The 127838-nt window shown below is 44.1% G+C and overlaps 2 protein-coding genes across 2 annotated transcripts; one reads left to right on the top strand and one right to left on the bottom strand.

Moving 5' to 3' along the window:
* The first annotated feature begins 7957 nt into the window (after window positions 1-7957).
* LOC112256540 (C-C chemokine receptor type 6-like) lies at window positions 7958-11095 on the top strand. The gene is made up of 3 exons (XM_024429859.2): window positions 7958-8635; window positions 10349-10453; window positions 10565-11095. Exons 1-3 carry the CDS (start codon window positions 8267-8269, stop codon window positions 10811-10813), a joined length of 723 nt encoding a protein of 240 aa, XP_024285627.2. The 5' UTR covers window positions 7958-8266; the 3' UTR covers window positions 10814-11095.
* Window positions 11096-32045: 20950 nt separating this feature from the next.
* Window positions 32046-127433, bottom strand: LOC112256541 (peroxidasin). The gene is made up of 23 exons (XM_024429861.2): window positions 127174-127433; window positions 93058-93129; window positions 91611-91682; window positions 75203-75274; window positions 71780-71851; window positions 66290-66361; window positions 64781-64950; window positions 61316-61433; window positions 61006-61175; window positions 59339-59611; window positions 57853-58128; window positions 56285-56397; window positions 55698-55854; window positions 54901-55009; window positions 53182-53339; window positions 51145-52151; window positions 50474-50970; window positions 50235-50369; window positions 49875-50083; window positions 36786-36900; window positions 36473-36605; window positions 35370-35483; window positions 32046-34786 (listed from the first exon to the last, which is right to left on the bottom strand). The coding sequence occupies exons 1-23, from the start codon at window positions 127356-127358 to the stop codon at window positions 34616-34618; spliced, it is 4470 nt and encodes a 1489-aa protein (XP_024285629.1). The 5' UTR covers window positions 127359-127433; the 3' UTR covers window positions 32046-34615.
* Between the last annotated feature and the right edge of the window lie 405 nt (window positions 127434-127838).

Below are 127838 nucleotides of genomic sequence, written 5' to 3'. Positions count from 1 at the left end.
ACTTATATTTCTACTGTATTATTGGCTGTATGTTTGTTTTACTCCATGTTGTTGTATGTGTCGAACTGCTTTGCTTTATCTTGGCCAGGTCGCAATTGTAAATGAGAACTTGTTCTCAACTTGCCTACCTGGTTAAATAAAGGTTACATTTTTTTTAAATTGTTTATATGCACTATAAACTATAGCTATAAATATAGCAGAAGAATAAAAAATGTGCTATATAGCACTACAACAGACTTCAAGAGTATAGAAAATGCTTTGAGCTTTTCAGTCACACAGTTCACCTCTTATCTTCCTAAGAGAACAATATCTGTAGACATGAAACTGTCTTCGAGCTGAGCTGTGAGCAGCATTGTTTAAGTGGCTATGTAGCTGTTGGATAATTACTGCAGTAGGCGAAATCAGGGTCACACAGAGTGATTTTTGGTAGTCTTAAATAAATCTACTTTGAAACAAACTTATACACCTCACACACCTGGTTATGGGCTTAAAAAAAGAAGACACCTGTTCCATGTCAGAAATTGTCAGTTAAAGTTGGAATTCTATATACACCTTAGCCAAATACAATTAAACTCAGTTTTTCACAAATCCTGACATTTAATCATCGTAAAAATTCCCTGTTTTAGGTCAGATAGGATCACCACTTTATTTAAAAAATCTGAAATGTCAGAATAATAGTAGAGAGAATGATTTATTTCAGCTTTTGTCCGGGAACTTTCATTACACATACCTATCCCCTATTCCCACTGATTAGTACTTGTATAAGTGTGCCCTTTGGTTCCATTGGGCTGTAGATTATTGTTACAATGTCCTTTGGTGTGTGTGAGTACCTGTGCAGTGTTGTTTTGGATTTGTGCCACTTGTATTGTGCAGATGATTACGGTTTTCATCCCCTGTGATAATCATTGTGCGATTGTGAATTTATTTGAGGTATTCCTCGCTCTTTTGTTTGGGTTTCAACCCTGTGTTTTGTATAGTGTTTGTTTGGTCTTCGTCCCCATGCCTTTACATGGCACACCGTAATTTGGGTGAAATAAAAAATCCTATTACGCATTCCTGTGCCTGTCTCCCAAATCATTCATACTGACGTGACAGAATAATCGACCAATAAGGGCGACAACGGGAATGGCCCGTCCGACGATGCTGAGACTGGTCTGTCCGGCGCCGCCGCATCTTCGGCAGCTGCAACTGGGTCGTCCGACACCGCTACAACCGGTCCGTCCGACGCCACTGCTACTGGTCCGTCTGACGCCGCCGCAACTTCGGCAGTGGCAACTGGCCCGTCCAATGACGATGCAACTTCAGCAGCTATATCAGGTCCTGTTCAACCCGCACTGCGTTCCTGTGATCATCCTCGAGGCCGGTGTCGTTGCGCTGCACAGGTGGGGGTACTGTGACGGATCCCTGGTCTTCATTCCCGTGCCTTTACATGGCACGCTGTAATTTGGGGTAATAAAAAACCCTATTATGCATTCCTGCACCTGTCCCTCGACTTTTCATACCAACGTGGCAGATATAGAGTTGTAATGTATTCAATTTTGAGTTTGCATCCCAATATTACACGTTATATACAGTACATCACAGAAGACTGAAACACAAGATTTTCATGAGTTTTTTATTTTTTATTTGATTAATTATGAAAATTATTAATAATCCCCCTTTGGGGCCAAAAAGGGTGGTTTTGGTCAGTGACTGCAGGAAAGAGACACTTTTACAGTAGCCCCCCTTTTCTGACCTACATAAGCCTGGATTTGAGTTCACAAAGATCAAAATCACAACACCACATGCAAGAATCTTGATCGAGTGTAAAAGACACTGCTGAAACCATTGTATGCAACACGTGTTGTTAGGGCCTCCTTGAACACAAAGGTACATTTTCCACATAACTCTCTAATGATGATTTACAAGAATAAATGACATTTTACTGCAATGTAAACTTGCGAACTAGTCACAACTCAAACGCTACATCCGGAGGAAGCAGAGGAGAATAACCTGACAGTTGCCCCCCTCTAAGCAGGGCAGTGAAAACAGTTGGCTCGTTGAGCCAGCAGTCTTACATGTAAACATGTAATAGCTGAGCCATGTTCTTGAAACAGCTGAAATGTACAAACATTTTCCTTCTTTTTGAGACTTGCTTTATTGAGTTTTAACCTGATGAAATTGAAGTAAAAGCCTGTTACATTCTGAAATTGTCATCATATCTTTAAATCTCAACGGTGTAGTTTCTGCTTGACTGCACTGGGCCACCGATGTCCAGGAAAGAAGCAACTCACATGCTTCGTAAAGAACAGGTGTAGACTAACAGTGAAATGATTACTTATGCAGAGAGACATTTTTTAAATAATAGAAAAACAATACCACAAGGAATAAATACACAATGAGTAACGATAGCCTGCCTATATACATAAGGTACTAGTGCCAATTCTATGTGCAGGGGTACAATGTAATTGAGGTATGTACAGTTGAAGTCGGAAGTTTACATACACTTAGTCGTTAAAACTTGTTTTTCAACCACTACACAAATTTCTTGTAAACAAACTATAGTTTTGGCAAGTTGGTTAGGACATCTACTTTGTGCATGACACAAGTAATTTTTCCAACAATTGTTTACAGACAGATTATTTCACTTATAAATCACTGTATCACAGTTCCAGTGGGTCAGAAGTTAACAAACATTAAGTTGACTGTGCCTTTAAACAGCTTGGAAAATTCCAGAAAATGATTTCATGGATTTATGAGTTTCTGCTAATTAACATCATTTGAGTCAATTGGAGGTGTACCTGTGGATGTATTTCAAGGCCTACCTTCAAACTCAGTGCCTCAATGCTTGACATCATGGGAAAATGTAAAGAAATCAGCCAAAAAATTGTAGACCTCCACAAATCTGGTTCATCCTTGGGAGCAATTTCCAAACACCTGAAGGTACCATGTTCATCTGTACAAACAATAGTATGCACATATAAACACCATGGGACCACGCAGCCGTCATACCACTCAGGAAGGAGACGCGTTCTGTCTCCTGGAGATGAACGTACTTTTGTGCGAAAAGTGCAAATCATTCCCAGAACAACAGCAAATGACCTTGTGAAGATGCTGGAGGAAACAGGTACAAAAGTATCTATATTCACAGTAAAACGAGTCCTATATCGACACAAAATTAAAGATCGCTTAGCAAGGAAGAAGCCACTGCTCCAAAATTGCCATAAAAAAGCCAGACTGCGGTTTGCAACTGCACATGGGGACAAAGATCGTACCTTTTGGAGAAATGTCCTCTGGTCTGATTAAACAAAAATAGAACTGTTTGGCCATAATGACCATCGTTATGTTTGGAGGATAAAGGGGATGCTTGCGAGCCGAAGAACACCATCCCAACTGTGAAGCACGGGGGTGGCAGCATCATGTTGTGGGGTGCTTTTCTGCAGGAGGGATTGGTGCACTTCACAAAATAGATGGACAATGACCCCAAGCATACTTCCAAAGTTGTTGCAAAATGGCTTAAGGACAACAAAGTCAAGGTATTGGAGTGGCCATCACAAAGCCCTGACCTCAAACCCATAGAAAATTTGTCGGCAGAACTGAAAAAACGTGTGCGAGCAAGGAGGCCTGCAAACCTGACTCAGTTACACCAGCTCTGTCAGGAGGAATGGGCCAAAATTCACCCAACTTATTGTGGGAAGCTTGTGGAAGGCTACCCAAAATGTTTGACCCAAGTTAAACACTTAAAAGGCAATGCTACCAAAGACTAATTGAGGATATGTAAACTTCTGAACCACTGGGAATGTGATGAAAGAAACAAAAGCTGAAATAAATCATTCTCTCTACTATTATTCTGACATTTCAGATTTTTTAAATAAAGTGGTGATCCTATCTGACCTAAAACAGGGAATTTTACGATGATTAAATGTCAGGATTTGTGAAAAACTGAGTTTAATTGTATTTGGCTAAGGTGTATATAGAATTCCAACTTTAACTGTAACTTGTTGCTTAATATCTTGGTCCATGTACACCAAACAGTCAAGAAACAACAGAAGATTACAAACAGATGTTTGCCACTCTCCCTAAATGCTGACTCTACCGTGCTACTCACCCTGTACGATTTTTACTAGGATTAAATGTAAGGAATTGTGAAAAACGTATTGGCTAAGGTTGGATAACAGTAGCAGCAGCGAGTCAACATAGTTAGTGCTAAAAGGGTCAATGCAGATAGTTAAATACTTAATAGCTACCCAGACTAACTATTTAGCAGTCGTGTAGCCTGGGGGTAGAAGCTTTTCAGGGTCCTGTTGGTTCCAGACTTGGTGCAATGGTACCACTTGCCGTGTGGTAGCAGAGAGAAAAGTCTATGATTTGGGTGACTGGAGTCGTTGAATATTTTTAGGGCCATCCTTTGACACAGCCTGGTATCAAGGTCCTGGATGGCATGTTGCTCGGCCCCAGTGATGTAATGGGTCTTACGCACTACCCTCTGTAGCACCTTGCGGTCTGATGCTAAGCAGTTACCATACCAAGCAGTGATGCACCCAGTCAAGATGCTCTCAATGGTGCAGCTGTAGATCTTTTTGGGGATCTGAGGGCCCATGCCAAATATTTTCAGCCCTCTTCACGACTGCGTTGATGTGTGTGGACCATGATAATTCTTTAGTGGCGTAGACACGAGGAACTTGGCGCTCTCGACCTGCTCCACTACAGCCCTGTCGATGGGGGCATGTTCGGGGATCCGTTTCCTGTAGTCCCCGATCAGCTCCACACTACCAGGTCACTATAGGCTGTCTCATTATCGTCGGTGATCAGGCCAACCACCGTTGTGTCGTCAGCAAACTCAATGATGGTGTTGGAGTAGTGCCCGGCCATGCAGTTGTGGGTGAACAGGGAGTACAGGAGGGGAATAAGCATGCACCCCTGAGGAATTAACGTTTTCATTAGCAATTTTCTTTTACTTCATATGCTTTTTTTCCTCATATAATGACTTCCATGATATTTATAAAATTAAGCCTGGTTTGTTCTACGATAAATGTAATACTCTAACTAGTGTAAGCGGTCCTATCTAGCTATGGTTCAGCTAAACATCAGCATTCAGCTAACAGCCAGCACAGTGATGTGAGGAGGATGCAGAAATAATTTTGCTTAGCTAGCTAACGTTACCTAGCTGTAGAGCCTATATTATAATAGGAATAACACTGTATGATAATGTTTCTGTACTTTTATATTCATAGCTATGGGAGGGGTAAACGTTAATTATTGCCACACTAGCATTACTTGATCATGAAGCATGTTGTTAGTTAGCTATCTATCTCTCTAGCTTGCAGGAGTTAGCTGTGTATTGTCAACTAATTTAATGTGCTAGGACATGCTTGTGAATGGTTGCATTATTCAAGAGTGTAAAATGGTTTAGTTGAATAAATCAATAGTGTAATACGTTTTAGAAGAAAAGTTGCTTGGATTGTTAAATAGTTTGTGCTTACTGTCTATTGGCTATTTTGATATTTACGGTCAATTTGAGCTGAGGACCAGGAATGTTGTCTTGACAGCCACAATGAAAGGTAAGACAAGGCAAGGATGTAAAGTAAAAATCTCTTTCGCCAATCCACTCCTTAGACTCTCCTTTATCTATCGTAGGGGGAATAGGGCCATAGTATAGAGAGACAAAGTGATACTGTAGAGACTTGAGGGTCTTCCCCTAGACTGAAGTTTCCTGCACCATGAGGAAGGTACACATCCACCAATAGTGGGGGAACTGTTACTATGCATATCGATAGTAAAGCCTATGGATTCAGTACTGATAATGTACTCAGAATTGAGGTTGTATTCTTGACAAGTTCATTGCATAAAGCACTGTGTAGTGTTCAAAGTATTATAGCAATAAAAAACGTTGCGAAAAACACTAAATAATGTTTAAAGTGTAAAGCATAATACATAAAGCTGCTATATACAACATTGCATACAGCTTCTTGCATAAACCAACCACATAGGTTCTGTATTCTGATTGGGCTAAGGAGTGAAGCAAGCAGCAGCAAGACACAGTAACATGACATAGAATCCACTAGATTTACCTCCCAAACTGCTACTATTACCTATTGCTGGTGGGGAGGATACCTCCCAAACCTCTACTATTGCTGGTGGGGAGGATACCTCCCAAACCTCTGCTATTACCTATTGCTGGTGGGGAGGATACCTCCCAAACCTCTACTATTACCTATTGCTGGTGGGGAGGATACCTCCCAAACCTCTACTATTGCTGGTGGGGAGGATACCTCCCAAACCTCTACTATTGCTGGTGAGGAGGATACCTCCCAAACCTCTACTATTGCTGGTGGAGAGGATACCTCCCAAACCTCTACTATTACCTATTGCTGGTGGCGAGGATACCTCCCAAACCTCTACTATTACCTATTGCTGGTGGGGAGGATACCTCACAAACCTCTACTATTACCTATTTCTGGGGGGAAGGATACCTCCCAAACCTCTACTATTGCTGGTGGGGAGGATATCTCCCAAACCTCCACTATTGCTGGTGGGGAGGATATCTCCCAAACCTCTACTATTACCTATTGCTGGTGGGGAGGATACCTCCCAAACCTCTACTATTGCAGGTGGGGAGGATACCTCCCAAACCTCTACTATTAATGGTGGGGTGGAGTGCATGTACACTTTTTCAACAAAATATTGCACATTATACAAAGCCAATAGGATGATTTGCATAAACCAGTCTTTTCGGGTAATAGTTACATTTTGACATTTCCATTTTAGTCCTTTAGCAGACACTCTTATCCCATGCGACTTACAGTTAGTTAATTCATCTTAAGATAGCAAGGTGAGACAACCACATATCACAGTAGTAAGTACAAGTTTCCTCAATAAAGAAGTTATGAGAAAGGTCAGTACTAGTAGGAAAAGACAAGTGCAAGGTTGTTTGTGTGGGGGGGGAATAAGACTAGGATGTATTATTTAAGATACTCTTTGAAGACCTAGGGTTTCAGACGTTAGAAATGTTATGATGCCAAAGCTTTCGAACAGAAAGGCCTGACAGGTGCTTACTATGAAGCATGGTCAAATCAAATCAAACTTTGTCACATGCGCCAAATACAACAAGTGTAGACCGTGAAATGCTTACTTACTACAAGCCCTTAACCAACAGTGCAGTTCAAGAAGAGTTAAGAAAATATTAACTAAATAAACTAAAGTAAAGAATAAAAAAACGTTACACAATAAAATAACAATAACATTTTTTATGTATTTTTTATTTCACCTTTATTTAACCAGGTAGGCTAGTTGAGAACACCTTTATTTAACCAGGTAGGCTAGTTGAGAACAAGTTCTCATTTACAACTGAGACCTGGCCAAGATAAAGCATAGCAGTGTGAACAGACAACACAGAGTTACACATGGAGTAAACAATTAACAAGTCAATAACACAGTAGAAAAAAAGGGAGTCTATATACATTGTGTGCAAAAGGCATGAGGAGGTAGGCGAATAATTACAATTTTGCAGATTAACACTGGAGTGATAAATGATCAGATGGTCATGTACAGGTAGAGATATTGGTGTGCAAAAGAGCAGAAAAGTAAATAAATAAAAACAGTATGGGGATGGGGTAGGTAAAAATGGGTGGGCTATTTACCGATAGACTATGTACAGCTGCAGCGATCGGTTAGCTGCTCAGATAACATGGTGATAGGAGGGAATATTACTGAATCCCCTGAGCTACAAGTCAGTACAGCTGTGGCTAACAGTACACTATATTTACTAAAGCAAACATAGTACTCCATTCACTACCCCATGTCCATTATCATCACCACAAGACACATTAAGACATTCCTCTGTATTATCAGTGTTGATGTGGGAACAGATGTGAGATGCTGTGTACAATGTGTCTTAGTATCTCTAGCCTTGGGTCTGATAAGGATTTGATCAGTGCTTTAGATCAGACAAATGCAATTGTTGAACACCTACACGTGCCTTGATGTATTCTCGGTTACAACAGAAAATGGGGTCATTCACAACCAACGGATGTTCTCAAGCTCTCAGACATGTTGGTTTCTCAGTAAATAGGGTTTGCACTCCGCAGTTGAACACTTTCACTGCTGTATGTGTAAAATAGGACATGTCACATTGAAGCTACAGACAATAGTTCACAGTTACTGTGATGTTTATATCTTTTCTTTTTGTCATGGACTTGATTGTACATCATGACATTCGATAACTAAATCATGATAGAAGGTCTACTATTTTCTGCAGAAATATATTTTTTCTCCACAGGTGATAAACATGGAGGTGCATAATGCGACGCAAACAGATGAATATGATTATTATGACCCAAAAGACTACACTGAAGGTTATCCTGATGAAAGTGGAACAGAATATATCTGTAACCTGAATCTCAACCGTGATATGGAGTTAGTCATACAGACCTACGTCCATTCCTTCATCTGTGCATTCGGTCTCTGTGGCAATGCGTTGGTGATTGTTACATATGCCTTCTACAAGAAAGCCAAGACCATGACAGACGTGTACCTTCTGAACGTGGCTGTGGCAGATCTGCTGTTCATCGTGACCCTGCCACTCATCATCTACAATGAGAAGCATGACTGGAGCATGGGCTCAGTGGTCTGCAAGGTACGGGCTTGGTGCAGTTCCTAATAAAGCTCCTGATGTTTCAGTGTCGTTCATGTTACAGTGAAGTCAGAGGCAGATTTGTCATGACGAGACTATCATTAATGTGGTCACGATTATTTGATCAAATCAGTTAAATATGTTTAATTATTTTATGATTAAATTAATCATGTAACAATTAACTCATTAGCAATCTTGGGGAACCACGGAAAAAGTTGGTTTAATGAGTTACCATTTCCCGAATTAAGTCAAGAATATATCAGAATATATCGTTATCATATTAGTCATCCATTAATTATTATTACCTCATATCAGTCTCATTCTGAACGTCATTGACTTCAAATCTGCATGAACTGTAGTCTATTTGATGATTCAGCGATACACAATTTGGCTTAAACATTTATTTACTGATGAACTAAATAATCACACAGAATTTCAGAAACACACAGGATAGATTATACGTTGATTACTAACCTAATGTAATGAAAAGTCCCTAGTGGACTAACCCGATATGACGGCTTGTTACACAATGAAAGGGGTGGGAAAAGAAAGAGTGGGAGAGACAGAGAGGGGACCCATTGTACATACATGTGGAAAATACGCTTAGCGTAAATATGGAAATTTAGCACCCTAACCACCGCTCATTCAGATTTAGAAATGCAACACATATTTACACATGTATGTCTTTGTCGTCTCTCTGTTGAAATCGCCAGGTCCATCTATGGGGAGTCAGTTAGACAGAAGTCTCTGGTTGTGTAAGTCTCTGGTTGTCCACCAGAAGTCACAATGTCCTCAGTTGTAGTAGTAGGCTCTTTTGATCATGAGTGTTCGTTAGACTGGATACATCAGATGTACCGCACGGTGTTGAGTGGGAAATGTTATTCTTTTCTCTTCTTCGGTCGAGTTTCCTAGACTACATTACATGCAGAGCTGCAGGCGGTCCATGTCTTAGTCTTCTTCTCTGTTGAGTTTCCGAGGGTCTTACCATTTCGTAATGCTCAGCTCACGCTGTAGGTCATGCTGGTCTGTATTTAAATTGCAACCATTTCAACGTGTAGCCACCGCTCCATGCTTTCTGGTCTTGTATTTTTAAACCATTTGTCAGCCGTGTAGCCACCGCTCCATGCTGTCTGGCCTCAATGGTTGATTAATCAGGTTACAGCTACAACCACTTTACACACCGGCAGCAACCCGGCATGTTTTGGTCTAATATGTTAATTCTTTAGGAGTCCTTTATAAGCACTCTGGCAAAAGGGGCATTCCATCCTTTTGACATAATGTCTGTGCTCACGTGGGAGTGGTTACTGGCTGGGTAAAACTTTATATGAAAAACAATTATCTAATTTAGAAGGCTAAAATCACATTTAATCTTCTAACAAATTGTTTCATATTTAATCATATACGTTTTACAACATTTATATATATATATATATATATATATATATATATATATACATTGTGAATGCTCTTAAAGTTACAATGTTTCTGTTATAACATCTTTAATGATGTCACGAAACAATAAATTATTTGACATGATTGTTTTTTAAGGCCCTCCCGACCATTTCCCACATTCTTTATGTTAGAAATTTTGTTTTATCTTCCATTTTTGGATGTTGGAGTTTTAGCAGGAAGTATCTCTTTGTAACAAAGGGTTCTTTCCCCTCAATGCTGCATGGCAAGGGAGAGAAAATTCCTGTAAGCTATTTTATGACCGTCATAAAACTGGCCAACCTGCAGATGCCCATGGGGTTCTTCCTGCCCCTCCTGGTCATGGTCTACTGTTATGCCAACATCATCTGGACCCTGCCCAGGGCCCACAGCACACATAGGCACAAAGTTCCAGTATCCACCAAAGTTCCAGCCATAGAATTAGAATGTTTAATTATAAGAACACAGTCAATGTTTCTTATAGGCTCAATTAAGTGTATCTTGTTGTATCTTCTCTCACTTAAGGCAGTGCGTGTGGTCCTAGCTGTGATGGTGGTCTTAATCGTGTGTCACCTGCCCTACAATGTGGCCATGCTCTACCACACAGTGGCATTGTTCCAACAGAGGGAGTGTGAGGTGGGGAAGGTCATCCTCACCACCCTCACCACCACCAGGAGCGTGGCCTACTTCCACTGTTGCCTCAACCCCATCCTGTACCTCTTCATTGGGGTCAAGATCAGGAACCACTTCAGGAAGATCCTGGAGGACCTGTGATGCCTGGGCAGGAAGTACATCTACCCTTTGGTCACTCCAATGATGGATCCAACAATGAGAATGGCTCCTTGTTCACCATGTGAAGATGGGAGTAGGTAGAGATTGCCTCAAACTACTATGGGTGATGATAACATGGTTAGTCAGGGAGTCCTGACTTTCCTGAGTTTTCGAGATTGCTCTGAATTCCAATGTGTTTTTACAAGTCTATGGAAATATTATTTTCATATTATGCTCCTCTGTGCATATCATTGACAATTTGTTTTTACCTCCCTTTTCTCCCCAATTTCATGATATCCAATTGCCATCTTGTCTCATCGCTGCAACTCCCCAATGGGTTCAGGAAAGGTGAAGGTCGAGTCATGCGTCCTCCAAAACATGACCTGCCAAACTGCGCTTCTGAACACCCGCCCGCACCAATGTGTTGGAGGAAACACTGTTCAAATGGCGACTGAAGTCAGCTTGCAGGCGCCCAGCCTGCCACTAGGAGTCGCTAGAGCGCAATGAGCCAAGTAATGCCCCCTCGGCCAAACCCTCCCCTAACCCGGACAATGCTGGGTCAATTGTGCGCTATCTGTCTTTAAATTGAATGTATTTCTTTAGGACAGATCTCATCTCTCTTAAAAATCTCTAAAATACAAATAAGCATTCACTTGTTCCATTAGATGATTTGCACTAACCAGTCTTTTCAGTAAAGATTATTTGGTGCTAAAGGGGAGCTATCCAACAGAAAGACCAAACAGGTGCTTACTACGAAGCAGGGTGTGATCATATTGGGTGATATGGTGAATATTGCTGAATCTCAAATTGACCCCTGACCCACAAGTCAGTACAGCCTTGGAATACAGTGCACTGTACCCACTGGGCACACCAGGTAATTTCCAAGTGGAAATGTGGATAATATTTGGTTGAGACATTGATTAATGAGATTTCAAACTTTATTCACCTGCTTAAAAAGACAGCCAGATGTTTGTTGAATTCCCAATGTGTTATCACTATGCTTTCAACCATCTATACTCAACAAAAATATAAACAACATGTGAAGTATTGGTCCCATGTTTCATGAGCTGAAATTAAAGATCCCAGAAATGTTCCATAGGCACAAAAAGCTTATTTCCAACAAATGTTGTGCACAAATTTGTTTACAACCCTGTTAGTGAACATTTCTCCTTTGCCAAGATAATCTATCCACCTGACAGATGTGGCATATCAAGAAGCTGATTAAACAGCATGATCATTACACAGGTGCACCTTGTGTTTTTGTTCAGTATATTTTTGTTCAGTTTTAAAGCACAACCAAATTCCAATGGAAAAACAGTGTCTGATTTCTGGTTGTTATCATCTAAATCGAATGTATTTATATAGCCCTTCTTACATCAGCTGATATCTCAAAGTGCTGTACAGAAACCCAGCCTGAAACCCCAAACAGCAAACAATGCGGGTGTAGAAGCACGGTGGCTAGGGAAAAACTCCCTAGAAAGGCCAGAACCTAGGAAGAAACCTAGAGAGGAACCAGGCTATGAGGGGTGGCCAGTCCTCTTCTGGCTGTGTCTGGTCGAGATTATAACAGAACATGGCCAAGATGTTCAAATGTTCATAAATGACCAGCAGGGTCAGATAATAATAATCACAGTGGTTGTCGAGGGTGCAACAGGTCAGCACCTCAGGAGTAAATGTCAGTTGGCTTTTCATAGCCGATCTCTACCGCACCTGCTGTCTCTAGAGAGTTGAAAACAGCAGGTCTGAGACAGGTAGCATGTCCGGTGAACAGGTCAGGGTTCCAGAGCCGCAGGCAGAACAGTTGAAACTGGAGCAGCAGCACGGCCAGGTGGACTGGGGACAGCAAGGAGTCATCAGGCCAGGTAGTCCTGAGGCATGGTCCTAGGGCTCAGATCCTCCGAGAGAAAGAAAGAAAGAATGAAAGAAAGAGAAAGAGAGAAAGAAAGAGAGAGAAAGAATTAGAGAGAGCATACTTAAATTCACACAGGATACCGGATAAGACAGGAGAAATACTCCAGATATAACAGACTGACCCTAGCCCCCCGACACATAAACTACTGCAGCATAAATACTGGAGGTTGAGACAGGAGGGGTTGGGAGACACTGTGGCCCTGTCCGACAATACACCTGGACAGGGCCAAACAGACAGAATATAACCCCACCCACTTCGCAAAAGCCCAGCCCCCACACCACTAGCAATAAAGACTTAAAGGTTGAGTCTACGTCTCTCACATGGGTAGGCTGACCATTCCATAAAAATGGAGCTCTATAGGAGAAAGCCCTGCCTCCAGCTGTTTGCTCTGAAACTCTAGGGACAGTTAGGAGGCCTGCGTCTTGTGACCGTAGCGAACGTGTAGGTATGTACGACAGGACCATGTGTTATCACTGTGTTATCACTGTGCTTCCATTTAAAAACACAACACAGTTCAAATGGGAGTTTACTGTATTGCAAAAGTGATATTGAATTGTGTTTAGTTGTCAAATTCCAGTTTGTCTACAAATGAATGTATAGTTTTTATATAGTTGTCTAATATTGGTGGGGCATATTAATCTGTTTTAATGATACTCCTGAATCCCTATGATCAATAAAACGGTTTTACTTCCACTTGCTTTCACACTATTGCTTACACCTATCAAAGTTGTTTCAAATCTACACAAGTGCGTAGGGGGAGGGTTTAGGGTTTCTTCTGGACGGGGCCTAACTACACAATGTCGGTTGCATCCCTGGCCCAATAAGCACATCCCTTAGAAATAGACCTCATTGGGACATTGATGCTGGTGGCCTGTGTTCAAAACCTGCAAGGGGAGTCTCCCTACTCCCTCACATTCTTGCCATTTTGAATTGCATTTATCAGAAATGTTGATTGTCTGAATGTACATTTCATTAGAACACTCTAAATATTATCTATGCGTCTTTGTAAATTTCCATAATGTGCATAGATTTCTCTTTCATGCATTTCTGGATCTTTCGCTACCAGCTTTGTGCATTTGTGGACGACCACCAGATGCTTTTTTAAGGTTTGATGTGGTGTTTCTGGACTAAGAGATCAATGCTGCCTTAGCAGATATTGCATTTGACTAAAATGTTTTTCTCTACTTCTTGATTAACAAAAAATAATGGGAGCATTTCCACTAGGAAAAGGTTAAGCAGATTAAGAACACAGTTGCCATCTTTTTTAGATTTTCAGCTTTAAGTTAGCCTACAGCAGGAATAAAACTAGCATGAGACAAGGCTTTAAAAATATATATAACAAGTCGGTAGAGATGTGCGCCTGAAAGTAATATATTGGTTACTTGAAAAAGTAACTGTAATAATATTACAACATTTGAGACAGTAAATCATTAATTATTCCATTACTCATAAGGTAATATATACATACAGTCAGTGGTGTAAAGTACCTGTTAAACTCTGAGTGGTTGTTTGGGCCCAGTACAGGGCCTGAGTTTGGGGGTTGAAAATCTGTTCAGCCATTGTGGCACAGTGACTCACTACCCAAACCAGATGCATCTGATTTCAAGTGGCCAAGAGAAGTCATGTGATCTCCATCTAGTGGACGAACTGGGAATCAGACAGACGATAGGTAGAGACTTCAACTTTCTCCTCATGTGTATATAATTCCTGTAAGACAAAACACAAAACTCAGTGTTGGTTGCATCCCTGAGGAACCCCACATCCTCGATGGGCACCACTTCCATAAGGAGGTTGTTCTTACAGCAAGAGGCCAGGTATCACTCTGCCACCCCACTGCACAAGATGCAGCCATTAGACCCTACCGTCTCCAAGGGTCTGAAGGCCTTTTCCAACAGGGGAGCAGATCAGTGGATGACGACCCATCCTGGGAAATAGATAGGTATATACCAAATGGTTGGCCTCTTCGCAAAGGCCTTTAACAAGGTGGCCAGTGTGAAGAGAGGAGTGGAGGCCTTCCGGGCCAGTGGGCGGACTTTGTGGCCGTTATAGGGGTGCCTGAGCCCATAAGAAAAAGTCATTTCAATTAACGAAAAGTAGCAGAAGCAGCATGTACTTGGTAGAAAGTGTTTATTGTACTAACACCAATGTATTGTTTTTGTTGTTTATTTTCAGTGCAAAGAATCCATTCAACCACAGTGCTCTACCGCCGCCCCTGCCAACTCTGCCGATACGGCCACCAGCTCTACCGCCGCCATCACTAGCTCTACCTCTACCTCCACCACATCTACCTCCGCCACAACCTCCACCCTGCAGCCTACACTTGCTCCAAATGTTGGTACGATTTTTATTTATTTGTAAAAAAAAATGGGGGGGTATATATTTGCATATAGTGATTAGAAGTGTCTATTGTACCAATACACATGTTCTTGTTGTTTGTTTGTTTTTGCTTAAACCAACAACAACCACCAGCTGCAGCAGTTCTATTGGAGTTGTCCCGAGGCCGAGGAAGAGGAAGGCAGAGTCTGCGGCGGTACTGACTTAAACAAGAAGTAGAACATCAACATCAGTAGAACATGCCACAACAGCCACTAAAGAAGGGGATGCGGAGTGTCTTCTCTGTGAGGAGCTGCTTTCAGTCACAGGTGGGGACTGGATTTGGTGGACTCATGAGTTGTGCTCCAATTTTACTGGGGATAGCTTGATTTGTAACCTATGTACAAATTAGAATTGCGCAAAAGTAGAGCATAATAGTTGCAACATCAATGTTACACTGAATTAGTTAAGTTATGATTTATTGTTATTAAATGTTATATTCCATTGTTATTTAATTGTATTAGTTTTATTCCATTCCACTATTATATTCCATTTTTTTTTTACATATATGAATTAAAAACAATTGAAAACCTTTTGCTCCTGAATGTCATTTTAAAGACTGCTTTAAACTCTTGCATTATTCCAATAATATTTAGTGTAAATGTACATAATGGACTGTACGGAAAGGAACAACAAAGAAGAACAAAGAAAATGTATGTACAGGTGCGATAAAAAAGAGGGACTTTACATCAAGTCTCCTCATAGTGCGGATACTAATAGTGACATGTGCAACACCATTACCCCCATATAATTAAACTAGACTTAGCAACTAGACATAGCTTTTAAGTATTACATACTAATTCATTTCTAAATAAAACTGATTAAATAGATTTTAACACACTTCTGGGAAACCGTATGCCATAATCTTCTACCAGGAAAATGGCCCCCTCGTACTTACCCCGGGACTTTAAAACAACATTTAAAGCAGTCTTTAAAAAGTGTCAACTGCAGCCATTTATTTCCCTTTATAGTGTATTCGCCTAAGCGTGACCTTCCTCCACATACCATTTCCCCCAAACATTGCTTTTTGTGTCAGCAATTAGACATTGTTCTTAGGGGGGCTAGTTACCCCTAGTAAATCAAATCAATAACATTGCTGAATACAACAGGTGTAGTAGACCTTACGGTGAAATGCTTACTTACAAGCCCTTAACCAACAATGAAGTTTTAAGAAAATAGTGTTAGGAAAATATTTACAAAATAAACTGAAGTAAAAAGTCTGTGTGGTCATTTTATGAATTTTCTTTGGCATTTATCTGGGGGACTGCACACTGAAAGAGGTTACAGAAAATGGAAATGCAAAAAGTGTCCCACTTCTTCCGAATTAACGGGCAAAAAAAAAAAAAAGCGAACGGGCAAATAAATGAGGACATGGGCTCTGTTTTGAAATACATCCTTTTTGTTAGGCCTTGGCCTATATGAGAGCAGTTCCACACTTTTGAAACTGAAATTGTGTGGGGTTGTGTATTTTATTTTGTTATGTTCCATTATATTAATTCTTAAATAGGCCCGACGTGTGTTGACTGTGATCAGGGCAGGGTAATGTAGTCTAACATGCTGACCAGACTGTTGTTAAATAAACATACACATACATGTTATTCAGTCATTCCCCCAACTGCTGCTAGCATCTGCGTGGCCAGGCGCTAAAATAGAACTTGGTTCTATTTGTGACGCTCAACCGGCTGCAAGTCCTGCCTCTCAAATCTCCTCATTGGTTTTTAGGAACATATACCCTTGTGGGTGATTGAAAGATGAGCTGACGTCCACACTCCAGTCGGTTGTAGTAATGCACCTTAAAGTTAGTTGCCAATTGCCATATAAAGTCAAAAGAAGAAAAAGAAGCCTGAAGGAAGGAGGAGAGATGATGAGAAACAAATTTGGTTTACTGTTTTATCTGTGGATTAATTGTGGGAGTAGAGGACCTTGTGCATTTCAGGTAAAATAACAAACCAATGTTTATATCCCAGTAACAACAAGCTAGCTAGCTAAATTGCCAAAAATGTTTAATGCTTTTCGACCTGTCCCCAAATGAATATAATTGGTTCGGACTTTGTTTTGATATTTCAACCTGTGTTTCCTGATCTTGTCTGGTGTGGGGGTACAAAATCAACATGAGCGCAAAGGCGGCAAGCGGTTTGGTTAGCGAGTAAGTGTGTAACCTGCCAGACCCAGTAAGTCTCATTTACGTATTTGTGATTATTTGTGACAAATATGTAATTAGTTTTTATCCTGTTATGTCTGTCACTGATAGTCACTCAATTAGCCATGTCAGCTAACAACTGTTAGATTTGTAGTTAGTCTAGCCAGCTATCTAAACTTGTCATAATCATGACTGAATACCAACCGGGCACACAGGGCATGTGACCAAGGGCCCTGACCTCCAGGGGCCCACATTGATTTTGTTGGTCATTCTCACTCAGATCATATCAACATGGCATAAATCAGTAGAATTGCAGGAAATTAGCAATACAACTGCAAAAGGTTTCTCTCCACTGTCAAGAGGGAGCCCACTAAAATGTTTTGCCAGGGTGTGGTAAAAACTTTTAAGTGCACTACTTTTGACCAGAGCCCTATAGGCGGCAGGTAGCCTAGTGGTTAAGAGCACTAGGTGAATAATCTATCGATGTGCCCTTGATCAAGGCACTTAACTTTAATTGCTCCCAAAAGCATTGTGAATATCTGATGAATTCCTGGTGGTACTGATTTACCTCAAGAATGGGAAAAAGGAAGGATGCACTTTTAAAGAATTCAAACATTGCTCTAGGCTGGAGTTGGGTCTGGAAGGGGCCAGTGTAATGGCACTGAAGAGCAGTTCCTAAACCCGCCACCGGTAGTCACCAGACATCAAAATACGACAGCGTATTTATTTAACCAGCAATGGAAATAGATATTTTTACATACTACCGGTGAGACTGACCCTTTGTCGGCTGAGAGAGGGAAAGACCACCACTCAATATGCCCAGTAACAATTAGCCGCAACCAAAGAAGCGGTTCAACGCTTCAACTTGCTTAAACTACATACAGTGCCTTGCGAAAGTATTCGGCCCCCTTGAACTTTGCGACCTTTTGCCACATTTCAGGCTTCAAACATAAAGATATAAAACTGTATTTTTTTGTGAAGAATCAACAACAAGTGGGACACAATCATGAAGTGGAACGACATTTATTGGATATTTCAAACTTTTTTAACAAATCAAAAACTGAAAAGTTGGGCGTGCAAAATTATTCAGCCCCTTTACTTTCAGTGCAGCAAACTCTCTCCAGAAGTTCAGTGAGGATCTCTGAATGATCCAATGTTGACCTAAATGACTAATGATGATAAATACAATCCACCTGTGTGTAATCAAGTCTCCGTATAAATGCACCTGCACTGTGATAGTCTCAGAGGTCCGTTAAAAGCGCAGAGAGCATCATGAAGAAAAAGGAACACACCAGGCAGGTCCGAGATACTGTTGTGAAGAAGTTTAAAGCCGGATTTGGATACAAAAAGATTTCCCAAGCTTTAAACATCCCAAGGAGCACTGTGCAAGCGATAATATTGAAATGGAAGGAGTATCAGACCACTGCAAATCTACCAAGACCTGGCCGTCCCTCTAAACTTTCAGCTCATACAAGGAGAAGACTGATCAGAGATGCAGCCAAGAGGCCCATGATCACTCTGGATGAACTGCAGAGATCTACAGCTGAGGTGGGAGACTCTGTCCATGAGGACAACAATCAGTCGTATATTGCACAAATCTGGCCTTTATGGAAGAGTGGCAAGAAGAAAGCCATTTCTTAAAGATATCCATAAAAGGTGTTGTTTAAAGTTTGCCACAAGCCACCTGGGAGACACACCAAACATGTGGAAGAAGGTGCTCTGGTCAGATGAAACCAAAATTGAACTTTTTGGCAACAAATGCAAAATGTTATGTTTGGCGTAAAAGCAACACCCTGAACACACCATCCCCACTGTCAAACATGGTGGTGGCAGCATCATGGTTTGGGCCTGCTTTTCTTCAGCAGGGACAGGGAAGATGGTTAAAATTGATGGGAAGATGGATGGAGCCAAATACAGGACCATTCTGGAAGAAAACCTGATGGAGTCTGCAAAAGACCTGAGACTGGGACGGAGATTTGTCTTCCAACAAGACAATGATCCAAAACATAAAGCAAAATCTACAATGGAATGGTTCAAAAATAAACATATCCAGGTGTTAGAATGGCCAAGTCAAAGTCCAGACCTGAATCCAATCGAGAATCTGTGGAAAGAACTGAAAACTGCTGTTCACAAATGCTCTCCATCCAACCTCACTGAGCTCGAGCTGTTTTGCAAGGAGGAATGGGAAAAAATTTCAGTCTCTCGATGTGCAAAACTGATAGAGACATACCCCAAGCGACTTACAGCTGTAATCGCAGCAAACGGTGGTGCTACAAAGTATTTACTTAAGGGGGCTGAATAATTTTGCACGCCCAATTTTTCAGTTTTTGATTTGTTAAAAAGTTTGAAATATCCAATAAATGTCGTTCCACTTCATGATTGTGTCCCACTTGTTGTTGATTCTTCACAAAAAAATACAGTTTTATATCTTTATGTTTGAAGCCTGAAATGTGGCAAAAGGTCGCAAAGTTCAAGGGGGCCGAATACTTTCGCAAGGCACTGTACTTCCGTCTGCATGTCTGATGTCAGGATATGCCATCCATTCACTGATACCTCAGAATGCTATCTGGAAAAGGAGACCCTGCTCTTTCTCTTTCGCGGTACCCCTTGGCACGGCTAGGTCAAATCCACACAAATCCACACCCCCTTATCAGCTGTGGTATTCCATGATCCTAATAGCCCCTAACTAGTCAACGGGCTGTAACTCAGTCGTCTGTCATACATATTTGAGCCTTTGTGCAAAGGACAGCATATACTGTGTGTGTGTGTGTGTGTGTGTGTGTGTGTGTGTGTGTGTGTGTGTGTGTGTGTGTGTGTGTGTGTGTGTGTGTGTGTGTGTGTGTGTGTGTGTGTGTGTGTGTGTGTGTGTTCCTGCTGTCACTTTCCACCTGGCTTCCTGGCTTTAGGTCTGAAGTGTGATATATGACCCGCCACTTATATTCACCTAAATGACACACTGTAAGAGGCTATTCTCCTGTATGATTCAGGGACCCTCTCCCCTCCAGCTAGATTCTTCACAGCACTCTCACTCTTATGGTATGGGCTGGCTAAAATGGTGTAGTATTAGGTGCCACTGTGGCTACAGCCTCTTCTGTAGCAAAGTACTCAACACTGATCCTGTCACAAGACCAGGCTTGTTTTATAAAACTGTCAAGCCAATAGCTGCTCAAAGGATGACCGAAGGTGACCAGCGATCTAGATAAACAGAAAAGCAGACATATGACTTTCCTCACATTTCTAGGATGTGCCATAACAACACGTGGGCTGGAAAGTGGAGAAAACAGACATGTTTGGGGATGTTTACTAACAGTAAAACACTGTATACAGTTAGTCACTGCCTTATCAGGGGGCTACTCCTCTCTTTACCACTCTCTACTTTAAGACACACATCTGGCATTTCATGACATAATCATTCCTCTGACTCCACAACTCCTGCGCCCCAGATTCAGGCCTGTACAGTCACTCATCTATATTCCCCAGGATGCCTCAGTGACAGACTGCACTGGTGGGCATGTGGGTTTTTACTGCTACAGCAACCCCCAGTGTTCACCGCTGCTCTCAAACCCCCTTTGTGTGACTGCTAAGGCATACGTATGAGGAGGGGCCCACCAGTGTGTGTGAGAAAGAGAGAGAGGGTGTGTATCATGTATGTGCATGTGTTTATCTACTGTATGTGCTATACGGATGTGATCGAGTATGTGTGCGTTTGTGAGTTTGTGAAGCATGTGTCTGACCGACGGAGGAAGGGCAAGGGGGTCTTCCTCAGACACACAACCAGCCCACCAGACCAGATGGTCAGGAACTGCATGGCCTAATTGTTAGACTTGGCTCGGGTCCCAGACCAATCCTGCAGAGGAGAACGTGTTCTCATTCCAAGCCAACATAACATTTGCACACCCTGCCCGCTTGTTATTATAGTAATAATTTGGGAGGTGCTTGTACTTGTCCTGTTACACACAATTGTGTAATGAAAATGCATATTTTATTTGCATATCCCAACTATCTCCTGAGACAACTGCAGGGAGTGGGGTCACAGGCAGGGTCACCATGGTGCAATTAGAGTTAAGAACCTTGCTCAAGGGCACAGCAACAGATATATATATATATATATATAAATAAAAATCTTATCAGCAGCAGTATGTGAACCAGTAACCTTTTGGTTACTGGCCTAATGCTCCAACCTCTAGGCTACCTGCCATCTCTGTGGAAAGGGGACAGTGCAGAGCCGAGGCAATGCACACGTCCCAGGTTCCCATCCTGTCCAGGTGTTTGTCTGGCAGTAGTGTGTGTTTGTTTGGATGTGGTGTATGGGGGAGATGTGCCAAACATGACACGGTGCTCCTTCGTTTCTCCATGAGCTATGGGACACCTGAGGGCTTGTCTTTTCCTGTGTTTCCGTGTAGATGGAAGATAGGGGTGTGTGTGTCTGTCTGGCTAGCAGACTGGCAGGCAGGCAGATGTTTCCACAGAAAGATGGGCTGTACAAACAGACGCCACCAGGCTTGCAAAAATAGTCCTTCTGAACCTTCTCACTCTCCGGCATGAAACAGATCTCTGCTCTCTGCTCTGATCTCTGCTCCCCTGGACTGTCAGCTTCAGTAAACACACTGATGTTCCAGGACCACGGTAAGGACCACCTGATGTGTTGGGGGGGGGTCTTTCTGTCATAATACACAAATGCAAATGTGGAAAAGCAGCCATGCCTCACTGACTCTTTAATTGGGAATGAGGGTGAAGACCAATGACCTGAGAAACCTGGATCAGTGTTTAAATGGACGACAGTGTGTGTGTGTTTGTGCTATCTTTTCCAGGCACCATCAGCCAACCATAAATCAGCCTGCCTGACCCTCGGAGTGATGTCATCTCCTGAAGGAGTGTTTTTCCAGTCTGCAGAATCCATCCCTTGGAGCCATCTTAAAACGAGGCACACACACACACACACACACACACACACACACACACACACACACACACACACACACACACACACACACACACACACACACACACACTCACACACACACACACACACACACACACACACACACAGACACACACACACACTCACACACACACACACACACACACGCACGCACTCCACGCACACACACACACACACACACAGAGTCTCACACACATCTCTCACACACACACATCTCTCCCTCACACATTCACACACACACCTCTCCCTGACACATACACGTGCTAATCTCCTGAACTGATCTTCACCTGCTGTTATCAGTATCAGAGCAAACTGGAAAAGCCAACAGGAGAGCTGCAATAGAAAAACACGTGGGAGAAGATTGGATCCAATGTTTCTGACTCTAGTGATATTGCAGAGTTTGGCAGCCAGGGGTTGGTGATACAGGATCCAGTTTCAGTATTAGTTTACTGGCACGCTCTAACCCAAATAATACACTCTGTGTCTGATAACTGATCATCTGACAACACAAGCCTCCTGGCAGGGGAGCACGCTTGGACAGGGGACGTGTGTTTGCACATCAACTGAATTCCTTTTATAAAAGCTTCACACTAGCTTGAATAACTGAGACACTTCCAAACCATTTTGGTAATCTCATCCTTTCTTCAATTCTCACACCTCAAAACACAAGATTTCCCACAAAGAGCAACATCTCCTTTATACATCCAGTATCTCACATTCCTTCAGATTGGAGATGAGAGGTTATGTACTGTACTGTAGACGGACGTGTCGCCTTTGTGGCTGCAGAAGGGAGAGGTTCTCTGTCTGTGTTTTATGGAGCCTCCCCTTCCTCCCCTGGCTCAGCCTATTAGGCCATTTCAGGCATAGGAAAGGAGAGCTTTATTAGGAGCTCTACCTGGAAGGCAGGAGATTATTACTGGTGCAGACCGAGCCCTGTTGGAGTCTGCAGAGGAATGCAGGGCAAGTCAGTCACAGTCACGCCTCAGACAAGATTAGGTTTGTTTTCAATGGCGACAATTACTTCAGGGGATTAGGTGCCCTCCCCCTTTCCTACCTCCCACCACCGCTACATCTTTCCCTCCTCTTCATCACCTCTATCGCTCAGTGAATGATCTTATCTAATGTCGGAACTCTCCCCCTCGTTGAAAACGGACCCATTTTTGCAGTTCGGTTTACAGGATACATTCTGTTTAGGCAATTAGGGCTAATAGACAAGGGAAAGATAGTTGGCATTTTCATATGGCTGAAAATCCTGAGGGAGGCAGGGGGAAGGAATCAGATGTAGCACTCTCTCTGGGTTCCAGTTTCAGACGTAAATCTAATTACTATAACTTTAACATTAGGAGTGACAAAGCTGGAAATGTAATCAAGGCCTGAAGTGGAAAAAAAGTCATGTACATTGCCATATAATGCTAACAAGTGCACCTCTCCCCCGAGTCTCATCTCATCCACTTACTGTGCAAAAGCAGACCCACTGACATAAACCGACATAGTTACTGTATACCTATACTCAGTGGTGTAAAAATAGTTTTTGGGGTTATTTGTACTTTACTTTAAAAAAAATGGAAGACTTTTACTTCACTACATTCCTAAAGAAAATAATGTACTTTTTCCTCCATACATTTTCCCTGACACCCAAAAGTACTTGGTAAATTTTGAATGCTTAGCAGGAAAGGAAAATGGTTAATACAGTATTCATACCCCTTGACCTACTCCGCATTTTGTTGTGTTACAGCCTGAATTAAAAAATAATTAAATATGTTATTTTTTCTCACCTATCTACACACAATACACAATAATGACAAAGTGAAAACATGTTATTAGAAATTTGGGGAAATTTTGTGAAACTGAAATATCGAAATATCTCATTTACATAAGTATTCACACCCCTAAATCAATACTTTGTAGAAACACCCTGGCCAGCGAATACAGCTATGAGTGTTTTTGGGAAAGTATCTAAGAGCTTTCAACACCTGGATTGTGCAACATTCGCCCAAAAATGTTTTTCCAATTCTTCAAGCTCTGTCAAATTGGTTGTTAGTCATTACTAGACAACCATTTTCAGGTTCTTGCCATAGATTTTCAAGCAGATTTAAGTCAAAACTGTAAATCGGCAACCCAGCAACATTCACTGTCTTCTTGGTATGCAACTCCAGTGTAGATTTGGCCTTGTGTTTTAGGTTATTGTCCTGCTGAACGGTGAATTAATCTCCCGGTGTCTAGTGGAAAGCAAACTGAACTAGGTTTTCCTCTAGGATTTTGCCTGTGATTAGCTCCATTCCGTTTATTTTTTTTAATCCTGAAAAACTCCCCAATCTTTAACGATTACAAGCATAACCATAACACGATGCAGCCACCACTACAGTAATGTGTTGTATTAGATTTGTCCCAAACATAACACGTTGTATTCAGGACAAAAAGTTAATTGCTTTGCCATATTCTTGCAGTATTACTTTAGGGCCTTGTTGCAAACAGGATGTATATGTTTTCAAGTATTTTTAATTAGGTTAGTATTGTGGAGTAACTACAATGTAGTTGATCCATCCTCAGTGTTCTCCTGTCACAGCCATTAAACTCCCTTAGTGGTTTCCTTCCTCTATGTCAACTGAGTAAGGAAAGGACAGCTTATCCTTTGCTGTGACCGAGTGTATTGATACACCATCAAAAGTGTAATTAATAACTTCACCATACCCAAAGGAATATTCAATGTCTGCTTTGGACATTAGACCAGTGGAAATCTGTTCTTTGGTCTGATGAGTCCAAATTTGAGATTTTTGGTTCCAACCGCCTTGTCTTTGTTAGGAGCAGAGTAGGTGAAGAGTAGGTGAACAGAGGATCTCAGCATGTGTGGTTCTCACCGTGAAGCATGGAGGAGCTGTGATGGTGTGGGAGTGCTTTGCCCTTGACACTGTCAGTGATTTATTCAGAATTCAACACACAATTCACCAGCATGGCTACCACAGCATTCTGCAGTTATATGCCATCCCATCTGGTTTGGGCTTAGTGGGATATTCATTTGTTTTTCAACAGGACAATGACCCAACACACCTCCAGGCTGTGTAAGGGCTATTTGACCAAGAAGGAGAGTGATGGAGTGCTGCACCAGATGACCTGGCCTCCACAATCACCTGACCTTAACCCAATTGAGATGATTTGGGATGAGTTGGACCACAGAGTGAAGGAAAAGCTGCCAACAAATGCTCAGCATATGTGGGAACTCCTTCAACACTGTTGGAAAAGCATTCCTCGTGAAGCTGGTTGAGAGAATGCCAAGAGTGTGCAAAGCTGTCATCAAGGCATAGGTTGGCTATGTTGAAGAATCTCAAATATAAAATATATTTTGATTTAACTTTTTTGCTTACTACATGATTCCATATGTGTGATTTCATAGTTTTGATTTCTTCAGTATTATTCTATAATGTAGAAGACAGTAAAAATAAAGAACAACTCTTGAATGAGTAGGTGTGTCCAAACTTTTGACTGGTACTGTATGTATTTTTTGTTGCCAGTTTTGCATGTTTGTTTGGCATTGATATGCATCCCATATCAGTTTGCAAACAATTAAAAAATATATATAATTGAGTTAATAAAGCTGCATACAAACATGGTCTCTTTTTTTGCTTTTTTTGAGTAAGGCAGTTCCAAAATGCAGGTGTTTCAGCCCAGCTCAGTACTTTCTGTGGTGGTGGGGCAGACAGCAGAAAATATGGAGCGTAGGGGTTGGTAATGTTCTCTAGTTGCGCTGTGATTGGCTCAGTGTTCTGTCACTTATGGGGAAACTAAGTCGCCACAAAATCTACAGGTAGAGCTCAAAGATTCAAGCCCTTTGGGTGCTGCCATAGACTTACATTAGAAGTGCCCATACAAAAATGCTCAAGGTCATTGGCTACAGATAAAATTATGTCAAATCACATTATATCTACCGTAGCTTTGATTGGATTGATCATGTCAACACCATACCTTCAGAATCTTAGCTAGCATTATAAATCCAGAGAATGCCAGAATTTGATGACAAAGTTTGATGACAAAATTTGACCACAAGAAGGGCAGCCACACCACTGTCCTGTTCAAGTGAGCACAGCACAACAGTCTAAAAATGATGTAATAGGCCAAGGAGATATGTATACTGTAGCTAAGAAAGTAATACAACGTGTATGTGGTGTAGTAAGCTATTAGTAGCTTGTGCCTCACCCTAATAAATTGGTCCCTTTCCCCTCATAACTTAGCCTACTGTTCTGACTTAGTGGTGCACATGTAGCCTATAGCCTGTTTTAGAGAAATGTCATCATCGAATATTGTGAGAGGTTTTATTGTCTGCTTATACACCCACTTTATTTATCCTACGGTTCTGACTTGGTGTACAGGGAGAACACTGTAAGAATGGCCCATATTATGAATTCTGTCACTGGACTTTTCGAAAGTGCTGAACAAATAGTGATATTGACTACATCCGTCTTAGCTAGCTCAATAAATGTCTTAATCAAAATTACGGATCGCCTCTTATCCGCTCATCGTTCCCTTATGCCATAGTTTGAACACCCCAATTATCAGTAGAAACCACATTTGTTTAAGCAAGTCAGCCATATCAGCTATGTTTTTTTAAAAGGGAGTAAATGAGGCTGAATGAACTGTTTCGCTGCCAGAAAAGGCTCCGCTGATAGCCAGGTGAAGCGGTGGTAAGGATTCACTGTAATGGTTCTCCTCCTCTTCTGATGAGGAGTATGAAATATCGGACCAATGCGCAGCGTGGTAAGTGTCCATAATACATTTATGAAACTGAACACCACAATACAAAGTAAACAAAAAGAACAACCGAAACAGTTCCGCCTGGTAACTAATACAAAGACAGAAAACAACTACCCACAAATCATAGTGGGAAAACAGGCTGCCTAAGTATGGTTCTCAATCAGAGACAACGATAAACAGCTGCCTCTGATTGTGAACCATACCAGGCCAAACACAGAAATACAAACATAGGATGCCCACTCCAACTCACGCCCTGACCAAACTAAAACAGAGACATAATAAAGGAACTAAGGTCAGGGCGTGACATTCACTCCATGGTGCTGAAAGCTCTGCTGTTTGGGACAGCTTTATGTAGGCCCTAACAGTTTGTGGGCACCATTTTTCACCGTTATAGTGCAATTAATATATTGTTTAGTGGTGTGTAGTGGCTTTGTGACATGCATCTAAAAACAAATTGGGGTTTTGCCCCACCAAGATTTACATGCTAAAATTGGCAATGGACTCAAAACATTTCAGCGTTTCATTTTTAATACATTTCTACATATTTAAAAAAAAAATCCACTTTGATATTATGGGTTATTGTGTGTCAGCCAGAATAAAATATCAAAATTTCATGCATTTTTAATTCAGGCTGTAACAAAACATAATTTGGAAAAAGTAAAGGGGTATGAATACTTTATGAAAGCATGATATCAAGAGAACATGCCTGGTTATCTGGTTGACTCACTAAACACAAATGCTCCGTGATGTCTGAGTGTTGGGAGTGTGCCTCTGGCTATCCGTAAATAAAATGGTGCCGTCTGTTAGGTTAATATAAGGAATTTGATATGATTCATACTTTAGCTTTTTTAAAGTATATTTGAGCAATTACATGTACTTTTGATATTTAAGTACAGTGCATTTGAAAAGTATAATAGCTGTGCAGCGACACTCTCCATCCAACCTGACTGAGCTTGAGAGGATCTGCAGAGAATGGGAGAAACTCCCCAAATACAGATGTGCCAAGCTTGTGATGTCATACCCACGAAAACTCCAGGGTGTAATTGCTGCCAAAGGTGCTTCAACAAAGTACTGAGTAAAGGGTGTGAATACTTATTTAAATTTGATCTTAAAGTTTTTTTTTTTTACTACATTTGCAAAAATAAAAAAAAGTTTTTGCTTTGTCATTATGGGGTATTGTGTGTAGATTGATGAGGGGAAAAAATAATTTCATCCATTTTAGAATAAGGCTGTATAGTAACAAAATGCGGAAAAAGTCAAGGGGTCTGAATACTTTTCGAATGTACTATATATTTAAAACCAAATACTTTTAGACTTTTACTGAAGTAGTATTTACTGGGTGACTTTCACTTTTACTGTTGTCATTTTCTATTCAGGTATCTTTACTTTCACTCAAGTATGACAATTGGGTACTTTTTGCACCACTGCCTATACTGTACCTACATGTACATACTTCAGAAGGGTTGCGTGCAATTTTGAAAAAGGCTTCCACTGGATGACAACCAATCATATACCCCACTTCTTTGAAGCTTACAGTAGGACCCAGAGTTCTCCCTTTCATCTTGTCAGAACAATTCATTGACGTTCCAGGGGAGAGGGAGGGAGGGGGGAAACTCCCCACCTTGGCCAGAGAGAATGCAACACAGAAACAGAGTCTTCCAAATGAAATTCCAGGTCTTGACTAAGAAAGTAGAGTAGAGACGGTGGAGACCAGGGTCTGTGCAGCTGCATGCTGGGGAGGGTCTGTAGGTCTGTCTGTCTGCTTCACACCGTCTGCCTATGTCTGGACTGGAGCAGGACCTGGAACACCTACAGCACTTCTCTTACATAATCACACCCCGTCCACCCTCTTGCTTCCCTCCAAAATCAACACTGGGCTTTCGCTCAACGCTGAGTAGCCAGGAGAGAGGCTTCAGTGCAAGCAAGGAGTAGGGGAGATACCTGAAAGACTAGACTATGGAGTGAAATGGGAGAGAAAGACTACACCCCCCATCCTCCCTCCAACATGCCCTCTAGGGTTCTCCCTATCTGATGACTACCTCTGAGGACGTCGCCCCAGGTCTGCCGTGGAGTGGTGATTCCATGTTGTTATGGTGATAATAGCTTTTCCTGACTGGGAAGAGGGGGCCTTTTATCCGGCCTGCCACTGGAAACCTCATTTCCACCTCCAATTTCCTTCCTTACATTCCTCCCTCCAGTCTCCATGGCTGCGTGAGGAGCTTCCACCAGAGGTAGGACAAGGATGAGACCCTCTGACAAGCAGCCAGGAATAGAGAGAAAGAAGGAGGAATGGAAAGAGAGAAAAAAAAGAGATGGACAATTGGAGAAGGAGAGAGAGAAAGACGGGGAGTGAGAGGAGAGAAAGAGGGGTCACCCGGTTCAGACAAGCCTCAGCGAATAGGCCAGAAGTGGACACCAAGCAGACTGCTGCATGTCAAGACAGGAGCTTGTTTGATTAATACTCAGTCATGGTTCAGCATCATGGAGAACTTTTCATTCATTCACTACTTTCTCATTATGAATAAATTGTAATCCCAATGTACACTACTGTTCAAAAGTTTGGGGTCACTTAGAAATGTCCTTTAAAATAACATAACATTGATCAGAATTAATGTACGGTGTAGACATTGTTAATGTTGTATATGACTATTGTAGCTGGAAATGGAAGGTTTTTAATGGAATATCTACATACAGAGACCCATTATCAGCAACCATCACTCCTGTGTTGCAATGGCACGTTGTGTTAGCTAATCCAAGTTTATCATTTTAAAAGGCTAATTAATCATTAGAAAATAATTTTGCAATTATGTTAGCACAGCTGAAAACTGCCGTGCCGATTAAAGAAGCAATAAATCTGACCTTCTTTAGACTAGTTGAGTATCTGGAGCATCAGCATTTTTGGGTTCGATTACAGGCTCAAAATGGCCAGAAACAAATAACTTTCTTCTGAAACTCATCAGTGTATTGTTGTTCTGAAAAATGAAGGCTATTCCATGTGAGAAATTGCCAAGAAACTGAAGATCTCGTACAAAGCTGTGTAGTACTCCCTTCACAGAACAGCGCAAACTGGCTCTAACCAGAATAGAAAGAGGAGTGGGTGGTGCCTGTGCACAACTGAGCAAGAGGATAAGTACATTAGAGTGTCTAGTTTGAGAAACAGATGCCTCACAAGTCCTCAACTGACAACTTCATTAAATAGTACCCTCTAAACACCAGTCTCAACGTCAACAGTGAAGAGGCGACTCCGGGATAATGGCCTTCTAGGCAGAGTTGCAAAGAAAAAGCCATATCTCAGACTGGCCAATAAAAAGAAAAGATTAAGATGGGCAAAAGAACAGACACTGGACAGAGGAAGATTGGAAAAAAAGTGTTGTGGACAGACAAATCTAAGTTTAAGGTGTTCGGATCACAAAGAAGAACATTCGTGAGACGCAGAAAAAATGAAAAGATGCTGGAGGAGTGCTTGGCGCCATCTGTGAAGCATGGTGGAGGCAATGTGATGGTCTGGGGGTGCTTTGGTGCTGGTAAAGTGGGAGATTTGTACAGGGTAAAATGGATCTTGAAGAAGGAAGACTATCACTCCATTTTGCAACGCTATGCCATACCCTGTGGATGGTGCTTAATTGGAGCAATGACCCAAAGCACAGCTCCAAACTACGCAATAACTATTTAGGGAAGAAGCAGTCAGCTGGTATTCTGTCTATAATGGAGTGGCCAGCACAGTCACCGGATCTCAACTCTATTGAGCTTGACCGTATGGTATGTAAGAAGTGCCTATCAAGCCAATCCAACTTGTGGGAGATACTTCAGGAAACATGGGGTGAAATCTCTTCAGATGACCTCAACATATTGACAACTAGAATGCCAAAAGTCTGCAAGGCTGTAACTGCTGCAAATGGAGGATTATTTGACGAAAGCAAAGTTTGAAGGACACAATTATTATTTAAATTAAAAATCATTATTTATAACCTTGTCAATGTCTTGACTAAATTTCCTATTCATGTTGCAACTCATTTCATGTATGTTTTCATGGAAAACAAGGACATTTCGAAGTGACCCCAAACCTTTGAAAGGTTGTGTAGGACTATTTGTTCCAGGGTTTCAGAACCAAATTAGGTTAAATGTTGAAGGTAATCCAGGGACAGACTGCTGAAGACATAATCCTGAGACAATGTTTGGGATATCTTCGTAAGAGCTACAATAAACCATTGCATCAGACATCCTACTTGAAAATAAAAGTCCTTTCAAGTGAACACTTTGGTTGAAAAGATCACATTCTTTTTTTTTTTTTTACCCGAGGTTCATCTGAGACAGACTTTTCCTCACAAAAACATTCAAAAAGCACCCATGGCATGATGATGATGCATAACATTACTAATGTTTGATGATCAATGGAAGGAGACATTCAGTAAACACCAGCTGTCTCCTGTTTGGTTAACAAAGCTTTCTGATGCTTGTTGGTCTGTTTACAACACTCATTTCACATCCTGAAAACAACACATCTGTGCACCACACAAAAGGGGTTTACAATGAGGATGTGACTAAATCTATAATTACATCAGGTATCAAAAGACATTGTTCGTTCCCACACAAGAGTAAAGCTGGTCAGGGAAAACAACTGTCCCTATAGATGAGGTAACCAAAGACATTGGTAGGTCCCAAAACAGAACAATTCTATCATTCTACAGACCAATCTAGAGAGAAATGAAATGAAGCACAGCCATTCTCCAACTAGTAAACCCACAGAACATCTGGGTCTGTTTAACTCCACAATGCCACAACACAGTTCCCACAGACAGATTTCCCTTAGTCACACAGGGGATATGGTTTCCATGACAACAAGTATTCATTAAACATGACTTACTTTTGTTCTCCATTCAAGTCTAAAATCCATATCACAACAGACCATGAGGAATGGCTGTACACAGTAGAACAGTACAGGATTGCTAGCATTGGGGAAAAACTGGGTTAGGTCACATCTGTTTTGAGACATACAACTCGATTATCAATCTTCTTTACATGAGGCAGTATTGTACATGTTTACCCATACGGAGATGGTTTGGAAACATATCTAAAGGGAGAAGCAGCATCCACTCGGGAAATAACAGGCCAGAAACAAACATTGTGGTTGTGTATTTCAAATGTGGCCTATTTTTTTATTATTATTGTAGAGAGGCATACATTACAGTGCAAACAATTCTTTGGCAAACTTACAATACAATTGTCAGATAGGTATCCACTTTGACCACTGACGTTGGGACAGTGTAGGCAAAGCATGTTCAGTCTTGCAGAGCAGTGCATTCTGGGGACAGTGGTGGGTTTGGGGAACAAAAGAGAGACCACTAAGATGAGGGGTTAGAATGAAAATAAAAAAGGGGGAGTCAAACCCTGGGAGTCCATGCATACACACACACACACACACACACACACACACACACACACACACACACACACACACACACACACACACACACACACACACACACACACACACACACACACACACACACACACACACATACACATTCACACGGTATAGACACACACACACACTCTGGAGCAGGAGTAAAAACAAAGGTACCCAGAGGAAATGACAGGGAGGAGAAAAGAAAAGGTTAAAACACTGAAGGAGATGAAACTGTATAGGTCTACAACACAAAAGCAGGAAATATCCATGTGGTTTGATACCAATGTGCCAACATTGCTATGAGGCTCCACCACCATCACATGATTGCTTTGACATTCTTAGAGAAACCCCAAACACCTCCAGCATACTGTACATACATATCTGGTATCTGATTTCTGGGACATTCTGAGCACATCACCATGACAACACAAAGATAATGCAGAAGATAACTATGAATCACTGTTTGAGCAGAGTGGACCAGCACAAGGGGCTGAGTGACTGGTATTTGGGCCTGTATGTGTGTGTGTCTGTCAACGGGACACACTCTGTTGGCTGATTACTAACAATAGACAGCCTCCAGAAATAAAGCAGCGCCAGATATTTGATTGGCATCCTCTCCTGTTCCCCCTCCCCTCCCATCTGGCTTCCATTAGATCGGAGTGTGGGTCAAAGAGGTCAAAGTCTGCTCCTCGCACACCCGGCCAAATGACGTCATCTCCATCTCCATCGTCTCCCAGGAACCTAAGAGATGAGAGCCAGGCGAGGTTTATCACCCGCGTTAGCACTAAAGAGACGCTCCGAGGAGCCGCCAGAAAAAACGGATGATTGGTCACACACACACTCTCCAGCACACAGAGGAGAATGGTTACAACATCATATTGACTGAGTGCTTGGGAATGGGACAGGAATGCATGTAAGTGAGTGTCCTTCTGTAAACTGGAGCTGAAAAGCTGTGGATTGGGTTATGAGAGCACCAGATAGTTAAAGTAAAGTGGTATGGCTGCAGTCCTACAATGTCTACGTTTGAGTATGGGTTAATGCTGGACAGAGGGGTAGAGTGGTCAACTACGGGTAAGACTGAGAAAACTGCTGTGGTAGGTTTGCAGTAGGCACTGAGGGAGTAGGCAAACTGAAAAAGTCGGGACAAAAACTACTACATCTCTATAGTGATAAACAAATGGCTTTTCACTACTTTTACAACATGGGAGTGTGAAAAAAGCATTACATCTTGAGAGATAAAAATGCATTATGCCTTCCAGTAAGAAGTGGTTAGGCCAAAAGAGAACATCCCGCCTCAAACCCAACCCCAAGCCCCAGTTCCAACCAACCTCCCTCAATTTGATAAAAGTGTTGACATGGCCTTGGGGAGATAACATATCTAAATACCAGATGTTATTCAGTTCACCAACAGTTGCCATTGGAGACAGATGTGATAACAAGGTAATAATCAGTAGACATCTTTGCATTACAAAAGTTTTTGTAGGGCTTCACATTATCTTCATATGTAAGCAGGTGATACAAAAGGGAGAAATACATACCGGTATTTAGAATATGTTATAGAGCACCATAAACATTTTGTAAAAGCAGAAGTCATTTTGTACATAAAATGTATTTCGAGCAAATAAAAAAATGTTATCTCAAATGCAATTTTTTTTTTAAAGATGAGAAGGCACATAATGAGTGTATATGTTGCTTTGCATATTGTTAAAAAACAAACAAAACAAAAACAATACTTTGAAGTTTTTAGTGACTAAATCGTTAAGATAAAGGGGACAAATAGCACCAGTTTTTTTTCGGCATCTCTAACCTGAGAAAGCTTTGTGAGACAACATGGCCGACCTACTTCCCCTTCCTGCGCGGCTGCAGTGACATTCCCTCCTCTTCACACCACACATTTGTTTCAGGCGTTTTGTGGGGCTTTCAAATGCAGTGGTGGGGTAACACTTCAGATCAGAGACTCTCTGAGGCCCTGTTTGGGAGGCCCTGGGCCAGGAAGAGGGGTTGTCCATCTGTCCATCCATCCATTTATTCATTCGTTCCAGAAGGAAGCAGATTAAGAGTGACTGCTCTCCCGTTGCCAGTGGATTTGAAACCAAGCATCCAGCAGTTAGTTGGCCATGGAGACATGACAATCAAAATCAATCAAAAAAATAATAATGATTTTTGTAAAAAAAAAAAAAAAAAAAAACGAATAGAAAACGAGGCAATTGGGTGCAGGTGGCTGTAAAGTAAGCACACCGTCAGGGTCTCTCCCTCTGTGTGTATACACGGTGGCCCCTGAGACGTTATACATGCTGGTGGCTACCCGGTGCCTGTTTCCCTGTCTGGGTATGGCTGTTGCTGGCCGCTCCCTCTCCCTGGTTGTGACACACGGGGCAGCATGCTCCTTTTAGCTTCACAGGCCTCTGGCACTCCACCGGCGGACACGACTCCACCAAACACGTCACCTGGGCACCCTGGAGTGAGGGAAGAAAAAAAGAGATAGAGGGAGAGAGAGTGAGGGAAAGAGGGAGAGAAATAGAGAGGGGGACCATCAGGTTTGGCATGAGAGACCTTCCCCTCTGCCAACAGTCAGAACAGTGAGAGACGAGAGAGTCATGGAGATAAAGAGATCAAATGAGTTGGTCAAGCAGAAAGGTGACATACTGTACATGGGTCTGCCGTGCCAGAAGGTTGGTACTGCCAAAAGGTAGAGAGAGGATGTAATGCTGGCCAATGGCGCCAGACAAGGACAGAACAGGACAGGACAGGTGGATTCTGGCACAGGCATGGTGCTGAGCGGAGTGGTGCTGGCACTGTCAATGTAATCAGCTAGCCCAACTCCGGGCAGTGTAAAAAGGTGTGGGAAGAGGCCCCTAATGGCAGACAGGCCTGATAAAATGGGTGTGAATGTGAAAAGTGAATATACTGTACACATCGCACTGTGTGCCTGTTGAGGAGTGGGTGGTGAATAGACTGTGGTTGTGCAAGTCTGTGTGTAGTGTGCACTTGTGTGTGTGTGTGGTCTGTATGGACACGTGTGTCTGTGTGTGTACATACTTTGCACTCGCATGTAGAACATGGATCATTCTTCCACCTCTCTCCGTCCGATCGCTCACGACCCGCCGCATCAGTGCAGTCTGTCTTACTCAGACGAGCTTCTAGTCGTTTAATCTGCACAGACAGACAGGGACAGGAGGGGTAAATGGAGCCAGGTTAGACTATTTTATAAACTAGGTGGTTACAGTCCTGAATTCTGATTGGCTGAAAGCCATGGTATATCAGCCCGTATACCCCGGCTATAACAAAACATTTAGTTTTACTGATCCAATTACGTTGGTAACGAGTTTATAATAGCAATAAGGCTCCTCAGGGGTTTCTGATATATGGACACTATACCACGGCTAAAGGCTGTGTCCAGGCACTCCGCATTGTGCAATCCCTAAGAACAGCCCTTAGCCGTGCTATATTGGCCATATACCACACCTCCTCTGGCCTTACTGCCTTAGTAATGCACCCCATGAGGCCCATGATGCCATCTTTCTCAGCTAACTGAAGATCAGAGCGCCACACAAAGCACGTACACACATATGTACACACACACCGCCCATGTCTTTCCTGTAATACGAGTCACGCGAACAACCTAGATTTATTTAACCATCGACTTGCAATCAATAACCCTCCCTTAGCATTGAAAGACCTAGGCAGCACACAGAGGGGCCAAAGCTGGGACTCGGGGCCTGGTCTGTTTAAATCCTCTACACCGCTGAGGACTTAATCAAAGCCATGTTAGCCTACAGCACCGTTAGTTCCCCTTCATCCCACCCCAGTGTGCTACATGCTACATGATCATCTACCCTCAGGCAGCATATCACGTTCAATCTGGGGATATTGAAAATAGACTAATAATAATAATATTGGAACAGTGTCTGGATTCTACATGGTTCTGTATGGGTTCTACCTGTAAGAGCCTGAGCTGAACATGTCTGGACTTGCAGCGTAAAGGAAGGAGGGAAATAAGCACTCAAATCACTACCCCAAAAATAACCGTTGTTGCTGTTTGAATGTGTGCTGAGCAGCCAGAATGAAATTGGGGTAACACTCAAGTCGTGACGAACAAACCCAGCTGATGTAGCATGTGTGCAGGATACAACTGCTCTCACCTGCTTCCGTAAACTTGTGATTGTCTTCTGCATGTCTACGACAAAGTCTTGGAAGTCATTCAGCGAAGGTTCAGTGCTTTGTTGTGAGGTGAGGGTGACATTCACAAGATTTTCAGTAGCGTCTTCAGCTGGGCTGGAATGTAAGAAAACACACCCCAAAATTCAGCACAACCTTATTATAGCATAACTTTGTAAGTTATAATGGTTTTAGTCACCACAGTTGTTAGCTATGATGCAGAATGGTTATCACATCCAAGGAACTTAATGTAGTCAGAGAATGACAAGGTACCAAACAAGTAGCATTAGTAGTTACCTGATGTTCTGCTGTATGCTGTTGGCAGGCTTCTTCTCGGCAGAGCTCTGATCCACTGACCTGCGCCCTCTGAAATGGTAGGACAGGGCGTTGAACTGACCCTTGGTCCTGCAGTCTGGGGGGGGGTACAACAACTCACAATTTAGTCAACGGGGCATATCAGGAAACTCAGATTGCATAAAGACCAATGAGTTAAAACCCAGGGCCCATGCACTATGCAGTCTTGGCTGTGATGTGATCACTGACACTGATAAGGGTGGTAGCTTAAGTGTCTCTGCTTATAGTCTCTCACTCACAGCTTAGTACAGTGTGGTGGGTGGTAGGTGGGGGATCTTCCCTGGATACACACCAATTCATCTGCCAGTCCCATTTCATCACACTTCAAAGAGCTGATCTGAGAGCAGAGCTAATGAGAGGCCACCTTCCCACACAAGGCCATTCAGACTGGTCCTAGAACAGATAACACACTCGTCTCACCAGCCCTCAAACACATGCACACACCTTATAGACAGGTCGCCTGACAAAGTCACAAAATTGTTAAGCTCGCATCGCAGGGGTAGAAGGCCGCAGAGGTGGGACAAGGTCCGAGTCTCAAGTCGAGTCCCAAGTAGAACAGGTCAAGACTGGAGTCAAGTCCAAGTCACCCATTCTAACAGCAAGTCAAGTCCAGTCAGAAGTTTTCGAGTCCAGTAAAAAAAATCTATACATGCTATGACTTCAAATACACATCTTTGTCTACTTATTGAGGCTACCAGTCAGCCATTTTTATTAGTTGAATTAGCCTATGTAATTGTAAAATATAGACCTTGTAGCAGTGGTAGGGGCCTGTAATCAGCAGAAGGCAGGGCAGGTTGAAGTGCTCAGAGTGTAGATTTATTTACAGGTCTTGGTGATCCATTGGTGAAAGTGTCATATTATACAAAACATACAAGTAGATTTAGCAAATATTCACAGATATACACTGGCAATAGCCCAAAATAAATAACCTCTGTGTCAGGCTTAACCTGTCCTATCTGAACCAACACAGGTAAAGGGGGAGAGTATACAGCCGAACTTTGGCCCCCAGGACCATACAATTACCAAATTGGCAATTACAACGAATAAACTGATTCAATCATTTAAAAGGCAATTTCCACATCCATTGTTACATTGGTAAATGTGTCTTCAATCAGACTTAACGAGTGCTAATGATATTTCAACACCATGCATACGTGGAACAATCATTTTCTCTTATTCAACGTTCTGACTCCATAGCGTGGAACGCAGGCCACGTAGCCTATTTCTATACGCACTGAGGCGCGGGGGTTACTATAGCAAAATCGTCTGGAACGTAGGACACAGACACATGGAACTCCGACGTAATCAGGGAAATATGAATCAAGGAAATGTTACATTTAATTAAATAAACAGAACTTCTACCTGATGAGACTTGCGAACGTTCATGTGCACTATAAACATCGCGCCCACTCAGAGCAGGGGAACAAATAGTTGGCTAACTGGAAATGTATTGTAGACTTATCAAACGTGACACAGAAATGTCGACATGTTGCAATAAACGGTACGGGGATGGAATGACGACACGATAGCAATTGCTGTAGTATTATAAATAATATAGATTTACCACATAGGGCCTATGCATTTAAACGTGTGAAAGCAATATCAAACATTTCAACAGAATCAAAAAATAACTCCACTGGCGTGAGTTTGGAGAGCCGTGCCAATGGTGCATCTCCACCAAAGTAATAATTCATTTTGATAACAAATTCTAAATGCAAGCTTCATAAGTAAACAATCAATTTCAAGCAATTGTCACATACCAAAAGACCAGTAGGTAAAAGCTAGCAATTGTTGCCCCATTGGTAGTGGGCTTAAAGTTAATGTTCTTGATCACCCAATTTTTTTTGGAGCTGTATATTTATTTATTATGGCAATCCTCTCTCCCTACAATTTGACGTTTTCCTTGCACCAGATCCTGTGCTGATTGACAGTTTGCTGGTCCAATCAGAGTGCCAAGTGTGTATTTCACTAGCCAATCTGTTCAGATATAGATGTTGGGCGATGCTGCGGCTACTGACTCTGGCTGCGTGTAGAGTAATCCACGAAGACTCTGGGCAACAAAATGAGTGACAAAACATTGGTATGATTCTGATCAGATAGCTAGCAACAGTGACAGGAAGCTGCCATGTGGGGAATCATAGGTGGCTTGTTTCAGTTAGTTGTATCTTGTTCTCGATACCATATGTTGTTTAGAGGTCTTTTGAATTATACCATGTCTATGATAATAGGGGGAAAAAATCACTAGTTAGCAAACTAACAACTGTAGCAATGTATTTGAAAGACAAGTGCTTATTGTGAAAATGCATTTACTCTGTCCTCTTCTCCTCTGACCCTCTCCACTGACAGGATATTCACTGTTTATTAGCTTGTCTTTTCCCATGTTCATTTGTGAAGGCTAAATGAATCCAGGGTCAGATCCAAGAGAAGAAAGGAAAACAATCATCTAAGGATAAGAGACACAGAGCACCCTTTATTAAAGCAGAGTCATATATTTAATCCCAAAATCATTAGGTCTGGCTCTTAAATTCTCAAGGGGAATTATCTGAGCTCATAGCAAAGACTGATTAAACTAGTTGGCTGTTGTCCAATGCTGATTTTGATACTCATTTTATATTCATAAAATGGCATTCTTGACTTGATTTCTGACATTTGTTCATTTCACTATTAATTGATGAATTACCATATTACAGTCTACATGTTTCAAGCAAACCACCACACTGTGCACAAGAACGCCAAGGTAACCTGTCTAAATGACTACCGCCCCGTAGCACTCACATCTGTAGCCATGAAATGCTTTTTGGCTAGTCATGGCTCACATTAGTACCATCATCCCAGAAATCCTGGACCCACTCCAATTCGCATACCGCCTCAACAGATCCACAAATGACGCAATCTCTATTGCAGTGGTTCCAAAACTTTTTCACTCAGGCCCCCCTTCCAGCATTGGGGAACATCCCCTTATTTCTTCCAATTCTAAACATTTTTCCATGGGGTGCAGAGAAAATGTTGCAGTTTTAAAGCTCATTTTCTTGCAATTCTATACATTTTGCCATGTTTAATTTGTATTCATATGATATTTGAGTGACTCAAACATTACAACAAAATCTATGGGCTAAAAAACGATAGTTAAAAAAATATATATATTTGCAAATTTATTAAAATAAAAAAACAGAAATACTTTATTTCTGGGGAAGGCGACTAAAACATTTCTGCAACATTGAAGGTCCCCAAGAACACAGTGGCCTGCATCATTCTTAAATGGAAGAAGTTGGAACCACCAAGAATATTCCTAGAGCTGGTCGCCCAGCAAAACTGAGCAATCGGGGGAGAAGGGCCTTGGTCAGAGAGGTGACCAAGAACTGAATGGTCACTCTGACAGAGCTCCAGAGTTCTCTGTGGAAATGGGAGAATCTTCCAGATGGACAACCATCTCTGCAGCACTCCACCAATCAGGCCCTTATTGTAGCGTGGCCAGACGGAAGCCAATCCTCTGTAAAAGGCACATGACAGCCCGCTTGGAGTTTGCCAAAAGGCACCTAAAGACTCTCAGACCATGAGAAACAAGATTCTCTGGTCTGATGGAACCAAGATTGAACCGTTTGTCCTGAATGCCAAGCGTCACATCTGGAGGAAAGAAAGTTCACCTTCCAACAGGACAACGACCCTAAACACACATCCAAGACAACGCAGGGCTGGCTTTGGGATAAGTCTTTGAATGTCCTTGAGTGGCCCAGCCAGAGCCCAGACTTGAACCTGATCGAACATCTCTGGAGAGACCTGAAAATAGCTGTTAAGTGACACTGGGAATGGGAGAAACTCCCCAAATACAGGTGTGCCAAGCTTGTTGAGTCAAACTCAAGAAGACTGGAGGCTGTAATCGCTGTCAAAGGTGCTTCAACAAAGTAAAGGGTCAGAATACTTATGTAAATGTGATATTTCAGTTTTTATTTTTTACACATTTGCAAATTCTAAAAAACATTTTTTGCTTTGTCATCATGGGGTATTGTGTGTAGATTCATAAGGGAAAAATAAATGTAATCCCTTTTGGAATAAGGCTGTAAGATAAACAAAATGTGGTTAAAGTCAAGGTGTCTGAATACTTTCTGAATGCACTGTACATGAGAATGCTGTTCATTGACTACAGCTCAGCGTTCAACACCATGCTGACCTCCAATCTCATCACTAAGCTAAGTACTCTGGGACTAAACACCTCCCTCTGAAACTGGATCCTGCCCCCAGATGGGGAGGGTAGGCAACAACACTTCCACCACACTTCAGGGGTACTTCAGGGGTACTTGCTTAGTCCCTCCTGTACTCCCTGTTCACACACGACTACGTGGCCGCGCACGATTCCAACACCATCATTAAGTTTGCCCGATGACAACACGGTGGTAGGCCTGATCACTGAGGATGATGAGACAGCCTAAAGGGAGGAGGTCAGAGACCTGGCAGTGTGGTGCCAGGACAACAACCTCTCCCATTCACATCGATGGTGCTGTAGTGGAGCGGGTAGGGAGCTTCAAGTTCCTCGGTGTCCACATCACTAAGGACCTATCATGGTCCAAACACATCAACACATTCGTGAAGAGGGCACAACTCCCCTCAGGAGGCTGAAAAGCTTTTTCATGGGTCCCCAGATCTTCAAAAGGTTCTACAGCTGCACCATTGAAAGCGTCTTGACTGTCTTTATCACCACTTGGTAAGGCAACTGCTCGGCATCTGGCCGCAAGGCACTATAGAGGGTAGTGCATACAGCCCAGTACACAACATGCCCAAAAGTATATGGACACCTGCTTGTCAAACATCTCATTCCAAAATCATGGGCATTAACATGAAGTTGGTCCCCCTTTTGCTGCTATAACAGCCTCCACTCTTCTTGGAAGGCTTTCCACTAGATGTTGGAACATTGCTGCGGGGTACTTTCTTCTATTCAGCCACAAGAGCCTTAGTGAGGTCTGGCACTGATGTTGGGTGATTAGGCCTCGCTCGTTCCAATTCATCCCAAAGGTGTTCAATGGGGTTGAGGTCAGGGCTCTGTGCAGGCCAGTCAAGTTCTTCCACATCGATCTTGACAAACCATTTCTGTATGGACCTCCCTTTGTGCACGGGGGCATTGTCATGCTGAAACAGGAAAGGGTCTTTCCCAAACTGTTGCCACAAAGTTGGAAGCACAGAATCGTCTAGAATGTCATTGTATGCTGTAGCGTTAAAATTTCCTTTCACTGGAACTAAGTTGCCTAGCCCGAACCACGAAGAACAGCCCCAGACCATTATTCCTCCTCCACCAAATTGTACAGTTGGCACTATATATTCGGGCAGGTAGCGTTCTCCTGGCATCTGCCAAACTCAGATTCATCCGTCGGACTGCCAGATGGTGAAGCGGGATTTTCACTGCTCCAGAGTCCAATGGCGGCAAGCTTTCCACCACTCCTGCTGACGCTTGAAATTGTGCATGGTGATCTTAAGCTTGTGTGCGACTGCTTGGCCATGGAAACCCATTTCATTAAGCTCCAGACAAACAGTTGTTGTGCTGACGTTACTTCCAGAGGCAGTTTGGAACTCGGTAGTGAGTGTTGCAACCGAGGAGACGATTTTTAGCACTTGGCAGTCCCGTTCTGTGAGCTTGTGTCTCTTACCACTTCACGGCAGAGCCGTTGTTGCTCCTTGACGTTTCCACTTCACAATAACAACACTTACAGTTGACCTGGGCAGCTCTAGCAGGGCAGAAATTTGATGAACTGATTTGTTGGAAAGGTGGCAACCTATGACGGTGCCACGTTGAAAGTCACTGAGCTCTTCAGTAAGGCCATTCTACTGTCAATGTTTGTCTATGGAGATTTCATGGCTGTGTGCTCGATTTTATACACGTGAGCAACGGGTGTGCCTGAAATAGCGAAATGTACACATTATTTTGTATATATAGTGTAGATCACTGGGGCCGAACTCCCTGCCATCCAGGACCTCTACACGGTGTCAGGCGGTGTCAGAGGAAGGCCCTAAAAATTGTCAAAGACTCCAGCCATCCAAGTCATAGACTGATCTCTCTGCTACTACACGGCAAGCGGTACCGTGCTGAGCAGTTAATCAAAAGGCTACCTGGACTATTTACATTGACCCCATTTTGTAATGTTTTTTTAGTTGTTCTATTTTTGCACTGACTCAATGCACACTCACTAGACTCACACTCACAGATAACACACATAAAACACACACACGCTCACACACACACATACTGACATACACACAAAACACACACGCCACACACACACACACTGCACACACACACACACACACACACACACACACACACACACACACACACACACACACACACACACACACACACAGACACACACACACACACACACACACACACACACACACACACACACACACTTCATACTCTGTTTATTATCTATCCTGATTGCCTAGTCCCTTTTACCCTTACCTACATGTAAAGCTCTATTACTGTCACACCCTGACCATAGTTTGCTTTGTATGTTTCTATGTTTTGTTTGGTCAGGGTGTGATCTGAGTGGGCATTCTATGTTGTGTGTCTAGGTTGTCTGTTTCTGTGTTTGGCCTGATATGGTTCTCAATCAGAGGCAGGTGTTAGTCATTGTCTCTGATTGGGAACCATATTTAGGTAGCCTGTTTGGTGTTGGGTTTTGTGGGTGATTGTTCCTGTCTCTGTGTTAGTTTGCACCAGAAAAGGCTGTTTAGGTTTTCACGGTACGTTTTGTAGTGTTCGTGTTTATCTTTTTATTAAACATGAATCAAAATAACCACGCTGCGCTTTGGTCCGCCTCTCCTTCAACTCAAGAAAACCGTTACAATTACCTAATTTACCTCAACTACCTGGTACCCCCGCACATTGACTCGGTATTGGTTCTGCTTGTATCTAGCCTCGCTATCGTTCTTTTATTGCGTTACTATTTCCTTATTTTTGCAAATATTTTTCTTACTTTTTAACTCTACATTAATGGGAACGGGCTCGTAAATAAACATTTACAGTATTCGGCGCCTGTGACCAATTAAATGTGATTGACCAAAGGGTAGAGGACAAGTGGGGTGAAACATCCCCCACATTTAACATTTTTGTCATTTAGCAGAGACTCTTTTCCAGAGCAAATTACAGTAGTGAGTGGATACATTTTGTGTATGTGTTCCCTGTGGGAATTGAACCAACAACCCTGGCGTTGCAAGCACCATGCTCTACCAACTGAGCCACATGGGACCAGCACAACACAGTATCCACCTGAATACAAACGTTTTTTTTTTAACTCAGTGCACCTCGTGCCTTCAGCCAACATATTCAAATGATACAATGGAAAATGCACGGCGACTGGAGTGTGTCTCACAGTAGGGAGTAAATAGCTTATTATGTGTAATAGCCTACTGCTCGCAGAAGTCCTGTATTCTCACCCAGCCACCCAGAATAAGAGGCTCAGAGTCATCCACTCAGGGGTTCGTTGGAGGGAACATTCAGCTGCTCTCCAAATATGAAAACCTCTTGTGCACCCCAGACATTACTACCGCATGCTTTGGCAAATTCAGTAAATTGGTGAATTGGCTGCACTGCTCGTACATCTGACGACACGTTAACCAAATAATGTGGATGAAGCGAGACAAACTCCCACTGAAAGCTCTCAAATGTGTACCTACTGTCACCCCATTGTATCCTGCTGGGTTAGTAAATAGAATCCTGGGATAGAATGAACAACATCAGGGCTTTAACTCTCAATATAATCTCTAGCCCCTACAATCACACGGTAATGTCTCTTAAAAATCCTGGCTATGTAACAGCAGTTCTGTGGTCAGATGGTAACAGGGTACAACAGAAGAGGTAGCTGATTCTCTTCATCTCTCAAGACAAACACACTACCAAAATCAGCTAAATAACCCATTGCATTTGCTCTGATGTTGATCAAAGGTACATTTGAGCCACTAATCAATTCAAAAGATACCCAAGCCCTGCCCTAGTCAAAGCCCATTTTCACTGTGAGAAGATGAAGCCTGGAGATATGTTAATTATTTCATCTCTTCACTATCTTATCTTCCTTGATGTTTTCACATGACAGCAGTCATACAGATACCACTATCAATCAGACAAACGCACAATGTCAAACTTTTGTAAATGCTGTTTAAAACACTGTGGGGTACTGACCAATGATTACACACAAAGCCCAGTCAGGTGCCTCCTAATCCAATGTTAGCACAACACGACAGAGAACTGGACCCTTGTCCTGCTGCTTCTGACTACACGTTCCACAGAACTAAACGTCGGCACATTGACACTGTTTATCCCGAGTACCAGTTTTGGTAGCGGTCTTTATTTGTATGCAAGATGGAAGAAGCATGTTCTAAAAATCATTCCATTCTGATGATGTCAAGGAGAAGAGGAAGTTGACTGAAGAGGTTTGTACCATAGCCACAGTCCACAAGTGTGTAACACAGCATCAACCCAACCAAGCCCAGAGACTCCCAATTCCCACAGATCGCTACATTGGAACAAAGCCACATAGAAAGACAATACACTAGAGCTGTATTCGAATACCCATTCTAACATACAGTATACTACATACTTAATGAGTATATACTACATATATCATATACTATTAGTTAATTTAAGTATACTGTAAACTAACAGTATCCTTTCAGTTGAGCCTACTAGCTCGTCGCCTGTCTACCGGAAATTGATGCTGTTGCTATCGTTAGGATCTACTTTTCAGAGAACAAACTCAACGGATAATATGAAAGATTTAACCTTTTTGGGAAAGGGGGCAACATTTTCACTTTTGGATGAATAGCGTGCACAGAGTGAACTGCCTCCTACTCAATCCCAGATGCTAATATATGCTTATTATTATTTGTATTGGATACAAAACACTCTGAAGTTTCTAAAACTGTTTGAATGATGTCTGTGAGTATAACATAACTGATATGGCAGGCGAAAACCTGAGAAAAATCCAACCAGGAAGTGAGGTTTGTAGTTTTTCAAAGTTTGGCCTACCGAATACACAGTGTCTATGGGGTCAAGTTGCACTTCCTAGGGATTCCACTAGATGTCAACCGTCTTTAGAAACTGGTTTGAGGATTCTACTATAAAGGAGGGGCTCATGAGACCTGTTTGAGTCAGTGATCTGGCAGAGTGTCACAGCCTCGTGGCACGCGCTCCCGACAGAGTTAGCTCTTGTTCCAGTGCTTTTCTTCAGACATAGGAATTCTTCGATTGGAAGATAATTTATGTTTTATGTTAAAAACATCCTAAAGATCGATTCCATACATCGTTTGACTTGTTTCTACGACCTGTAACGGAACTTTTCGAGTTTTTGTCTGGACGAAGTGCTTGCGCCTCATGAAGATGGATTACTGGGCTGAACACACTAACAACAAGTGGCTATTTGGACATAAATGATGGACTTTATGGAACAAATCAGTCATTTATTGTCGAACTGGGATTCCTGGGAGTGCCTTCTGATTAAGATCATCAAAGGTAAGTGAATATTTAGTGTTATTTCTAACTTCTGTTGACTCCAAAATGACGGCTATTTCTCTGACTGGATTGGGCGCTGAGCGCCGTTCTCAGATGATGCTTTTTCAGAAAAGTTTTTAAAAAATCTGACACGGCAGTTGCATTAAGTCTATCTTTAATTCTGTGAATAACAGTTGTATCTTTATCAATGTTTAATATGAGTATTTCTGCAAAATCACCGAATGTTTTGGAATCAAAACATTACTGCACATAACGAGCCAATGTAAACTGAGATTTTTGGATATAAATATGCACATTATCGAACAATACATACATGTATTGTGTAACATGATGTCCTATGAGTGTCATCTGATGAAGATCATCAAAGGTTAGTGATTAATTTGATCTATATTTCTGCTTTTTGTGACTCCTATCTTTGGCTGGAAAAATGGCTGTGTGTTTTTTTGACTTGGCTATGACCTAACATAATCATATGTGGTGCTTTCGCTGTAAAGCATTTTTTAAATCGGACATGGTCTGTAGATTAACAAGATGTTTATCTTTCATTTGCTGTATTGGACTTGTTAATGTGTGAAAGTTACATATTTCAAAAAAATATTTTTGAATTTCGCATGCTGCCTTTTCAGCTGAATGTTGTCGAGGGGTTCCGCTAGCTGAACGCCTGCTCTAGAAAGGTTAAACCAAGTTTATTCTGTTCAGAGGGTCAATACAGCTGCATTAGACAAAAACATGGTTTCACCCGTGGTAGTATAAATAACTCACTTTGGGTGGAGTCTCCTCGGTATCACTAAACATTGCATCATTATTTCTACGCAGAGAGATGAGTGATATGGGCCTTAAACGGTTCTTCCCCTTATCAGTACTGCTACATGTGATCATTTTCCCTGCACTCAGCCTCTCCCAAGCGTCATTATGGCACCCCTCATGTCTCTATTATACCTAATGATTAATAATATAAAAGGCTCAGAAACCAAACCTATCACTATGCAACCTCTTGCTAGCTAGTTACTACTAGTTAATACTTAGATATTTTACGACTTCGGGTGTGTTCTTAAATTCAATCTGGAGTGCCAGAGTGCGCTCGTAAATTCAGAGCATTGTCAGATTGTCAGCATGTAAATTCTGAGCGTTTCGCTGTCGGAGCGCACACTGGACACTCACATCGAGGAGTAGTGTTGATTTGAGCGTTCTGACTTTCAATCTAACGTTGGTTAGCTTGCTAGCTACTTCCAGATACAAATGAACCACTCTGACCATTTTATTCGCCCTAGCAGAGCTGGTTAGGCAGTTTTCATGTTATCCAGAGCATTGGTGACTGTAACTGCGCTCGTAAATTCATTATTCTGCACTCTGGTACACTCAGATGAAAGTGCTCTGAAATCGAATGAATTTGCACCTGAATGTCCATTGAGAACACACAACGAGTATACCATTTAGCTAAGCTAAGAATGACGGGAATAATCAAATAAACATTGGGTAGTTAGTTAGCCTATAGTTAATATACTGGCAAGTTTGATGCATAAGTAGCCAACTGACGTTAGCTATCAACATAACGGTATATACTACTGTAATGATATGCTATGTGGTTCGTAAGGACAGCCTACCTAACAAATTGTCAGCCAACATAACGTGTAAGGTAACTTATTTGAAAAGGCAATACTTGACTACATTGCTCAACATCTTCTTAACATTTGTTAAAATTAGTTAAAGCAATTCATTTGTATCTCTTGTACTTCAGCTACATATTTTCCACCATTTTCTTCAAATCTGAAAACGATGTGAAGCCACGCCCATTTCCTGAAGAATAGTATTATGGGCCCTAAAGTACAGGAAAAGTGTCCTCTGCGCGTAAAATACATATTTTGGGGAATTTAGTTTGACACCTGGGAACTTTTGGCATACTAACTACAATTGAAGTCGGAAGTTTACATACACTAAGTTGACTGTGCCTTTAAACAGCTTGGAAAAACACCAGAAAATTATGTCATGGCTTTAGAAGCTTCTGATATGCTAATTGACATAATTGGAGTTAATTGGAGGTGTACCTGTGGATGTATTTCAAAGCCTACCTTCAAACTCAGTGCCTCTTTTCTTGATATCATGGGAAAATCAAAAGAAATCAGCCAAGATCTCAAAATTGTAGACCTCCACAAGTCTGGTTCGTCCTTGGGAGCAATTTCCAAATGCCTGAAGTTACCACGTTCATCTGTACAAACAATAGTACGCATGTATAAACACTATGGGACCACGCAGCCGTCATACCACTCAGGAAGGAGAGGCATTCTGTCTCCTGAAGATGAACATACTTTGGTGCGAAAACTGAAAATCAATCCCGGAACAACAGCAAAGGACCTTGTGAAGATGCTGGAGGAAACAGGTACAAAAGTATCTATATCCACAGTAAAACGAGTCCTATATCGACATAACCTGAAAGGCCGCTCAGCAAGGAAGAAGCCACTGCTTCTTCCTTGCTGAGCGCCATAAAAAAGCAAGACTACGGTTTGCAACTGCACATGGGTACAAAGATCGTACTTTTTGGAGAAATGTCCTCTGGTCTGATGAAACAAAAATAGAACTATTTTGGCCATAATGACCATCGTTTTGTTTGGAGGAAAAAGGGGGAGGCTTGCCAGCCAAAGAACACCATACCAACCGTGAAGCACGGGGGTGGCAGCAACATGTTGTGGAGGTGATTTGCTGCAGGAGGGACTGGTGCGCGTCACAAAATAGATGGCATCAAAAAGAAGGAAAATTATGTGGATATATTGAAGCAACATCTCAATACATCAGTCAGGAAGTTAAAAATGGGTCTTCCAAATGGACAATGACCCCAAGCATACTTCAAAGTTGTGGCAAAATGGCTTAAGGACAACAAAGTCAAGGTATTGGAGTGGCCATCACAAAGCCCTGACTGCAATCCTATAGAAAATTTGTGGGCAGAACTGAAAAAGTGTGTGCGAGCAAGGAGGCCCACAAACCTGACTCAGTTACACCAGCTCTGTCAGGAGGAATGGGCCAAAATTCACCCAACTTATTGTGAGAAGCTTGATGAAAGCTACCCGAAACATTTGACCCAAGTTAAACAATTTAAAGGCAATGCTACCAAATACTAATTGAGTGTATGTAAACTTCTGACCCACTGGGAATGTGATGAAAGAAATAAAAGCTGAAATAAATCATCATCTCTACTATTATTCTGACATTTCACATTCTTAAAATAAAGTGGTGATCCTAACTAACCCAAAACAGGGAATATTTACTAGGATTAAATGTCAGGAATTGTGAAAAGCTGAGCTTAAATGTATTTGGCTTAAGGTGTATGTAAACTTCCGACTTCAACTGTATATCCATACTATGACCAATAAGCATACTATATAGTCAATTCACGTCACAAATAGTATGGTAGTGTGGTTAGTATGAGTATTCCAACACAGCTTATGTCTATGGCAAAATGTAGTGGACTATCTAGGGAAGATGGAGTCCTTCAAGACACAGCATCAATGTGAATAACATGTTTTATATTCCATGTGACCCACCTTCGCAGCAGTCCTGCCACATGCGCAGGTCAATGTTGGGGATGTCATCACAGCTGCCGTATCCGTGGGGCAGCTCTGCCACGTTGAACACGTCCTGCTGGATACGGGTGATGTTGTCACCGTTGTCACACAGCACCCTTGTCAGAGACGCCTGCTTCAGCTGGGTCAGCTGGGCCGGGGTGAACACACCTGGGTTTTCATACCAAAACCTGGTAGCACCAGGAGGAGGGAAGGTTACACTAGTTATCTGTAAACACACCATAATCACAAAGGCTACCCTTCTGTAACTATCTCATCCTTCTGAAAGGGAGGGAAAAAGTAATCTGACTAGAATTGGTAGCTGAGGGGATGTGAGCTCACCGGTCCCCGTCTCTGAGTCGTTTGAACTGGGCAGCCAGCAGACACATAAGGGTGGGCCCCAGCCGGCTCCCAGGGACTAGGTCCTCAGCCATCAGAGCAGGGAACAGGTCGATGTTCAGGGGAGTGCCGTATAGCCTGGAGAGAGAGAAAAGTACAGATTGTTTTTGATAAGGTAATACAGTAATTTAACCTTGATTTATCCAGAGGTGAGTTTCCTGAAAGCCTCATAGCTAACATACCTCTGTAGCTTCTCCCTGACTTGGGGGTTCTTGATCTCGTTCCTCAGGTCATCAAAGCTCTGTGCTGAGGTCAGGTTACAGAAGGTCCGGTAGTCGTTGTAGGGCGGTATACCGTGATCCCTTCCTCTCTGGATGTTCATGGCGGCCAGGTCCAGCGCCACGGAGTGGGCCATGGAGAACAGCCTCTCCGTCAGCTCCGTGTTCAACAGCTGGGTCGACACGCGCATCTTCCCCGCCACTCCGAACAGGCCCCGCAGCAGGGGGTCAATGCCCCCTTCGTTGACGATGCGGAAGGGAGAGAAGAAGGCGCGGTGTAGGGAGATGTGGCCTTGGGGGATGGGCTGGAAGTTCTCATCCAACCGGTACAGGATGGGGTTGATGAGGGTGTGTCCGAAGCGGAAGGCGGCCGTGGCGAAGGCGTTGAGGATGCCGGCGTTGACGTTGGGGTTGTAGCCGCGGTAGTCACCAATCAGCTTCATCCCCGCATCACCCAGGACCTGAGGGAGGGGGTGAAATCATCATCATCATCAATATTATAGTCAACATCATACTTTTAATTACTTACAGACACAGTACCTTTCATCAATCTGAAGACCTTTCACAAAACCCTATGTTAGAGTATGAGAAAGAAGTTGATTTATATTATGAGGGAGAGAAGTGCAGGATCTCACCTTGGGCAGCCAGTGATTGTAGGTGATGTGCTGCATCTGTGCGCCAACTATCTTCCTTGCTTCGTGGTAGATGGTGTCTCCGTCCCAGTGTGGGTTGAGTCGGAGCAGCTCTGTAGCCACGCGGTTGTGTTCCCTGAACCACACTGTGTGCATGGATGTCAGACCCAGCTGCTCGTTGGCCCTGTGGTCTCCGGCCAGAAAGCAGGGGATGGGGCTCTCGTTCTCATCCCTCATACACTCTGTCGGGGGCCCCGTGGCGAACGGTAGCAGGGGCTTCCCAGAGCGTTGGACGATGCCCTGCCTCAGCAGACCCCTCTGACTGGCCAGGTCGCGGACCTCCTCCGACTCGTGTCGTGAGCTGCCGTACACGTTGGACGCGTCGATGTATGACGTCAGCTGGTTGATCTGTTCCCGTGGAAACACGCTGTTCATGAGGAGGGACGTCATACCGCTGCCGCAGACGGGGCTAGAGCGCACAAAGAACATGCAGCGCGCTCCGCTGCGCGCCTGCCGAGGGTCCCCCGGGGGGAACTGGATGGGGAAGCAGGGTGCGTCGTTGGTGCACACGTTAGTGCACAGCTGGCCGTCGGAGAAACGTGACTGGCTGAGGGCGGCAACGGTGGAATCCAGATCGTGGTCCAGGAACTGCCCCCATTGCATCAGCATGTGGGTGTAGCGGTCATCCGGGGTGACGGTCTCCGTGCCGATCATGGTGGTGGAGACGAGGCGGGGCAGGGGCAGGGCATGGCCGTGCTGCTGCCGGCCGCTGGCGCCGCGCGGCAGGTTGAAGCCGTTGTCGTAGACCGACTTGAGGAGGCGCTGGAAGGCGGTGAGGGAGGCGCCCCACATGGGGTGCTGCAGGTTGTTGCAGGTGCCGTCGTGGCTGCGGTACTTCTGGTGGAAGCAGATGTCAGAACAGTTGTTGAAGCGGCGGTGGGCAGTGCAGCCTGATAGGTTAGCGATCACATCCAGGAAGTGAGGGGACACCAGGTCATTGTAGCGGAACGCTGGGGATGGAGGCAGGGAAAAGAGGTTTTAGTCAGGATATAAGGCTGTGTACTACACTGCTACATTAACGTTATATTTCCAACTAACAGAGGAGACTGCTGATTGCAGCATGTAGGCTATTAATGTTTGCCCTGGCAATCTAAACCTGCATCCTGAGGGCACAGACTGGAGTTTTCCTCTGACATGTCCTGACTCGCTGGGACATGTCAGAGCTACAGCTCCAGTGTGTGTGTGTGTGTGTGCCTTGTGTAGCTCAAATCAATGGGGAAAAGTGAGACTTCCTGTCAGCAGTCAGCTAGCGGAGCAAACAGTAACACCCACCACGACCCCTCCCATCGCCCACATAATCCCACCTCTCTGGTCACTCACAGAATCGATCCAGCCATACACAACCTGCAGGGTAGCAGTGCTGGGGGTGTGCCAGGTCACATAGACATAAACCAAACAGGCTACATTGTTTTTGCTGACGGGCAAAAGTTAGGGGCCAGTGTAACAATGAACACTTGACTGTTATCATAACCAGTGAAAACACTGTGCCTGCCTCACTCTCTGTCTCTCTCTCTCTCTCATCTGATGCCTGTAGCACCACAGGGTCCACTGGGCCTTACATCAGACAGTGTTCTCCACTAACTCACACAACTGGTCCATTGAGCCGGCATGGCTGTTAAACCTTAGCCACATTAACATGAGCATTTTATGTACCATAAATCCTTAATATGGAGGACCAGTCTCCTTGTTTGGGTCATTGGACACCTCATCTGGACCTGCCAAACCTGGGATGGCTTTCACCCGTGGCAACTGACCACATTCGGCTGCCATTATGCAGGATGACGCATGAGTAGTAAAATACTTTATGACCATCCAGTCAACTGCTCAGTGGTTATCTCACTGGCCCCGGGTCAGAAAGAGAAGAAAATGTAATGCAGATGTCTAACACATTGATCTACATCCAGGGATGTTTTCAGAATCAACCTAAAGTAGCACGGAGACGGTCATCTTTACTCCATAAGGCTGTGTCTGTTGTCTCACCTGTGCCATTGGTGTCGACCATGAGGCCTTGGTTGACGTGGTTCTGGATGAGGAGCAGGGTCTGCTCGAAGATCTCCCCCGCCCGAGCCTGCTCCACCGTGTAGGGGTCCCTGGGGTAACGGAATAGGGCGAGCAACTCGCCAGGGGTACGAGGATTTCTACATTGAGATGGGGAGAAAGAGACAGAGACACAGAGAGAGAGAGAGAGAGAGAGAGACAGAGAGACAGAGAGACAGAGAGAGAGAGACAGAGAGACAGAGAGACAGAGAGAGAGAGACAGAGAGAGAGAGAGAGAGAGAGAGAGAGAGAGAGAGAGAGAGAGAGAGACAGAGAGACAGAGAGAGAGAGACAGAGAGAGACAGGGAGAGAGCGAGAGAGAGCGAGAGAGAGAGATTATTACAGTATCACTCACCATGGAGAACAAATAAACGTCTGTTTACAGTAATGCTTCAATTATAGTTTTACAGAGTTATTATTTCTGACTTGTTTGCCATATGCTGATTTCTGTGTATCCTGCGCCTGCAAGTCTTTAGGATAGAGACAAAGAGATGGAAATGTTTACATCCCTTATTTTTTCTTGCCAGGGAAAACAACTCTAATCTGTCTAACAGGAGTGAATGGTGAAAACATCCTTCCTGATCCAAATGACATGAGCAGATGAAAGACTTCAGACAAGCACAGTCAATAAAACTCCTCTCAACACGCACATTCTCCGCACCGATAACAAACGGGTGGGAGTGAAAAAACTAAACACTAGCTAGTTGATCTCATAATCCATCTCAAGTATAGGTGTGTGAATAAACCTGCTTTCACTTCCTTATATGGGCATCACATTTCTATCATACCATCCCAATGACTGCATCGTTATTTATGAGGTGCTTTGAACGAAGCCTTCATAAACCATGGCACGGACACACAAACACACACACACACACACACACACACACACACACACACACACACACACACACACACACACACACACACACACACACACAGATGCACGCAACCAAGCGCATACACACATTGGGTCAGTCCAAGCCAGGCAGGGCAATATCATGTGCTTCCTCTACAGGTGTCACATCTAACCCCAAATCAAAACCAATGGCTATCGTTGAGAGGCATACATGGCCAATGAAGCAAAGCACATTCCCGTTTCCTCCTTAATAACAACTCTTAAAATAAATAAGTAGTATTTAAAGCATCCAAATCAAAAATGTTTGATATGCTAGTCATACTTTTGGTAAAAAGCCTTCAAAGGATCCCTGGACGTGCCAGCCAGTCGCAGAGCACAATGACACGTGACATAGAACTCACTGAGCTCTGTGGGCCCAGAGGCAACTTCTCTTCCTGGGCTTGTCATTAGAACAGAGCTGGAAATCCCCAGCTAACTGGCTGTGTGTGTGTGTGTGTGTGTGTGTGTGTGTGTGTGTGTGTGTGTGTGTGTGTGTGTGCGTGCGTGCGTGTGTGTGTGTGTGTGTGTGTGCGTGCGTGCGTGTGTGTGTGTGTGTGTGTGTGTGCGTGCGTTTGTGTGTGCGTGCGTGTGTGTGTGTGTGTGTGTGTGTGTGTGTGTGTGTGTGTGTGTGTGTGTGTGTGTGCCTGCGTGTATGGAAACATGCTCCTGTTAAACACATCATCAGTTCTGAATTGATAACGCAACGAAGCTCAGTATCATAAGTTTGATTCCAACCTTCGGCCTAAAAAAGGCAATTAACTTACCCATCAAACAGATGCCTCCTGGTGGATTCGATGGCACTGTCCACGTTGCGGATGGCCTCTTCAATAGACGAGGTCACAAAGGTGTCCCCTTGCCTACTCATTGGAGGCACTGCAAACAGAGAGGCACTGCTGTCACAACCAGTTTAAAAATCAACAAATACCGATAATAAAACAATAGAGTGATAGAATGATCAGATGTTTCAACTGCATATGTCATCCAGTGTGTCATGGGTCACGACAGCATGAGTTACCATGAGTTCAACTAAAGGTTTTAAAATCCTCTACCTGGACAGCAAGTTAACTGGCTGATTGCCCCATATAGGGCTGGGCACAACTGTACATGTGTATCGCAACCCTGAAGACTGGAGAGAACAGAACACATTTCTGGCAGACTCTAGTGTAGTTCTATAGCGTGCCATGTAAAACATTGAGTGTCTGACGTGTGGGCTGCAGACCTGTCCAACATCAACCCATTATGGTCACAGTTCACTGGCAGCACGCTAGCTCGCATCTGCCACAAGACAGCACGCAGGCAGGCCATGGCAAATAAGCAACACTGGGGCTAGAGCTGAGGAGTAGGCCCAACCCATAGTGTTACATGTTACAACAACTGCAGTACAGCCATTACAAAGCCTTGGCTGGGCGAGTGGTAGGGTGAGTGAAGGCTTTGGGTCTTGCCCAGCAAAAACACATCTGAATCAGATGTGTTAGAGCAGGGCTGGAACCAAAGCTTGCAGAGCCTATAGTTCTCCACGACTACTGTTAGCATAGCTTAGCATACTCTAGCTATGTCTTACCTAGGACGGTGAGCACCATGGTGGCGGACTGGTAGCCAATGGGGTTCCGGGCGACACACTCGTAGCGTCCGCCATCGGCTAGACCCACGTCCTTGACCTCCAGGAAGCCCTCAGGGGCGATGTGGAACTTCCCACTTTCCGTCACCTGGATGCCGTCCTGCAGAGTTGCCGGGACAGACGGGAGTTGAAAGGTAAGGAGGTGTGTACTAGTGTGGGGTTGTGGGGTCAAACAGGGAACAACATTGCCAACAAAGGCTCACAGTAGGGGAGTGTCTTGAGTTACAATGCCAAAGTCATAGAGTCTGTCAGGCCTGACTGGGTTGGGTTATATGGAGTCTATCTAATCAGTTTGGGCTACATGGCTGTGATATTCTAGACTGTACAAAATAACATTTTACATGCACATATAATCATATTGGGAAAGTATCTAACAACCATTTCCTGATCTGAGCAGCCTGCCCTCCTCACCCTTCCCTTTCCCCATCCCTCCTCTCCCCCAGGCCCCTGACTAATGCTAGCCTTGTTGCCGCGGCAGTGGGACAACAGTGTTGCCATGGTGACTAGTAAAAGGTGGCCAGGTGTCTAACCTTGTTCCAGGTGAGGACAGGCTCGGGCTGTCCCTGAGCTCTGCAGGGAATCTGGACGTCCGTGCCAGACTCCGCAGTCACGTCCCTTGGAGCATTTGTGAAAACAGGCGTTACTGATGATTCAGAAACATGTGTTAATGACTACATCAACGCTCGCAGCAGCTCACAGTGCAGTGCAATCAATCCCAATGCAGTGAGAAAACACTTTATCCTCCAAAAGTTCACGCACTCCCACACACACTGACAGATGCAAGCACACGCCAGCAAGCACACAAACACACGCACACTCTTTCTTCCTCACATGTTTAAGTTCCACGTCCTATTAAATCTCTGTTCTAATTACATGAACAGGGGCCGGAGGTTTTTCATTCACACACAGCACTCAAAAGGTCAACTCGCATCCAAGGCATGGACAGTCTACACAGTGTGTCCCTGTGAACATGGATTAGACCACTGATCTCTCACACACAGCTGGGGAGGTGCTTTTCCTCTTCCCAGTAAACATTCAAACTCCCCAATGGCGGCCCGTGTAACCCCTGCTGTTAGCCACCTGGTCATGGGAAGATACCATTCCCCGTTTGAGGAAAGACCTCTAAACTCTGAGGGATCCTGAGGTTTAAAGCAGATGAATTGTTCCCAAGCTATCCATGTAGACTAGGAAAGTCTAGGCTAGGAAACACTATAACGGTCTGAACACACCCTATCATGTCAGGCAAAATATACACGTACGTCAATGTAGCCAACGAGCCGTCTTTCTCCCTGTCTGCTTAAAGTGTGTCTCTTTCTGGGTCTGTATCTGCTTGTGTGCGTCTCCCTCTCTCTCTGTCTCGCTCGCTGAAAGTCGCACTGTGTCTAAGCAGCAATCACACACTAAAGTGTTGCTCAGAGGGTTGTCTTGGGGTTGTGTGTAAATGCTTTACAGTGTTGTAGGCCATTATATAACATGTGCTTTTCTGCATGTTAACAGCCATTACTAGATGGAAAACATGGTGCCATCTGGGATTACAGAGCGCCATGCTTTCTTGCCCCGCTCTGCTCCACGTCCCACTTACAACTACAAGCCTGTCATTTCTGTTCGAGAGAGAGAGAGAGAGAGAGAGAGAGAGAGAGAGAGAGAGAGAGAGAGAGAGAGAGAGAGAGAGAGAGAGAGAGAGAGAGAGAGAGAGAGACCCAGCCATATGTCTGTCACTAGCTTTTAGTACTATGTCGAGGCATAGTTTCTCTGATTGCAGGCTGAGATGTTGTGTATCGTCGCTCGCACCCTCTCGAGCTTTACTACCCTCGACTCCTTTTAAAGAGCCTATGAGCGCTTGGAGAGGCCCTTACAACAATACATTAAAACCCTTTTCCCGCCCAGCCTACATAAAGGCGCAGTATAAATTATCATGTCACAGATGGCATTCTCCTGATACTTGTCAACATAGACATAGTGTCCTTGGATGTTTTGAAAAGTGCTTCAAACAAAATGTACTATAATTACCATTCTAGACCCAATTGTAATTTAATTGATTCCTAATTCAAACATCAGTCCTGATCCTGTTAGGGTATAGAGTAGAGGTCTGTTTCACCTCTCTGCTGGATGTTAAGCTGTACGGCGGTGCGCACCGTGCCCAGCGGGCTGACGGCCTGGCACTCATACTGGCCCTCATCTTGGGGCGCCACGCGGGCGATCCTCAGCGTGCCCGAGGAAAGGACCAGGTGGCGTCGGTCCTGAGGCAGGGGGCTGCCCCCTCGCGTCCAGGCGATGACGGGCTGGGGGTAGCCGCTGGCCTCACAGGTGAAGTCCACCGTGTGACCCTCCAGCACCAACTGGTCATGGGGGGTCACTGTGAACTGGGGGGTCGCTGGGCAACAGGAACGGCAGGAGAGTTAGGCACAAACAAGTTAGATCGCGTTCTCTCAACATTGTGCTGTATAAGATGCCTGCAATTTACACCAGACACAAACATCTGTACCATTCAAATACAATTCACACTTATGGTTCCTCATTGAAGGCAAATGATAATGTACAGTTGAAGTTGGAAGTTTACATATACTTAGGTTGGAGACATTAAAACTAGTTTTTCAACCACCCCTCAATATCTTGTTAACAAACTATAATTTTGGCAAGTCGGTTAAGACATCTACTTTGTGCATGACACAAGTCAATTTTCCAACAATTGTTTACAGACATATTATTTCACTTATAATTCACTGTATCACAATTCCAGTGGGTCAGAAGTTACATACACTAAGTTGACTGTGTTAAACAGCTTGGAAAATTCCAGAAAATGATGTCATGGCTTTAAAAGCTTCTGATAGGCTAACTGAGTCAATTGAGTCAATTGGAGGTGTACCTGTGGATGTATTTCAAGGCCTACCTTCAAACTCAGTGCCTCTTTGCTTGACATCATGGGAAAATCAAAAGAAATCAGCCAAGACCTCAGATAACAAATTGGAGACCTCCACAAGTCTGGTTCATCCTTGGGAGCAATTTCCAAATGCCTGAAGGTACCACGTTCATCTGTACAAACAATAGTACGCAAATATAAACACCATGGGACCAAGCAGCCATCATACCGCTCAGGAAGAAGACCCGTTCTGTCTCCTAGAGATGAACGTCCTTTGGTGTGAAAAGTGCAAATCAATCCCAGAACAACAGCAAAGAACCTTGTGAAGATGCTTGAGGAAAAGGGTACAAAAGTATCTATATCCACAGTAAAACGAGTCCTATATCGACATAACCTGAAAGGCCGCTCAGCAAGGAAGAAGCCACTGCTCCACAACCGCCATAAAAAAGCAAGACTACGGTTATTCTGACATTTTACATTCTTAAAATAAAGTGGTGATCCTAATTGGCCTAAGACAGGGAATTTTTACGAGGATTAAATGTCAGGATTTGTGAAAAACTGAGTTTAAATGTATTTGGCTAAGGTGTATGTAAAATTCCGACTTTAACTGTACGTTGTTGCTTAATATCTTGGTCCATATACACCAAACAGTCAAGAAACAACAGAAGATTACAAACAGATGTTTGCGACTCTCTCTAAATGCTGACTCTACCGTGCTGCTCACCCTGTACGATGATGTGAGCGGTGGCGTGGATGGTGTCCACGTTGTTGGAGGCGAAGCAGGTGTACTGCCCTCCGTCTGCTTGCACCACGTTCTGGATGAACAGCCCCCCAGACGGGGTGATGTTGATACGGGCGTCGGTGGGCAAGGGCGTGCGGTCCCCCTTGGTCCAGGAGACCCGGGGCTGGGGCTGGCCTGTGGCGCTACACTCAAGGGTGATACTCTCCCCCACCAACACCTCTGTATTCTGGGGCTGGATCACAAAACTGGGCCGCGCTGGGGGGGGAGGAGCGACAGAAGGAAGATTGAGACAAAGTATCTAAGAGATAACATAGGTGGAAAGAAGTCTATTCTTTCCTACATAAATCCAAGAGTTGTTCCCGACCACTTGATCTGACCAGGAAAAACATACGGCTCTACACATATCATCGGTCAGGTGTGGAGGAACCAATGAGAAGGAAGCACAGAGCACACTTACATAATACAGCCCACTCAGACAAACTCTGATGATATCGGACCCCTCCCCCGCTGCTACAGTGGGCCCGGGGCTATAGGAAATATGTACACTGTCTGTACTATCGTTTTAAAATCACAGAAACAGGAAACAGTCAACAGCTGTTCTCAGAGCAGTTTGTAAGTAGAGTCGGCCCAGCAACCATCCGTCACCCGGACAATGACCCCTGGTCATCTGGAGACAGCCAGGCTAATCTCTCGGGGTGAAAGAGGTCGTCGGGGGAACAAATGAGGTTGTTTAGGGAAATGCTTTTCTCATGGAACGCAGCGTGATTTGTTCGCCCGGCAGCTTGTTGCGACCTCTAAATTATTTGACTTTTGACCTAAATGGCAACCACACTGTTCTCTACAATATGCACACAGAGGTATGGTGATTGCTGTTTCAACCCCTGCTGTTTGAGCTCTCTCCATTGAACAGAATGCTTTTTACCACACACATGTTCTTTCACTGAAATGGACCCTGTTTCAATACAATGAGACTTTGTTGAAGCAAATATAATTGGATAAAAGAACGCCGTACAGTGTTGAGCTTGCAGGAAGTGACTACTTCAGGGAAAAGACAAAGGAAGGACATTTAAATATTCCAACATGTTACATAATGTGAGAGATTGGTATTTGGTATTTTATTAGGATTCCCATTAACTCCTGGGGTCCACACAAAACATGAAACATGACGCGGAACATTAATAGACAAGAACAGCTCAAGGACAGAACTACATCAATACATTTTAAAGGCACACATAGGCTAAAGAGCATCTCTTTATTATGACTAGACCTCTCCCCATCTTTACAACCATTGCATCTATATGTTTTGACTATGACAGTTCACAATCTAAGGTAACACTAAGTAATTTAGTCTCCTCAACTTGTTCAACAGGCACACCATTCATTACCATATTCAGATGAGGTCTTGAACTTAGGGAATGATTTGTACCAAATACAATGCTCTTAGTTTTAGAAATGTTCAGGACCAGTTTATTACTGGTCAGTGGCCACCTATTCCAAAACAGACTGCAACTATTTGTTAAGGGTTTCAGTGACTTCATTAGCTGTGGTTGCTGATGCGTATATGGTTGAATCATCAGCATACATGGACACACATGCTTTGTTTAATGCCAGTGGCAGGTCATTGGTAAAAATAGAAAATATTCACTCACAGGGGGCTCCAAAGTATCTGAGTGTGACTTGGGAAGTCTTGACCTCTCCAGCCACGTTCTTGGCCATGCACTGGTAAACTCCCTGGTCCGTCTCCCGCGTGTCCTGGATCATCAGAGTACCATCCTCCAGCAGGTTCAGACGAGAGTCGTCATGCATATTCAGAGCATTACTGACAGGGAGAAAAATAACAATTCCAAATTCATGTGCGTACAATATGTTTTATTTAAAGAACTAAAATAGGGCAAATTACTGAACAAAAGTTGAACGACTGTTTCAACGTTGTTGTCCTCATTGGAAAGCGGGTCTTACTTGTTCCTGAGCCAGATGATCTGTGGTTTGGGGTTTCCCTCGGCCCTGCAGGTGAAGTACACCGTGTTCCCCGATGTCACGTCAACATCCTGGGGCTCTGACGTAATCCTGGGCACCTCTACACAGGAGAGAGGGAGAGGAGGATGGGAGGAGGGTGAGAGAAGGAAGAGAAGAGGAAGAGAGGAGGAAGAGAGGAGGATGAGAGGAGGAAGAGAGGAGGATGAGAGGAGGAAGCGAGGAGGATGAGAGAAGGATGAGAGGAGGAAGAGAGGAGGAAGAGAGGAGGATGAGAGGAGGAAGAGAGGAGGATGAGAGGAGGATGAGAGGAGGGTGAGATGAGGAGGAAGAGAAGAGAAAGAGAGGAGGAAGAGAGGAGGAAGAGAGGAGAATGAGAGGAGGAAGAGAGGAGGATGAGAGGAGACATAAACACAGGACCATTTCCTTTCAGGACAAGAGTAATGTCTCTGTTCTCTGCTGGTCTGATAGGACTAGCTAGGGCCAGAGCAATGGGCTGGAGGGAGGACACTGCTTTCCTCAGATTGTCCCTGCTGAGGGCCCTGTGATGTGGGAGATTCTCTGTTTGGGACCAGGGATGGAAACAGGGGCACACACCCACACACACACATCACCTCATGTGAGGAAATAGTTGAACTGCTCCACAAATAAGTCAGCCAGTGACCCTATGTGTGTTAGGACATGGTGCTGGACTTCAGGCTGCTGCCTCCTCAGAGACTCTTTCCTCTCTGGCAGACTGGCACGTTTAGGTGCACATACCTCATTCCCTCCATACACACACAGAGGCGCGCACACACAAACACACACAGACCCCTTTGTTTACATGTGGCAGACACATTTATTAGAGAACACAGAGTAGGCCCTCCAGTCCAACAGCTCTCTCCTAACGCACAAACCATGCACATGGGACAGGCCAAGACATAAATCTGTCTGCTCTGGGCCTTCCAGATCTTCCACCACCAACCAGCCCAGCAGCCCAACCAGCAGCAGAAACCAGACCGATGGGAGGCAGTAACCTCAGACTGTGTATAACCTCGCTTCTCTCTCTCACCACCACCCCATTAGACCTCATTGGCACAGGGCATTAATTACACTGTTTGCTTCCCTTAACTCCAAACATGGCAACCCAGCCCTGACCCCTGCTCCTCCATAGGCCCAGGGCAGAGAAGGGACAGGGAAGGGAAGGAGGCTAGTGGGTAGCCAGGCCAGCAGGGAGGTGGCACTTCATCCACAGGCCCTGTTGTTTTGACAGCTGCTCGGCCCGCTGCACATTGTTCCCTCGTTTATAGGGGGAATGGAGGAAGAGCCGGGGGAGAAAAGGGGAGAGGAGCAGAGAGGAGAGAGAGGAGGGGAGAAGGGAAGGGAGAGGAGGGGATGGTAGAGGAGAAGTAGAGGAGAAGTAGAGGAGGAGAGAGGACGGAAGGGAGAAGAGGGGTGAGGAGGGAGTGGAGAGGGGGGGTGGAACGGTTCCACTATGTTTAAAACAGACATTCCTCCCTGGTGCCTTTACTCAACACACATACATACATACATACTGTACATACAGACAGACAGACAGACAGACAGACAGACAGACAGACAGACAGACAGACAGACAGACAGACAGACAGACAGACAGACAGACAGACAGACAGACAGACAGACAGACAGACAGACAGACAGAAGGGGATTCACTAAGCAAGAAAAGCCAAAGGCATCAAATTAGCTGAAGAGGCTTGTGTAGTATTTATAACGTAAACTGACAGCTGCTGCCTGCCTACCCCACAATGGCTGTTACTGAGGAAAGAGAAGAGGGCATGATGAGGGTGGTAAAACCACGCTGATGTAACAGGAACAAACTGGCGTAAAAGTCAATTAGGGAGAGAAAGACTTCCTGGCCTAAGTACTGTATAGAGTAGAGGTCGACTGATTAATCGGCATGGCCGGCATGGCCAAGTTTTCATAACAATCGGTAATTGGCCTTTTTGGATGGCGATTATGGCCGATTACATTGCAATCCATGAGGAAACTACGTGGCAGGCTGACTACCTGTTACTTGAGTGTAGCTTCAAAAAGACCTTGTGGCTGCAATGAGCCAAGGTAAGTTGCTAGTTAGCATTAACCTTTTGCGTGTAGGGGGCAGTATTTTTGTTTTTGGCTAAAAAACGTACCTATTTGAAACTGCCTATTTCTCAGCCACAGAAACTAGAATATGAATATTATTGTCAGATTAGGATAGAAAACACTCTAAAGTTTCCAAAACTGTAAAAATATTGTCTGTGAGTATAACAGAACTGATATCGCAGGCAAAAACCTGAGGAAAATCCAATCAGGAAGTGACTCTTATTTTGAAACCTCTCTGTTCCTATGCATGCCTATCCTCCATTTAAAGGGATATCAACCAGATTCCTTTTCTATGTCTTCCCTAAGGTCTCAACAGTCTTTAGACATAGTTTCAGGCTTTTATTTTGAAAAATTAGCGTGAAAGATCACATTGCGTAAGTGGATAGGTGGGAGCTCTCAGAGTGAGTTTTGCGCTACAGAGTAAAGCGGCCATTGTTCCTCCCGGTGTTATTGAAAAACCTACACACCCGGTTGATATATTATCGAATATATATTTATATATATTTGTCATTCAGTATTGTTGTAATTGTCATTATTGCAAATATATATAAAAATCATCCGATTAATCGGTATCAGCATTTTTTGGTCCACCAATAATCGGTGTCAGCGCTGAAAAATCATAATCAGTCGACCCCTACAGTAGGCCTACACATTTAATTGTTCTGCAAGACAAAACATATATCTCCACTCCTTTCCTTTCCCAAAGGACTAGCGTAATGGAAATAACCAGGCAGGCATTTCAACACGTTTAATCTGCCCTGCCTTGACTGGTTTTATGGGGTTCCATTGGCGGCTTTCAAGCTTCTATTCTGCCAGCCTCACCCATCTATCCATCCCTCATACACATGCATCACTTTCTCAGTTCACTCACCCTTCCTTCTTTCCCCCAACCTACCCCAAAACAATCCCAGCAGACAGGGACATGGTCCCTCTATCCACCCCTTCCAATCCACATCCACACTCCACCCATCCATCCACCACACACGCCCAGTACACGGAGGCCTGATGGGCTCAGCAGAAACTGGCTGCAGGAGGCAGGCTGCTAGGTTCTGGGGCTCAGAGCAGTGGCAGGGGCTCCTGTCTGACATGCTACCCAGCCCAGGACCACAGCTGCTGGGTTCGTAGTGGAACAAAAGTTGGCTGACCAACCCCCACAGACAGACAGGGACCCACCTGGGGAAATCCCGTCACAGCTCAAGACCACTGTGGTCGGGAGCCAACAGCTAAAAAGACAGAAAAGGCTTTGTGTGGCTAGGAAAGCTGTGGTTTGTGTGGAGTGAATTTGGGTTTCAGGGAAGTGGACGGTATGCGAGAGAAGGTGTGTGTGATGTGTGTGTGTGCCCTCACCACAGTTCAGTTCCTCAGCGGTGAGTGTGGCCACAGATCGTCCCTGCAGTCGGCTGGGGTAGTCACAGGTGGCAGCAGCCTGGGCGTTGCCTGACTCAGCATACTGCTTCAACAGGTCAGCCAGCCACAGCAGCTCACAGTCACAGTTCAGAGTGTTAGAGTCCAGACGCCTGCACACATAGAGAGAGAGAGAGAGAGAGAGAGAGAGAGAGAGATTATTACAGTATCACTCACCATGGAGAAAAAATAAAAGTCTGTTTACAGTAATGCTTCAATTATAGTTTTACAGAGTTATTATTTACTATTTACCTGTTTGTCTATGCTGATTTCTGTGTATCCTGCGCCTGCAAGTCTTTAGATGTGTACATGTTCTACTCTTCCTCAGTATAACTCACCATCTCTTAAATGCAGTGTATACAGTAGACCACAATATCACACATCAATACAGGACTATTAACTGTACATCATACAATACAGATCCCACTGCTACCAGTCCTGTGTTATTATAGTCGTATGGGTAAGCAGTATGAGTCTGTCTGTTTGTCTGGTGTCAGATAGTGGGCTGAGACTGACTGGGCGGTAGTGTAAATCCTCTCCGGTGGCCTCCCAGTGTGGACCAACACTGGCCAAACACAGACACACACATGCACACACACAATCACACACACACCCACACACACCAGCCATGTCATACAGCTAGGCCGAGCTCCGACCAAACACTGGGACTCAGAATGGCCTTTTTGGGAGAACTCCTCTCCTGCTGCAGGAAACTGTCTGCTGCAGAGTCCAGACTGGCAGCTGTCTGACTTTCTTTTTAGAATTTATTCTACCAGTAGGTCTCTTCAGGTTTCAGACAGATTTGTACATTCCAGGAGACAGTAATAATTTAATTTAATCTGATCCCACTTTGAACATCCTCCAAATCTGAGTGCTGAAATAATCAGAGGGAAATATTGTTTTTGAATCCAGTTCCTTCCCGGCCTGCCAGTTCTCCTGTCTGTCTACTGTACCTCTCAACCACAGAATACTGGCTCTGGATCTAACACATCCTGGAAGTCAGTCTTGTTGAAAAGAGCGAGAAAACAATAGGGGAAGGCCAAACTCTGATCCTAATTAACTGCCAGGCCTTTGTACACAGACAGACATGGCTCTGTCAGTCCCATTTATCTCCATCACAGTCTTAGACCAGGGGTAATCAAATCTTACCCTGGGATGTCCGGAGTACTGCTGGTTTTCTGTTCTACCTAATAATAAATTGCACCCACCTGGTGTCCTGGGTCCAAATCAGTCACTGATTAGAGGGAAGAATTTTTAAAAAAGCAAAGGAACAGGCATTGAGGTCCTTTAATTTGAGGGGCCTAGACAGAGTGGCGTACTGTTGAAATATGGCTCGTATTCTCCCCCCTGACCCCTCTGTGTAATGGTAGTAAAATGTTGGTGGATACACATTGTCAGACAATGCGTATCTACCACAGCTGCCCTGTCCATGCACGTTATCAGTGAACTTACAGCCTCTTCATGGACTGTAGATGGGAGAAGGTCCCCAGCACGAGATGGGTGATTCTGTTGTTGTGCAAAAACCTGCAGAGGCAAAGAGAGAGAGACAGACACAGATAATGTCATAGTGAATTATGAACTTCATGCTGCGTGTAATTTGTACATTTGATACACTGTTTAGTAGGTTGACAGGGTTTGACCTCTAAAGGGATTAAAGGAAAACTCTACCCAAAAACTATTTTGGTATTTGTTTAATTAGTCTATTGTTGAAATAGTCCCAAATGGTTTTGTATGTCAGAAATCAAGTTTTTAAGATCCAAAGACAGAAATACAGACGGTATGATACATTTCGCATCATATGATACAAAATGCACCATATCGGCTGTATTTCTGTATTTTTAAAGTTATATACACTACCGTTCAAAAGTTTGGGGTCACTAGGAAATGTCCGTGTTTTTGTCCATTAAAATAACATCAAATTGATCAGAAATACAGTGTAGACATTGTTAATGATGTAAATTACTATTGTAGTTGGAAACAGCTGATTTTTTATGGAATATCTACATAGGCATGCAGAGGCCCATTATCAGCAACCATCACCCCTGTGTTCCAATGGCACGTTGTGTTAACTAATCCAAGTTTACCATTTTAAAAGGCTGATTGATCACTAGAAAACCCTTTTGCAATTATGTTAGCACATCTGAAAACTGCTGTGCTGATTAAAGAAGCAATTAAACTGGCCTTCTTTAGACTAGTTGAGTATCTGGATCATCAGCATTTGTGGGTTCGATTACAGGCTCAAAATGGCCAGAAACAAATAACTTTCTTCTGAAACTCGTCAGTCTATTCTTGTTCTGAGAAATGAAGGCTATTCCATGCGAGAAATTGCCAAGAAACTGAAGATCTCGAACAACGCTGTGTGCTACTCCCTTCACAGAACAGCACAAACCGTCTCTAACCAGAATAGAAAGAGGAGTGGGAGGCCCCGGTGCACACGGTGCACAACTGAGCAAGAGTACAAGTACATTAGAGTGTCTAGTTTGAGAAACAGACGCCTCACAAGTCCTCAACTGGCAGCTTCATGAAATAGTACCCGCAAAACAACAGTCTCAATGTCAACAGTGAAGAGCCGACTCCGGGATGCTGGCCTACTAGGCAGAGTTGCAAAGAAAAAGCCATATCTCAGACTGGCCAATAAAAAGAAAAGATTAAGATGGGCAAAAGAACAGACACTGGACAGAGGAAGATTGGAAAAAAAGTGTTGTGGACAGACAAATCTAAGTTTAAGGTGTTCGGATCACAAAGAAGAACATTCGTGAGACGCAGAAAAAATGAAAAGATGCTGGAGGAATGCTTGGCGCCATCTGTGAAGCATGGTGGAGGCAATGTGATGGACTGGGGGTGCTTTGGTGGTGGTAAAGTGGGAGATTTGTACAGGGTAAAATGGATCTTGAAGAAGGAAGGCAATCACTCCATTTTGCAATGCCATGCCATACCCTGTGGACGGCGCTTAATTGGAGCCAATTTATAAGCATAACTCCAAACTATGTAAGAACTATTTATGGAAGAAGGAGTCAGCTGGTATTCTGTCTATAATGGAGTGGCCAGCACAGTCACCAGATCTCAACCCTATTGACCTATTGTAAGAGCAGAAGTGCCCATCAAGCCAATCCAACTTTTGGGAGGTGCTTCAGGAAGCATGGGATTGCTGCAGGAAGCAATATCTTCAGAATTCCAAAACAAATTGACAACTAGAATGCCAAAAGTCTGCAAGGCTGTATTTGCTGCAGGATTCTTTGACGAAAGCAAGTTTGAAGGACATAATTATTATTTCAATTAAAAATCATTATTTATAACCTTGTCAACGTCTTGACTATATTTCCTATTCATTTTGCAAATAATTTCATGTATGTTTTCATGGAAAACAAGGAAATTTCTAAGTGACCCCAAACTTTTGAACAGTAGTGTATCTTGAAAACTTGATTGCTGACATACAAAACAGTTTTGGAAATATATCAGCAAGGTACTAATGAAACAAACACCAAAAGAGTTTACATTATGTATGCATATCTCCAATAGACTATGACCTTTATTTCCTATGTCACAGTGTAAACAAACACATGAAGTTAGTGACTCATGAGGAATGTGCATATATTCTTTTTGGATTACTTGAGATTTCTACTTTGACATCCATTGAAGATATCGCTTACAGCAACCAGTCCCTTTGATGTAGGCCTGCAGGCTAATGTTGGGAGCCATATTTAAATGTTTTTTGGAAGACTGCCATTTGACCATTTTATATTCTTTTTTCAAATCTGGGATAAGAAATATGATCCGTTTCCCATTCATGACAAGCCTTTCAAGGCTCCGTGACATGACCCCTTTCGTCAAAATCATCCAACGATCTTAAACAAAGATTCTGGATTCCTTTATTGAAAACAGATTAAACATGAATTAATTCAGCTATAGAAATATTTTCCCCAAACGCCAACAAACCGACAGTGGCGACCCATCATTCAGGGCAGGTGGCGCATTATTATGAGTCACATACCGGTTTGCAAACAATGTAAAAAAATTACCATTTTCATCATTGAGTTAATAAAGCTGCATACAAACATGATCTCTTTTTGTTTTTTTTGAGTAAGGCAGCTCCAAAATTCTGGTGTTTCAACCTAGCTCAGTGCTTTCTGTGGTGGTGGGGCAAGTCAGCAGCAAATAGGAGCGTTGTGTCGATATTGGCTCAGTGTTCTGTCATTCATGGGTAAACTATGTCACCAGTCCTTAGTAAGGGTAGACATCGAAAATTCTAGCCCTCTCGGTCCTGCCATATAGTTACATTAGTAGTGCCCTTCCAGGAAGGCTCAAGGTCATTGACCACAGATGACGTAAAATCAAGTTATACGTACAGTAGCTATGATTGGACTGATCATGTCAACATCTTACTTTCAAAATATTAGCTAGCAGTCATCCTCGTGAATCAAGTTGACAATCTCCTGGCAAATCATTTTTAATCTTTGTCATATGATTTGAAATAATGAAGATAAACTATAGATAAAACGCAGCGGTGCTCATTGGCCATTGGACATAAACAGTACAAAACAAGTAGGAAATCGCAAATTCAACAGTGAGTGGTTTGGAAGGAATTGGTGACAGTGACTAACCGCAAGCATTGCAACTGGGAAGTCGGGAATAAACGAGTTCTGACTGGGAAAATAAATTTTGAACGGTCACCCAACTCAGAATTGTAAATCTTTCCCACGAAGGACTGCCACGCCACCTTCCTGTTCAAGTGAGCACAGCACAACATGGTGAGTCCAGAAATGTTGTGTATGCTGCTTCATAAATTATGTAATATACCAGGGAGATATGTATACTATAGCTAAGAGAGTAATTCTAAGTGTATGTTGTGTAGTAAACTGTTAGCAGCCCATGTGCCTCACCCTAATAATTTGGTCTATTTTCACCTCTTAATTTCACCTAACATTACTGGTCTGACTCGGTGGTGCACATGTAGCCTATAACCTGTTTTAGAGAAATGTCATCATTAAATATTGTAAGAGCTTTCATTGTCTGCTTATACGCCCCCTTTATTTATCCTTCTGACTTTGTGTACAGGGAAAATACGGTAGGAGCAGCCCATGTTCTGCATTCTGTCGCTGTAAATTTCAAAAGTGCTGAATACATAGTTATATTGACTACATCCGTCTTAGCTCGCTCATTAATGTCTTAATCGAAATCACAGAATTCCTATTATCCGCTCATCGTTCCCTTATGCCATAGTTTGAACACCCCAATTGTCATTAGAAACCACATTTGTTTAAGCAAGTCAGCCATATCAGCCTGGTTTTTTTAAAGGCAGTAAATGAGGCTGAATGAATTGTTTCGCTGCCAGACAAGGCTCCACTGATAGCCAAGTGTAGTTAGGATTCACTCCATTGTGCTGGAAAGAAAGCTCTGCTGTTGGGACAGCTTTATGTAGGCCCTAACAGTTTGTGGGCACCGCTTGTTGCCGTTATAGTGCAATTAATGTATTGTTTAGTGTTGTGTTGTTTAGTGGCTTTGCTGAGTTAGCCCCACCAAGAATTACATGCTAAAATCGCCACTGGTTAGCGATCGCCGTATATCAAAAGAACTAACAAGATTTTTTCCTTCTTATTCTTCTCTTTCAATCCACAGGAGATAGATACATCTTTCAGACTTCTCTTGGTCACAAACAAGTGAGACTGGACATTCAGTTGTCATGGAAATCTTCCCATACAAACGTTCCAGAATAAATGCATCTGGGAATTTATTCCCCTTTCCAGCTGTGTGCAGGCGGCTCCTTTTCTGGGGAGGGTTGGGAACGTGTGTGGCGGGATTCCAGGGGCAGCCCGTAAACACGGAGAGATGGACACTGAAGGAGGAATTCAGATCAGATCCAACACTCCCACATCTGGTGTGAGAGCGTGAAAACAGCCGGCCGGTGAGCCATCCATCCGCATGGTAGAAGGTCCAGTCCAGATCCCGTGGGGTCTTAAGGTTCTGACATAGTTCACTGAGTTTACTGTTACTTCAATAAGAATGTTTTTTTTTTCATATCGGTCCCTTATTTCCCTGGTGAAATTCTCTCAGATCCCTCCTATGTTAGGTGTCAGGAGAATTGATATCTCTCCAGACAAAAGGCACAGGTGTTATTAGTGGACTCTTTGGCCCTGCAGGATAACTCTAGCTGACCTGGGCTCTTAGCTTCTGTCCTACATAGCACATAGAGATCTGATGGGTCAGTGAATAAGAAACACACACATAACCCTGAAGTTGTGGTTGTGGGCCATCTACGAATTCTTTTGAGTAGGGCCCTGATTTCTTCCTGACCACATGTCAGGAACCTGAGTTTGAAGTGTTTGGAGGAGCACCAGACAGAGAGTAAGTGAGGGTTCTGGACAAACACAGCCAAACATACGCTGGGCACATTTATCCCTGTGCAGTCTGTCCTCATAGCATTTCTCTAGCTATTTACCCCAGACAAACAGGCAACCAGCTGTAAAAATGGCCCACAGACCTCAAGTGACATGTTGAAGAGATTAGCTGTCCATTGTTACATGAAGGTACTCCAGAACATTGAAAGGTCATCTAAGGGTTGTGCTGCTTTGAAACCCCCCCCCTGTAAGTACAGCTTTCTGCTAAACACATTAGGGCTCTGTCGGTTACGGACACTGCATCCTATTCACAGTGTATCATGTAGGCCATTTCATGGGGATTAAAGTCTATTTCCCAGAATGTTTACGTTGTAAAGTCTGGTATGCACTCAATGCCCTCTGGAATGAGTTAGCTCAGGTAGAGACTTTGACAAGCATGTGCATGCCATAAACAAATCATTCAATTATATCATTTGGAGAGTTATGTCCAGTTGTTTGCTAAAGTTGCATTGCCCCATCGTTTAGACAAATGTGTACTTTAAAGTAAGAATGTAACTTGCAATTGTACGATAGAGTGAAAGGTGAAAAGTGGAGATAGTGGACTTACAGGCGTTCAAGCTTTGGGAGTTGGGTGAAGGATTCTGGTTCCAAGGACTCAATGTTGTTGAAGTGCAGGTACCTGGAAAAGTGCAGAGCATCGGCACAGCACAGTAACAACACATTAGGATGATCATTTAGACTAGATGGGCACGTTTTCACAGTAGGCCACAGAAATGAAATAATCACATTTTAACTGGCAGTTTCAGTACATTCCAATAGGTTTCGTGATGCCTTCCAAGAACCCCTTAACCCGTCCATTACATAACCTGTTAAAACACAATCCTGTATTTCCAGGGATACTTTAAGTCATAATTCAGACAAGAAGGTATTTGCACTAGGCCTATATGTATCCCTACCAGACAGTTAATATTGAGCGTCTGTGAATTCTATCCCTATAGGCTAACTTTCTGATGGAATGGCCCATCTGCGGGTACAGACAGTTATTCAATGGAATGCAACTATGAGTGATACCAGAGCACCTTTGAGTTAAAAGAGACAAAACTCAGAACTAATGGTAATAAACATAGAGTAAGGCTAGGACAATGACATTTGCAAACCAATTACTCACTGTACAGTAATTGTTAGGTTCCGTAACATGTTTGTTTATTGAACAGACAAAGCAACAGTCAAAGCAAGCAAAGGTTAAGCAAAGTTGCACGAATCAGAAGGAAAAACAACGGTTAATCTCGAGCAACAGTGGATATAGCACAGCATCCATTTACTATACTATGAATGCATTTAAGACTTTTGACTTTTAAAAAAAGAGATAGATGTAGGGTGTTGTCTGAAAAATGGAGTTCTTCCCTCATCAGAGTGTAGAGGACGTTAAGGCAGGCCAGAGGATGTCCAAAGACAACAGAACATTGAACAGCCAAGAGGAATTACACAGACAGCCGTATTTCATGTCTGAGAGAGGGTTGGGGAGAAATGGAGAGAGACAGAGAGAGGGAGAGAGAGAGAGAGAGAGAGAGAGAGGAGATATAGACACAGAGAGAGAGAGAGCGAGAGAGAGGGGGGGATAATATTGATTTTGTTGTCACCCCTTGGCAACAACTAACAGTGAACTTGGCAACAGACTAGCCTTATAACCTATAATTGATGTATGTGAGTCATAAGCCCGTTGATTTATTTTACCTTACAATTACAATTAAAGCACATTTTATGCCAGTAAACAGGGTAATAGAACAAAGTGTAATAACAGTATTATTATTATTTTTTTTGCCCCTTTTTCTCCCCAATTTCAATCTTGACTGATCGCTGCAACTCCCCAACGGGCTCGGGAGGCGAAGGTCGAGTCATGCGTCCTCCGAAACATGACCCGCCAAACCACGCATCTTAACACCCGCCCGCTTAACCCAGAAGCCAGGCGCACCAATGTGTCAGAGGACACACCATTCCACTGACGAGCGAGGTCAGCCTCAAGGAGTCGCTAGAGCGCGATGAGCCAAGTAAACCGGTTGTGACACAGCCTGGGATCGAACCCAGTTCTGTAGGGACGCCTCTAGCACTGCGATGCATTACAGAGGCCCGTAATAAGACATTTTAAGCACCAAGTTGAGATTTATTGTGATATGGAACTATTGTTTACATATGTTAGCGAGGGGCAGAAACATGCTTTGTGTACATGTTCTAATAAAATATACATTGCTTATGTTCTGTGGTTGCTCTGGCGTTAAATTCATATTTGGCCACAGGTAGCCCGTTTGTGAATTGAATATGGTCGACAACAAGCGAGCCAACATGCTTGGGAAATTCTCTCATTTAAATAGCAGGGGAGCATGGGATATTAAATACAAGACTGGCAGTACTTTAAGGAAATGTTAATCCCCCCCAACTCCAACATACAGCTTGCATAGCATAGTTGTAGCCCAACAGAATAGCAGACAGCCATTAAAGTGAATGCAACTCTGGCTCAGAACTTGTCACCCACACATAAAATCCTTCATTACTGTATCAAAACTCAAACCAGCTGCAGGGCAAAGAGCCTGGACTTTGATTTGGTTTCGCTTAATGAATAGCCATTTGTTCAGTGTGCATGCATGTCGTTATGCAGGGACAAACAGCCACAAGGCCTTCTCCTAGGTTCAACCACCCGAATTGGCTGTGAGGAGGAAGATGCACGTCAGACATTTTTGTTTGGGGGTAGTTCAGAGAAGAAAATGCCTTCATGGAGGACACTGTCATGACTTCCCAAATATTGTGTTCAGTATCCACCCCTTATTAAATGATGTCAGTTTAATTGTCTTCCATTGACATATGAAGCCCCATGGTTGCGATATATATTTTCCGAGAAGGGTTAGGGTTAACCAACAATAACAATCTCACTAAACTCAACATTTGGCAACAGTTGCATCACAAAATAATTTATTGTTGAAAGAATTGTTTAACTATTGGCTTACTAAAAGAAGGCAATTTCAGTTCATGGCATTGGTGGTTTAAACACAATTTACTACTCGGTGTGGACAGCTTGCTTTGTTGTAAGTTCTGTATCAGCCTTGGTCTCCAACACACACTCAACATTTACCAAACACAATAAAACCGGTACATCAACAAACAGAAGAAAAATCTGAAATGAATCTAATTTCTGGGATGATTTGAACATATTCAAGTCATTGAGACAACATGCAATTGGGAAAAGATGTTAGAAATGTAGACATCACATTGATAGCTTAAGGTCACATGGACATTTATACAGATTTGAGGCATCCTTTCTCATACCGATACTGAAGGTATTTCTCGTAGACATAATAAGCCCATGCAATAGGCACAGGGTGACCTCTATCACTCTGCTTGGGAAATGCGTAGGGGGGCCTCTATGAAACAACAGAACTAGTGCATAACACAACTAGATGGACAATGACAAGTAAGGTCAAGGGGGAGACAAGCAGTCAGTGTACAGTACAGCAGTGCGACTCCAGGGAGGAAGTCAAGACACACAGGGCCCTTTTCAGACTTGAGGTATGTTGATTTAACATGAACTTACGGTAAGTTATTGACTTAAGTCCACGCTAAGCGCACTTATCTCAAGTTTGAATGGGGCCCACAGTGAAGGGCAAGCTGTGCAGCATGGCATGCGGCAAGCAGGAGCTGGAGCTGTAGTCTAAGTACATGGGAAGCTGAGGCCTGCTCGAGTCTGCATCTGCTTAGCTACAGTAGAGAGTGGGCAGGGCAGGGCATCTCGTGCTGTATTTTTACGCACGAGAATCAGGTAACGCACGTCTGTTGTCGTGGCAACGAGGCATGCTACTCATGCAGGGTGTCAGCGCCACATACAATTGGCGGGTGCACACATGGCATGCATAGTGGCGGCATGACACCGTGGGGTGGGGGGTCCGGACAGACGGGCAATCAGATATGAAGGTGCAGAGGGCGAAGGGGAGGAAAGAGGGTGAATAGGAGGAAAGAGGAGGATGAGTAGCTGGTCACTTACAGTTGCTCTAGAGAGACAAGTCCCTTAAATGCTTGTCTGTCAATTGATTGGATTTCGTTCTTGTACAAATAGCTGAAAGGAGAAATAATCAGTAATATTAGTCAAAAACACAGGGGATCAAATGAATTCTCTCTAGCACCTAACACAAGTCCCTACTTCCGCATTTCCATATATTATTTATACTGTAAATGATACATTTCTTACTGTAAATCTGCTCGTATTCTACAGTTCTATGTCAACTTATCTCTTTTTTGGTCAAAAATGGTTGTACACTTTGTGTAAATTCCTCTCACTTTCTGTATGTTGCGTATTTCCAGCAGCATCACATCACCAAGTCAAATTCTGGGTGTGCCCAAATGTACTCTGTGATTCTGATTCTGACAAGGAAAGAACGGCTTAGTTGAATGGCCCAGTTACTGTACGAAAGGAGCTATCACAAAACCAACTTCATGGGATCGATGTTTTGAAATAGTATTTTTGACAGTGAGAATGTCCATCCACTCAGGTATCACAATAAATGAATATTAGCTATATCACTGCATGTTTGGTTGATCATTAGGGACAGATTCCATTAACTAGACGACAAATGTAAAGCAACTGACACAATATATAGAGCGGAGAAAAAAAGTCAAAGCTGTCAAAAAAACAGAACGCTCATCATAACTTGCATAACATACATATACAAAAAGTTGACAAATCATAATGTAAAATATGTATACATAAATTCAGAAAAAATAGAATATATGACAGAGGGTTGGTGGGGTCCCTCCGAGTTCTGCGAAGACTTTCACAAAAGAGCACCATGTCTCAAGTAATGTATAGCATCACTATGACGTTCCAGAACATTTTTAAATGTAACCTTTATTTAACTTGGCACGTCAGTTTAAGAACAAATTCTTATTTACAATGACAGCCTACCGGGGAACAGTGTTCTAACTGCCTTGTTCAGGGGCAGAACAGAACTGCCTTGTCAGCTCGGGGATTCGATCCAGCAACCTTTCGGGTTACTGGCACAACGCTCTAACCACTAGGTTACCTACATCTAAAGACAAACATCACATGACATGTCTGTGTTTTCCCTCCCTCTTAACGTGAGAGAGATGTGACACTAGAATAGCAATGGCTTAGGGCAATCTTCCCTTTCATCTTCTTCTCATCTCCAGTTACTTTACATCGATGGGTCGAGTCGATGAGAGATCCCCATTTGCTCTCAGCAAATATGACGCAATGTGGGCCTATGGAAAAAGACACAGCTCCGCTTTCTCTATCTTCCTCTATCAGGGATATCTCATCACTCTCTGATGTTTGTCCAGTTGATCCTATGTGACAGTGATGATCATCAAAGACAGCACGGTCTAATGCACTGCACTCACAGACAGGCATCCACTGATGCTGACGGAGGCTGAGCTGAGTGTTAGCCAGCGCAGGAGATTGGAAACATCCTGGGGGGGATGAACTGGGAGCGATCTTCTCTGTCAAACACACTCATGACTTCTCATTTAGCGCATACACAGTACAATAGATGCTGCTCTGGGCTCTTACGTAATCAACATATGAAGGACATTTCTTGACAGTGTGAAAGGCATTTGATGACATGTCAAAGATATCCAGACAGCATATCTTCCTTACTAAACTTTACATGTCAACAAGAGTGTTGAGGCAAATTGAACACTTATCTTGTCAAACAGGCGTCAGCTGAGTAGACCTACTGTTATTGGTGAAATTGAAAGCACCATGTTGCTTCACACAGCCAAAGAACTGTGGACTTAACTCAGAGAGTTAGTTTACAGGCAGCCTGAGGACATTGAGGCTGACTGTAGCTAAAGCCGAACACCCAGAAGCATATGGACATGGAGAGAGAGAGAGAGAGAGAGAGAGAGAGAGAGAGAGAGAGAGAGAGAGAGAGAGAGAGAGAGAGAGAGAGAGAGAGAGAGACTGTGGTGAGGCCTGGAAGTGTGGGGTCTGCGTGGGAAACCGGATGGAGTCGGGAGCTGTGGGGTCGACTCTCGAGGGGAAGAGTACTGAGGCCTTTTGCTTGAATAACCCCAAAGCCTCTGTGGCCTTGTCCTTATACAGTTCAATGAGAACTCAACTGACCCGCCATTTTAGTCCAACTGTACACCCACAAACATGTGTTGTGAAACTGTATGAGGGACACAAAGAGAGATGTTATTCCTCACCGCCAATGACAGAACACTGAGAAGAACCCAAGTCCTGTAACGTATTCTTGGTCCGTAATCTCATACTATCTAATGAAATGTCTAACTATGCAACCTGACCCAATGCCAGGGTAAAACTCAATCAGAGCGCCACCAACAAAAATAACAGCAACAGAAACCACAACAAACCACAACAGGATATTTGGATTTAGATCACAGATAAGTAGGGCCCCGAGTGCTTCCTGACCATGTGACCTGACTTGGAAGAAACTCAAGAGCCCTGGTTAGGCTATAGGAGATAGATTGGGGATAAGGTGCTGTGGTAGACTAGCGTCCTTCCTAGAGGGTGTTCTTGTACATCAAGCTGCCTCCCACTACTAGTGCTGATTGATTAACTGTAATTACAGTTATTTTTCAGTTTTCAAACAACTAATTGACCGATGTCGGTTAAAAAAAATTGAATTCCATTTTTTTTTTTCCCCCTGTGAGCTCCACGGGTACATTGCAACGTTTATCTAGAGATAAAACAGACCCATCCTGAACTGTGCGATGTTGTAGTTTCCAACAAGCCAAAATTCGACTACATTTTGCACCTAAAACATCGTAATTAACTACAATGACCATAATCCATTGCGCGTCTACTTGTCAGGTCTGTGCTTCTTTTTAGAATGCAAAATTGTGTGAGGATATACAGAGAGCAGCTGTTGCTTCGTGGTGTATCTCTACCCGAAAATACATGATCTAAGTGATTGATAGTTGGTATTCAGCATTCATAAAAGTATGCCTAATTTACTTTGAAGAACTACAAAATAGTGATTTTGTCAGACAGCATAGGCAGCAGCTCTATATAGATGAGATGATGACTTGGAATTAAATAATAAAACAAATGTAATATACTGAAATACTGAAATATTTTAATAAATGTGAATAAATATTGGTTAATAAATGTAAGCAATAATGGACAGTCACTACCATCATGGGACTTTTATTAATTGTTTTATTCTGTGTTGTTATAGTATTCAACACACATAATGCATAGCGCATTTAATGGAAACAAAAATAATCAAAACTGAAATTGTCACGCCCTGGTCAAAGTATTTTGTGTTTATCTTTATGTATTTGGTCAGGCCAGGGTGTGGCATGGGGTTTTTGTAATTGTGGTGTGTTTGTCTTGGGGTTTTGGTGGTGGTATTGGGATTGTAGCTTAGTGGGTTGTCTAGCAAGGTCTATGGCTGTCTGGAGTGGTTCTCAATCAGAGGCAGGTGCTTATCGTTGTCTCTGATTGGGAACCATATCTGGGCAGCCATATTCTTTGAGTTTGTCGTGGGTGATTGTCCTTAGTGTCTTACTTGTACTCTCTGTTAGTTTGCACTAGATAGGCTGTTTTCGGTTTTCATTACGTTTATTGTTTTGTAGTGTTTAGTGTTTAGTCGTGTTTAGTGTTTAGTCGTGTTTACGTTTTGTTTAATAAATATGGATCGCAATCGACACGCTGCAGTTTGGTCCGACTCTCCTTCATCACCACTAGAAAACCGTTACAGAATCACCCACCACCAACGGACCAAGCAGCGTGTTAACAGGCAGGAACCACAGGAGAGGCAACAGAGGCAGCAGCAGCAGGAGCAGCAGCAGCTGCAGTGGGAGAGGCTGCACCACCTGGAGAAATGGACATGGGAGGAAGAACTGGACGGTAAAGGACCCTGGGCTCAGCCTGGAGAATATCGCCGCCCCAAGGAAGAACTGGAGGCGGCGAAAGCTGAGAGGCGCAGATATGAGGAGGCAGCACGGCGTAGCGGATGGAAGCCTGAGAATCAGCCCCAAAAATTTCTTGGGGGGCTCAGGGAGAGTGTGGCAGAGTCAGGAGTCAGACCTGAGCCAACTCTCCCTGTTTATCGTGAGGAGCCAAGGAGGAGACCAGAACCAGAGACTGTGAAGGAGTTAATGGGGAAATTGGAGGAGAGAGAAATGAGGGAGTTGCTGTGTTGGTGCTTTTTGCATGGAATTCGCCCGACGGAACGTGTTGGGGATTTGATGGCACCTGGGTTAGCGCTCCATACTCGTCCTGAGGTGCGTGTTAGTCGGCTGGTGAAGTTGGTGCCAGCCTCACGCACCAGGCCTCCTGTGCACATCCCTAGCCTTGCACATCCTGTGCCAACACTGCTCTCAAGATCTCCAGTACGCCTTCACGGTCTAGCCCATCCTGTGCCACCTCCACACTCCAGTCCTCCGGTAGCAGCTCCCCGCTCCAGGCTTCCTGTGCGTGTCCTCGATCCAGTACCACCAGTTCCAGCACCATGCACCAGGCCTTCAGTGTGCCTCGCCTGTTCAGCGCAGCCAGCGCTTTTCTCCTCTCCTGCGCTGCTGGAGTCTCCCGCCTGTTTAGCGCAGCCAGAGCCTTTCTCCTCTACAGCGCTGCCGGATCCTCCCGCCTGTTCAGCGCAGCCAGAGCCTTCCTCCTCTACAGCGCTGCCGGAGCCTCCCGCCTGTTTAGCGCAGCCAGAGCCTTTCTTCTCTCCTACGCTGCCGGAGTCTCCCGCCTGTTCAGCGCAGCCAGAGCTGCCAGCCTGCATGGAGCAGCCAGAGCTGTCAGTCCGCATAGAGCAGCCAGAGCTGTCAGTGTGCATGGAGCAGCCAGAGATGTCAGTCTGCATGGAGCAGCCAGAGCTGTCAGTCTGCATGGAGCAGCCAGAGCTGCCAGTCTGCAAGGAGCAGCCAGAGCTGTCAGTCTGCATGGAGCAGCCAGAGCTGCCAGTCTGCATGAAGCAGCCAGTCTGCATGGAGCAGCCAGAGCTGTCAGTCTGCATGGAGCAGCCAGAGCTGCCAGTCTGCATGGAGCAGCCAGAGCTGCCAGTCTGCATGAAGCAGCCAGAGCTGTCAGTCTGCATGGAGCAGCCAGAGATGCCAGTCTGCATGGAGCTGCCAGTCTGCAAGGAGCAGCCAGAGCTGTCAGTCTACATGAAGCAGCCCGAGCTGCCAGTCTGCATGAAGCAGCCAGTCTACATGGAGCAGCCAGAGCTGCCAGTCTGCATGAAGCAGCCAGAGCTGTCAGTCTGCATGGAACAGTCAGAGCTGTCAGTCTGCATGGAGCAGCCAGAGCTGTCAGTCTACATGAAGCAGCCCGAGCTGCCAGTCTGCATGAAGCAGTCAGTCTACATGGAGCAGCCAGAGATGTCAGTCTGCATGAAGCAGCCAGAGCTGTCAGTCTGCATAGAGCAGCCAGTCTGCATGGAGCTGCCAGTCTGCATGGAGCTGCCAGTCTGCATGGAGCTGCCAGTCTGCAAGGAGCTGTCAGTCTGCACGGAGCTGTCAGTCTGCACGGATCTGTCAGTCTGTAAGGAGCTGCCAGTCTGCAAGGAGCTGCCAGTCAGCACGGAGCTGCCAGAGCGGTCAGTCTGTAAGAAGCCGCCAGAGCTGTCAGCCTATATGGAGCAGCTAGTGCCGCCAGTCTGCCCAGCGCCGCCAGTGCCCCCAGTCTGCCCAGCGCCGTCAGTCTGCCCAGCGCCGTCAGTCTGCCCAGCGTCGTCAGTCTGCCCAGCGTCGTCAGTCTGCCCAGCGTCGTCAGTCTGCCCAGCACCGCCAGTCTGCCCAGCACCGCCAGTATGCCCAGCGCCGCCAGTCTGCCCAGCGCCGCCAGTCTGCCCAGCATCGCCAGTCTGCCCAGCGCCGCCAGTCTGCCCAGCGCCGCCAGTCTGCCCAGCGCCGCCAGTCTGCCCAGCGCCGCCAGATCTGCCAGTCAGCCAGACTCTTCCAGATCTGCCAGTCAGCCAGACTCTTCCAGATCTGCCAGTCAGCCAGACTCTTCCAGATCTGCCAGTCAGCCAGACTCTTCCAGATCTGCCAGTCAACCAGACTCTTCCAGATCTGCCAGTCAACCAGACTCTTCCAGATCTGCCAGTCAACCAGACTCTTCCAGATCTGCCAGTCAACCAGACTCTTCCAGATCTGCCAGTCAACCAGACTCTTCCAGATCTGCCAGTCAACCAGACTCTTCCAGATCTGCCAGTCAGCCAGGATCTGCCAGTCAGCCAGGATCTCTGCCAGTCAGCCAGGATCTGCTGAAACCACCAGCCAGCCAGGAGCTGGTAGATCTATCTACATGCCTGAGCTTCCTCTCACTCCTGAGCTTCCTCTCACTCCTGAGCTTCCTCTCACTCCTGAGCTTCCTCTCACTCCTGAGCTTTCTCTCACTCCCGAGCTTCCCCTCAGTCCCGAGCTGCCTCGGTCCCGAGCTGTCCTTCAGTCCCGATCTGCTCCTCAGTCCAGTGGGGTTCTGGGTGGGGACTACTAGGCCATGGTCGGCGGCGAGGGTGGACTATCCAGGGACGAAGGGAGAGGGGACTAAGACATTAAAGGAGTGGGGTCCACGTCCCGCGCCGGAGCCGCCACCATGGACAGACGCCCACCCGGACCCTCCCTATTGTTTTGAGGTGCGTTCGGGAGTCCGCACCTTAGGGGGGTTCTGTCACGCCCTGGTCAAAGTATTTTGTGTTTATCTTTATGTATTTGGTCAGGCCAGGGTGTGGCATGGGGTTTTTGTAATTGTGGTGTGTTTGTCTTGGGGTTTTGGTGGTGGTATTGGGATTGTAGCTTAGTGGGTTGTCTAGCAAGGTCTATGGCTGTCTGGAGTGGTTCTCAATCAGAGGCAGGTGCTTATCGTTGTCTCTGATTGGGAACCATATTTAGGCAGCCATATTCTTTGAGTTTGTCGTGGGTGATTGTCCTTAGTGTCTTACTTGTACTCTCTGTTAGTTTGCACTAGATAGGCTGTTTTCGGTTTTCATTACGTTTATTGTTTTGTAGTGTTTAGTGTTTAGTCGTGTTTAGTGTTTAGTCGTGTTTATGTTTTGTTTAATAAATATGGAATGCAATCGACACGCTGCAGTTTGGTCCGACTCTCCTTCATCACCACTAGAAAACCGTTACAGAAATCGAAAACCGTGATTATTTTTTAACAATCGAACCAAACCGACCTCAAAAAGCACAAATCGCTCAGCAATACACACTACAGAAACAAGGAGAGACTCCTGCTCCTATGAATCATTCCGTCTGGCAAAAGCCAAGGCTACTTAGAATACATAAGATGGTCAGGAAAGACTTCTGGCATTAGTTATTATCACAAACCATATTCCTGTAACACTAGACCCTTTGACCGAAAGCTGACCCTTAAAGGGGCTGTACCGACTTTTCTGTCAGGTCGTACAGTGGAGGGCACATGAAAGACCTCAGGGAGGGGGCTTTACTGGGGCCTAAGGGAGGTAAAGGGACAATCCACCAGGCTATGATGGCAGGGTGAGAGGTGCAGGGTTAAAGGGTTGATCACAAGGGCAATGGTCAGTGTGCTGGCCTCAGATTATCTCTGCTTTAAAGGGACAGGGCCTTATAATTAAAACTAGGCAAACAACCATGGGAATCACCCACGCTATGCTGCAGTTACAGCATTCAGAGAAGTGTGTGCGTGCGTGAGTGTGTGTGTGTGTGTGTGTGTGTGTGAATGTATGTGTGTGTGTGTGTGTGTGTGTGTGTGTGTCTGAAGTTATTCTCATGAACTTATCCATCACATGATAATCAGCTACGAGTAAAGACAAAACAGGGATCTACAGAACAGACAAAAAAAATCTAATCAAAGTTTTGTACAGTTCAACCATTCCAACGCCTACAGTGAGCCTGGTGGGCTGAAGGTCTGCGTTATCTAACCCAGGGGTGAAAGGAGGAGATGAGAAGGTTAATGGAGGGGAAGATGAGACTGAGTAGGTAGAGAGACTAGGGAGACAGACATTTCAGAAATACTTGCCGCATGTGAATGTAAACACAGACATTGCTTCCACCACATCTGACGGGTGCTGGGGTTATAATGAGAGTGACTAACAAAGATGATAAGATTTGCCATTTGATAATTATAATATATACAGTTGAAGTCGGAAATGTCTCATACACTTAGGTTGGAGTCATTAAAACTCGTTTTTCAACCACTCCACAAATGTCTCGTTAACAAACTATAGTTTTGGCAAGTCGTTTAAGACATCTACTTTGTGCATGACACAAGTAATTTTTCCAACAATTGTTTACAGACAGACTATTTAACTTATAATTCACTGTATCACAATTCCAGTGCGTCAGAAGTTTACATATACTAAGTTGACTGGGCCTTTAAACAGCTTGGAAAATTTCAGAAAATTAAGTCATGGCTTAAGAAGCTTCTGATAGGCTAATTGACTTCATTTGAGTCAATTGGAGATGTACCTGTGGCTGTATTTCAAGGCCTACCTTCAAAAGCAGTGCCTCTTTGCTTCACATCTTGGGAAAAACAAAAGAAATCAGCCAAGACCTCAGAAAACAAATTGGAGACCTCCAAAAGTCTGGTTCATCAGGCCTGAAGGTACCACGTTCATCTGTACAATCAATAGTACGCAAGTATAAACACCATGGGACCACGCAACCGTCATATCGCTCACGAGGGAGATGCGCTCTGTCTCCTAAAGATGAACGTACTTTCCTGGGAAAAGTGCAAATCAATCCCAGAACAACAGCAAATTACCTTGTGAAGATGCTGGAGGAAACAGGCACAAAAGTATCTATATCCACAGTAAAACAAGTCCTATATCGACATAACCTGAAAGGCCGCTCAGCAAGGAAGAAACCACTGCTCCAAAACCCCCATAAAAAAGCCAGACTACGGTTTGCAATTGCACATGGGGACAAAGATCGTACTTTTTGGAGAAATGTCCTCTGGTCTGATGAAACAAAAATAGAACTGTTTGGCCATAACGACCATCATTATGTTTGGAGGAAAAGGGGGAGGCTTGCAAGCCGAAGAACAACATCCCAACCGTGAAGCACGGGGGTGGCAGCATCATGTATTGGGGGTGCTTTGCTGCAGGAGGGACTGGTGCACTTCACAAAATAGATGGCCGCAGGAGGCAGGAAAATTATGTTGATATATTGAAGCAACATCAAGACATCAGTCAGGAAGTTAAATCTTGGTCGCAAATGGGTCTTCCAAATTTACAATGACACCAAGCATGCTTCCAAAGTTGTGGCAAAATGGCTTAAGGACAACAAAGTCAAGGAATTGGAGTGGCCATCACCAAGCTCTGACCGCAATCCTATAGAAAATATGTGGGCAGAACTGAAAAGGCGTGTGCGAGCAAGGAGGCCTACAAAACTGACTCAGTTACACCAGCTCTGTCAGAAGGAATGGGACAAAATTCACCCAACTTATTGTGGGAAGCTTGAGTCTAACGCATGCGCAAGTCAGAGGGTTTTCTCCGAACACACCCCGTGGCGCAATGAAAGTGAGGGCCGGCGCGTGTCGGCTGAGGTGGGATCTACCCTAAATATTATACCCAAGTTAAACAATTTAAAGGCAATGCTATCAAATACTAATTGCGTGTATGTAAACTTCTGACCCAATGGGAATGTGATTAAATAAATAAAAGCTGAAATATATAATTCTCTCTACTATTATTCTGACATTTCACATTCTTAAAATAAAGTGGTGATCCTAACTGACCTAAGACAGGCAACTTTTACTCTGATTAAATGTCAGGAATTGTGAAAAACTGAGTTTAAATGTATTTGGCTAAGATGTATGTAAACTTCAGACTTCAACTGTATCAGACCAAAAAGCAATATTGGTCGACCGAGAGACCATTTTTAGACACACCCTAGGTTTGAATAAAATCAACTATACCGTGCATTCGGAAAGTACTCAGACCCCTTCACTTTTTCCACATTTTTTTAATGTTACAGCCTTATTCTTAATTTGGGCTCCTGAGTGGCACAGCAGTCTATGGCACTGCATCTCAGTGCTCGAGGCGTCACTACAGACCTTGGTTCGATTCCAGGCTGTATCACAACCGGCCGTGATTGGTAGTCCCATAGGGCGGCGCACAATTGGCCCAGCTTCGTCCGGGTTAAGGTTTGGCCAGATCATTGCCACCAGGTTCGATGGAGAGTGTTGCTGCACAGCTCCATTTTGTTGCTCCCAGCCTATAGACAGAGATTAAAACAGGAAGCCCCTGCGCTCAAGTCTGTTCAACGCTGGTCCGACCAATCGAATTCCACGCTTCAAGATTGCTTCGATCACGTGGACTGGGATATGTTCCGCATAATGTCAAACAACAACATTGATGAATACGCTGATTCAGTGAGCAAGTTTATTAGCAAATGCAACATGACCGAATACAAACAGTGTAGCTATTCTCTCCACAAGGCAATCAAACAAGCTGAGCGTCAGTATAGAGACAAAGTGGAGTCGCAGTTCAACGGCTCAGACACGAGTGGTATGTGGCTGAGTCTAGAGTCAATCACAAACTACAAAAGAAAAACCAGCCCCGTCGCGGACTACGATGTCTTGCTCTCAGACAGACTAAACAACTTCTTTGCTTGCTTTGAGGACAATACAGTGCCACTGACACGGCCCGCTACCAAAACCTGCGGGCTCTCCTTCACTGCAGCCAATGTGAGTAAAACATTTAAACGTGTTAACCCTCACAAGGCTGCAGACCCAGACGGCATCCCCGGCCGCGTCATCAGAGCATGCGCAGACCAGATGGCTGGTGTGTTTACGGACCTATTCAATCAAACCTTATCCCAGTCTGCTGTTCCCACATGCTTCAAGAGGGCCACCATTGTTCCTGTTCCCAAGAAAGCTAAGGTAACTGAGCTAAATGACTACCGCCCTGTAGCACTCACTTCCGTCATCATGAAGTGTTTTGAGAGACTAGTCAAGGACCATATCACCTGCACCCTACCTGACACCCTAGACCCACTCCAATTTGCTTACCACCCCAATAGGTCCACAGACGACACAATCGCCATCACACGGCACACTGCCCTAACCCATCTGGACAAGAGGAATACCTATGTAAGAATGCTGTTCATCGATTACAGCTCAGCATTTAACACCATAGTACCCTTCAAACTCGTCATTAAGCTCAAGACCCTGGGTCTCGACCCCGCCCTGTGCAACTGGGTCCTGGACATCCTGACGGACAGCCCCCAGGTGGTGAGGGTAGGAAACAACATCTCCACCCCGCTGATCCTCAACACTGGGGCCCCACAAGGGTGCGTTCTCAGCCCTGTCCTGTACTCCCTGTTCACCCACAACTGCGTGGCCATGCACGCCTCCAACTCAATCATCAAGTTTGCAGACGACACTTCAGTGGTAGGTTTGACTACCAACAATGATGAGACGGCCTACAGGGAGGAGGTGAGGGCCCTCTGAGTGTGGTGTCAGGAAAATAACCTCACACTCGTTGTCAACAAAACAAAGGAGGTGATCGTGGACTTCAGGAAACAGCAGAGGGAGCAGCCCCCTACCTACATTGACGGGACAGTAGTGGAGAGGGTGGACAGTTTTAAGTTCCTTGGCGTACACATCACGGACAAACTGAAATGGTCTACCCACACAGACAGCGTGGTGAAGAAGGCGCAGCAGCACCTCTTCAACCTCAGGAGGCTGAAGAAATTCGGCTTGTCATCAAAAACACTCACAAACTTTTACAGGTGCACAATAGAGAGCATCCTGTCGGGCTGTATCACCGCCTGGTACGGCAGCTGCTCCGCCCATAACCGTAAGGCTCTCCAGAGGGTAGTGAGGTCTGCACAACGTATCACCGGGTAAAAACAACCTGCCCTCCAGGACACCTACACCACCTGATGTCACAGGAAGGCCAAAAAGATCATCAAGGACAACAACCACCTGAGCCACTGCCTGTTCACCCCACTATCATCCAGAAGGCGAGGTCAGTACAGGTGCATCAAAGTGGGGACCGAGAGACTGAAAAACAGCTTCTATCTCAAGGCCATCAGACTGTTAAACAGCCATCACTAAAATTGAGTGGCTGCTGCCAACATACTGACTCAACTCTAGCCACTTTAAAAATGGAAAAATTGATGTAATAAATGTATCACTAGCCCCTTTAAACAATGCCACTTTACATAACACCCTACATTACTCATCTCATATGTATATACTGTACGCTATACCATCTACTGCATCTTGCCATCTTGATGTAATTAAATGCTCTGTGGAAGGTCTCATCAAGGATCTCTCTGCACTTTGCCCCGTTCATCTTTTCCTCGATCCCAATCTTCACTGTAGGGATGGTGCCAGGTTTCCTCCAGGCGTGACACTTGTCATTCAGGCCAAAGAGTTAAATCTTGGTTTCATCAGACCAGAGAATCTTGTTTCTCATGGTCTGAGACTCCCTTTAGGTGCCTTTTGGCAAACTCCAAGCGGGCTGTCATGTGACTTTTACTGAGGAGTGGCTTCTGTCTGGCCACTCAACTGTAAAGGCCTGATTGGTGGAGTGATGCAGAGTTGGTTGTCCTTCTGGAAGGTTCTCCCATCTCCACAGAGGAACTTTGGAGCTCTGTCAGTGACCATCGGGTTCTTGGTCACCTCCCTGACCAAGGCCCTTCTCCCCCGATTGCTCAGTTTGACCGGGCGGCCAGCTCTAGGAATAGTCTTGGTGGTTCCAAACTTCTTCCATTTAAGAATGAGGGAGGCCACTGTGTTCTTTGGGACCTTTAATGCTGTTGAAATGTTTTGGTACCCTTCCAAAGATCTGTAACTCGACACAATCCTGTCTCGGAGCTCAACGGACAATTCCTTCGACCTCATGGCTTGGTTTTTGCTCTGATATGCAATGTCAACTGTGAGACCTTATATATAGAGGTGTGTGCCTTTCCAAATCATATCCAATCAATTGAATAAAAATTGTAGAAACATCAAGGATGATCAATGGAAACAGGATGCACCTGAGCTCAATTTTGAGTCTCGTAGCAAACGGTCTGAATACTTGTGTAAATAAAGTATTTCTGTTTTGTTTTTTTATATATAAATTTGGAAAAATTTCAAAAACCTGTTTCGCTTTGTTATTATGGGGTATTGTGTGTAGATTGATGAGGATTTAAAAAAAAAAAATTACAGAATAAGGCTGTAACGTAAAATGTGAAAAAGGGGAAGGAGTCTGAATACTTTCCGAATGCACTGTACCCTATGTAGGCTACTGAGCTTGTCTGATGCTTCAAGCAGTGCAATTAAAAATGAAGACACCCAAATGACTAAAGCGGGAACCAGAGATCAATATAGCCAAGCCAGAAGAAAATAATCTGTTCCAGACCCAAGGGTAACAGTTTACACCAGCGCTCAGCAACCTTTTCCATTTGGAGTGCCAAGTTATAGTACCATTTCTACTGATCTGTGTGCAAGTTATTATTTTCATATGCACATTTTTGTGGAACAGTTTCCTTTCATTTATAATTGTCTTCAAATCTCAAAAATCAATGTCATGTGTTTAATCAAATTCTATCTAAATGAAAATGATTTTTAAAAAAAAATGTAATTCCATTGCCCTTGCCAATATGTAAAAATAGCCAACAAATAAAAACAATGCAGCCCGCAGGTAGAAAATATCCTGATAAAAATAAATATCCTAGAAATTACATTGGCTAAGCATGACCTGTCTGCAAGGAACTTGAAACATTGTATTAACTATTAATTTGGTCTGACCTGAAACTGTCACATGGATGACGCTGGAGAGACAAAGCAGGTACGAGGAGTCAAACATTTAATATAGAACGGACATGGAACGAGACAGGAGCAGCATCAGCAAATGACTAACGCAAACAAAAAACAATTAATACAGCAGTGGGGAACAGAGCAGGGGAACTTACAAATATAGGGGAGGTAATAAACGGATGATGAGTCCGGGTGAGTCCAATATCGCTGATGCGCGTGACGAGGGAAGGCAGGTGTGGTGTGCGTAATTGATGATGGCAGGAGTGCGTGATGCAGGGCAGCCTGGCGCCCTCAAGCACCAGGGGGGAAGAGCAGGAGCAGACGTGACAGTACCTCCCCCCCCCAGGGTCACCTGGGTGAACCGGCCGGGACATGGGCGCTGCGCAAGCCGGTTGAGGCGTGGAAGCCCGACGAACCGGCAGGAGCGTGGGAGCCTGACGAGCCGGCTGAGGCATGGGAACCTGACGATCCGGTAGGGGCAATTACGCCTGTCGATCCTGCTGCAAAGAGGGAGCCCAATGATCCGATGGAGAGTGACGTGGGATGGAAACCAGCCGAGCCAACCGAGGCAAGGAAATCTCTGGAGCCAGCCAGGGCGTGGAAGCCCAACGGGCTGGGATAGGCACCCCCGGTTCCATCGGCGGCGGAATCCACCCCGACGTCACCAACAAAACAAACAAAAAAACTAGAACAAGACCTGACGATCCAGCTGAGGCCTGACGTGGGATGGGCGCCTTCCGAGTAAACCGGGGCTAGGAAACCTCTCGAGCCAGCTAGGGCGTGAAAACCCGACGAGCTGGCTAGGCACCCCCGGTTCCATCGACGGCGATCCAGAGCCGACGTCACCACCATCCGGAACACCAGTACTCCCGATGCTTTGTAAGTTGGCTGATGCATTCTGTCACATGAATTGACGCTGGAGGGACTAAGCAGGTACGGGGAGTCAAACATTTAATATAGAACGGACATGGAACGAGACAGGAACAGCGTCAGTAAACGAGTAACACAAACAAAAAACTATTAATACAGCAGTGGGGAACAGAGCAGGGGAACTGACAAATATAGGGGAGGTAATAAACAGGTGATGAGTGAGTTCAGGTGAGTCCATTATCGCTGATGCGCGTGAAGAGGGAAGGCATGTGTGTGTAATAGATGGCCTGAGTGTGTGATGCAGGCCAGTCTAGCGCCCTCAAGCGCCAGAGAGGGAAGAGCGGGAGCAGTTTTCTGAGCAGCTAACCGATCGCTGCATCAATAAATAGCCCACCCAATCTACCTACCTCATCCCCATATTGTTTTTATTTACTTTTCTGCTCTTTTACACACCAGTATCTCTACTTGCACATCGTCATCTGCTCATTTATCACTCCAGTGTTAATCTGCTAAATTGTAATTACTTCGCTACTATGGCCTATTTATTGCCTACCTCCTCACGCCACAACGTTTTTTTCTATTGTGTTATTGACTGCATGCTTGTTTATGTGTAACACTGTGCTGTTGTTTGTGTCGCACTGCTTTGCTTTATCTTGGCCAGGTCGCAGTAGTAAATGAGAACTTGTTCTCAACTAGCCTACCTGGTTAAATAAAGGTGAAAAAAATACAAATTTAAACAACCTGAAAGGTCGCTCAGGAAAAAAGAAGCCACTGCTCCAAAACTGCCATAAAAAAAGCCAGACTACAGTTTGCAACTGCACATGGGGACAAAATCGTACTTTTTGGAAAAATGTCCTCTGTTCTGATGAAACAAAAATAGAACTGTTTGGCCATAATGACCATCGTTATGTTTGGAGGAAAAAGGGGGAGGCTTGCAAGCCGAAGAACATCATCCCAACCGTGAAGCACGGGGGTGGCAGCATCATGTTGTGGGGGTGATTTGCTGCAGGAGGGATTGGTGCACTTCACAAAATAGATGGCCGCATGAGGAAGGAAAATTAAGTGGATATAATGAAGCAACATCCTAACTGACCTAAGACAGGTAACCTTTACTCAGATTAAATGTCAGGAATTGTGAAAAACTGAGTTTAAATGTATTTGGCTAAGGTCTATGTAAACTTCCAACTTCAACTGTGTCTACCCCTATCGATCCAGTACCCTGCACATTGTAAATATGGTACTGGAACTGACCCTGTATATAGTATGCTTACTTACTTTATCGTGCTCTTCTTATTTTTATTTCTTCCGTGTTTTTGTTCTCTTTTTAGTATTACACTGTTATTGATTACTGCATTGTTGGGGTTAGCGCTTGCAAGAAAGGCATTTCACGGTACTTGTACATGTGACATTAAAACGTTCAATTAAACCATACTGCAGCAACCCAAGGCTATGTGTTGCCTGACTGCTGCTCAAGCCCACCTCTGTTCTCCTCATTGCCTTCAGGTCACCACGCGGAGACAGATAAGTACAGAGGATTAGACAATGGGGGTTCTTTTCTTTTCTTACCTCATTTCATTTACCACAGTAACACACTTGTTCTGTTCTGACTAGCAACGCCCAATTTACAGCCACATGGTGTGTTTTAGTTTTGTTTCCAGACAGAAGTCCTAGACAGGTTTCGCCATGCTTTATCATCAGCCGACGAGGAACAGGGTGAAACTTGAACAAAAACTCTTTGCCTATTGGGCCTGTCAGAGAAGATGGCTGCTAAACACTGTTTCAATGAAAACAATCAATCAGTGACTTGACATTCAGAAGAGAATAACATTGACATAAAAGCATAACAACTCACAGATATTTGAGGTTTTCCAGGTCTTCAAAGGTTCCTCTCGGAATCCGTCTGATATGGTTGTTGTTGAGGAGGCTGTGAAGGCAAGAGAATGGCCATTATTTGAAAGACCTAACCAATGGAGTATTACAATTACACAAAGTGAATCCATACAGACTAGTAGAAACAAGTTGAAAATTGTCCATGCTGCCGTACTATTGTGTCAAGATCTAACGCTAGGCCAATGCCAGTCTAAACAGAGTTCAACCTTCCAGAGTACATAATATAGTTCAGATCCCTGGCACATTGTAGCTGTTCTATAGAGCATCTGGTTTGAATCCTACACACTGTCACAATTTGCTCTGCATTTATAATGGCTGCCAGATCTATGGGGTAGAATCTGGACAAGGATCAATAACGGCTGTCATAGACTTTCTGCAACACTACAATATCCTTTTCCAATAAAGGCCTGAGTTGGTGATCCCTCAACTTAGTGCCATAGAAATGGGAATTAATGCAGAAAAATCTGTTTTGGAAAAGGGTATGATATGTATAAGCAGAACATTAATTGGGCAGAACATGCCTCTTCACCTTGGATTTTTCTTTCAACTTAAAAACTGATGAACTCTACATACACTATTGTATAATCAATGTTCAGAGTGACAGCTAGACACAGTCTGTCACAGACTGAAGCAGAAAAATACAGGCAGTAGGCCTCTCCAGTCTTTCCTTCATGTAGGAGCCAGACATCTATTTCAGTCTGCCTGAGACGCTAATATTGAACTGTCTACCCAGTTGAAGGACCGGCAAGCTTTAGATCCTGTGGTATTTTTCAGTCTGTGAGCAGGAGGTTGAAGCCGTGAAGAGTCCTCTATGAAACACGGAGCTCCATAGACTACATGGCTAGCCGGTCGGTCTGATACCGTAGGAAAATCTCCTCTGGTCTTTCTCTTTCTAAACATTCCCTGGCCCTACCTTTCTCCATGGACAGCTCTTCATATTCATACACTAGCCTCATAGGCTGATCCCTGCCACATGGCTGACTGTAGGCTAGGAGGGCTGGGCCATGATAAATGGCTGGGAGAGTGAAGGGGAAAAATAAATTCCTCACAGATTATGAGGTGACCTACATGTGTGAAAGAACAGCAGAATGGAGAGCAAGAATCTGCCACTCAGTGTTCATGTGTGTGGACTGAATGACTGGCTACAGGACTTTCCAGGGACCACTAATGATGTGACGTGTTTCTGAGTCTTGGGACAAAAGATAACCAAAGAGAACTGGGTGTTTATGGGAAGAGATGAGGCTTTACAGAAGTAGTTGACTCCTGATCCATGGCGATTACATAAGTGTGTATGCTCTGTTAAAATTCATTTGCAGTGAGTTCTCCGGTAACCAATTCAGTTACACTCTTTTCAATTGCTGACTGTGTAGGGGAATAGACAAAAGGAGGGAGGAAGGAGGGAGACTTACAGCGTGTTGAGGTTCTTTAGACGTTTGAAGGAGCCAGACTGTAAGTCCTTGATTTTGTTGAACCTCAGGTCTCTATGGAGGGAAAAGCAGGAAACACAGTCATGAACAACATTGAGACAATCGAGTCTGTCCAACCAATCATCAACATGGAAAAGTTTTTACCCGCTGATGGCTATGAGGAAACAGGCTGATACAACGACTACATTATACTTCAGTATATTCCATGTGTATCCAAACCCCCCTAGGAATCTCCACTAACAGTGTTTATTATTAAAGCATGAATAATAGTCACATTATTCATATTACAGGAATGCCATTCGTGAAGGTGTAATAATGGGGATTGGTTTACTTAACATTGCCCTAAAGCTAACAATGAAGAGATTTGTCATGGCTGTCAGGGAGACGAGGGAGTTTAGTAGCCTATCACTTTAATCGACCCTCTCATTATACAGTGATGAAATCATGTCATGACACTAACCACTCATGTCCATTATGACAAATAACTTATCCTGATAGGCCCCTAACCCTTCACTGAAACACTATTTGGTTTGTAACTAAACGAGGAAGGTAGGCCATAATAGGGTTAAGTACTGAACCCATATAGAGCTAGATGCACGTTGCCTCATTCAGTGAAATGGGAACATTTCTAAACAATGAAGTTATGCTTGTGGAACTTAGCCTCTTAAGTCATTCGACCTTCAACTGAGTAATTTGCCAAATGTATTTTCATAAGACGGAGAGAAAAAAACGCTCTGTAAGTGGAACCAGCTATCCATATGAAGGACATACTGAGGGGCACAAAAGAGAAGTTAGGGTTTGTGACTGCTGCCTTAAAATTATTCCTATTTTCCTGTCATCACATTACATTGTCATACAAGTCACTGCCCTCAGACGGGCCATAATTGGGTGTTTAGAACAAAGAGCAGATAGCCTTGCTGCAAAACACTAACAACAAGGACCACAACAACCCAGTCCAGAAGACAGAGTCCAGCCACAGTAACAGAGGCAAGACAAGATGGTGTTGGTGTCACACCCTGATCTGTTTCACCTGTCTTTGTGATTGTCTCCACCCCTCTCCAGGTGTTGCCCATCTTCCACATTATCCCCGGTGTATTTGTACCTGTGTTCTCTGTTGCCAGTTCGTCTTGTTTGTCAAGTCAACCAGCATTTTGTGTCTCAGCTCCTGATTTTCCAGTTTTGACCCTTGCCTGTCCTGACTCTGGGCCCGCCTGCCTGACCACTCTGCCTGACCCTGAGCCTACCGCCCGACCTGTACCTTTGCCCCACCTCTGGATTATTGACCACTGCCTACCCTGACCCTGAGCCTGCCTGCCGTCCGGTACCGTTGCCCCACCTCTGGTTTACTGACCCCTGCCTGCCTTGACCTGTCTATTGCCTGCCCCTGTTGGATTATTAAACCATTGTTAATTCGACGTTGTCTGCATCTGGGTCTTACCTTCATTACTGATAGTTGGAGACACAACACAGATATCTTCTCTAAATGTAGGAGACGGAATGCTAAATCAATCCCCCAGCTACCCACATTCAACCATGAGTTATAGAAATCACTCATCAGCTACTCTGTAATGACCTTAACATTCACTGACTGACTCCAGGTCAAAATACGCCCACATGCTCCACTAACAGAGTCATTCCAATGACACCTTCTCTAAGTGTTGCTGAGTGGGTAACTGGGAGTAAAGTAATTTCAAACATTCAAACTGTCTTTCTACCTTGTCAGTAAAGATGTGTTCTGTGTCCATTCTTTCACCTTTGCTGACATGGTCTTCTCTAAGACAGTCGACTTTTCAGTGCTGTGAATTCCATCTGAAACATGAGGTTCTTATTCACAATTGTTCCTGTATTTGTTTTGCATTAATGTTGCCTAGTTACTAGGGCTGGGATGATACCAGTATCACGATACTCGTTAGTATCGTGGCAAGGAAACAAAACACAACATCGGATTGAACTTCTTTAGAAAAACAGACCTAATGTGGGAAACAAACATTATGTTGTCATCCAGAGTCACATTTATTTAATTTCCAAGCTATAGCACAACATATTTGACATACAGCAGGTTTTTAAAGGACCGAAGAGTTTCCTGTTTTCAAGAGTTTGGTCTGCTTCTTGTATCATCCCTACTAGTTACCAGTGCTACGGCTGGGCGGTATACTGTATTTTACTATATACCGGTATTGATGCAAGGACTGGTTTGGGTTTTCACTTTACCTAATATAACGGTATTTGAATGTATGGTTTGTGAAATGTGATATGCCGTGTGTAACAACCATTTTTATGGTTTACACCGCTACTTGAGTAATCCCTCTCCCGCTTGGCATGGGAAACATGTTAACATTGCCAACGCAATGCATCTCTCTCCCTCCCTCTCTCTCCATGGCGATTTCCAACCAGATCTAGCTCCGCCCCCTGTCACTCAAGGAGTGCATTTCCTGTTGCTTGACAATGAGACACTTAGGGTTGTTTATAATTTTCCGCAAAATTGTGCTACTTTGAAAACGATGTTGCGGGTGAAAATATATTGGTCGAGGGTTTGTTTTTTTTGGCTTCTCCTAAATTGCACTGTGGCCGCCATGGAAATTTCTTACAAATATATATTTCACTGTGACTTGCTGCTGCTGACTATCAAGCATGTTATTGCTGACTATCAAGCATCTTGTTGCTGACTATCAAGCATCTTGTTGCTGACTATCAAGCATCTTGTTGCTGACTATCAAGCATGTTATTGCTGACTATCAAGCATCTTGTTGCTGACTATCAAGCATCTTGTTGCTGACTATCAAGCATCTTGTTGCTGACTATCAAGCATCTTGTTGCTGACTATCAAGCAGCTTGTTTCTGACTATCAAGCAGCTTGTTGCTGACTATCAAGCAGCTTGTTGCTGACTATCAAGCATCTTGTTGCTGACTATCAAGCAGCTTGTTGCTGACTATCAAGCATCTTGTTGCTGACTATCAAGCATCTTGTTGCTGACTATCAAGCATCTTGTTGCTGACTATCAAGCATCTTGTTGCTGACTATCAAGCATCTTGTTGCTGACTATCAAGCAGCTTGTTTCTGACTATCAAGCTTCTTGTTGCTGACTATCAAGCAGCTTGTTGCTGAGTGAGTGAGAGAGAGACTGAGTGAGTGAGTGAGTGAGTGAGTGAGTGAGTGGTGGGGAGGGGGAGTGTGTGCTTTGAGACTGAGCGCTGCAGCAGGCAGCAGAGTCATCTGAGTGAGAGGCGACAGAGCAGGACCTTGCACTTCATGACAACTTTTTACCAGGTGTAGGTAGACTATTTAGATTGTCATTACAGAGACACCTATTTCCAAACCCTTTTTTCATAAAACATATTAACGCGCTAGAACTGATGCGTGTCAAGAAATAACGTGGACAACAGGAAAACGACTTTAGGTGTTCTACAGCGCATTAGATACATTTGCTCGGAGGTGGTTTAAACTGCATTCAAATTACTTCTATTTATGGAAAACCGTATGAAGGGAAGGGTTTTACGCTCAGTTCTTGGGTCTCGAGCGCAGCTGTTATGGGAAAAGGAATGAAAATGACATTACATGTGGAGAATGATACATTTGCATCTGTTGGCCATCGATTAATTTATATACCTATGTAGCTACTGTAGCCTACCATTTTATACAATAAACATGTTGAAATTACGATATCACTGGAGTCATTGCAAATCAATTTGTGACACTTGTGTTCCCTATCTGGGGCTTTCAAATTGATTTAATCAGTGGAGGAAAAAGTATCCAATTGCTATACTTGAGTGAAAGTAAAGATACCTTAATAGAAAATGACTCAAGTAAACGTGAAAGTCACACAGTAAAATACTACTTGAGTGAAAGTCTACAAGTATTTTATTTAAAATATACATAATAATCCAAAGAAAATGAACAAATCATTTCATATTCCTTATATTAAGCAAACCTGACGGCACCATTTTCTTTTTTTCTTTTTATTTATGGATAGCCAGGGGCTCCAACACTCATTTACCACATTTACAAAAGAAGCGTGTGTGTTTAGTGAGTCCACCAGATCAGAGGCAAATCAAATCAAATTGTATTAGTCACATGCGCAGAAAACAACAGGTGTAGTAGACCTTACAGTGAAATGCTTACTTACGAACTCCTAACCAACAGTGCAGTTTAAAAAAAATATATGAATAAGAGATAAGAGATAAAAGTAACAAGTAATTAAAGAGGAGCAGTAAAGAAAAATAGCAATATATACAGTGGGGTGTCGAGAGCACTGGTTACATGTAGGCAGAGTTAATTAAAGTGACTATCCATAGATGACAACAGAGAGTGGCAGTGTTGGGGAGGGGGGGGGGCAACGTGAATAGTCTGGGTAGCCATTTGACTAGATGTTCAGGAGTCTTATGGCTTGGGGGTAGAGTTTAGAAAACTCTTAGACGTAGACTTGGCGCTCTGGTACCGCTTGCCGTGTGGTAGGAGAGGAAAAAAGTCTATGACTAGGGTGGCTGGAGTCTTTGACAATTTTTAGGGCCTTCCTCTGACACCGTCTGGTACAGAGGTCCTGGATGGCAGGAAGCTTGGCCCCAATGATGTATTGGGCTGTTCGCACTACCCTCTGTAGTGCCTTGCGGTCGGAGGCCGAGCAGTTGCCATGCCAGGCATTGATGCAACCAGTCAGGATGCTCTCGATGGTGCAGCTGTGGAACCCCTTGAGGATCTGAGGAGCCATGCCAAATCCCCTCAGTTTCCTGAGGGAGAATAGGTTTTGTCGTGCCCGCTTCACGACTGTCATGGTGTGCTTGGACCATGTTAGTCTGTTGGTGATGTGGACACCAAGGAACTTGAAGCTCTCAACCTGCTCCACTGCAGCACAATTGATGAGAATGGGGGCATGCTCGGTCCTCTTTTTCATGTAATCCACAATCATCTCCTTTGTCTTGATCACATTGAGGGAGAGGTTGTTGTCCTGGCACCACACGGCCAGGTCTCTGACCTCCTCCCTATAGGCTGTCTTGTTGTTGTCGGTGATCAGGCCTACCACTGTTGTGTCATCGCATATTTAATGATGGTATTGGAGTCGTGCCTGGCCGTGCAGTCATGAGTGAACAGGGAGTACCGGAGGAGGCTGAGCACGCACCCCTGAGGAGCCCCTGTGTTGAGGATCAGCGTGGCGTATGTGTTGTTACCTACCCTTACCACCTGGGGGCGACCCACCAGGATCCAGTTGCAGAGGGAGGCACCTAGTCCCAGGGTCCCCAGCTTATTGATGAGCTTTGAGGGCACTATGGTGTTGAATGCTGAGCTGTCGTCAATGAATAGCATTCTCACATAGTGTTCCTTTTGTCCAGTTGTGAAAGGGCAGTGTGGAGTGCAATAGAGATTGCAACATCTGTGGATCTGTTGGTGCGGTATGCAAATTGGAGTGGGTCTAGGGTTTCTGGGATGAATGGTGTTGATGTGAGCATGACCAGCCTTTCAAAGCACTTTATGGCTACAGACGTGAGTGGGGATTGGTAGTCATTTAGGCAGGTTGCCTTAGTGTTCTTGAGCACAGGCACTATGGTGGTCTGCTTAAAACATGTTGATATTACAGACTCGGACAGGGAGAGGTTGAAAATGTCAGTGAAGACACTGCTAGTTGGTCAGCGCATGCTCACAGTACACGTCCTGGTAATCCGTCTGGCCCTGCGGCCTTGTGAATGTCCAAAGGTCTTACTCACATCGGCTGCGGAGAGCGTGATCACACAGTCGTCTGGTACAGCTGGTGCTCTCATGCATGTTTCAGTGTTATTTGCATCGAAGCAAGCATAAAAGTAGTTGAGCTTGTCCGGTAGGCTCGTGTCACTGGGCAGCTCTCGGCTGTACTTCCCTTTGTAGTCTGTAATGGTTTGTAGGCCCTGGCACATAAGACGAGCGTCAGAGACGGTGTAGTACGACTCGATCTTAGTCCTGTATTGATGCTTTGCCTGTTTGATGGTTCGTCGGAGGGCATAGCGGGACGTCTAATAAGCTTCCGGGCTCGAGTTCCGCTCTTTAAAAGCGGCAGCTCTAGCCTTTAGCTCAGCGCGGATGCTGCCTGTAATCCATGGTTTCTGGTTGGGGTATGTACGTACGGTCACTGTGGGGGTGACGTCATCGATGGACTTATTGATGAAGCCAATGACAGATGTGGTGTACTCCTCAATGCCATTGGAGGAATCCTGGAACATATTCCAGTCTGTGGTAGCAAAACAGTCCTGCGCATCTGCTTCATCTGACCACTTTTTATTGATCTAGTCACTGGTGCTTCCTGCTTTAATTTTAGCTTGTAAGCAGGAATCAGGAGGATATAATTATGGTCAGATTTGCCAAATGGAGGGCGAGGGAGAGATTTTTATGCATCTCTGTGTGTGGAGTATAGGTGGTCCAGGGTTATTTTCCCTCTGGTTGCACATTTAACCTGTTGATAGAAATGAGATAAAACTGATTTAAGTTTCCCTGCATTAAAGTCCCCGGCTACTAGGAGTGCCGCCTCTGGGTGAGCGTTTTCTTGTTTGCTTATGGCGGAATACAGCTCATTCAATGCTGTGTTAGTGCCAGCCTCTGACTGTGGTGGTAGGTACAGCTACAAAGAATATAGATGAAAACTCTCTCGGTAGGTAATGTGGTCTGCAGCTTACCATGAGAAACTCTACCTCAGGTGAGCAATAGCTAGAGACTTCCTTGTAGGGCAGTAGGGATGACCAGGGATGTTCCAGGGATGCCAAGAGTGTGCAAAGCTGTCATCAATGCAAAGGGTGGCTATTTGAAGAATCTCAAATATAAAATATATTTTGATTTGTTTAACACTTTGTTGGTTACTACATGTTTCCATATGTGTTATTTCATAGTTTTGATGTCTTCACTATTATTCGAAAATGTAGAAAATAGTCAAAATAAAGAAAAACCCTTGATTGAGTAGGTGTTCTAAAACTTTTGACCGGTAGGGTAGATTGAAAGTAACAGTCAGTCAGATTAGGCTACAGGTACAAAAAAAACACTGGCTGTTGCTGACCATCATAGGCCTAATCAGTTCATATCCATATTATTCATATTTGATTCAATTATTGAAATTACGACACCATTCAAGCAGGCTATTGGGCAACGGAAAAACTTCTTATCTCAAAATCTCCTCGCTATTCATGTTCAATAAATTAGTCTGTCGATTTGAACTAAGCAAGTTCCTAAATCGATCATCTTACGTCTTGCCTACATCTTGCCTAGGCTATTGTAGGCTATCTAACATGAGATGGGCCTATCAAGGGCTATAGGCTACCTGTATGTTGCTAACCAAACCATGTCAAGGTTGAATTTCAATCATATACCCAGATTTTAGTCAGTAGCAATTCTCGCAAATAGGCCATTTAAAATGATTTATAGTCTTAAAATCTGGCACATAATAACGACACAATTGCCAGAAAATAATAAGGGTCAATTATCTTTTCTCTTGTGACATATTCAAATTCCTTTATTAGTCACATTAGCTCACAATAATAATAATTTTGATGGAAAACCGAATTTTGCTTCCTTAGGTCGTTAGAAGTTAAGTCATATTGACTTTTTGCTCGAAAACGTTATTGAAAAAGGGTTTATTGACACGGAACCCAAACCGGCTGTGCGCGTGCGCCATCGTGCATCAATTTATTTTGTCCCCCCACACCAAATGCGATCACGCCACGCAGGTTAAAATATCAAAACAAACTCTGAACCAATTACATTCATTTGGTCGAAAAGCATTAAACATGTATGGCAATTTAGCTAGCTAGCTTGCACATGCTAGCTAATTTGTCCTATTTAACTAGCTTGCTGTTGCTAGCTAATTTGTCCTGGGATATAAACATTGAGTTGTTATTTTACCTGAAATGCACAAGGTCCTCTACTCCGACAATTAATCCACACATAAAATGGTCAACCGATCGTTTCTAGTCATCTCTCCTCCTTCCAGGCCTTTTCATCTTTGAACATATATGGTGATTGGCATCAAAACTTTCACAGTATTGCCACGACGACCGGCAAAACAGTTTGTCTTTCAATCACCCACGTGGGTATAACCAATGAGGAGATGGCACGTGGGTACCTGCTTCTATAAACCAACGAGGAGATGGGAGAGGCAGGACTTTCAGCGTGATCTGCGTCAGAAATAGGAATGACTTCTATTTTAGCCCTTGGCAACACAGACGCTCGTTGGCACGCGCGAGCAGTGTGGGTGCAATAATTGAATAAGATGGATTTCTACATTTATTTTACAACGCTCGCGCACGCGACGTGTCCGGTCTGGTCAGCATGTAAATGTGGCAACTTCTCTCTTGCTGTTTTCAGCCCGTGTGGGCGGGTTTTGAGTAGTCATTGGACAAAATGTTTTAGCTTGACCTGGCAATCCTGGAGACACTTGCCATTCAGTCTGCATGGTCAATGTGGCACATGCAACAATGTTGATGACAACAATGTTTCCACTTTGGTTTTTAATATAAATCCACAAGCGTTCTATAATTACACTATTAGTTTGTGCTTCTTACATCTGCAAACAGCTAGTTGTATTTTCTTAGCAATTTTTAGCTAAATCATGTTAGCCACTATTGCTAATCGCGAGTTAGCTGGCTAGCTAGCTAGCTAATAAATGTACTGAATCAGACCAAACGTAGCTTGCTAATGCAGCCTAATACCAGTGCCGGTGTAGGCCTAAGTTGGTATGTTGTTTGTACAACAGTATCTTCTAAATCAAAGAGGAATAGGCGAGGCATGAATATGTTGTCTACATGAATAAACATTTAATGTAGCCAAAGATTATAGGGTGTGAAACACTGACCAACACTTCCAAATCAAATCAAATTTTATTTGTCACATACACATGGTTAGCAGATGTTAATGCGAGTGTAGCGAAATGCTTGTGCTTCTAGTTCCGACAATGCAGTAATAACCAACAAGTAATCTAACTAACAATTCCAAAACTACTGTCTTATACACAGTGTAAGGGGATAAAGAATATGTACATAAGAATATATGAATGAGTGATGGTACAGAGCAGCATAGGCAAGATACAGTAGATGGTATCGAGTACAGTATATACATATGAGATGAGTATGTAAACAAAGTGGCATAGTTAAAGTGGCTAGTGATACATGTATTACATAAGGATGCAGTCGATGATATAGAGTACAGTATATACGTATGCATATGAGATGAATAATGTAGGTTAAGTAACATTAAATTGGGTAGCATTGTTTAAAGTGGCTAGTGATATATTTACATCATTTCCCATCAATTCCCATTATTAAAGTGGCTGGAGTTGAGTCAGTGTCAGTGTCAGTGTGTTAGCAGCAGCCACTCAATGTTAGTGGTGGCTGTTTAACAGTGATGGCCTTGAGATAGAAGCTGTTTTTCAGTCTCTCGGTCCCAGCTTTGATGCACCTGTACTGACCTCGCCTTCTGGATGATAGCGGGGTGAACAGGCAGTGGCTCAGGTGGTTGATGTCCTTGATGATCTTTATGGCCTTCCTGTAACATCGGGTGGTGTAGGTGTCCTGGAGGGCAGGTAGTTTGCCCCCGGTGATGCGTTGTGCAGACCTCACTACCCTCTGGAGAGCCTTACGGTTGAGGGCGGAGCATTTGCCGTACCATGCGGTGATACAGCCCGCCAGGATGCTCTTGATTGTGCATCTGCAGAAGTTTGTGAGTGCTTTTGGTGACAAGCCGAATTTCTTCAGCCTCCTGAGGTTGAAGAGGCGCTGCTGCGCCTTCTTCACGATGCTGTCTGTGTGAGTGGACCAATTCAGTTTGTCTGTGATGTGTATGCCGAGGAACTTAAAACTTGCTACCCTCTCCACTACTGTTCCATCGATGTGGATAGGGGGGTGTTCCCTCTGCTGTTTCCCGAAGTCCACAATCATCTCCTTAGTTTTGTTGACGTTGAGTGTGAGGTTATTTTCCTGACACCACACTCCGAGGGCCCTCACCTCCTCCCTGTAGGCCATCTCGTCGTTGTTGGTAATCAAGCCTACCACTGTTGTGTCGTCCGCAAACTTGATGATTGAGTTGGAGGCGTGCGTGGCCTCGCAGTCGTGGGTGAACAGGGAGTACAGGAGAGGGCTCAGAACGCACCCTTGTGGGGCCCCAGTGTTGAGGATCAGCGGGGAGGAGATGTTGTTGCCTACCCTCACCACCTGGGGGCGGCCCGTCAGGAAGTCCAGTACCCAGTTGCACAGGGCGGGGTCGAGACCCAGGGTCTCGAGCTTGATGACGAGCTTGGAGGGTACTATGGTGTTGAATGCCGAGCTGTAGTCGATGAACAGCATTCTCACATAGGTATTCCTCTTGTCCAGATGGGTTAGGGCAGTGTGCAGTGTGGTTGAGATTGCATCGTCTGTGGACCTATTTGGGCGGTAAGCAAATTGGAGTGGGTCTAGGGTGTCAGGTAGGGTGGAGGTGATATGGTCCTTGACTAGTCTCTCAAAGCACTTCATGATGACGGATGTGAGTGCTACGGGGCGGTAGTCGTTTAGCTCAGTTACCTTAGCTTTCTTGGGAACAGGAACAATGGTGGCCCTCTTGAAGCATGTGGGAACAGCAGACTGGTATAGGGATTGATTGAATATGTCCGTAAACACACCGGCCAGCTGGTCTGCGCATGCTCTGAGGGCGCGGCTGGGGATGCCGTCTGGGCCTGCAGCCTTGCGAGGGTTAACACGTTTAAATGTCTTACTCACCTCGGCTGCAGTGAAGGAGAGACCGCATGTTTTCATTGCAGGCCGTGTCAGTGGCACTGTATTGTCCTCAAAGCGGGCAAAAAGTTATTTAGTCTGCCTGGGAGCAAGACATCCTGGTCCGTGACTGGGCTGGATTTCTTCCTGTAGTCCGTGATTGACTGTAGACCCTGCCACATGCCTCTTGTGTCTGAGCCGTTGAATTGAGATTCTACTTTGTCTCTGTACTGACGCTTAGCTTGTTTAATAGCCTTGCGGAGGGAATAGCTGCACTGTTTGTATTCAGTCATGTCACCAGACACCTTGCCCTGATTAAAAGCAGTGGTTCGCGCTTTCAGTTTCACACGAATGCTGCCATCAATCCACGGTTTCTGGTTAGGGAATGTTTTAATCGTTGCTATGGGAACGACATCTTCAACGCACGTTCTAATGAACTCGCACACCGAATCAGCGTATTCGTCAATGTTGTTGTCTGACGCAATACGAAACATCTCCCAGTCCACGTGATGGAAGCAGTCTTGGAGTGTGGAGTCAGCTTGGTCGGACCAGCGTTGGACAGACCTCAGCGTGGGAGCTTCTTGTTTTAGTTTCTGTCTGTAGGCAAGGATCAACAAAATGGAGTCGTGGTCAGCTTTTCCGAAAGGGAGGCGGGGCAGGGCCTTATATGCGTCGCGGAAGTTAGAGTAACAATGATCCAGGGTCTTTCCACCCCTGGTTGCGCAATCGATATGCTGATAAAATTTAGGGAGTCTTGTTTTCAGATTAGCCTTGTTAAAATCCCCAGCTACAATGAATGCAGCCTCCGGATAAATCGTTTCCAGTTTGCAGAGAGTTAAATAAAGTTTGTTCAGAGCCATCGATGTGTCTGCTTGGGGGGGATATATACGGCTGTGATTATAATCGAAGAGAATTCTCTTGGTAGATAATGCGGTCTACATTTGATTGTGAGGAATTCTAAATCAGGTGAACAGAAGGATTTGAGTTCCTGTATGTTTCTTTCATCACACCATGTCACGTTAGTCATAAGGCATACGCCCCCGCCCCTCTTCTTACCAGAAAGATGTTTGTCTCTGTCGGCGCGATGCGTGGAGAAACCCGTTGGCTGCACCACCTCGGATAGCGTCGTTCCAGTGAGCCATGTTTCCGTGAAGCAGAGAACGTTACAGTCTCTGATGTCCCTCTGGAATGCTACCCTTGCTCGGATTTCATCAACCTTGTTGTCAAGAGACTGGACATTGGCAAGAAGAATGCTAGGGAGTGGTGCACGGTGTGCCCGTCTCCGGAGTCTGACCAGAAGACCGCCTCGTTTCCCTCTTTTTCGGAGTCGTTTTTTTGGGTCGCTGCATGGAATCCACTCCGCTGTCCTGTTTGTAAGGCAGAACACAGGATCCGCGTCGCGAAAAACATATTCTTGGTCGTACTGATGGTGAGTTGACGCTGATCTTATAATCAGTAGTTCTTCTCGACTGTATGTAATGAAACCTAAGATGACCTGGGGTACTAATGTAAGAAATAACACGTAAAAAAAACAAAAAACTGCATAGTTTCCTAGGAACGCGAAGCGAGGCGGCCATCTCTGTCGGCGCCGGAAGTACCCTGTTACAATAACTCCTCCCTGCCAATTTCATTTGTTGTCAGGTCAAACCACACTGTATTCAAAGTGTCCACAATTATTTGTATTCTAACTCTAGAATTAGAATAAACATTATATTTCCATGATTCAAACAGTTCACCGAAGGGTTTTGATCTAAATTGCAACATTTGGTTAAAAATAAGGCCCATTTTTCAGGCCCATATCGTGCATCCCCACGTGGCAGTGTGGAAAATATCTCAAATGAGTGCAAGAAATGCAGACATTTTTGGAAATGTAAGAATTATTTTTGGTTGAAGTTGACTTGAACAGTACAAAACAATCCGAATGGAGAAAGACCCATTTAAATCACTTAGAATGTATGTGTTGCCACAGTAGGGTCACGCATTACTCATAAAGAAAATTTTGAACTTTTATTATTCAAAAACATAAAATACCGTCAAATATCGTCATACGTCAAAAATTTGAAAAGTACCATGATATGATATTTTGGCCATAACGCCCAGCCCTAGTTACCACTTGCACAACAGTCACCGAAGACCAAATCATAAAAACTATACAAAGATTTGTGTAAAGATTGTGCAGGAAGGAATGGCTTCCGTCTTATCGGCTCTTAACCAACCATGCTATTGTGTTTGTTTTTTCGCTATGTTCGTAAACTTGTTTTGTACATAATGTTGCTGTTACTGTCTCTTATGACCAAAAAGAGCTTCTGGATATCAGAACAGCAATTTCTCACCTTGAATTGGACAAAGAGTTTTTCTTTAATGAGTCGGACGGAAGGACATACTACAAACACCCGAACAGGCCTTCATCCCCACCATTCGCTCGAGAAGGAAACTAAGATTTTGCAGAAAGAGATCAGGGTGCCTTGTGAAGATCAGGCGATGAGTGGCTAATCCCCTTTGCTATTCGTCCTGCTAGCTAACATTCAATCGCTGGAAAATAAATGGGACGAACTGAAGGCACGTATATCCTATCAACGGGACATTAAAAACTGTAATATCTTATGTTTCATTGAGTCGTGGCTGAACGACATTAATAACATACAGCTGGCGGGTTATATGCTCTATCAACAGGATAGAACAGCAGCCTCTGGTAAGACACGGGGCGGGGGACTATGCATATATGTAAACAACAGCTGGTGCACAAAATCTAAGGAAGTCTTAAGGTTTTGCTCGCCTGAGGTACAGTATATCATGATAAGCTGAAGACCACACTATCTAACTAGAGAGTTTCTATCTGTAATTTTTGTTGCTATCTACATACCACCACAGACCGATGCTGGCACTAAAACCACACTCAATGAGCTGTATACTGCCATAAGCAAACAGGAAAACGCTCATCCAGAGGTGGCGGTCCTAGTGGCCGGGGACTTTAAGGCAGGGAAACTTAAATCAGTTTGACCTAATTTCTATCAGCATGTGCAACCAGAGGGGAAAAAACTTGAGACCACCTTTACTCTACAAACAGAGATGTGTACAAAGCTCTCCCTCGACCTCCACTTGGCAAATTTGACCATAATTCTATCCTCCTGATTCCTGCTTACAAGCAAAAATTAAAGCAGGAAGCACCAGTGACTCGGTCAATAAAAAAGTGGTCAGATGAAGCAGATGCTAAACTACAGGATTGTTTTGCTAGCACAGACTGGAATATGTTCCGGGACTCTTCTGATGACATTGAGGAGTATACCACATCAGTCACTGGCTTTATCAATTAGTGCATCGAGGACGTCGTCCCCACAGTGACTGTACGTACATACCCCAACCAGAAACCATGGATTACAGGCAAAATTCACACTTGGTAGAGTTGCCGCTTTCAAGGAGTGGGACTCTAACCCGGAAGCTTCTATGAAGTCCCGCTATGCCCTCCGACTAACCATCAAACAGGCAAAGCATCAATACAGGACAAAGATCGAATCATACTACACAGAATCTGACACTAGTCGGATGTAGGAGGGCTTGTAAACTATTACAGACTACAAAGGGAAGCACAGCTGAGAGCTGCCCAGTGACACGAGCCTACCAGACGAGCTAAATAACTTCTATGCTCGCTTCGAGGCAAGTGACACTGAAACATGCATGAGAGCATCAGCTGTTCCGGATGACTGTGTGATCACGCTCTCCACAGCCGATGTGATTAAAGACCTTTAGACAGGTCAACATTCACAAAGCAGCAGGGCTAGATGGATTACCAGGACGTGTACTCCGAGCAAGCGCTGACCAACTGGCCAGTGTCTTCACTGACATGTTCAACCTCTCCCTGTCTGAGTCTGTAACACCAACATGTTCCAAGCAGACCATCATAGTCTCTGTGCCCAAAAACACTAAGGTAATCTACCTAAATGACTACCAACCCGTAGCACTCACGTCTGTAGCCATGAAATGCTTTGAAAGGCTGGTCATGGCTCACATCAACACAATTATCCCAGAAACCCTAGACCCACTCAATTTGCATACCGCACCAACAGATCCACAGATGTTGCAATCTCTATTGCACTCCACACTGCCCTTTCACACCTGGGCAAAAGGAACACTATGTGAGAATGCTATTCATTGACGACAGCTCAGTGTTCAACACCATAGTGCCCTCAAAGCTCATAAATAAGCTGGGGACCCTGGGACTAGGTGCATCCCTCTGCAACTGCATCCTGGACTTCCTGATGGGCCGCCCCCAGGTGGTAATAGTAGGTAACAACACATACGCCACGCTGATCCTCAACACAGGGGCTCCTCAGGGGTGCATGCTCAGCCCTCTCCTGTACACCCTGTTCCCTCATGACTGCACGGCCAGGCTCGACTCCAACACCATCATTAAGTTTACCGATGACACAACAACTCTGATCACCGACAACGATGAGACAGCCTATAAGGAGGAGATCAGAGACCTGACTGTGTGGTGCAAGGACAACAACCTCTCCCTCAACATGATCAAGACAAAGGAGATGATTGTGGACTACAAGAAAAGGAGGACCGAGCACGACCCCATTCTCATCGATGGGGCTGTAGTGGAGCAGGTTGAGAGCTTCAATTTCCTTGGCGTCCACGTCACCAACAAATCAACATGGTCCAAGCACACCAAGACAGTCATGAAGAGGGCACAACAAAACCTATTCCCCCTCAGGAGACTGAAAATATTTGGCATGGGTCCTCAGATCCTCAAAAGGTTTTACAGCTGCACCATTGAGAGCATCCTGACGGGTTGCATCACTGCCTGGTATGGCAACTGCTCGGCCTCTGACCGCAAGGCACTACAGTGGGTAATGCGAACAGCCCAATACATCATTGGGGCCAAGCTTCTTGCCATCCAGGACCTCTATACCAGGCGGTGTCAGAGGAAGGCCCTAAAAGTCGCCAAAGACTCCAGCCGCCCTAGTCATAGACTGTTCTATGAGCGGCAAGTCTAGGTCCAAGAGGCTTCTAAACAGCTTCTACCCCCAAGCCATAACACTCCTGAACAGCTAATCAAATGACTACCCAGACTATTTGCATTGCCCCCACCCTGTGTACGCTGCTGCTACTCTCTTTTATTATCTATACATAGTCACTTTAATAACTCTACCTACATGTACATATTACTGCCTGTTCAATTACCTCAACACCGGTGCCCCCGCACATTGACTCTGTACCGGTACCCCCTTTATATAGCCCCGCTATTGTTATTTACTGCTGCTCTTTAATTATTTGTTATTCTTATCTCTTACTTTTTTTGTTATTTTCTTAAAACTGCATTGTTGGTTAAGGGCTTATAAGTAAGCATTTCACTGTCAGATGTGAATTGATTTGATTTATACATTATGGGTCACTCACTCTGTGAAATCCCTGCATATGGATCCAATTATGGAGCCCAACTTTTTAAATACTCACTTCCTTTCATATATGAGCCTCAACAAAGGCTGTGTGCACCACTGGCTAGAGTAAAGCTGGAGGAGCAGGAAGCCAGCTGGGCGCCTTTCACCGTGTATCAGAAACACTTCTCTGATATCTGACCATCTACAGCCCCTTCAATATCAACAAAAGTCAAGTAACATAACATTTAGGGCTGGCACAATTACTGTATAACCGACGGTTATGGGTGAAGACCGTCATGAAAATAAAATAACCGTCATAACTAGGGCTGTGGCGGTCACAACATTTTGTCAGTCGGTGATTGTCAAGCAAATAACTGTCGGTCTCACAGTAATTGACTGTTAATTAACATAAACACATTTAGCATCTCCTGGTTTCCACACATAGCCCACAATCTTTTTAAAAAGTCTACTAAATCCATGTAATATAGCCCTTCACATTCACAATAAATTCATTATTTATTTTAGACAGGTCTAAAAAAAGCATGATATGAAGAAAATGTAGTCTATTTCAGAAGAAACGGAGAGCATAATCTGAGTTGTCCTTATGTTAGGTCCTGATGTGGCTATGCCATATGACTGTGGGCTACACTAGTTCATATACCAGACAAGATTTTCTTATAATTCCGTGGCATTATTTTATATTATTTTATAGTATGAAGAATACAATATAACAAAGCTGAATAAAATCAAACTATTTTCTCCAAATGATTTGAGGGAGTGTGCACATTCTGTGTTGCGCGGGTAACAAAGAAACAGGTACTCCTATACGCTTCATTTAGAGTTATTAATGTTACTTCAGTTGTTCTACAAACGTTGAACTACATGTTTAGATTTTTAATACATTTTAAGGCTGCATGATGAGACTAATGATTTAGAAAAAAGTTACTTGAAAGACATGAGTTCTGCTTTGTTTTTTTACACAGGCTGTACACACTCCAATAGGCTCTCATTCACAATTTGACAAGCACTTGATAATGTCTCGAATTTCACGGAGGCATCCCCTATGTGTCCATAATGCACCCTAAAAACATCCATGCCTTTTGCGGCCCAGAGTGCTGCGTTGTGCCCTTCTCCCTGAGTGTGCTGCGCAATCCGAAGCGTCTCTCACTCACACAGCTCTCTGTCGTGTGATCTGGTATTTCTCACAGGCTACAAGTTAAGACAGACACATCGGGGATGCAACTGTGCGCGTCCTTATCCAATGCCGAGGTGCATATAAAAGATATTGGAAGAACTGTCCACATTTACTTTTCATCAGTCAACAAGATGAGTAGGCCTAACGAACAGCAAAAGCACTAGCCTATGTCAATCTACTATCCCCGATAGTACAAAAGCCGATTCTAGTCTGTGTGAGAAATAAATATTCCAAACATAGTCTGGGACAGTTGTGGGATGCGATAGATCCCAAATTAATACAACCACTAGCATCAAAAAATGTTTTTGGTGCAATGTGGCTTACGCAGCAGATCAGAACGTTTAGCTTAAAATGTTGATAAACTATTAGTCTGTTTCTTAACATTATAAGAGCAGCAATGTGCACATGGTAGTAGGCTATAAACGTGAATGGACCATAATCTATGCATTTAAATAGCAAATGGAGGAGGCTTTTCCCCGTGGTTAATTTTCATGCCAGCCAGGTAGGCTATACACCTGTTGTAAATATAAGCAATGTGGTTAATATTAGGATACAATTAATGCATAGAAAAAGTAATGCAAGCATAATGGACCACATACACAAAGCAATAATGACAAAAGGAAACGTTTCTGTTTCCAAAACAGCTCAACTTTTCAACAGTAGTCTCCTCCCTATCAAAATACACCAGAAGCAGTAGAAACATTCCTCAGCCATGCTTCTATGCATACTCTACATACCTCCCATCCCTGCCCATGGATATTCACACTTTCCTAACACAACTGGTGTTTATAGATGGACGCTATCTGTTGGTGAAGAAAGACTTTAAGCTGTATGCCTTGAAGGGGAGACCCATCTACAGGCAGCCACCCTGGGAGTTAGGTAGTGCAGAACTCTGCCAAGGCATGCTGGAACAGGGGTTGACCCGCAGCCTCCAGGCTCGGGGAAGGAGTGGAGGGACAAGGGGCTCTGGGGGCTGCTACATGCTGGTTCAGGCAGCACCTTCGTACCTGTACAACTCAAACATGAAAGTAGAGGTGTGTGTGTGTGTGTGTGTGTGTGTGTGTGTGTGTGTGTGTGTTAGATTTAGGCAGGAAAGCATTACAAGATCCAGACACTAGAACCAGCCAAAGGGTGCTGAAAAGTGTTTGTGAGAAAAGACTAATGGGGTGCCCTCAGAGTGAAGCAGTGAACAAAAACATTGAAGAGCTCAAATGACAAAGTGTACCTATCCATCACGCACACATTCTCTCCTCCAAGCACTTGGCTGATAATCCCTAAAGCTTACTTACAACAACGCTGTCCAAAATAGACATACAGCAACATTCTCCAAATAGTATGTATTTATTAGGGCCGGGACGATACCAGTATTGCGATATTCGCTAGTATCGTGGCAAGGAAGTAAAACACAAAGCGGATTTGACTTCTTTAGGAAAACAGCCCTAATGTTGGAAACAAACATTAAATTGTCATCCAGAATCACATTTACTTAATTGCCACGCTATAGCACACAATATTTATGCAGCAGAATTTTTATTAAAGGACCAAAGATTTCAGTCTGCTTCGTGTTTTCATTTTTGCCATGGAAAAAAGAATGTGATACTGGTATCACCCTGGTATTTATGGGAAAAGGGCAGAAATAAGTCAGGGCTGAAATACCAAGGGAGCACTTTATGGCTGTTGGTCTCAGATACATATCAGTATCAGGTAGGTAGACCACACCCTCTATTGATTGCGGTGGATGAATTATGCCTTTGTCAACAGAAGCACTTGTCCCCTAAAGTGTGTGTAGCCTACTATTACAGTATAGTAGAAGGACTGGGTCTCCCAACAGGGTGGATCACAAGAAACCCCAATCAGGCCAGATAAGGTCTGAGGGAGACCATTATTCCTACAGTAGCATCTAAACAGCAGTCCTGCAATGACTGTTTCACTGAAGACAACTAGTAGGCCTACAAATTCACATTCAAAACCTTCACAATTTACGAGCGTAATTCTTCTAACATTAATGGCCCGAAAATATCCTTCCTCAAATAGCCCTCAGTTGTTTGTCTGACTATGATAAACAACAGGTGAACAATATGGCATTGTGATCCCAGCAGTAAATGAGTTTACCATGCCAGATAAAGGAGCGTCTGGAGCCAGAGTGCTCGACACAGTGGCTTATCACCATGGAGTAGTGAGAAGACTGGGAGGAAGTGGAGGAGGGTCATGGAGTAGTGAGAATACTGGGAGGAAGTGGAGGAGGGTCATGGAGTAGTGAGAAGACTGGGAGGAAGTGGGGGAGGGTCATGGAGTAACAACAGGAACATATCGGGCAGACCTCCAATAAACAGCTACTTGAGCCTGTCTGTCTGTCTGTCTGTCTGTCTGTCTGACTCCACAGCAAGATTGTTCAGATTGTTCTTATTTTTTGCCTATTGATGTTCATTGAAGGGTTTTTGAACTAGCTTCATTGACAGAGTCCATTAACTCAAGTCCATGTTTTGATTGTGCTGCTCCCCCTCCAAAGCATATCAAGCCACTGAAGCTCAAAAAAATGTGCACAATATTGCACTTTTCACCTTGACCAAGAACAGTAAACACAAAGTAGCAGCAGAAACAGACTTGTCGGTCTTGGCACTGCAGATACTGTCGGAAATTGAAACCTGAACACAACACAGTTTTGATACAGTGCAAACTTTTTGGATGCATTGGCTTGACTCCAGAGGGAAAACAAACTGAAAGTATCTTGGATCTACCGCCCAGCGCCCACACAGATAAACTGTGCCACCCTGCCTTAATCAGTGTACCGATAATAACAGAGCAAGGTCCATACTGTCTGGGAATACATTTATACTGAGCACAAATATAAATGCAACATGTGAAGTGTTGGTCCCATGTTTCATGAGCTGAAATAAAATCTCTCAGAAATGCTCTCAAATTTTGTGCACAAATTTGTTTACATCCCTGTTAGTGAGCATGTCTCCTTTGCCAAGATAATCCATCCACCTGACAGGGGTGGCATATAAAGAAGCTGATTAAACAGCATGATCATTACACAGGTGCACCTTGTGCTGGGGACAATAAAAGGTCACTGTAAAACAGTGGTTCCCAACCTTTTTGGCTTACTGTATCACCAAATGAATTTTGCTCTGCCCGGAGCACCCCTGAAGTACCCCCTCATGTACATTTAACCAGTAGACCTATGGTCTCATCAGTCTTCTCAAGCACCCCCTGTGGATAGGCCAAGTACCCACGGTTGGGAAAATTGCTCTAGAACGTGCAGTTTTGTCACACAACACGTGCCACGGATGTCTCAAGTTTTGAGGGAGAGTGCAATTGGCATGCTGACTGCAGGAATGTCCACCAGAGCTGTTGCCAAATAATTGAATGTTAATTTATCTGGCATAAGCTGTCTTAGATAATTTGGCAGTACGTCCAACCGGCCTCACAACCGCAGACCACGTGTAACCACACTAGCCCAGGACCTCCACGTCCGGCTTCTTCACCTGCGGGATCGTCTGAGACCAGCCACCCGAACAGCTGATTAAACTGTGGGTTTGCACAACCAAATAATTTCTTCACAAACTGACTTCAGTGGGCAAATTCTCACTTTCGATGGCCACTGGCACGCTGGAGAAGTGTGCTCTTCACAGATGAACCCCGGTTTCAACTGTACAAGGCAGATGGCAGACAGCGTGTATGGCATTGTGTGGGTGAGCGGTTCGCTGATGTCAACGTTGTGAACAGAGTGCCCCCATGGTGACGGTGCGGTTTTGATATGGGCAGGCATAAGCCACGGACAATGAACACAATTACATTTTATCGATGGCAATTAGAATGAGATACTGTGACGAGATCCAGAGGCCCATTGTCGTGCCATTCATCCGCCCCCACCACCTCATGTTTCAGCATGATAATGCACGGCCCCAATACCTGGAAGTTAAACATGTCCCTGCTTTTCCATGGCCTGCATTCTCACCAGACATGTCACCCATTGAGCATGTTTGGGATGCTCTGAATTGACGTGTACGACAGTGTATTACAGTTCCCGACAATATACAGCAACTTCGCACAGCCACTGAAGAGTAGTGGGACAACATTCCACAGGCCACAATCAACAGCTTAATCAACTCTATGCGAAGGAGATGTGTCGAGCTGCATGAGGCAAATGGTGGTCACACCAGATACTGACTGGTTTTCTGATACACGCCCCTACCTTTTTCTAAAAGTACTGTATCTGTGACCAACAAAGGCATATCTGTATACCCAGTCATGTGAAATCCATAGATGAGGGCCTAATGAACGTATTTCAATTGACTGATTTCCTTATATGAACTGTAACTCAGTAAAATCTTTGAAATTGTTGCATGTTGCATTCATATTTTTGTTCAGTGTGATATGGGGAAAACTTTATGGATTATAAAGAGATAAAACATGGACAAAGAGTAATGACCTTTGATTGATAGGCAGGAAGAAGGAAATACAGCCATGGGCAATGTTCCATTCATCCATCCATCCCCATCCACCCATCCATCTATCCATCCATCCTTCCTTCCTTACTTGAAGTAATCACTGATCTGTGAAAGCTGTACAGTAGACCCTTTGCTTTGGGCAGTGAGGCTGCAATTGAACTTGACACATGGGATAAACTAAGCGGGACATTTGTCCTCTCACCAGTGATTAATGGGCATTGACAGATGAACCATTCCTTCAGATTCCTACCACACTGTTGAAGATTCAGGCATGTAGTTCTACTGACTAAGGCCTTATGGAGTGGAATAAACCCTACTTTACAGTCCTCCAGTAGAACATAGACAGAGACCACAGCACTTGAACTCAAGCGGATATAACACTTGGCTCAGCAGCTGTAGCCCTCAAGAGCACATATGAAAGAATGATGGAAATACATATCACAGGAAGAAAATTCTTACCCAATTCGGCATATAGTATATAGTATGTTAGAAATGTAATATGTTTACCTAAGATGCTTAGAAGCTAAGGACTTGTCAGCTCAAACAGCCATAAAGTAAACTAATAGCTAGGCTTTCCTCTGTGAATCTTGAACTATGAATGTATCTGCCTTGAGCCTTAAAAGAGAAATCCTCCCAAATAAGCATGTTTCTTTGAGACTTTAGCCAGGATGGAGCTTCAACATAGATCTTGTGAGATCGTGCATGCTTTGTCACATGCTGCATAGAGTTAACACAGTGCTGGAGAGGAGACAAGAGGTGACACAATGTCCACAGTAACAACACTTGGAAACAGGATGCTGTTCAGTGCTCTGGGTTCTTGTTGGTTGGCTGCCCGTTCAGCCTCAACCATTCCACAAGGGAAATTCCAATGAGCAAATGGCCAAGCCGATAAGAGCCCTGGGCCTGATAACCGGGCCGGCTGTGATTACCACCGACACCAGGCAGACAGCAACTTTTTCAAAACCCAATTGCTCTGTCAGAATGGAGAGTCCGGCCTGGCCATGGCTGGGTAGGGTAGCATGTTGGGCATCATAGCCACATAGGTACAGCTCCATTTAGCAAAGTCTTTGTCAATCCACAAACAAATCTTGCAAAAAGGCTCCGTGGCATGTGCAATGCAAACCCTAATAGGGAGTGGGCCTTCCCTGGACAGGACTTCTCCAGCTCTAGCATCTGAGTGCCATGCGTGGATCTCTCTCTCTCTCTCTCTCTCTCTCTCTGGGAATTGTTTAGCTCTCTGACACATGCCCAAGTTGGACAGCCAATGACTCTCTCTAGAGCTGAGTGCCATGCTGGATCTCTCTCTCTCTCTCTCTCTCTCTCTCTCTCTCTCTCTCTCTCTCTCTCTCTCTCTGGGAATTGTTTAGCTCTCTGACACATGCCCAAGTTGGACAGCCAATGACTCTCTCTAGAGCTGAGTGCCATGCGTGGATCTCTCTCTCTCTCTCTCTCTCTCTCTCTCTCTCTCTCTCTCTCTCTCTCTCACTCTCTCTCTCTCTCTGAATTGTTTAGCTCTCTGACACATGCCCAAGTTGGACAGCCAATGACTCTCTCTGGGCGTGCCTGACTCATACTTTGTTAAACAACATCATGGCAGTCTCCCCACCTCGTTTCTTCAAAGAAGAACAAGGCCATATCAATCTCCAAACATGGTTGGGAGCTTTTCTCTTAATACCTCTGTGTGAATCCTGCAGTTTAAAAAAGACGGGGAGGATGTGTATTTTGCCCGGTGGAGCGTCCACAGTCTATCAGAGTATTGTGTCATCATCTCTGACATTAGATTTGGGCGGTATACCGTATACTGGGGTATTTTGAAATACCGGCGATATAATTTTCAGTACTGCCAAAAAAAGAAAATATCAGATCTTCTTGGTTACAGCAAAGACAATCCCGTCCTAGATCAACAACCCTGCTGCCTAAACGGGTCTACACAGAATATGCAAACGGAGCCGACGGAGCGTCACAAAAGAGGCGACTCCTTGTAGTGCGCTCCGACATTCCTCGTACACCCGTGCCACAAGGAAATTGTAACGCGCCGTATCACCTCTCCTGTAGCTGAGGGGACAGTGTTGTGGTTCCTTGATATGCTCTATAAGCTATGTATCAAAATAGCCTATTTTGCGTTGATAAGCAACTGTCAAACAATATTCGAATTCCCCCAAATGTATTTTGTTTGGAAGTAATAACTAGTGATTCAAGGCTACTAGTAAAAACAGCTGCGAGATATGTGCTTTTTCTCCACGACAAAAACATGATGACTTAACTGATATGGGGGTGAATACATTGAAGCAGAATATTATATTGGGAACATGTTGTAGGTTACACTGGCAAGTATGAGAATGGTATTTTATTCAGAAGTAATAACAAGTGATTACTGTTGTGAAATGGTAGAACCTGCTGTAGCCAACTAGCTAGCCATGTGCTTTTTTCTCCATGACCAAAACATGGGGTTTTATTTGTAGTTTATATGGGAATGAATACACGAGCAGCATATCAAGCTGGGATGTTTTAGGTTACACCCGTAGGTATAAGAATATTTGCTGGACATATTTAAAAAAAAAAATAGAAATCTGATTATATCACATGGAGATGTTAGAAGCTAAACAGGATAGCTAGCTTGCTATGTTTTGTCCCGCCGGACAGGCGGGAGCACCTGTATTGATGGGACGGAGAGACAGCCTGGTGCGGGGTGCCGGCACTGGTGGTACCGGGCTGGGGACACGCACTTCAGGGCGAATGCCTTGCATACTACGCCAAATCAACAGCTCTCTCTCTTCACTCTCCTCCAATTCTATTAACCCACTCCTTGAGTGTCTCCTCATCTCCCATCCGTTCACTCTCCTCCAATCTGTCCAATAACTCCTCAACCCTCTCAGACTCAGCCCTCAGCTTAGCCGACTGCTCTGATTCCATCCATGGCTCCTTACGGTAAACAGGGGGAATTGGCTCAGGTCTCACTCCTGACTCCTGACTCTGCCAAACTCTCCCTGTGCCCCCTCCCAAGAAATTTTTGGGTCTGTCTCTCGGGCTTACTACCGCGCCGCCATGCTCGTTTCGCCAACCTCATTCTCCTGTAACCCTCCTCACACTGCTTCAGCGAATCCCAGGCGGGCTCCGGCACTTTCCCTGGGTCGACCGCCCACCTGTCTATCTCTTCCCAAGTTGTATAGTCCAGATATTGCTGCCTCTCCTGCTGCTGCTGCTGCTTCCTCTGCTGCTTCTCCTGCTGCTGCTTTAGCTGCTGCTGCCACTTCCTCTGCTGCTTCTGTTGCTTCTCCTGCTGCTGCTTTTGCTGCTGCTGCTGTTGCTCCTGCTGCTGCTGCCTCTCCTGCTGCACCTTGGGACGGCGACACTCCCCTGGCTTTGCCCAGGGTCCACTCCCGTCCAGGAGTCTTGTGTCTTCGGCTGCTGTTGCTGCTCATTACCACGCCGCTTGGTCCTTGTTTGGTGGGTGATTCTGTAATGGTTTTCCTCCTCTTCGTCTGAAGAGTGAAAACACCAAGAAAGGAGCCTATTTGAATACTAAACATTTCATAAAGAGGCAACCTAGGCCATAACAAGCGAGGGGAGAAGGATCGGAGGACCAATATGCGGCGTGTCCATGGTTGTTTATTTAAACACACAAACTGAACACTCCATACAAAAACAATAAACGTAACGTGAATAACAGAAACCGAAAACAGTACCGAAAACAGTACCGTGTAAAACACAGACACGGAAACAATCACCCACAAAACAACAGTGAAACCCAGGCTACCTAAGTATGAATCTCAATCAGAGACAACTAACGAGACCTGCCTCTGATTGAGAACCATACTAGGCCGAACACAGAAAAACAACCTAGACACACAAAACATAGAATGCCCACCCAACTCACGTCCTGACCAACTAAAACAAACAATTAACACAATAACTAGGGTCAGAACGTGACAGACAGGAAGTAAGAAAAATGAAAACACGGCAGTTATGTTCACGTGACAAGTGATTATCCTGGCTTTCGGTAGCAATTATATTATTTTATTGTTTTGTAGAATCTAAAGTAGTAAAGTGTAACGTGAACAAGTATTATTGCTAAAAAGAAGCTTTCTTCTCACAACCGACGTCCCGAGTCATTACTTTGAAGATAGTTATTCTATAGAAAAAAATAGTGCCCACTGTGTGCACTGCCGGTAATACTGTGTACCCTGGTGTGGTACAGGAACAATATGAAGTTAGGAAAAATACCACCCAACCCTATCTGACATCCTTTGATGTCATTATCCAGGAAACTATATTATCAACAGTCACGAATATCTTATTAAGCATTATAAATATTCATGACAAGGGCATAAAAAGTGTATCCCTTCAGCTCTATTTCCTTCCACTGAGGCCCTTCACCAACAACATGTCTGCAAATAGACATGCATGATTAACAACTATGCACGAACAGCCCTGGACATGCATAAAAAAATCCTAAACAAGTCACAGGGGGAGAATCTGACCTTTAGGAGACATCCTTAGTTTAACAATCCTGCAATAACGCTATGTGAGAAATGCTGCAAAAACGCTGGAACAACTTTAGAATTCAGCAGCCGAGCTGTCCTCCCCCCAGTAGGACAGCCACAGTAAGAGAGAGACTAGGCGAGTTCCTTTCAAGAACTATCTTCGGCCCAATCTCCCTGTGCAAATGAGCAGAGCTTTGGGGATTTCTGGCTTTGCATTCCATAATGCCGCAGAGACTGAACGCCTTACAAAGCCTGACTGCAGCAAATTCCACACAATGGAGCTACTCTTTCCCCCCCCTCCCTGACTCCCTCTCTCTCTCACTCACTCAGCCCACTGTTGTAAACCACCGATGTCACAAAATAGAGAAGATAAAGGGAGAAAATGAAGGAGGGATTGAGAGAAAAAATATCACCCCCTAATTCCTGCCCGACTACCAGGTCATTAAATCTACCCAGTAGGGCTCTAAGGACTGCACTTGGGAGGCTCATAAATGTAAAGTCGCAAATCAAGACCATCTTATAGGCAGGTTCCCTGCCTTGTAGTGTGCTGCACAGTTCAACTTCCACCCCACCCCCATTTGAACCCACCCACCAGGAACCTCCAGCTTCACTCATTGGATGGGCACTCATTCAACCTCTCAGTCTGTCTTGTCACAGTCCATTCAGAACCAGCCGCTGCTCCTGCTCCTGTAAGCTACCACCTTTCTGCCGAAAATGCGGTGAAAAACGAAACTACTTATTGATTCTCCAAAATACAATGCAAAATCTTTGACGTGAAATGAATTCTGATAGCCTGTGAGAGTGAACCAAAGGCTGAGCCTTCACATTTCATCCCGACCTTTACCTTTCCTGTTATTACAAGCCTACTACAGAACAGAGTTTCACAAGGGTTTGTTTGTAGTAATATCGTTATAAAACACCACATCCACCACAGGGTGTGAGAGTAAAAACACCAAGAAAGGAGCCTATTTGAATACTAAACATTTCATAAAGAGGCAACCTAGGCCATAACAAGCCACTTTATGAGCTAGCACATTGACACATTTGCAACAGGGCAGACTCCCCGTTGCCATGGCGTTGCCCATGTGTTTATAATCAGGGTTCACTTTCACAATGTTTAACACATTTCTGCTGTGGATGCCAGACCATGTGACAGCACACAGAAACAAACATACATACATACATAAATGACAAGAGGCCATTCGTGAGGTTTCAGACAAAACATTAACTATGAAAGAACCAAAAAGGAAAGTCTATAACAATCCTGTATGCACTGTAGTATGTCACATAAACATTCCCCGCATAAAACCTCACCACTGCAAGACAAGCTGTCGTCTTGCGCAATGTTCCCTCAAAGAAAATGTGTCACTCTGCTGAGCGCAAACTTGAACGTTGTGAAAATTCTGGCACAAGTTTACTGTGAACACTGAGGCTGTACCCGCTTCAAGTTAGTTTTAACAGTGGTCAAGTAGGCTACTCATGAGACTTTTGAGAGAAAAAAACATGCAGGGCTTTACACAAACCTGTTTATCCACTTGTCCTTTAGACATGAACATGTTGTTGTGTTGTTTGATGCAAGAAACCACTTTACAAAATGAAATGCATAATTATTCCCCTACCATTATACAAAGAATCAGACAAATTATGCTGCCCTCTGCCTATTGGCTACTTAGCTTATTCAAGACCGTCTCAAAATACAACACCGCCCCTTTAAGACAAAAAAAAACAATTTTCCTGACTTGCTTTAAAAATGTGTCTAGAAATGCACATGTGTTGTGCTCCTGTTGGAAGCATTCCCTCCCCCATTGCTAACTACAAATGATCTATAATTGGGCTAATAACTCACTAACTAGCAAAGGATATGAACAAATGTACAAATGTGCACACGTCGCTACATGTAGCTCTCGCTTTGCTCTCAAAACAAGTGTATCTACTGACGACCTCTCATGCTGTAAAAACAGTCCAGTTCAAAGTGAATGGCAATGGTCTATTTGCATATAGGCCTACTGCATCTCTGATTGGTTATGGCACACCGGTCTGTGTATACGGCCCTGAGTCGCACCTGTCAATGCAATAGATTCCGCGTTCTGCCTACAACAAAATCTGTTTGATAGTTTGTTTTGCATACTAAGTCTTGCATAGTTCATTTTGTTTCGGTATGTTGCATTGAAAGTGGCTAATATTGCATTGACTCGAGCACAATTCCCACAGTAAAGGGAAACGTTGGTAGTGTTAGCTAATGTGGAAAACTCTAGAAAGTTGAGTGAAGTTCAATCTCGTGCTTCTCTGCTTGGGCTGATATTTCTTCTGCCCGGCTGTCCCTGGGGAGCTGCGTGTCTGCGAGCAGCTTAGAGGGAACATTGGTCTTGTGTCTTTGTAGCTTAAAATGTGCATCAACAACTGTGGGCCTATACGAGAGGATTCGGGAGAGTGGTTGACAGAATAGAGCTGACAATCCCAGAGCAGGAGTACAGCAGTATCGTCACAAAGAGGAAGGGCAGTAATTTAGTCCTCCGAGACAACAGCTGAAAAATAAATGTGGACCATCAAAGATGGGAGGGAAAAAAAGACGTCTACCGTAATCTGAAAGAAAACCGCTGAGAGTAAAAACTAAACTAAAAACGGTAGCACCGAGCACGGTCCTGGGTGTACTTTGGGGAAAAATACCTTATTCCCCTTTTCCCATGGGAAGAGACACATTTAGAGATATAAGATACTTATCTCACAGAAGCCACTGACTTTTTGAGAGCCTTGAGTGATTGGGCCAGGGTCCCTGAGTTCATTCGAGATTGACATTAGTAGAGAAACAAGCATTACACACACACTGGGCAGGCTGACTAGGCTCAGAACATTCAGACACAGACGCCACATTAGAACTGGGATCAGTCGGAGCTCCAGCCCCAGCTCCAGCCCAAGCTCCATCTCAAGCCCCACCTCCAGCTAGGCCTCTTATGGGAGACACAGGCATCTGACACAATGCTGCCTGCCCTGCACTAACCAACCAAAATGTCAAAATCCATCACAGGAGAGAGCTACGAAGGGCTTGATATAGGGACTAGGGAGAGAGAAAGAGAGGGGGATAGAAAGAGAGAACAACGGGGAGAGGGAACGAGAGGGAGAAAGTAAGAGAGAATACTGTGAATGAAGAGAGAAAAAGAGATGTGGAGAGAGAAAATGGGCAAACGTGGTAGATATAGAGCCAGAGAAAGGAGAGGTTGGGGAGATGCTTTCAAACAATAACAAAATACCTTCCCACAGCTCTGAGGAACCTATTAGTGGAACATCTGACGGCAGTGCTCTATGCTGGCACACTGCCAGGTCAGGACGAGGAATGCAAAGCCCAGACCTTCAGGGCCTAGCCAGCCAGCAGCATGTCCCCAAATAAACATCTACAGTATATACAATGCCCCCTGTCTCTAACACCTGTTTCATTAACAACCCAGTCACCTCTGCCCCCCAGCCCTCACAGCCAGCAATCAGCTGACCCCAAGGTGGGAGGGGCCAGTGTTTTGGTCCTGGGACTGTGGCCGAAATGAGTGAAGCTATGAGAAAGGATTCAATCAAAATGTTGTATTTTTAGCCTCCATACTGGTCAATAAAGCCAATATAAAGTACTAGGCACAGGACTGATGCCATAACTTGGCTCTAACCCCACACAAAAATACACACTACATTTTATCCTTCAAAGGAGCTACTGACTAGTGTCTAATGAGGCTTAAATGTGATCTGCAACTTCATATTCAGGGAGTCAAATATTCCCCACATTCAAGCATTCCTTCAAAAGAGTGCTCGAGTTCTGTTGAAAGGTGCCTTGCAGCCCTGAAGGCCAGGCTTGTGTGCACAATTTACAGTGGAATAATGGAAAGGCAGGGAGAGTCGCAGAGGCTAGCTGAGCTGCATTCATGTTCCAACAAGACTGAGCACAGGCAGGCAGGGCAAAGCGACAGGTGGCTTGCTTAGTTCAAACCCCAGCGAGCATGAAAAACTTGTCAAACTGACACATGATTTGCCCTCCACAGCCCTCCTCTGAACAACACTCAACAGTGACAGATTCAGAGGCATCCAAAGGAGGGAAGAAGAAGAAGAAGAAGAAGAAGAAGAAGAAGAAGAAGAAGAAGAAGTAGAAGAAGGAGAAGAAGAAGAAGAAGAAGTAGAAGAAGGAGGGTGCTCAGCACACCAAACCATAAAACAGTTCCCATGGCAGAGGGGACGTTGACGTGTCCTGGGCATCTTGCAGAGTTGGCAGGGAGGGCAGTGCTCTGTGGCTGTAGGTCTGGCCCATTGACTCCCTTTGAGGCTGGCCTGGAAGCTTGCATATATACAGTACCAGTCAAAGGTTTGGACACACCTATTCATTCCAGGATTTTTCTTTATTTCAAAACTATGAAATAACACATACGGAATCATTTAGTAACCAAACAAGTATTAAACAAATGAAAACATATTTTATATGTTAAAAAAAAACTTGAATGAGTAGGTGTGTCCAAACTTTTGACTGGTAGTGTATGTTAGGGAGGCTAATTCTGTGCACGCGGTGCCCGTCGTTGAGGCTGAGTTTTTCCTTTGTGCCCAGCTTCCTGCCTGAAGGTCTTTATTTTCACAGATGCACGCAGGTTTCGGAAACGTGTCAAAATCACAAGGGTCAATTAAAAACAAGAGGGCACATATTCCAGAGATTGGACTGTTCTGGAGTTTCAGAGCTGTGTGTGTGTGTTTTCTGTCTGGCTGTTCGCTGGCACTTTCAGTCTTTAGCTGCCTCCAGTGGACCTATCAGGACCTATCAAAGAAGTGCAGAAGTGCCACTACTGCTGAAGGCACCAGGGTCACAAACTGTGCTTCCATTCATCTGAGACATATTTAAACCAGTTTTACCCTCTAACATAGACCCATGCCTGCCTACTGACCCTTTACTCTGGTTCTCCAAGAAGCCAATGACACATCCATGACAATATTACCTTGCAATATGCTGAATAGATTATATAATAACAACCTATAGGGAGGTGGTCGGAGACCTGGCAGTGTGGTGCCAATATAACAACCTCTCCCTCAATGTGATCAAGACAAAGGAGATGATTGTGGACTACAGGAAAAGGAGGGCCGAGCACACACCCATTCTCATTGACAGGGCTGTAGTGGAGCAGGTTGAGAGCTTCAAGTTCCTTGGTGTCCACATCAACAACGAACTGTCATGGTCCAAAGACACCATGACAGTCGTGAAGAGGGCATGACAATGCCTATTCCCCCCCAGGAGACTAAAATAATGTGGCATCGTTCCTCAGATCCTCAAAACGTTATACAGCTGCACCATCGAGAGCATGGTTGCATCACCACCTGATATGGCACCTGCTCGGCCTACAGAGGGTAGTGAGTACGGCCCAGTACATCACTGGGGCCAAGCTTCCTGCCATCAAGGACCTCTATACCAGGCAGTGTCAGAGGAAGGCCCTACAAATTGCCAAAGACTCCAGCCACCCTAGTCATAGACTGTTCTCTCTGCTTTCGCATGGCAAGAGCGCCAAGCGCCAAGAGCGCCAAGTCTAGGTCGAAAAGGCTTAACGGCTTCAACCCCCAAGCCATAAAACTCCTGAACAGCTAACTAAACAGCTACCCAGACTATCTGCATTGACCCCTCCCCCCATGTTTACATTGCTGCTACTCTCTGTTTATTATCTATGCATAGTCACTTTACCTCTACCTCTATGTGCCCCAGCACATTGACTCTGTACCGGTACCCCCTGTATATAGCCTCCACATTGACTCTGTACCAGTACCCCCTGTATATAGCCTCCACATTGACTCTGTACCAGTTCCCCCTGTATATAGCCTCCACATTGACTCTGTACCACCAGTACCCCCTGTATATATCCTCCACATTAACTCTGTACCGGTACCCCCTGTATATAGCCTCCACATTGACTCTGTACCAGTATCCCCTGTATATAGGCTCCATGTTGACTCTGAACTGGTACCCCCTGTATATAGCCCTCACATTGACTCTGTACCAGTACCCCCTCTATATATCCTCCACATTGACTCTGTACCGTAACACCCTGTATATAGCCTCCACATTGACTCTGTACCGGTACCCCCTGTATATAGCCTCCAAATTGACTCTGTACCGGTACCCCCTGTATATAGCCTCCACATTGACTCTGTAACAGTACCCCCTGTATATAGCTTCCACATTGATTCTGTACCAGTACCCCCTGTATATAGCTTCCACATTGACTCTGTACCGTAACACCCTGTAATATAGCCTCCACATTGACTCTGTACCGTAACACCCTGCATATAGCCTCCACATTGACTCTGTACCGTAACACCCTGTATATAGCCTCCACATTGACTTTGTACCGGTACCCCCTGTATATAGCTTCCACATTGACTCTGTACCGTAACACCCTGTATATAGCCTCCACATTGACTCTGTACCGTAACACCCTGTATATAGCCTCCACATTGACTCTGTACCGTAACACCCTGCATATAGCCTCCACATTGACTCTGTACCATAACACCCTGTATATAGCCTCCACATTGACTCTGTACCGTAACACCCTGCATATAGCCTCCACATTGACTCTGTACCATAACACCCTGTATATAGCCTCCACATTGACTCTGTACCGTAACACCCTGCATATAGCCTCCACATTGACTCTGTACCATAACACCCTGTATATAGCCTCCACATTGACTTTGTACCGGTACCCCCTGTATATAGCCCCGCTACTATTATTTTATTGTTGCTCTTTAATATTTTTTTGTTTTGGATTTATTGTTTACTTCAGTTTATTTAGCAAACACTTTCTTAACACTTATTTTTTCTTAAAACAGCATTGATGGTTGGGCTTGTAAGTAAGCATTTCAATGTATGGTCTACACCTGTTGTATTCAGCGCATGTGACAAATAACATTTTATTTGAAATTAACTAAGCCATATTGGTCAAAGGCCATCCACTTGCAGTCCAACAGGCTTAATTAAGCAAGCGCTTGGAGGAAAGGTCATCCCATGGTGCAGTTTCTCACAAAGCTCACATGCAGAGAACTATATTAGGCTTTACAATACCCCATGTGATCCAACAACGTAAATTCAACGTCTAGTTTTTATATTTATATGTATATTTGGTTGAGTTGTCAACTAATGTGAAATCAACGTGAAATCAAACAAACATTTTCACCCTGTCATTGGATTTAGGTTCAACCTTAGGTGAAAAAAAGATGAAATTCCTATATGTTATTTACTTTTTGCAAACTTTTCCATGTTGATTCAACTTCATCACATTACATTTTTTTCTGTGGCTGACTTCGATAGCTGCCTAACCCCCCAAAAAACGTTCAGTAGGCCCTAGCTCAGTCACTGGCAGACGTCAAAGGTGTCTTGGAACTTTACTAAGGCACGTCCCTTCCAACAGCTATGCAACCGACAACGAAGCCGTTGACCTCTTTTCCGTAATGTGGGTAGCCTATAGGCTGAAAAAAGTTATAGTTTTTATTTAGTGAGTCAACTGAATAAACCAATGCAAGACAGATAACGAACAAGCATATGTAAATGATAAGCCTAAAAAAATAAATCCATGTGATGAGGAACTTAAAAACGATCAAAACTCCCAGACTCCATCATTGCAAATTTGAATAGGCAACCAGAATGGTGGTCTGGTCCCAAAGATGACAGTAGCTCTTCTCATCTTGCTTTCTCAACTGTGCTTTAGATACGGAAATATTAGATAACGTCTAACTGTTTAAATTATTATACACCAACATAAGAGATCGTATAACCATCTCAAAGCGCTTGGGTTGATGTGACTCCTCCAGAAATCAGTGCATTCATTCCGTTCCCTCCATCGCCTACTAACTTTTCCCGTTAGATACAATGTAATGTTACTTACAGGATGGTTGTCGACGGAGCAACAGCAGGTACGGTTTCCAGGTTTAAATGCATACATCTCACGGTAGTGCGAAAACATAAACACCGACTTGGACAAGAATATACAGGCTGCGGGCCACTGGCGACCAAAATCAGTGCTACCGCGACTACAAAAGGGGATACGACTTGACCCGTCCACAGCGCCATTGCTAGGGAGTCAGCAGCGCAGAGAACACACCGCCAGCAACCCCTCTTGCCGAAACTAACATCGGCTGAGTTATAGTAAAGCTAGGGAACTCAGCTGACTGAGTGAGCGAAAGAGACAAAGAGAGAGAGAGAGAGAGAGAGAGAGAGATCTAGGGCAGTGTTACAAATTATGTTGGACAGGGGAGAAACTCTAACTAATGGAAAGCCTGGTTAATAAAATGATACTTTGTAGCCTGCATCTGTATAGAGATGTCCGATTTTTAAAAAAATTATCAACTATGTAGCCTACTAAATTAGTGGTACATACAGTTAAGCGATACCAATTTTGCTATTAAAAAGAATGATGTAATAAATAAATAAATAAACGTGTAAATTGCTTATTCAGATGTTATTCCCATATAACCTGGAATTTATGCCCTAAAATGTTGCCAGTTTGTCTCTCACTGGGTGGAAAGCACTCTATTGATACTCTATTGATGT

This window comes from Oncorhynchus tshawytscha, linkage group LG08, assembly GCF_018296145.1.
Source record: "Oncorhynchus tshawytscha isolate Ot180627B linkage group LG08, Otsh_v2.0, whole genome shotgun sequence".
In the NCBI taxonomy this organism is placed as follows: Eukaryota; Metazoa; Chordata; class Actinopteri; order Salmoniformes; family Salmonidae; genus Oncorhynchus; species Oncorhynchus tshawytscha.
This window is presented reverse-complemented; position numbering and strand designations above follow the sequence as displayed.

Bases quoted from the DNA above. Each gene is read 5' to 3' on its own strand.
- LOC112256540 (XM_024429859.2), top strand. From the start codon at position 8,267: ATGGAGGTGCATAATGCGACGCAAACAGATGAATATGATTATTATGAC. The intron at 8,636-10,348 runs TAATAAAGCTCC...GCCAACCTGCAG, and splicing joins TACGGGCTTGGTGCAGTTCC to ATGCCCATGGGGTTCTTCCT. The intron at 10,454-10,564 runs GTATCCACCAAA...CTCTCACTTAAG, and splicing joins CACATAGGCACAAAGTTCCA to GCAGTGCGTGTGGTCCTAGC.
- LOC112256541 (XM_024429861.2), bottom strand. From the start codon at position 127,358: ATGGCGCTGTGGACGGGTCAAGTCGTATCCCCTTTTGTAGTCGCGGTA. The intron at 56,398-57,852 runs GTGAAACAGACC...CTGAATCATCAG, and splicing joins GCTTAACATCCAGCAGAGAG to TAACGCCTGTTTTCACAAAT. The intron at 55,010-55,697 runs GTAAGACATAGC...CTCTGTTTGCAG, and splicing joins CATGGTGCTCACCGTCCTAG to TGCCTCCAATGAGTAGGCAA.